The sequence below is a fragment of the Dama dama genome, chromosome 26 (assembly GCF_033118175.1).
Source record: "Dama dama isolate Ldn47 chromosome 26, ASM3311817v1, whole genome shotgun sequence".
In the NCBI taxonomy this organism is placed as follows: Eukaryota; Metazoa; Chordata; class Mammalia; order Artiodactyla; family Cervidae; genus Dama; species Dama dama.
The window spans coordinates 23,897,197-24,041,375 of NC_083706.1; the positions used below are offsets into that span (position 1 = coordinate 23,897,197).

General features: G+C 40.6%; 1 protein-coding gene across 3 annotated transcripts; it reads left to right on the plus strand.

Moving 5' to 3' along the window:
- Positions 1 to 1,756: 1,756 nt before the first annotated feature.
- On the plus strand, positions 1,757 to 81,939 carry TMEM200A (transmembrane protein 200A). 3 transcript variants are annotated; one of them, XR_009690662.1, is made up of 3 exons: positions 1,757 to 1,932; positions 37,900 to 37,990; positions 40,858 to 41,500. XR_009690662.1 is itself a non-coding variant. In XM_061130168.1 (3 exons), exon 3 carries the CDS (start codon positions 79,022 to 79,024, stop codon positions 80,495 to 80,497), a length of 1,476 nt encoding a protein of 491 aa, XP_060986151.1. In that variant the 5' UTR covers positions 1,757 to 1,932; positions 37,900 to 37,990; positions 79,006 to 79,021; the 3' UTR covers positions 80,498 to 81,939. The 3 variants fall into 3 exon arrangements, 2 of the variants coding, with proteins under 2 accessions (XP_060986151.1, XP_060986152.1); XM_061130168.1 differs by lacking the exon at positions 40,858 to 41,500 and adding an exon at positions 79,006 to 81,939; XM_061130169.1 differs by lacking the exons at positions 1,757 to 1,932; positions 40,858 to 41,500 and adding exons at positions 28,699 to 28,760; positions 79,006 to 81,939.
- Positions 81,940 to 144,179: the final 62,240 nt, after the last annotated feature.

Sequence of the window (144,179 nt, forward strand, 5' to 3'; positions counted from 1 at the left end):
AGAGTTTTGCATGGAATTCTCTTCTCTTTCTCGTACATTTCCCACGTCCAGAAACAAATTTTTGTTGAAAATGAAATCAGCAGACTGCACATTGAAAGACACAAATTCACTGCACTAGAATGCCATACTTGCCTTCCAGTCATCAGCTTAAATATATTCAGGAGACACACAGGTACACCCGACACTCAGCGCTGGGGGATTGTATGCTCTGTACATGGCAGGGTCGTGGGTGGACTATCTGGTAATCCCGAGTTTTACATAAAACTTTATTTACTGAATTGACCTGCATATATACAATCACCAGTTCGGTCTCTGCCAAATAGGAGGTACCTAGCATAACCTTTAGCAGCTTCCCAGGTGGCAGAGTGGTAAAAAGAATCCTCCTGCCAATGCAGGCGACACGGAGACCAAGGTTTGATCCCTGGATCAGAAAGATCCTCTGGAGGAGGAAATGGCAACCCAAGTCAGTATTCTTGCCTGGAAAATTCCACCGAGGCTGGTGGGCTACAGTCCATGGGGGTCACAAAGAGTTGGACGACTGAGCGCGCGCGTACACACACACACACACACACACACACACACACGTCAGATAACCTTCTTCTCTGTGAATAGGGGACAGTCCCCACTTACTGGATGTTTGAGGGTAACGAAGATTAACCCATACTCCTCCTTGGCTGTGACGTTTAGAGTTGAACCTAAGCACTGCTCACCGAACCTCTCAAAGATCCGGCTCGCCCTCGTCTGTCCTGCCCATGACCATGATCGGGCTATTCGCGTGGACATTTTTTCGGAGCTAGATCGGGTGGGCGCTCCAGGGCCGCGTTGATAGTAGATCCCCGGTCTGGTTCCGCTCGCGCAGAGCCGGCGCAGCCCGCCAGGGGGACCCCGACCAGCCCAGGCAGCGTCTGATAAGAGAGAGTCCGAGGGGCGTGGAGCGAGAGTCCTCCTGCGTCGGCTCCAGGAAAACCCGGAATCAGCCGGGGCTTCCCCACTGGTCCAGGGGCTGGTGGGACCCCGGCTCCGAATCCTGGGGTTCCAGTGAGAGGCGCGCCCGGCTGGTGGGTGTGTCCTTTTCCACCGTCTGGGCTTCCAGCCTGGAGAAGAGCCCCAGAAAGCGGGTATTTTGTTCCCAACGATAGGTTTTTGTCTGCGATGATCCCTGCACTGCAAGTGCAACTTTGAGGCCGGGGTACGCCTCCTGGGGGCTGGGAGTCCTGGGGCGGGGGGTTGGATTTTGTCTGCATCCTCAAAGAGGCGGCTGGCGGCGAGAGTGGGGGCGGCAGGGCCGGGGGAGTTCCTACCGGTCGTGGGCAGCGGGAGACTCGCGGGCACCCAGGTCGCGATCGCGTGGCCACGCTCCTGGAAGCCCGCCCGGCACCCTACGCGCCGCCCCCAGACGCCTCTTCCTGCGACTGGATCGTGAGGTTCGGCGGGGATCTCTTCAGTGGGGATCTGAGCACTGCTGAAAACTTTTCTCCTCTCAGCCTCCGTGAGTCTTTTGTCTTGTGCGGCTGCGAGTCCCTGTCCGCTGCCCGGCGCCCCGCGCCCGGTGACCACCGAGGGCAGGAGCGCTCGGACGCCGTGCGCCCTATGGCTGCGGCCGGCGGCCCGGCGACCGGCGGCGGGCACGGCCAGCGGCGCGCCCCCAGCCCCGAGGCCGCCGCCCCCACCCACTTCGGCCCTCCCGCAGCCCCCGCCGCCCGCCCCCTCGCCTGACTCATCCGCCCGCGGTGGCCGCGCCGAGTCCGCTGCCCGAGCCCCGCCGGGATGGGGAGGGAGACCGCGGCTGCCCAAGGCTGCGGAGGTTTCTGCTGACGCCCCCAACCCCGCTGCCTCCTGCGCTCCGCTCCGGAGGCGCCCGACGTCCCACCCGCTCCGGGAGTGAGAGCCGTGAGAGGCGACTGGACCCCCGAAGCCCCGCACTCCGGACAGGTGAGGGGGGAAGAGAAGGATGCTGCCGGGGATGGGAAGGTGGGTGGGCAATCGGTGCAGTTGAAACGCGGCGCTGCTTCACCACCCTCTCCCTCCCCGCCCCTCCTCGGTTCCCAGAGTTAGGATAAACACTGTCTCCTGAAGTTTGGGGAATAAACCAAACCCGCCGTCATCTCTGGACTCCCCAGTCCCCGCAGCGCAAGAGGAGCGGTGTAGGGCAGCCTCCCAGGACCCCGGAGCCTTGGAGCGCCTGGCTGCGTTTCTCCAAGCTACACCCTCCTTTGTCTCCGTTCCAGAGTCGGCATTCTCTGTAAAGATGTCCACAGGGTTAATTTATAGTAGTCCTTGGCAAGAGCAAAGTGTGGTCAGGGTTTCCTAAAGCAAGATCTGTATGTGGTAGGATCTTCATAGACAAAATGGAGAGGCGAAGCAATTATTTGCCAAATTCAGCGCTATTCTTCTCCCTATATAATCTGTCCTTTAGAGAAAGGGCTGAGCGTTTGCAAGATTTGCTCCATTAATCATTCTTTTGCTCTAATTAATTGCCCAAGCCAGCATTTCACATTTTGTAGGTACAGGCTGTGGGTATTTATTGCCACTAGTTTTCCACTGAGAAGTATGTGTCTGTGTGTGAATGGTATATATAATAAAAACAATTCATTATTCAGTACCAGGCATAGGCAATGCCAGAAAGTCAGATGCTTCCCATATACGTAATTTTACTCACTGAAGTCAGATCAAGTACACCTTAGCCTGGTATTGGACTATGTGTGTGGACCGAAGTGTTTATTACCTTTTTTTCCCCCTAAAGACCTTCAAAAGTACTTGTGGACAACAAGAAAGCATTTCAAGAATCGACAACTGTTCTAATTTGTCAGTAAGAATATTGAACGCTTTAGGTTTTGCTGTCAAACCAAGTTCTAAGGTACACTTTTTGTAGTTCTTTATGAAGAACTGCAAAATTATGAACAAATATTAACAGCTCTGTGAAAGCTATCAACTTTGCTGGCTTGTCATGTCTTGCTTTACAGAAACACATGAAATGACCTTCAGTTTGTTATTTGGCCACCAATACTGGAATATATCACCATTTTGTGAAAAGTAGGCTGAACTTCAAAACTTCTCAAACCTTACTTTATTTTTCCACTACTTTTTCCCTATACAGAAGCATCCACCTTAGTTTCATGCTTCTCAGACAGCTTAAGTGAAGGAGTTGTTCTTAACAGAAAAGAATGTTTCTCTTAAGTAAATTAATGTTTGAGATTTTTGTTTTTTTACTCTTAAAATATATCTTCTGAAGTGTTAAGAATGTTTTTCTCTAATGAAGTCTTATATAGAGCTCATTATTGTGAGGTGATTTAACTATAATTTGTAACCTTGGTTATAATTAGCTTTGTATCCTAGGCTGGGGAAGGTTTTAGAGTTGTGTGGGGAGCATCCATATGCGGTTTGCAGGCAGCTGGCACAGAGAGATTTAACCTGTTGCTTCTGAGTCAGGTTCAGGGAAATACATGTAATATCCAAAGGCTTTCTGGAAGGGATTCTTCAGGAAAGGTCACTGTAAAGTGTGATGGCTGCACTTTTTATTCCGATTTAGAGGAATTACTAGTAAGCTTTCGAACATTCCAAGAGTTAGATTACTATACTTGAACTTTTGTAGCTTCAGCATTTTGACAATAGTTCTTTGGACCAAGATAGCTACTAGCATGTAGGGGGAGAGGATTCAAATCGTTTATTTAAATTCTCTTATTCCCATGATAAATCTCAGAGTAAAGGAACAGAAATTTAAGAAAATAGATAAGAACAAAGATAAGAACAGATGTCACTTTTTTATGTTTCTTCAACAAAATCAGTAGACAATAAAATTAAGTCTTCATGGTAATACCTATTACTTATCATATAGAATGTAGAGTCTAAAAGAGGAGGCAATTTTAAAATAAATTTCATTTAGTGTTACTTTCGCTAAATGAGAGACAGCATGAGGAGTTCAGTCAAGCAAAGCACATTTGGGAAAAGAACTTGTGTAGAGATGAAAAAAATGTGTCTGCAGTAAGATGGACCCTTCATTTTATTAAGGGATATATGATTTGCTGTTTTGTCAAGGGTATTTGTTTCAGGATTTAAGATATGCTTTGTCTGCTAAGATCTGATATGTGTCCAACCATTCAGAAAACATGTGTGAACCCTTGTCATGGTGCCAGGTTTGCTGATTGGTAGCAAACTAGCCTCTCCTCTGGGAGTTTGCAGGCTGGCAGGGAGGGGACTGGGAAATGTGTCAGATCACTGAGCATCTGCAATGGTCCTTGAGCATCAGGGGTCTGGTCCACACTGGATTTCCAAGGGCATTGGATGGGGAGCTGGAAAACCCAAGTTGTTATCCTGGCTGAGACACTGGTTATGTGGCCTTGGATACCTTTCTAGGCTTTTCAGAGTCTCTCTGCTCTGGTTGGCAGACCAAGGACTTTGGGCTGTGATTTTTTCATCCTCTTTGTAGAAAGCTGCATGATGAAGAGAAATCAGGATGTGGTGGGGGTGGTGTGGTGAGCAGAGGTTGAGTTGAGGGAAGACAGGCTGGAGACTTCACTGGACACTGGGAAAGAGTAATGACCATGATAGTAGGAGGTCAAGGAGACTGGACATCTGGCCCATCACTGATTCTCCGAGTTCAAAATACATAACAAAATAATGAGTTAGCAACATTCACTTAGTCCTTGATGGTTTTCGATGAATTTTCACAAATAATGGCAGTTGATTTTCTTTACAGCTCCAAGAGGTTATTCAAGTAGAAAGGTGATGAAACCAGGGCTAATCTCGCAGAGCATGTTTGTGCCAGTATGCTCTGTTGCTTTTTTGCAGGATCTGTAGAGACAAGAGAAGCTAGAACACACTTTGGAAACCTTGTGTAAATAGGAGACAGAGATAAGGGTGGCATCAGATTTTAGTGGAGTTTAGAATGTCTGAGGAAAAGTTTAGGTTATATTCTGGAAGATGTGTGCGTGCAAAGTTGCTTCAGTTGTGTCTGACTCTTTGTGATCCCATGAACTGTAGCCCGCTAGGCTCCTCTGGCCATGGGATTCTCCAGGCAAGAATACTGGAGTAGTTTGCTCCAGGGGATTTGCCCCACCCAGGGAATGAATCCACTTCTCCTGCATCTCCTGCATTGCAAGCAGATTCTTTAATGTTGAGCCACTGGGGAAGCCCATACTGGAAGCTAAGAATCTCCAATTGTGATATTAAGACCTGAAACGTCTGAAATTCTGATTGTTAATCTTTAATTTGATTACTCCTGTTCTGGGCTTCCTCCTCATCTCACTCCCCTCCCCATCCCCAGCAGGAATTCTGGTGATTTTAGTATTATAGTCATGGATAAGACTTTTCCAAAAACTTTGCGTGCAATTGGAAAAAGAAAATTCTCATATAAAGATGGGCATTCTTGGGCCATTGTACTATTAATCAATGGAATATGTTCCAGTAGCAAGTTATTCTTTGGAAATTTTGTCACCGAAGGTGAAACTGCACAAAATTCATGGGAGTGTGAACCAAGTGTGAAAATGTGGACGTATAAGTTCCTTTCTGCACTGTCCCTATCACTCTGCTCCAGACATTAAGTCCACTGACGGGGTCGAGTCCCCTCCCCTTTACCCAGTGTTTCTGCAGAAGAGAGTTAGCAGGATTCATCTGGTTATGCACCTGAGGAACCTACATTTAACTGTGTTAAGCAAAAAAAAAAAAAAAATATATATATATATATATATATATATTTATTGGCTCATGTGACTAGAAAGACCAAAGGTGGACTTTGCTTTGGTCATGGGTGGAACACAGAGTCTCTTTCACCCTCTTTCTCTCTCCATTTCTCAGTTTCTCTTCCTTCTGAATCAGCTTCATTCTGAGGCCCCTTTCCATGTGTTTCATGTGCTGAGAAAGGTGAGCATTGGTAGTTCCAAACCTGCACTCCTGAGCTTTTGATCCATAAGAAGAGAAGACTTGTCTCTTCCAGGTCCCATTTATGGAAGTCTTCCAAAAGGTCTCTGACTGGCTGTGCTTGGTAGTCATTGACTCAGTCTCCGTGTCCAACCAAGAGTGCTGCTCTAATAGTCTTGGACTGGATGGCGTGCCCAGCCCTGTTCGTATGTGGTGCTGGTGGTGGGTTGGGGCGAAGGGCTGGGAGGGGCACCACAATGGACAGCTCTGTCAAGGTCATATAGATCCCCCAGACTTATGAGGCTGCCAATCAAAAACAACATGTCTATTACTGGGGAGAATTGCTCCCTTCTTTTGGGGGATAGCCTCCTGGACAGTGATGTGAAGTTTGTGTGTAGAGGCAACTCAGATGCCCAAGGCCATGCAAATTCCAGAAATGGGACCTTCCTCCCAGCCAAGGCAAAGTCAGGAAATGAAATAATTCCCTCCATGTCTAGACTTTGGTAATAAGATCCAGAAGATTATGGAGTGAGGAAGCCACCATTTATCCATGTCCATGTGCTTTTAGGAAACACCCTTGTGCCCTATTTTCAGCCTAGGGATTTTATCTTCAAAAGCCGTGGTCATCCTGGGATCATGAGATTGGAGACCCCCTACTCTGGGCATTACAGATCTAGTCACACAGTGACAGTTTGAACATGGAAGTAAAGTGATGAACATAGAATTATTGTTTAAACAGGTTTGTTGAGATTGTAGGAACTAGGCAGAGAGGAGGCAGTGGGCAGAGATTAGGGTTCTCACTTAGGAGGCCTAAGATGATTGGTCCCAAGCTAAAATATTGGCTTGTGTGAGCAACTTTATGAAGGTCTGATGAGGACTAAGGAGCCTTTGTGTTGACAGAAGCATCGGAAGGATAAAACAAATCAGGGGGGACAAGACCAGGGGGTCGGCTGGCTCAGTGGGTGAAGTGGCTGTGTGTTGTACGTTTCTTCATAGCAAATGGGCTGTATAGAGAGGCATCCTGTAGCCACCACGCGTCCTGGGGGCAAAACCTCTCTGTGTGTAGCACTGACATTTATCAAACACCTACCTAGTGTGCTGGGTCCCATGTTACATGCTTTACATCCGTTACTCATAAAAGCCCTCTAAGGTGAGAAAACAGAAAGTAAGGGAGGTAAAATGACTTGCTCAGGGTTATATTGTCATTAAGTGGATTCAAATCCTGGCAATCTGAAATAAAGCCTGTGCTTAAACTACGCAACACTATCTCTCAAAGTCAAGATAAGAATCCAGTACATCAGGCCAAATTGAAGGATGAGTGCCAAACTGGACCATCCAATGGGCAACCAGACTGCCGGGAATACAGGTCAGACAGAAGGGATGGAATGGAGGCTATTGGCGTGAAGAGGTTGAGCATCAGGGTTCAGTAGCAAACTTAGTACCTCAGTAAGAAAGGCACAAGCGTAGATTCTTGGCTTGGGGTTCGGGTGCAGCAAGGGACGTGGGTAGGAACAACGCAGGAAGTTGACCAGGTGGGCAGATCAATAGAACAACTAGAGCTTGATTGTTGAGCTGAGGCCAGGAACTCTGCCATCTGCCTCGCTTTAAATATCCTTCGTGATATAAGTCAATGCAAATACGGCATGGGCAGCTCCGTAGAGGGAGACGGAGTTCTATTGGTTGTCAGGCACTATTGGGGAAAAAAGAGCTAACATTTGTAGAGCATCTGCCATGTGCCTTCTATACATAATCTCACCAAATCTTCATTAGAGTCCTGGGAGATGTATTGTGGCTTTTTTTTTTTTTTTTTTTTTTTTTGGTTGTTGAGCCAGGAAATGAAGGCTTAGGGAGGTTAAATTACTTGCCTGAGCTCCTGGAGCCAGACTGGAAGTTGGAGGAGCTGTCATGGAAACCGAAATCCATCTGAATCTCAGCCTCATCTTGGGTCTTCAGGGAGTCATCCTGGTTCCGGCAGGGCAAGGTCAATTTCAAGTCTGGGCCAAAGACTTGGGGAAGTCAGCAGAGGCATATGATTGGAGAGGGAGATTGTGAGTCGAACGTTTAGACGTTTGAATGGGAGCTGAGAGCAGGTCATCTGAACAGAGCTGTCCAGCAGGACTGTATCTGGCTTTGGCAGAAAACTCAATAACCTAGTAGATTTTCTCCTCAGTGCAGGATCTCTATCATTACGCACGATAGATACGTCAGCAAGTCAGATGTTTGGAGGGCTTAATTTTAGTCACTGATTTCAGTTGAAGAGAAGGGACCTCTGCCAGCTGCCATGGCCTGAATTTACCTTTATACATGCAGGTACTTTTCCCAGAAGTATGATAAATAAGAAATAGATACATAGAGAGAGGAGGAGCATTAGCACATACTCAGTGCCACAAAAATGTAGAACACACTCCCCTGTAGACATCCATACTTGAAGATGCTCTAAATGATGAAATATTTAGAGTTATTTACTGATGAAATATGAGTGATATATCATTTCCCAACAAATGCAAGGTCAAATTGGTCTCTGTGTAAATTTATGACTGGATGTAGGTGTTTGCTGTGTGCAGTGAACTGTGTATACATATGGTAAGAAGAAGGGGAATGAGAAGGTACATGAGAAGAAATATTTGGAGAGGTAAGACAATCATGTTTAAAATGTTAAAGCAGTGTAATAGAATAGTATGACTTTAGAGTTGATAGGATCTTTCAGACAGTGATCAAGATCACAGGGCTAGCCAGTACTGTGAAATACAAACTTATTGGGAGCAGTTGAACATAAATGTCATGGAAACTGAAAAGAATGGAACTGTCTGTGCCTGGGAGACAGATCAGGGGAGGCTTCCTAGAGGAGGCAAGTTCTGATGAGTATGTATGGGCAGAGAGAAGACAGAAGGGGTTTCCAGGCAGCATGCCGCTGCTGTTTAGTCGCTAAGTTGTATCTGACCCTTTTGTGACCCCCATGGACTGTAGCCCACCAGGTTCCTCTGTCTATTTGATTCCCCAGGCAAGAATACTGGAGCGGGTTGTCATTTCCTTCTCCAGAGGATCTTTCTGACCCAGGGATTGAACACATGTCTCCTGTTTGGCAGGTGAATTCTTTACCACTGAGCCACCTGGGAAGCCCAAGCTAGCATGATCAGGAAGTTATCAATGTCCTGCAGCCAGAGACCACTGGGAAATGACTTGTAGTTGAACAGGTTGCGTTTGCTACTTGTTACAGTGAGGGAAAATGTACACTGCAGGAAAACATGGAGCGCTGCAGTAAATGTTAGAAATGAGTGATTATAGGATTTCGTCTTGTAAGTGATTTGGAAGAGGGTTTAAAGAAATAGGACTTTGCTCTGCACTAAAGCAGAAATAATCTTATGTGTTTGTATCTTAATAAGTCTTATCTAGAAGGAACAAGACTAGAGAAGCTAACACTATAATTGGCGAAGACGCAGCAAACACTCATTAGCCAGATTAGGAGACTACTGGTCATTTAGGGATTGGATAGTATTTGTGTTTTTGTGTTCAGGCAGGATTACACAGTGGTCTTGTTTTTGTCCTGATCCATCACGGTCACAGAGTGGCCTTATCCGGTGTTGATGCTCAAAGAAATCATTTCCATCCAGCAGGAGAGCCCCAGGGCCAGCTCCCAGATGTCTGGGCTACTTTTGTGCTCTTTCATAAACTGGAAATTACGTTCCACAGTGTATCTGATTTTATGCACTGACCAAGATTCCCATTTACAATAGGAGCATGTTAGTGAGTGCTTCTTTTGGGGGTTATTGAGGTGATTTTCTTCCTATTCTGTAAAATTGTATTTAATATTAACAGCGTTTATTAAGTTCTCACTGTTTACTAGGTACCCTGTAAGATTCCAGGGATGTCAAGATAACAAGGATCTCAAGAATCTCATAATCTAATGAGAAAACCACATGTGAATCAGTGGTTACGATGCATTGAAATAAAGTTGGTAGAGATATGAGAATAGGTAAAGACTAACAGGGGCTTTGGGGATGAAAGTGATGCTGAGAAGAAGCAGGTTCTTCTGCAGACAGTGAGCTAATCACAGAGGTACTGAACAGATTGGCAACTGCTGGGGCATGTTGGCAGTTTTGAGAATCAGCATCTTGGGCTGAAATGCAGCATGAATTCAGAGGTCCTCCATCCTCTCTCTAAGCTGATCTTGGCATAGAGGAGGCACACGTTTTTGGCTCACTTGGCAAACCAAGTATCAGATCAGCTCAGTACAAGAATGAGAACATACGTGTGCAAGTATTTGTGATACAGTAGGGTTACTTAGCATTTCTGAAGGATGTTATTATTTCTAATCATAAAAGTATACATGCTTCCAATGAAAACTTTGGAAAATACATATGTATTTAAAAAAACTCAGGGAGAACGTTTGCCTGTAATCCCATGACCCAAAAGTACCCATAACATTTTGGCATTTTTCTTCCTCTTTATTTTAAATGAAGTTTTTCCATTGTTAAATGTGCTCTGTTTGCTTAACCTCATGTCCTAAATATTTTCCAGCTTCTCGGAAAGCTGTATTAATGTTGTATAATATTTGATTGCATGATTTACCATAATTTATTAACTATTCCCTTAAAATTGGACCTTTAGGCTGTTTCCAAATATCTGGTATTATAACTGGCATTTTGATGAAATCTTTGTTCATAGTTCAGATTACTTCTTTAAGGAAGATCCATGGAAGGGTAATTCCGGGGTCAAAGGGTAAGAATACTTTAAGACTTTTGGTACTTACTGCCAAACCGATTTTCAGAGTAGGTGAACTTGTGATTGCCAGTGCACAGAAATCCCCTCTCACCTGTTTGCATGAGGAGTTATTTTTTTACTTAAGTGAATAGCAGTTATGCCAACTGCTGATTTTGTTCCTTTGTTACCAAGACCTCTCTTTTAGAATGGTGATTGGTCAGATGTTGCAATGAATCACTCCATTAAAAAAAATTATTCACAGAGTGGTCCTGAATATCCAGATTGGGGCCCATGACAGATAGAACATTAGTTTGTGAATTTCTTAAAGCCAGTGACATGCAGGCACATCTTATAAGGGCACTCTTCAGACCTTCGTGTCGAGTACCTCCTAGTGAAGGTGATGCTGGACAAAGGCCCCACTTTTTGGGCCAAAATCCTCTGGCAACTCTGTCTCTGTAGTTTGGCAGTTGGGTGCTTGGACTCCTGGAATCCTGGAACATTTGGGATTATTGTGCTTGTGGTCCCTGCACTATTGGAAGGGGCTGTCACCCAGGGAGCATGGGTCTGTGTCTGTTTTGTTCATGCTGTTCTCTGAGCAGGCGACCCAGGAGCAGGTTGTGCTGGTGGGTACAATGTGAGGTCAGCTGTGTCCAAATGTAGGATGTGGACACCCGAGAGATACTCCCTCCCCCAAGCCTTCTGCCCTCTTAGTCACTGATCCCCTCCAAGCAAGTCAAGCAAAGATCCTGAATTTTGAACCTTCTGTGTTTACTCCCTTCCCCAAAGACTAGCCAACCATATCAAAGTGTCTCATTTTCAGATTGATAAACCTTGCCTTATTCCACAAGAAGGAGGAACTTGGAGCTTACTCAAACCTCCATGGGGTGTTTTGTTGCCCAAAACATTGCTTCAGACTACAAGAGAACTACTGAACTTACCACCGCAGTCAATTTGAGGTGGTTTTTGAGTTTCGATTTCAGTTTTTTCCACAACTGCTATTTTGCTGCAGAAATAATTTACAACTACAATAAAAATACTTCTGGTTTTCTCCTAAAAGTGGAGGAGAAAATTATTATAGTGTTATGGTTCCATTTTCTTTTGTGGATCTCAGTCAATAATTTTGAGCAAAATTGTTTTCATTCATTTGTTCACCAAATCATTATTTAGTGAGATTCATTTCGTAGTTGCTGTTGAATCATATCTATGACCCATTTTGTCAAATGTGAGGTGCATCTTATACATGGTAATGTAGAAAAACAGGGAGGAAGTCGTGACCTAAACATTTATTGGTTGCTTTCTGATGAGACATATAAAAGTTCTCATAGCTTGCATAAGGTAGTACCCAAAGTACCCAAGCTCTGTAGGAAGTTCATTAATTAATAATTGACTCAATAAATGCTGCATGCTGGTAACTGGGGATATGATGGGCATCAAAGCACAGGTTGTGGTGGCATGTACATCTAAGTGGGAAAGACAGCTCTGCCTCAGAGAGGAGAAGGTGCTTGTGAGGAAAGTAAGGGATCTAATGAATAGAGCGCCTGGGTTTTTGTAGATCGAAGGGTAGGAAAGACCTTGCTGTGTTTGAGACGTTTGAACTAAGACCAGGCTTGCATCCCGGGAAGGGTGTGTGCATGCTTGCTAGGTCGATTCAGTCATGTTCAGTTGTGTCCAACTTATGGACTACAGCCCACCGGGCTCCTCTGTCCACGGGATTCTCCAGGCAAGAATCCTGGAGTGGGCTGCCACGCCCTTCTCCAGGAGATCTTCCCAGCTCAGGGATTGAACCCACGTCTCCTGCAGCTCCTGCATTTCAGGCAGATTCTTTACCACTGAGCCACCGAGGAAGCCCACTGGGGAGGGGAAGTAGGCTTTATCCTCAGGGCACTGGGAAACCATTAGGGAGTTTTTCTTTTGGAGCATGATGTTTGAGGTTATTTATTAAAAATAGGGTTGAGGGAGTTTCCTGGCTCAGTGGTTAAGACTTTGCCTTTCAATGCAAGGGATGCATATTTGATCCCTCGTTGGGGGTCTAAGGTACCCCACACCACAGGGTGCAGCCAAGAATGAAAAATATAATCACAGGGGTTGAGATTAAGAATGTTAAGCAGTGCCTCACTGTGACGATGACATTGGAAGTGGGAACAAAAGTGGCGTTCGCACTTAGAAACTTCTTGGGTTGTTCTCTTCAAGGTGTGCCCTGTATCATTAAGTGGCTGAAAACATTCTATAAACAGTATGCATATGTGTGTGTGCATGCTAAGTCACTTGAGTAGAGTCTGACTGTGACCCTATGGACTATAGCCCGCCAGGCTCCTCTGTTCGTGGGATTCTCCAAGCAAGAATACTGGAGTAGATTGCCATGCCCTCCTCCAGGGGATCTTCCAGTCTCAGGGATTGAACCCATATCTCTTATGTCCCCTCATTGGCAGGCGGGTTCTTTATCACTAGCACCACCTCCGTAAACAGTATATCCACCTTTAACAGTATGTCACCCTCCATAAACAGTATATCCACCTTCAAAAAGTTTTAAATGTAAATACAAATATTTATTTACCCATAGAATATAAATAATGAGTCTACCACAAAGTTCTTATGCAAAGCTTTTTTAAAAAAACTGTTCCTAGCATAGTGGGGCTTCCCTGGTAGCTCAGCTGGTAAAGAAGTCACCTGCAAAAAAAAAAAGAAGTCACCTGCACTGCAGGAGACCCTGGCTCTATTCCTGGGTCAGGAAGATCCCCTGGAGAAGGGATAGGTTACCCACTCCAGTCTAGGGCTTCCCTCGTGGCTCAGATGGTAAAGAATCCACCTGCAATGAGGGGGACCTGGGTTCGATCCCTGGGTTGGGAAGATCCCCTGGAGGAGGGCATGGCAACCCACTCCAGTATTCTTGCCTGGAGAATCCCCATGGACAGGGGAGCCTGGCAGGCTACAGTCCATGGGTCACAAAGAGTCGGACACGACTGAGCGACTAAGCCCAGCGTAGCATAGTGACTTGTGTGCGCTATGCATTCAGTAAATGTTTGCTGAATCAGTTATATTGAACCTTCTTTACTGTCAGTAAAATATCATTCTAGGATATAGAATGACATTGAAGTCACAGTATTTTTATGAAAAGACCAAATCATATCTTTCGGAAAAAATTAGATAAAATGCTAACTGTCCTATGAATATTAATGATTTTCAATTAGACTCAAAATTAACAGTTGAAATATTGAAAATAATTATCTAATACACAGCTATAATTATCTTCTTAAAATACTTCTCACCACACAGTATAGGTGGAAATCTCTGCAAAGTCCACATGTTAGATAAAGGTTTCGCTAGTATCAGTTGGTTTTTTTCATACTCTATTTAGCACATGTGAAAATTCCTTATTTATTTTATGAATCTCCCAATTGTTGAACCAACCTCTGTTCAGAACTCTTCTGCCAACACCCACAGAGTAGAATATAGATGGTGATAGCATATAATTAGTGATGTTTGTTAATGAATGTTTAACTCAGTGTCTTCCAGGAGATTGAGTTCAAAATATACTCTGAGTCATCAGACATTCATGGAGAGCGTGCCGAGTGCCGTCCATTGTGTCTGTTCTGGGAGTTAACAGGCTTCTTACAAGGAGCTCACAGTCCAGAGGGCAGTCTGGTCAGCACTTAAGCAAAGAGGAGAGTTTTGAAAGATGATCTCTGGGCGGTGTCCCTGAGTCTAAGCTTGGGGAAAGGAGAGAGTAGTGAGTGAGGCTGTTCGTTATTTCACAGAAGCCTTCCATGTGGAATCTGGGTAAGTGTTTTTTTAAAGACAGATAACGAAAAGCAGACAAAGATGAAAAAGGCAGCGTGTGCCTTCCATCTTTAGGTGACAAGGCCGCCTGCATCCTAATTCTCATTTCTGTTGATATTACCCTGGGGATCCCCCGGCTGTCAGTGACTCAGTGATCCTTTGTCTCTGACTGGCAACATCCTCCTCGCTGCAACACCAGGCCCTGGAAACCCGCCCCCTCGGCTCATAAGCCTTGGGATCACCTCATGGCCTCCACTCCTCCTGCCCCTCACACACTCCTGCAGCTTTATTTTATTTTGGTTTTTTGACTGCGCTCTGCAGCACGTGGCATCTTAGTTCCCTGACCAGGGATTGAGCTGTATCCCTGCCTTGGAAATACAGAGTCTTATGCACTGGACCACCAGGGGAAGCCCCCACATATTCCTACAGCTTTAGATAGGCAGATTCTTGATTCTACTGCCTTCTTGGTTGCTAGCAGAGCATCCCTTATTCATTGCTTTATTCATTCATTCACTCATTCATTCTTTCAGTAACTATTTTTCTGAGTATCTACTCATTTAAACACTGGCTGTATAATGGAAAACAAAGCCAAGTTCCTGTCCTTATGATCCCTACATTCCAGCTGGAGGAAACAGCGAATGTGTGTGTAGTTGTAATGACAAATATTAAGAAGAATGAAGCCCAGGTCAGGAACTCAGAGTGCTGGGATGGGGTGGGGGGTGGGGTGGGGGTAGTATAGCCTAGACACCGAAAGCCTCAGGGATCAGGTCTGAAATTTGAGCAAAGACCTGATTGAAAGGGAGGGAAGGAGTCATTAGAATGTCTGGGTGGGAGGAGAGCTCCAGGCTGAGAGCAGGAAGTGCAAAGGCCAGAGGAGGCAGCAGGAGAGGTGGGAGAGGTTTGGAATGTTTGCATAGCAAAGAGGCTGCTGTGATGAAAACAAAGCCTGGGCTTATAGAAGGCCTTGGGACCTTGAGGGAACTTTGGACTTTACTCTGAGAAGCATAGGAAGCACCTGCCAGGATCCTAACCTCCAGTCGAGGCTTTGCTAGGCCCAGTCCTCATAGAATTAACTAGTATCAGAAAGGAATATGCAGTGAGTGGAGGTCTATTCATCTCCCGTTGTTGGCCCTCCTGATGGGCCTCAACTCCAACTCAGGATTCTCGAAAGTGATGTGATCAAATGAGAATAACATTGACAAAGACTTTGAAGCAAGGATAACCCAGAGAATTTCAGAGGGGATGTTTTACTTTGGGTGTGAGCAAAATTTTGTTGTGGATAGAAAACAGTATGCATTCACAGATTCACAGCCCTGAGGATACTTTTCATACAGTAAGAAATCTGAAGGCTGGAGAACCTGTCCACTCTTGCTAAAGTTCACTTACTAAGTATTAGATGCAGTTACAAGATTAAAATCCAGGCCTTTCTCCTCTTGATCTTGACTCTTGAGGAATGGGGTGACGCACATGGGTTAAGGAAGAGAAACAATGTGATATTTGCCCTGAGATTAGCTACCTAATAAGAACCAGAACTGTCAGGGTTAGTGACTTGGAGCATGCCCAGAAAGTTTCCTTAAACATCAGCATCTGTTTGGTTAACAGATGCCCATGGAACAACTGTTGTGTTCTCGGTATGACTGTGTGTGATGCTGGGGGAACAGGGAGCTGTGTTCACAGGGTGAACAGGAAGCTTGTACTGTAGTAATGGAGGCAAATAATAATAATAAGTCATAAGTAGTAAGTGTGGTTCGTAACATGAAGATGCACAGGCTGCTAGGAGAGAGGGTCATAAGTCAGAGGGGAAATGAAGGTTCCCCTGAGAAATGCAATGTTAAGATAGGACCAGAGACCAGAGGAGCTTGTCTGGAGAAGATCCTTGCCAGAGAGAAAAACCCAGGCAGGAAGGTTGAGAAAGGAAGGAGTTGGGTTGTTTTTGAGGAACAGGGAGCAAGTTGTGTTATTGGATCAAAGTGAGCCTAGGAAAGAGAGTGGAAGGAAAAATTGTAAGCTGGGCCAGTGCCATCATGTAGTGTCCTGAGGGAAATGGAAATCCAAAGAGCCAGCTCTGAGAAAAAGAGGGGTGATGAATCGCATTTGGATATCATTCCAGGAGTTTCCTGGTGAAGGGGCTGGAGGAAGCAAGAATGCATAAAGGAGACCACGGGGCCTTGGGTTGGGTGGTGGCAGAGATGAGAGAAGTGGAGAGAGAAAAGGGAGGTTTTGAAGGCAAAACCAGTGGAGCTTGGTAACTGATAGCACATGGGAAATTGTGGTCCAGGATGCGCCAAGATTTTAGCAGGGATGGTGGTAACATTCACATAGGTGAGGAAGACTTTTCCCAAGTTCTGTTCATGAGTTCAGTTTTGGACACATAACATTTGAGTTATAGGTGAGATATCTCAGAGGAAAGGGCAAGTAGGCGTTTGGACAGATGGGTGTGGAGCTTAGATGATAAATTTAGAAAGGGCACATAAATTTGAGAGTCTTTGGTCTGTAGTTGGTAATAAAGTCATGCAGAGGATAGAGACTGAACAAAGAAGGCGACTGAGGAGCTTGTTTCGGGATTTCTACCTTAAAGGGTGGTCAGAGAAACATACAGAGAAGTGTTAACAGCCGCCCTGGAAGTAGGAGAAAAGCCAGGGGTGTGATGTCATTGATGAAAGTCACATGCTATTAGTGAAAAAGTTTGTTTGCACATGCTCCTTACTGAGCCCTTTCTGAAGATTTGGGTTCAGTCTCTTTCTCCAATTTAACCTACCAGTGCAACCATAATTTAGCCTGTAAGCTTTTGGGTGAGATGAAATTAGAAGTTACAGAAAATCTTATCTTTTTTTTTTATTCCATGGGCATAGTTGTTGATACTAAATTAGAATAGAATAAATGCTCAAATCATACCTTCACAATAAAATGATGATAGAATAGCGTATCTGAAGGTCAGTTTCATCATTATCATGTTCACTACTCACCTATTTCTGCTATGAATTCCATGCTGCCTTCCAATTTAGTAGGTCTTTGAACTTTGTAAAATATTTGCATATACTTTTAACAAATTGAAATATAATTGATGTGTAGTACATTGGTTTTGGGTATACAACACAGTGATTTAATATGTATGTATTGTGAGATGCTTACCCCAATAAGTCTTACTAAATTAACATCTATCACAACACACAGTTGCAACTTTTTTTTCTTGAGATGAGAATTTTTAAGAACTACTTTCAGCAACTTTCAAATATGCAATACAATGTCATTAACTGTAAGTCACCATGCTGTACATTACATTCCCTAGGACATTTATTTTATAACTTTATTTTAAACCATTACTACATCATATTTAATATATTATCTATGTGATAGGCATTTTTAAAACCACAAATAGAAGTTCAAGCTATTTTCTTTTCCAGGACAATATAAGGAAAATATATCATGTGAAAGCAAGTTGCTTGGATAACCTAGCAAAAGACTCAGAGGATTACCCTGGCTCTTATTATTAAAATGCATTTTAGCTCATTAAAACTGAAGAGAAAAGACACCTGTTAATTGAGGTTGCCTTTCACCTCTCCCCTTGGGAGCTTAGCCCATCCTGTGTGTGACAGTGGACCCTGAGGGAGCATCATATCTTTGTTCTTCTATTTTCCTACAGGAAAAGACACCGTAGAAAGTCACTAGTAGTACGTGAAACTAATATACAAAAATGTGTGTGCATTTTCAGATTAGAAGGGATTAACTGCATTTACATTTTCTCTAATCTTCTAATGTAGTCTTTTCATTTTTTAAATATGTTTCATCATATTTAAAGACTGTTTAAGATTCAGGAACAACCTTATTTATAAGAGGAGGTTATAAAAGCACTTAGTGTTTATTATGTCCGTTGTTAAGTCGTGTCCAACTCTTTTGCAACCCCATGAACTATAGCCCACCAGGCTCTTCTGTCCATGGGATTTCCAGGCAAGAATACTACCATGGGTTGCCAGTTCCTTCTCCAGGGGATCCTTTAGACCGAGGGGGATTGGACTCATGTCTCCTGCATTGGCAGGCGGATTCTTTACTACTGAGCCGCCAGGGAAGCCCATATTTTGTCCATAGTACTTTCTTAAGCTATGATTGAAAAATATATAATAAAAAACTCCCCTGGACTTTGAGTGTTTGGGGAGGCTGCTCAGGATCCCCTGGATCAGTGAGAATCCTCCAGACCTCGTCAGGCACCTTTCTCTTCTTACCTGAATGCTTAGAAGGGGAGCCCACCAAGGGTTTTAGGTGTCTTGGCATAAGTGTCTGTCAGTTATATGAGACCTTCACAGCAGTGTGTCCTGAGAAGTAGTGCTAGGCACTTCCTGGCTATATTTGATGATCCATCTGCTTGCTTACTCTTAACCAAAAAAAAAAAAAAAAAAGACTTTCCCCCCAAATCTGTGCCTTTGGGTGAACCACTGCTGAAGATAATCTTTGAGGAGGGAAGTGGGGCTGCTTTCAGCTTCAGAGAGGACTTCTGTAAGTATTTGTGGAAATTGACTCCCCTTGGATAACTATGTCTGGTGCAGAAGTTGAGTGAAAAATAACTCTCAGCCCGTGGGTTACTGTGCTGGGGACTCCGGCAGATTTCCTGCAAGTGCAGTGCTTTTAGAATGTCAGCCACTTTTTTTTCTGTATGACTGCAGTAAATTGAGTAACAGTCCCTAAGCTGTCTTGTGCTATGTTAGACACACATTACAGCATATTATTCCTGAAAAGTGGGAGACAGGCTTTTTTATTTTCTGTTGAGGTACACATCTAAAAAGCAGTTTGTGGAAAGAGAGTGCCATTTAAAAATTTAAGCGTAAGTACAAGAAAGGTTTATTTGGTTCTTATCTTTTACTTCCGGGCTTCCCAGATGGTACTAGTGGTAAAGAACCTGCCTCCCAATGCAGGAGACATAAGAGACTCGCGTTTGATCCCTGGGTGGGGAAGATCCCCTGAAGGAGGGCATGGCAACCCACTCCAGTATTCTTGCCTGGAGAATCCCATGGGCCGAGGAGCCTGGTAGGCTATGGTCCATAGGTTCGCAAAGAGTCTGGCATAACTGAAGCAACTTAGCCCACACGTATTCATCCTTTGCCAACAAAGGTCCATCTAGTGATAGCTATGGTTTTTCCAGTAGTCATGTATGGATGTGAGAGTTGGACTATAAAGAAAGCTGAGTGGTGAAGAATTGATGCTTTTGAACTGTGGTGTTGGAGAAGACTCTTGAGAGTCCCTTGGACAGCAAGGAGATCCAACCAGTCCATCCTAAAGGAGATCAGTCCTGGGTGTTCATTGGAAGGATTGATGTTGAAGCTGAAACTCCAATACTTTGGCCACCTGATGCAAAGAGCCAACTCATTGGAAAAGATCCTGATGCTGGGAAAGACTGAGGGCAGGAGGAAAAGGGGATGGCAGAGGATGAGGTGGTTAGATGGCATCACTGACTCAATGGACATGAGTTTGAGTAAGCTCCTCGAGTTGGTGATGAACAGGGAAGCCCGGCGTGCTGCAGTCCATGGGGTCGCAGAGAGTCGGACACAACTGAGGGACTGAACTGAACACATCCTTTATTTTTATAGCTTAGCCAATGAGATTTGAGGAATTGCTAATTAAAGGTTAACCTTTGATAGTCTGGTTCCCGTATCTGAGTGGGATCCCCTCTCTTATCTGCACTCTCTCTTCCATTCATTCCAGAGTCCCTACCAGCTGGCTATCTAGCTAAGGTGGCTCCCCTTCAAGTTCAGTTCAGTTCAAAGATATTTTTAAATATATAGTCAACCTTTGATTATCTGGGCTGTTGATTTAAATGAGATTTTGTTTGAAAAAGAGTCCCGTTGCCAGGGATAATTTGATAGTCACTGGAGAGTTTGAACTTTGCCCCCAAGCACCATGTGATTTTGTTCAGGTTACTTAACCTTGCTGAGTCTTAGTTCCCTCTGCTTCGCAGGGACAGTGTAACCTCCTTATAAAGGTAGTTGGGTCATAAATGGTGATGTAGGTAAAGGATCTGGCGCAGGGTGAAGCACGAAGTGGAAAAGGTATGAGGCAGCAAGTCAGGGCATCCTAACATTCCGGAATGAGTCCAGAGGGGGAGTGCTGTCTCATCAACTCATACTCAGCTGTATCCGACCCTCTGTGACCTGATGGACTGTATCCCACCAGGCTCCTTTGTCCATCAGATTCTTCAGGCAAGAATACTAAAGTGGTTTACTATTTCCTACTCCAGGGGGTCTTCCCAACCCAGGGATCAAACCCATGTCCCTTGCGTCTCCTGCATCGGCAGGCAGATTCTTCACCACTGGGCCACCTGGGAAGCCCGTAAGAGGGGGAGTATTCAATGACAATAGGTGACCCAGTCCTTTACTTGTCCTTTTTCCCCACTGGCTCCCACCACCATGGCCCGGTTTTGCACATATGCTCTGTGTGAAACACCTGCTTTCTCTGCGTGCTACTTAAGCTGAAATTCTTTCTTGGGGTGGGGTAAGCACTTTTCATTCTAGACCCACTTTGACTGCACTTCTTTTGTAGAGTCTTCCCCTGCCTTTCCAGGGGGAGTAGTTGTACTTTGCAGCACCTTTGAGATGCTTTGCTCACGCCAGCAGTTAAAACCGATACACAAAGACTGACTTCTCTACTGTCCCTTGTGCAGACCTAAGAGCATAAGTAGTAACAGTGGACCCAATGTCTCCCTCCGGACAACAAATATAGTTGAATGGAAAGTGAAAGGGGAATTATTTTCTTCCACTGGTGGTATTATCACCAGCAATGTTACCTTAAAAAAAAAAAAAAAGGAACCACTTCAGCTCTAAGGATGCTGGTTTGAGCACTTGCATTTTGGAGACCAGTGGACAGGGTTCTCAAGAAGCGATGCAGCCCTGAAATAAGTCGGGGTATGTGATGAAAAGATACAAACGAACTACTGTGTATAACATAGAATAGCCACCAGGATATAGTGTATAGCACAGGGAATTATAGCCATTATCTTGTAATAAATTACAATGGAGTATAATCTATAAAAATACTATTTTACTGTGCTGTATGCCTGAAATTCTGAAACTAAAGCAGCATTGTAAATCAGCTGTTGTGTTTAGTTGCTAAATCGTGTCTGACTCTTTGTGACCCAGTGGACTACAGCATGTCAAGCTTCCCTGTCCTTCACTATTTCCTGGAATTTGCTCAAGTTCAGTTGATGATGAATTGGTTGATTTGAGTTGCTCAAGTTGAATTGGTGATGCTCTCCAACCATCTCATCCTGTGCCACCCTCTTCTCCTTTTGCCTTCAATCCCTCCCAGCATCAGGGTCTTTTTCAACGAGTTGGCTCTTCGCATCAGGTGGCCAAAGTACTGGGGCTTCAGCTTCAGCATCAGTTCTTCCAATGAATATTCAGAGTTCCTTTAGGAAAGTCAACTATACTTCAGAAAAAAAAAAAAAAAAAAAGACAGTAGAAGTACCTCCTTCCCATCCTCAAGAAGCTTCTCTCTCTCTCTTCTCGGGGCAGAGGCAAAGTAGATACACTGGGTAGGGAAGTTTCTCTCCTTTTTGCTAAGGTCCTGCTATTAAGTTTCTCCTGTGACCAGGCTCCCAGCACCTGCTCTGGCCCCGTACGGACTCCAGACCCGAAGTGCACCCTCTTACTTGATGAATGGTGTGAGCTCCTTAAGGCTAGGTGTGGTATTCTGTCTATTGTGTTTAAGACTCCTCTCTAGTTTTTGGATGGTATAATTCAGTTGATTTAAGACAGAAGCTCTGAGGGGTTCAAAGGTGCCTGTAGCATCAGGCGGGATAATGTCACCTTGATTGATGGGCAGGTCTTATCAAGTCAAAGGTATTAACTAGGTCAGAGGAAGAGCTACCCTAGACTTAGAGGTCATCTTCTTCCTGATGCTGAGAAGTCAGTAGTGGCATCCTGAGTTGAATGAAACAGTATGAGGCAGCAAGTCTGGGCGTCCTGGCGTTCCAACTCATAGCCAGATGGAGAATATTAAATGATAATAGATAACCAGTCCTTTTCTTGGCCTTTTTCATTTTGAAGTTTTGAAATATCCGTGAAGCTATCTTAGTAAAATTGAAAGTTGAACACTTGAAATGCCTGGCGGTGACAGAGAATCTGCTTCCCAAACATAGTTCATAACTCAGTTTTAATTTTTAGTGTTTCAGTAAATCACATTTTGTTGGCATAGAGATAAAAATGAATATCCAAAAGTGTGAATACTGTCTTCATTATAAGTACAAAGGATTATTAGTGTATTTAAAAATTTTTCTGAATAATTCTGGCAAATATTAAAATTTTGAGGGCCAATGGAATCAAAGAATTTGATAGGAATAATTTATTCAAAATGTGAAAAAAGTAGAAATCATTTCTTAATTACTTTCTCAACATTATAAGTTGTTTTTATGAGTACCTATATAAAATAAGTTTATTATTTATGAAAAACTTTAGTTTATTATAAATATCTGTCTTGTTACTTAAGTTTTGATAAATATACCTTTCTAAAGACCACATGATGGTCTGTTACCAGCATTTCTAAATTGCAGGTTTTAATTAATTAAAATGGAAATACTGATTCTTTTGATGTTTAAAATTTTGCTTTACGATTTCTTTGCAGTCTTGGGAAAGAAAAGCATGTTTTTCAGCTGTATCATTGGACACTTTGGTATATTTTAAATGAAGCTTAACCTTTAAAGTGATGATCAGATCGTGCTTGTTAACTTGTCAGAGGGCAGACAAGTGTTCTGATGGAATTTTTTTCTCTTCTTAGAAGCTTCACCGTGTCAGACATTTTGGCATTATTTTTGCTTTTCTTTTAATATTACAACAGTTAACATTTGAAGTACATTTATTATCTTTTTTGTAAAAGGATGTATCTTTCTTACCGTCTCATCCAGTGGTAGAGAGAAACACACAAAGACTATCAGTCAGGTTTAATACAATCTTTTGAATATAAATATGGAAGAAAAATGTCTTTATCTAGAAATGGGATTTTCTTTGTTAACATTATGCTCCATGCATGCATTCTGAGGGAGTTATCAGTTAGAGAGACCACATGATAAAACTTTTAATTTCCATTAGCCTTAAGGCAGTGCAAGGTTGGATGGGGACCAGGGTTCCCTGCTGGGACCATGTGCCTGGAGGTGAGTGCGCGACAGTGTGGGCTGTTGTCACCCTGAAGGTGGCTTTTTATGAATATTTTTATAACCTGTTTATTCTTCCAAGGATCTAACAGAGTTCCTTTAAATTCCTAACAGTTTATTGTCAAGGATTTGGGAGGCCATTTCTTTTGTTAACCTTATTATATAAAACAGTTGTCTTATTTTGCCAAATCAAAGTTTCTCCAATAAATACTTTTAACACACAATAAAGATAGACCACTACTCTGGAAAAACGCTCACCCTATAAACGAGTTTACAGATTGTTTTGTTGAGGAGGCTTTTTTAGCAGGATTGCTCCTCATTCCTCCCAAAAAAAAAATGCCCTTAATTAGAAGCTCCCTGTTGAAAGGAAAAATTTAATTTCTTTGCACTTCCATAATTTTAAAATTGCATTATATTCTGCTTGAGATTAAAGGAGGTTTATAACCTTGCAACCACTGATCTTGCCTGTCCTTTTCCTTTTGAAAACCTTTCAAAAGTTTGAGCATCAACTAACTCATAACACTATGTAATCTCACATTATTATAAATAAACTGCAAGAAGAATTTTCAGATGAATTTTTAAAGGTGACCTTTTGCCCTTTGGTCATGCTTTGAAATGCAAAATAAACAGTTGAGAAAATTATCCTTCAGTTGAGGAAGAAATTCCGCTTTTTCTGAAATCCTATTGCTATTCTAAGGAAAACTGTTAATATATTTGTGAGCAGAGGGCTTTTAAATTTACATTATCTAGAATTCTCCTATCTTTTTTTATTTTACTCGTGTTTGTATCTGGATTTATACAGTGACTGTATAGTCATTGGGGGAAAATATAAATTATGGAAAAGTATTTCAGTATCTGATGTATTAAAAGAGGTTTGGGGGCTTCTGAGGGATTTGTTTCCCATCCCTGAAGTGATCTCTAATAAAGTAAAACAGGAGTTCCACCCTGTCTTGTTCACCAAAGCTCAGAGGAAACGTGTGTGACGTCCACGGTACTTGCGCATTTTGAAACCTTCTGTGCTGAAAGGGTAGTGGCTAAGTTTTGGCAGAGCTGAAAGTTGCACTTACCCAGAATCTGTGTGTCAGAGCAAGTGATGATGGCCCTAATAGTGTACATTTGTAGTCTGCTTTTTACTGCCACTGAAGGAAATCTTGTATTGTCCGCCATAAACCCTGGCACGTGGGAATCGATGATCTTTTCAGACCAGTAGAGAGAATCTGGGAAAGTGATTAGAAAAGCCTTCTAGCCTTATCAAGCTTCCCTGGTAGCTCAGCTGGTAAAGAATTCACCTGCAATGTGGGAGATCTGGGTTCGATCCCTGGGATGGGAAGATCCCCTGGAGAAGGAAATGGCTACCCACCACAGTATTCTGGCCTGGAGAATTCCAGTTCTACTGCCCCCACTGCAGATGTAACAGTGCCCAATCTTTGTCCCTTCTGAACACCAACATTTTAGGGCAGAAAGGAAACCACAGGTCTTTAAAAGCTACTCTAGGTCCTTGGCATTGAAATACTTTTTCACCGCCCCCTCCCCCATCCAAAAAAGAAAGGAAAAAGAAACTAGTAAAAATGTGATCTCAGCAGATATGACCTTGGAACATATTATAATAAATTTGCTTTGCAAATTTTGCCTTGTTAATTTAAAACCATGCTCAAAAGTCAGCATTTCTATTTCTCCATCAGCAGCAGTTGAAAGCCAAGTCCTTTTATAGATTTCCCTGAAGGATTCCCAGGCACTCCCTTCTGGAGGACCTATTTCTAAACCGGAAACCTTTCCTTTCTGATGGAGGCAGTCACACAACGCAGCTCATTCATCAGTAATCCTTTAATGCTGTTAAAATGAGTGGGTAGAAGAGGGCCCTTTAATTATCGATTATAAGAAGATCTGACCTTTATGATCCTCTTCTATTATCTTGTGATAGTATATCTTTGGTGAAGTTGGTGGTGCAAGACTTTGAAATGTGTTATGCTAAGTCTTGTCAGTCGTGTCCAACTCTTTGTGACCCAATGGACTGTAACCCACCAGGCTCCTCTGTCCATGGGGATTCTCCAGGCATGAATACTGGAGTGGGTTGCTACTTCCTACTCCAGGGGATCTTCCCTCCTCAGGGATCAAACCCACATCTCCTGCAATTGCAGGCAAGTTCTTTACTGCTAGTGCCATCTGGGAAGCCCTGGGAATATTCAGGTTTAAACTTTCTGACTAGAGCAGCTCAGAGCCCTGTCCAGTTGCTGGGGGTTTTCTCTTTGGAAGTTTCAAAAATCCTGTTTGCCTTTGTGAAAGTGGGAAAGAGTACAGAGATGTGAAGAGTAGGTATGGCTGTGTCTTAGAGAACTGAAAATTTAGTTTCTGCTTCGCAGAACAGCTTTCTCTCACAGGTGGATGTTTTCACAGTGAGTAGTATGGGCGTGGAAAGGAGAAAGGCACGCTCTCCTCTGGAAAGAGGAGAGTGAAACTTTAAATGTCAGTAACTGCCTTCTAGTGTACCCTCGTGGGTGGCCCGCGGAGATTATTGTGTCCACTTCAGTGGTCTCCATATGAAGAGGGATGTGAGGGAAATCAAAGTTTAGGTGAATGATAAGGCCAGATTAAGATGTTGCAAAATGTGAAAGGAACTAGAGTTATTCTGGAGAAGAGAAGGTTTATATTAATAGCTTCCAAATATAAGGATCAGATATCTCCTCCTTAAGGGGAAAAAATTAAAAAGGAAATGGATTTAAATAATGGTATTAGGAAATTAGCTACCTGGATACTTCCTAAATTGATAATCCCCAGAATGCATTGTCAAGAGAGGTGTTATATTTGTACTCAGGGAAAATGGGACCTGTCTTCAGAGTGTGACAACTCATTGCCTAGGTAAGCTCAGAGTCTGCTGATGTGACCTGCATGTTTGATTATGTGTGTTTTCATGCCATGGTCTAAGTTCATGTAGTTTTTCTATTTTTCCTACTAATGAATTTTTTTGTGAGTGGCATGATTAGGTAATGATGCTTTCTCAATCTTGCTACCAGAAACAAAGACAATTAATTATTATGTTTGTAAACACATATTTGATTTTTAAAATAATTCCAGTATGTAAGAAACACTTGCACCACTCAATTATAAACCCTAAAATTACAGAGACTAAAAGGGAAGCATTTCAGTATCCTTACAGAAAGCATAGATTGCACATTCAGTTTGTGTGACTTACATCAGCCTTTAAAGGTATATATGCTTACAAAACCATATGACTCGTGACATTCAGCATATCACTGAATGGCAGTAATTTTAATACTGATCATTATATTTAAGGAGAAGACAAAAATGCTTATTAAAAAAACTGTTCATCGTTCATCTAATATTTATATTGAATATAGAAATAAAATAAAATATGAAAATACTACTAATTTTTACATATCAGAGAACAAAGAATTAGAATTAGGATCTGGTCATATAGCAAGATATTAGTGGAATATTAGTGAAAGCAGGAAGCGGATTGGGAAGTGGGGAAAGGGTGTTCTGGTTCCCAGCCCAGGGCATGTTCTACTGAAGTGCGCTGTCCAGAATGCTAAGTGTGGATTTTGAAAAGGGCAGTGAAGGCCTGCGCTGGGAATAAAGATGAGGGAAGTAGATATGTCAGTGTTTGTGTGAGCTCGCAGAACAGGATTAAGGAAAGCTAGGAGCAGGAACTGGGCTTCCCAGGTGGCGCTAGCGGTAAAGAACCTGCCTCCCAGTGTGGGAGACATAAGAAATGCGGGTTCGATTCCTGCGTTAGGAAGATCTCCTGGAAGAGGGTATGAAGACCCACTCCAGTATTCTTGCCTAGAGAATCCCATGGACAGAGGAGTCTGGTGGACTGTACAGCCCATAGGATCACAAAGAGTCGGACACAACTGAATCGACTTCGGATGCACACTTGAGCAGGAACTGTATTTCACCAAGCCAGCTTCACTGTAATGACCCCTGTGAAAGGTGGCCTTTCCAAATACAAAGGGCTGTATGACGTAATTATCCCTTTAGAACTTGAACTTCATCTTTCTGTGAAGGAAAATGTCTAACATTTGTTAGTATGTACTCTGTGTACCATCATACCTTCTCCCTTGATTCTCACTGAACCACGTGAAGTAACAAATCTCCACCTAAGAATATTCTATTAAAGTGAAGGAACTTGTCCTTGGTTGTTCATCAAGTAATGCTATGAATGCTTTATCGGTTTCCAAAAAAGTGTAAAACATTAAATGTCCAACAGCCTTCAAACTATTTTTGACCATAATTTTCTTTGATTATAAGATTTCAGGCCTGATAGACATGATTATAAATAATATAATTTTGTTTATATTATCTCAGTTGTTTGGATCTTGGAGAAATGAGATCTTATTATACCTCTCAGTTATCTAGTGTGTTCTTTTTTAAGATTATATTTTATTTTCATTAACGTATAGTTGATTTACATTAAAGTATAGTTGATTTAAGGGTTTCCCTGGTGGCTCAGCTGGTGAAGAATCCGCCTGCAATGTGGGAGACCTGGGTTTGATCCCTGAGTTGGGAAGATCCTCTGGAGAAGGGAAAGGCTATCCACTCCAGTATTCTGGCCTGGAGAATTCCATGGGGTCGAAAAGAATCAGACACGACTGAGTGGCTTTCACTTTCGCTTTCTTTCAGAGTTGATTTACAATGTTGTTATAGTTTTAGGTGTACAGTAAAGTGATTCAATAACACACACACACATATATATATATATATTTATTCTTTTTCAGATTCTTTTCATTATAGGTTATTACAAGGTGTTGAGTGTAATTCCCTGGGCCATACAGCAGGTCCTTGTTGTTTATCTATTTTATGTGTGAAAGTGAAAGTCGCTCAGTCATGTCTGACTCTTTGAGACCCCAAGGACTATACAGTCCATGGAGTTCTCCAGGCCAGAATACTGGAGTGGGTAGCCTTTCCCTTCTCCAGGGGATCTTCCCAACCCAGGGATTGAACTCAGGTCTCCCACATTGCAGCTGGCTTCTTTACCAGCTGAGCCACAAGAGAAGCCCAGGAACACTGGAGTGGGTAGCCCTTCCCTTCTCCAGCAGATCTTCCCTGACCCAGGAATCAGACTGGGGTTTCCTGCATTGCAGGCAGATTCTTTACCAGCTGAGCTACCAGGAAAGCCCATTTTATGTATAGTAGTATGTATTTGTTAATTCCAATCTCCTGACTTGTCCCTCCCCCTGCCCCCGCAGGCATCTGGCTTTAACCAGGAAGCACTCTGCAGTTCCTCACTGTGGCCGTAGAGCAGGCTCTCTGTCCCATGTTGGTGGAATAACAGGTGTGTTCCGTCGCGTGAGGTGCATGTGGCCCACACTCTGCAGGGAGCAGGAGGAGCCGGGGGAGCAGGAGGTGTCAGTGTCTGGAGTAGCACCAGCACTTTCTGTGTGGTCTGAAGTATGTCATTTAATCTCAGTGAGCCATTTCTGAATTTACAAAATGCCGCAAGTACTACCTGCTTCACAGGAACTACTCTGAGATTTAAATGATGAGGGATGTGAAAAAGCTTGCTAAGAGTTAGTATTTTTTATACCCTTAAGGGTGTGAACCCATCTTTCTTACGAACATTTCTCCTCCATATCATGGGGGGATTGCATTGCATATGTGTTCATCTGTCAGTCGTTTCCAACTCTTTGCAACCCCATGGACTGTAGCTCACCAACCTCCTCTGTCCATGCACATAGTAAGTGCTTAACAAATGCTGATAATGGATTGGGACTGTAAAAAATAAAAAATAGTGCTCAATGAGGAACGTGGGTGCACTAAGATCAGAGATCCACTCATTTCCTGGCAAATTTCTTCTCTTGGAATCTGCTCCAATGTTGAGATTGCTCAATCCTCCAAGGCAGCCTTTAGTTTTCATCCCTCTGCCCTGGACTTTGTCTGCTCCCCCTCGTTGCCGCAGGGTTTCTCAGCCTTCTCACTATTGATAGTTGAATCAGATAACCCTCTGTTGTGGCAGATTGTCCTGGCGTTGTAGGATGTTTAGTCGCGTCTGCACTCTCCACTTCTCTTCTGTTCTGTGCTCAGTCATGCCTGACTCTTTGCAACCCCATGGACTGGAGACCCCAAGGCTCCTCTTGTCCGTAGGATTTTCCAGTCAAAAATACTGGAGTGGGTTACCATTTCCTTCCTCCAGGGGAAGATCCAGGGGATCTTCCCGACCCAAGGATTGCACTCCCATCTTCTACATCTCCTTGGCAGATGAGTCACCTCTTGCCAGTAACTTCAGCCTTAAGAGCAGACCAAGTTGAACAATAAAAAAATATCTCCAGACATTGCCTTTTGTCCTCTGAGGACGAAATTGCCCACAGTTGAAAATCACTGTATACAACAGTCATACAACAGCCCTGAATGTGTGAAAGTGAAAGTCACTCAGTCGTGTCTAACTCTTTGTGACCCCATGGACTATACAGTCCATGGAATTCTCCAGGCCCAAATACTGGAGTGGGTAGCCATTTCCTTCTCCAGGGGATCTTCCCAAGCCAGGGATCGAAGCTAGATCTCCCGCACTGCAGGTGAATTCTTCATCAGCTGAACCACCAGGGAAGCCAGTGTATATGTAATCATTATCAATAGCTTGCCTGTACCCTCTCCCTACCAGACTGCCAACCCCAAGGGGTCAGCACTGTGTCTTTCTCTGAACACAGGTCCCACGCCAGGCAGATGTACACTGAATGTGGAAAGAAAGGGAAAAGGCACTTAAAGGACTACTCAGTCATAGTAATTGTGTTGGTTCATTCTATGGATTTTTTGTTTTCTTCTGGACCAAAAGGACAAGGACTCACCAAAACCTCGTCTCGTTTCTGAAACCGTTAGTGCCACCCCCTGTTTCTCGAGCTTCCTTTTCCCACGCCCTGATCGCTGACAGAATTATTCAGTGTGTCCACTCAAAGTGGCATTGGAGACTTGAGACTTTAGGCTTCAAGGTCCAGGCAGAGATCAAAGGTGCCTCTTTCTCTCTTTCTCTCCACCTCTTTTTTAAAACTTCATAACACCTTCCACCCCCAGGTTCCAAATACCACCTATACTCTGAAGATTCCTAAATTCCTAGCTTAGAACCTCCCAGTGAATTCCAGAATCATGTATCCCAGCCCTACTAAGGTATCTTCTCTTACATATTTCACAAACTCCTGAAACAAAAACCCCGTGTGTGTACAGTTGAACTCATGATCTTACTTGTCCATTTTCAACTTCCCTCCAAATTCTTTATTCCGGGGATGGGAGCAGGGCTCTGGAGTCAGAGTCTTCCTTTGTCCCTTGATAACTCAGTGACCTTGTGCAGATGATTTCTCCTGTTGTTACACCATTGACCTCATCTGTTAAATGGATACTTGTCTTCCAGGGTTCTTGAGAAGATCACGTTAGGTAATGCATGTAAATCACTTAGAAAATATTGCCTGAACTGCTTAATAAGTGCTAAGTGTTGTTATTGTCCAAAAACATGCTTTCCATGTTTACTTATGTTTACAGTTCTCAACTGTAAGTGGTTATTAAATCCTATTATGTGCCAAGAGATGAGCTACTCGGTATAGAAACCAAAATGAATGAGAAATCAGAATGATTCTCATCTCTTACTCCTCCCCTCACCATTCCCCTGTTTCCACCCAGCAAATCCCTACGAATCCCTTTTGTTAATCCCACCTGTCATTTTATTCAGTGTGGTCCATTCTTATCCATTTCAAGTGCAATGGCTTCCATGACGGTTTTGATCCTTTCTTGCTTAGATTATTACAGGTGTCCTTAAAACCAGCCGTTTTGCTTCCACTTTCATATCCAGCTTGTCTGTTCATTGCCTTGCTTCCTAGTGTCTTTCATTGCCTATATAATGAAGGTCGGCCCTCTCTAGCATGATGTAGATGGCCCTTGGTGACCTGCTCATCTTTTAGGCTCACCATGGGCGGTATCCCAACATGCTTTAGCACTCAAACTCCAACATGCCAGATTCACTCAGACTTTCACACCTTCCTGGCGACTGTTCCCTCCTTGTTGTCTTTTTCCATTGTTAAGATAACATCTATTCATCTTTAAGTCAAAGCCCCATAACTCCCTAAATTGTGAATTCTTGACATTGTACTCACTTAGATTTCTCATTCATTTCGGTTTATATAGTGAATAGTTCATCTCTTGGCACACAGTAGGATTTAATAGCCATTTATAGTTTAGTAAAGCTATGATTCCATGAGACTGAGTCAGCCAGTGCAGCCTTATAGAACTGCAGGGATAAAACAGAATCAGAATAAATTGACAGAATTAAGCAGCAAAATTAAGAGTGAAGAAAACATGTAGGTATCTTTAATGGAAAGAATCCAGTGGTCAGTAGATATCGAATCTTAAAGCTGAGATCAAGTTAGAAGTCTTGATTGAAAAAGCTCATCTGTAATAGATAACAGAGGAAGGAATACCTAGGGGCCCGGGGGTTAAGGCATGCTACCTCCTTTTACTGTCCCTGCTTTCAAGGAGTTTGATCTCATGAGGGAGAAACACCAGAGAAAAAAGTGAATCATTTCTTACAATCGAGTACTATTTAAAAAGGTACACACCTAGTGTTATGGCAACAGAGATGAAGTAATTTTTCAACAAATGGGGTCACGCCATTGCCTGGGGGCCAGAAATGACCAGCTTAAACATCAAAGGCACATGTGCAGTGGGCAGATGTTTTACATCATTTCCAAGCCTCCCGTGCCAGTAACAGCTTCATATAAAGAGCCTGATCAAAGATCGCGTTCAGTGGACCAGACTGCCTTGGGATCACATAGCCTGAGCCACAGTGTTTCGTCATTTTCTACCTAAGTGTTTTTTTGACTAGTTTGCTACTAAAAGTTTGTCCTTTTTTTTTTCTTTCTCTTTTTCAATCCTGTTATTTTAACTCAAACTGTTCTGCTAAAAGATTACTCTCAACTTATGTTACCTCCTAACAGTCTCTGCCCACAATGCGACCCAAGGCTCTCAAATCCTCGGGCTAGCCAGGAGGGTCGGGTCAGAGCATAGCACGTGCCCAGAAATGGCCACTGTGCGGGATACATGTGGTCCCTGAGTCCAGAGGGCGGCGTGGTGGAACCCTGAGAACACCCCCTGGACCGCAAGAACACCTGTCCCGGGCTTCTGAGCCCACTCCATCTTTTGCTCAGAAGCAGCCCTGGTTCTTCGGAAACCCTCTGCCTCTCTACTTGAAATGCTGGCTGAGGACAGGACCAGGCAGTGTTTGCCCAGGAAGCTGGGAATTTAGGCAGAGCAAGGGAACAGTGCCTCCTTTGTGAGCCTCCGCGGGCACCCCCCTGCAACCCTGCCAGCCCCCTCAAATCACCAGGTAGCCAGGGCCGAGCTAGAGTTCTGTCTCAGGCTCCAGAGGGAAGAAGGAAGGAAGCCCACGCAGTCTTCGGTGCAGCTGAAATATCCCTGATCTGACAGGGGCCCAGTGGCAGGGAGGAAGGGGACTCTTCTGATTTGATTTTAATAATTACAACAGCATCAAAGGTATGAATGTTCAGCACATCTTCTGTGTGCATGTGCAAAAGTACATCCTTTTTTCAGGAAGATTATTTTTCAGACCTGACATGTAAAGTGGGGAAGCATAGGATACAGCTTTCTCAACACTAAGATGGCCAAAACATCATTTAGTATCACTAATCGCCAAGATCCTCGGAGAAACGGCAACTCACTCCAATATTCTTGCCTGGGAAATCCCATGGACAGAGGAAACTGGAGGGCTACAATCCATGGGGTCACAAAAGTGTCGGACACGACACAGCAACAATAAACCATTTTAATCCATGATTTCCTTGAGGGAACCATGTTATTCTGGTTGGGTCAAGGAATGCATTTCTTTGTTGCTCAGATATGTGCCTTTATAAATTATATTGGGAAAATCTCTAATCATGTTTCATCTTTTGAATTGTCAGCTCATCTTCTCGGGAAGGATTTGTCTGACAGATTATCACATGCTGCCCTTCATTAGGGTAATGAAACAATTTCCACTCCTGCTATGTGTACACCAGTCGTTGAGGTGAAATAGCAGTGAATCACGTCTCTGATTGTGTTTCGGGATTCAATAAACTGTATTTTCAAGCCAGTTGTTAGCGTTTGAAGTCAGTATTTGTCCATGTCTCAGAAACCTTTGACCAGCCCCAGAAGATTTGGCTCTTGACAGCTTTGTGTGGAAGGAGCCACCACCCTTGCCCTCTACCCAGTCTAGAGTCTATAAAGCCTAGACCTGTTTCAAGGGAAATGCTGAGCTGATGTGCAAGAAAGACCTTTGATCAAGACTTGATCTGATTTTGCTGTTGCACAACTGTCACACTGAATTCCCTTCCGCCCCTACGGAAGGGAATACTTACTTCTGCCAGCAGCTTCCTGCCAGAAGTTGGAATGCTTCCCTGTAAATACTCGGAGTAACGGGGGTGGAAGAGCTTTCTTCTCTCCCCACGCTGCTTCTGCTTCTGGCAAAGGTTTGGATATTGGCAGGGGCGCCCCGCCTCTGCACAGTCTGTTCCTGGAGGTGGGGGATTCCTCTTACTTCCAATTACCAATTTCTTTACACTTGGGAGGACATTTTTTGGCACAGATTATCCTTTTCGCTTCATGTCTGGCTGACAGCGCCCTTGCTAATTTATTTTTTTGGCATTTTTTATGCATTTGTTAAGATGTCAAATGGTATGTGCAGAGCTTTGGAGTGATGGCTGAGTTTACATCCTGGAGCTTGCAGTAGGTATGGGATGTTGGAAGTTCTCTTCGGAGTAGAAGTTATAGTACTGGGTAAATAGAGGGTGTTAAAAGTCGTTCAGTTGTATCTCTTTGTGATCCCATGGACTATAGCCCACCAGGCTCCTTTGTCCTTGGATACTGGAGTAAGTGGGTAGCCATTCCCTTCTCCAGATCTTCCCCACCCAGGGATCGAACCCAGGTTTCCCACATTGCAGGCAGATTCCTTTCCATCTGAACCACCAGGGAAGTCCAAATGTAGGGTATCATGTGTGATTTACTTGTCTTCTTGCAAAAGTCTCATGACCCTTTAGTGAAGAGTGAATCACAGAATCCTAAACTTGTAAGTGGGTCAGGATTTGAAACTTCATGTTCCCCATTGCCTTCATTTCCCTGCTGAGGAAGTTAAAGCCCCAAAACACTTAATTGACTCACTCAAGGCCACCCAGCTGGCCAGTGCTAGAACCTATGCCAGAATACCAGTCTTCTCTCCTTGTCTTGCATTATTTTCATTATATTTCAATGTTTTGAAAGTACTGGTCACTTAGTACATTGTATTAGGTACAGCAAATTTATCTTCATAGTTCCTTCTGTGTAGGATGGGGAAAAAAAGACAAAAACCTCACCCCTCTCCCCACCAAAACAATTCTGACTAGCTGTATAGCCATTCTCGATGGATTGGCTATAATTCTTGCAACTAGATTGAGTTGCCTGGAAAAAGGGTCATGTCAGTAGTTTTCCCCTCTCCCAAGTGGTTGAAACCCATTGTGGAAATGCCAGCCAGCTGAAACATGTCAAAATCAATCTGTAATTTTGGAGGCTGTGGAAAAGCAGCTCCCGTTGCCTGCCCTGGACAGTCTGTTCTATTATACTATCTGAAACATTAATAGTGCATTTGTGAAGACATACTCAGGAAGAACAGAGCTCACAAATTGTTTCTTCAGAGGGAGTGATTATAATAAACAACTAATTTGAGTGAACGTGGCTCAGAAAATATTTCAGATTCTGGCTGAGACTCCTATATGCTTAGTTAAGTAATTTTTACAAATCTGTTATGAAACCTGATATTAGGAAGTGATTTTTTTTAAATAAAAGGTTAATGAACATGATATCTGTTCAGAACAATTGCTTTTAAATTCACTGGTCAGATGGGGAAGGTTTTGCTGGCAATGATGTTAGAAGAAACTCATCACACACTTCTTGACTGGATTGTGTTATACATTCCAGAACGTTACTAGCTGGATCAGAGTCTGATTGAATTTATTTTTTTTAAGCACTGATCTTCTGACTTGAATTTTAGTGCCCTTTATCTTACAGCCCATTATTTTATGTATTTGTTTTGACTGTGCTGCACAACATGTGGGATCTTAGTTTTCTGACCAGAGCTCAAATTCGAACCCCCTGCATTGGAAGCCTGGAGTATTAGCCACTGGACGCCCAGGGAAGTCCTGTGATTAAAGGAAATTTGAACCCCCTGCATTGGAAGCCTGGAGTATTAGCCACTGGATGCCTAGGGAAGTCCTGTGATTGAGTTTAAAGGAAATACTACACATAACGGTAGTTAAAATCCAGAGCCCATAACAACGTGGTCTTCTTTATGACGCGGTTATAAAAAGGGCAGGGACACCACACTTCTGATGGTGTCCTTAGTGGCTAAAACTTAACACTTTAACATTGAAGTGTGAAAATGGTGATAAAGGGCATATGGTGTTGGAGTCATTTTCAAACGAAAGTATCAGACATACGTTATGAACTTGTGTGCAAAATCAGTACAGTTTACATTTTGGGAGGGGCTTAAGAAAACAACTAAAGCTTTTAGAAATGTTCTCTACTCTCAGACTTTATTAGTATTTCTGACATTTATGGACATGGGACTGACAGTTTTGTACACACAGTGGGTGCTATGCAGAATTGGCGGGTCATAGTATAGAGGATTAAAAATTTTAAGGAAAATTTTTGTATTGACTTTTTATTTATGTATTTTAAAAATTTATTTTCTGAAGTATAGTTGCTTTACAATGCAGCATTAGTTTCAGTTGTGCAGCACAATGATTCAGTTTTGCATATACATATATATATTCTTTCTCATATTTTCCATTATGATTTATAATAGGATAATGAATTTAACTTCCTTGTGCTAAATAGTAGGACCTTGTTGTTTATCCAGTCTATATATAGTTATTTTCATCTGCTAATCCCATACCCCAACTCCATCATCCTCCTGTACCCCATTGGAAACCACAAATCTGTTTTCTAGGTCTATGAGTCTGTTTCTATTTTGTAAATAAGCTCATTTGTGTCAAAGTTTAGATTCCACATATAAGTAATATCACATGGTGTCTTTTTCTTTCTGACTTACTTCATTTAGTATGATAAGTCTCTAGGTCCATAAATGTTGCTGCAGATGTCATTTTTTTTTTATGTTTTATGGCTGAGTAGTTTTTTATTGTATATATGTACCACATCTTCTTTAACCATTCATCTCTTGATGGATATTTAAGTTGTTTCCATGCCTTAGCTGCATTATTTATATATTTTTGTTTGCTTAGAATTTTATTGGAATTTTGAGAAAATCCTCAGACATTTTGGATTTTTATCAGTTCTTTTAAATTAATAATATTCTAAATTGATGTGATAAAAGTAATAAAAATTCAAATTTCCCAAGAGGAAATGAGGGGGCTGTCTTTGTGGTTGTTGTTGGTGGTGGTTTTGTGGGAATAATACTCAACTTTTCTCTTTAAAAAATTATATAATTTAGGAAAGTTCAGTTCAGTTCTGTCACTCAGTCATGTCTGACTCTTTGCGACCCCACGAACTTCAGCATGCCAGGCTTCCCTGTCCTTCACCAACTCCTGGAGCCTACTTAACTCATGTCTGTCGCATCAGTGATGCCATCCAACCATCTCATCCTCTGTTGTCCCCTTCTCCTCCTGCCCTCAATCTTTCCCAGCATCAGGGTCTTTTCCAGTGAGTCAGCTCTTCGCATCAGGTTGCCAAAGTACTGGAGTTTTAGCTTCAGCATCAGTCCTTCCAATGAACACTCAGGACTAATCTCCTTTAGGATGAACTGGTTGGATCTCCTTGCAGTCCAAAGGACTCTCAAGAGTCTTCTCCAGCACCACAGTTCAAAAGCATCAATTCTTCGGTGCTCTGCTTTCTTTATAGTCCAACTCTCACATCCATACATGACCACTGGAAAAACCATAGCCTTGTTTTTGGACGTTTGTTGGCAAAGTAATGTCTCTGCTTTTTAATATGCTGTCTAGGTTGGTCATAGCTTTTCTTCCAAGGAGCAAGTGTCTTTTAATTTCATGGCTGCAGTCACCATCTGCAGTGATTTTGGAGCCCCCCAAAATAAAGTCTCTCACTGTTTCCATTGTTTCCCCATCTATTTGCCATGGAGTGATGGGACCAGATGCCATGATCTTAGTTTTCTGAATGTTGAGCTTTAAGCCAACTTTTTCACTCTCCTCTTGCACTTTCCTCAAGAGGCTCTTTAGTTCTTCACTTTGCACCATAAGGGTGGTGTCATCTGCATGTCTGATGTTACTGATATTTCTCCCAGCAATGTTTTCTCTTTAAAAAATTGTATAACTTAGGAAAGTATAAAGAAATAAATACCCACCAGTGCACCCCTCATCTTCCAAATGTGCCATGGCTTAATTCCATATTATTTCGGTCACTGACAGCCTTGCCTGCATCTCTTTTTCTGTCTCTAGGTGCAGCTGCACCAGGTAAATCATTTGGGAAAAACTCATGGACGGGACCCCTGTCGACTTCCTCATGCTGATGATCCCTCCATGCTGAGAGGTATCTGACATGTGACTGAATTAGTGATCACTAATTACTTACTTGAATTCTGTGGATAAATGTAACAGAACATTCACAATGATTAGTTTTTGGTGATAGTAGATCACCAAGTATCTCCTTGTTCAGACAGAATGTATGACCAAAAAAGGTATCACTTTCATACCAAGCAAGTTCTAGATTATGTTGAATAGTGGAATATTCTTCATTATTGTTATTATTTTGATAAATGGTCTCCAGACATAGTTCTCTCTCTCTTTTTTTAATTCGAAGACTTTTTTTTCCTGCTAGTTTACACTGGTGATCACTTATATGATTAGTGTTATTGGAAGAAGCAAATGTATGTTTAATATTACAGACTTTTGAAGGAAAAATGTATAATCTTTGATAGCTCATATTTGAACTGCAGAAGCATGGATCATGTTATGGTTTTTCAGTGAATCATTCTTATAAAAGAAACTTTGAAGAATTGCTCTACTCACTTAAATCCACTATGGCAGCCATTTGCTTTGATTTCTTCATACCATTTACTTTCCATTAGCTGATTTTGTCTCATTCTAAGGGGGAGAAAGGATGTGCACTCACATTCATGTGAACGGTCACTCACCTATGACAACTGGCTTGCTCAGGGCTGCTGGAGACAGCACCGCTGCTTTGCAAATCACTGCCCTTACACAGTTGTGGTTTGCAGCCTGGAGCTTGCTTGCAGCGCTGCCTGGAGGCCCTCTTGGGGGTGTCTTCTCCTGCCCATGTGCTGGCTCACACCCTCCTCCTCAGGTGTCCTCGCCTCCTGTTTTCTGGTCCAGATGACAAAGCTGCAATGCTTACTACCTCACTGTACCACGGCCTTTCCACATATTGAACAGACATATGAAATTGCCAGTGTCGGACTGGTTTTGACTTGCAAAATCAGCAGTCGCCTCTGCTTCAAGCCACCGCATGCTTGTTTTCATGTGTTCATACTTCTACCATTCCCTGACTTCTGGGAATAGTTGACCCTCCCCTGAAAGGTTCATTCGTCCATCTCAGGAACTCATAAACTATTTCTCTTCTGGGATCCACATCCACCTCCATCAGTTATCCTTTTCTTTTCATAGCTTCCATTTCTAACATTCACCTTGGCTCCTTTCATTAACATATAACTTAACCAAGTAATTTCTGTCTTTATATTTGATTTTTAAAACTATAGACAACATTCCACATGTATAAACAAGAAATATAAAATGTGTGTGCAGTGTAAAGAATAGTTGTATAACAAACACAATTACTTTAGCTTAAAACTAGATCCTTTCTGATACTTCTGAAGTTAGGTGCTCTGATCACTCTTCCTTTTCTCCTCCAAACAATATCCTGAATTATATTATTTTCCCCTTTTTCTTTATAGTTTAATCACATATGTATGTCTCTTTAAAAATCTTTTGTAATAATCTCACATGCTATTTAATATAAATGCTACTGGAGAAGGAAATGGCAACCCACTCCAGTATTCTTGCATGGGAAATCCCCACGGACAGAGGAGCCTAGTGGGCTACATTCCATGGGGTTGCAAAAGAGTCAGACATGACTTAGAGACTAAACAACAACAAGTATATTCTACAAGAAATCCTTAAATAAAATATAGAGTCTTTAAAAAATATAAATGCAATGATAATATCTTCTGAAACCAGGCTTTTCACTCACATTTGTGAGATTAATCTACATTAACACATAGTTTTCTCTCATCTGATTTCCATTTTCCAGGTGCTTTGTTAGAGACTCATACCTGATCGTTGTTGTTCAGTCACCAAGTTGTGTCTGACTCTTCATGACCCCATGGACTGCAGCATGCCAGGCTTCCCTGTCCCTCACCATCCTCCAGAGTTTGCCCAAGTTCATGTCCTTTGAATCGACGATGCCATCCAACCATTTCATCCTCTGTCACCCTCTCCTTCTGCCTTCAGTCTTTCCCAGCATCAGGGTCTTTTTCAGTGAGTCAACTGTTCATATCAGGTGGCCAAAATATTACAGCTTCAGCTTTAGCATCAATCCTTCCAAAGAGTATCAGGGTTGATTTCCTTTAGGATTCACTGGTTTGCTCTCCTTGCTTTCAAAGGGACCCTCAAGAGTCTTCTCCAGCAACACAGTTCAAAAGCATCAATTCTTCAGCCCTCTGCCTTCATTATTGTCCAGCTCTCACATCTGTACATGACCACCAGTAGAGCTATACCTGATGGGTGTCCTGAATTCCAAACAAAGTAACTTCTCACTTTTTATTCCCTGACTTTAGCTTATTTTGTTTCACTTTGTCAGTTTTGTTGCCAGAAAGAAAACTCTTCTGTCTTAAACAGAAAGGCAATACCCTCTGCTTAATTGTGTCTTTATTTCTCACTGCTGTCCTTTCTCTTTTCCTTCAAGACTAAAATCTTGAATAGTTCACACTTATTGTCTCTATATCTTGGCATCCCAGCCAGGCTTCGTTTGACCTCTTGATAGTTGGCTTCTCCACATTTTTATTTTTCTTTAATCTTTGTGACAAAGCTCATGACAGCCTCTCCTCCCCCCCCCCCCTTTTTTCTACTTTATGTTAAATGTAAGCCTCCAAGAGTGTATAATCAGATTTTCTTGGTTTGAGCACACTGTACCTGATTTTAATAAGCATTCCTTTTATTTTCATATTGATGGCCTAAGGACTCCCTTACATAATGTAAAAGGCTCCTGGAATTATAATTACGCTCTTAAAGTCTCATATTAAGACAGTATGGGTGAGGTGGTAAGAGGAAGAGAAACAACTTTGCATCAGAAAGTGCTTAAACATATTTTAAGTACCTTCCGAATAATAGTGATAGAAGTAAAATTGGAAAAAATTCTAATGGAATATTTTCTTTATCCAGGAATTGAATTCACTTTGGAATGTGACAGTTATCAAGACTGAACTATCACAGATATTTGGCAGCAGGATTAATAGCTTCTTCTCATTTAGACCAGGAGATTACTAGTAAGATTATTGTGCTTAAGACATATATTTTGTCTGCATTTGCAAAGTTTAGCAAAGATTATTAAAATAATGATCTAGGTAATTCAAAACCAAGAACTTTGTTGCCTAAATTACTGATATCTCTATTCAAATAATTATCTCAATAATTTAACATCGATTATACCTTTATACCTATGTACATGAAGATACTCAATTTGATCAATATCATGGGGCTGCATGGAGAAGGAAATGGTAACCCACTCCAATATTCTAGCTTGGGAAATCCCAAGGACAGAGGAGCCTGGCAGGCCACAGTCCATGGGGCTGTAGAAGTCAGACAAGATTTAGCAACTGAACAACCAACCACCATGGGGCTGCAAGCAAGTGATGAATAGTAGAGATAGCCTTCAAGTTGCTGCCAATCTAGAGGAGAAAAAAAAAATCAAAGTAGAGAAATAATTTATATTGCAGATCAGCCTACAAATGGCATTTACAAAACAGAAAAGGCATATAAAGATTCATGTAAAAAGGGAACTTGACTCTCACAAACTGTATGACAATTTTCTTTTGGAGCAGATTTAAGAGACTGTATCTCAAACCTGATTTATGAAACTCCTTTTATTTTTATATAACAACTGTATTGATGGGTTATTTGCATATCATCTGTATTCTAACACATGATAAATTTATTTCATTCATCAAACTTGTGTTGTTACTAAACTATCTTCCACTACAAAAAGCAGGCACACAAAGCTTGATAAGATGTAGTTGAGAAGTTTAGGGTATAGTAAGGAGGTAGATATGGACCATGGGGTGAGGGAAGGAAGCATTAGAAATTTGAGATTAACAGATGCAAAATATTATATGTAGGATGAATGAGCAACAAGGTCCTACTGTGTAGCACAGGGAGCTATATTCAGTATTCTGTGATAAGCCTTAACAATGGGCTTCCTTGGAAGCTCAGCTGGTAAAGAATCCACCTGCAATGTGGGAGACCTGGATTTGATCCTTGGGTTGGGAAGATCCCCTGGAGGAGGACATGGCAACCCATTCCAGTATTCTTGCCTGGAGAATCCCCACGGACAGAGGAGCCTGGTGGGCTACAGTTCACGGGGTAGCAAAACATCACACGTGGTTGAAGCAGCTTAGCACAGCATAGCATAAAGCATAATAAAAGAGAATATGGAGAAGAATTTATATATATATATGTGTATAACTGAGTCACTTTTGTGTGCAGCAGAAATGAAATACAACCTTGCAGATCAGCTATGATTCAATAAAATTAAAAAAAAAGAAAGAAACGGTATTCTCAGTACAATATAACAAGCGCTCCAATGTGTACAGTACTGTAGTGGTCTGATGGAGAGAGGCAGTCAGGAGCTCTGACTGATTAGAGCTCTGATTAGACAGGAGCTCTGTCTGCACAGGCTTCCAGACCCAGTGGGACTTTTGGAGGATGAGTAGAAATTTAGCAGAGGGACACACAAAAAAGTGTGTTCCAGGTTTTCTGCCCAGGTGAATATTTTTCAAGCATTGTCCCCCAACTATGCATGGAACTGCAAAAGTCTATGACAGACCTCTTCTGAGACCCTGTGATTCATTCTAGCATTGCCTCTGTCTCCACCCTCCATCCTCTGATCCCAGCCTCCTTTTTTTTTTTTTTGTCTACTTTCCCTGAATTCTGACTCTAGGCTCTGAACGATCCAGTATGCATTTGTCAGGTGTTGCAGTTTGGATAAGGCTAGGGAACCAGACACAACAGGAAAGAAAGGAGGCTGAGAAGAGTCAGAGAAGCAAAATGGGCACATGGCGCGTGGGGCGCAGGAGTGAATGTCTGACCAGGGCATAGGTGGGACGCTTATGGAGAAGAGGTGGGAATGGAGTTGGCCAGAGAAAGCAGGGTCCAGAACCCAAAGCAACATATGTGCTTTGCCGAGGAGTTTGGACATGATCATGTTCAAAATGAGAAAACCCTGAAAGGCTTTTTCCAAGTAGCAGAATGACATGAAAGGCTTGTGTAGTAAGTATATGTGTACTGTTTAGCTAGTTTTACTGTTTCTGCATTGAAGCCGTTGATGAGGTTCCTGTTCTGACCTGCTTTCAGGAGGGAACTGCCTTGGGAGGATTAATAGTTGGCCAGCAGCCTGCAGGTACCATATCTTCTGGTTTGCCACTGCATGCCCACAGGGCTTCGGGGTGATGACTGAGTGTGGCAAGGGGCTGGGGCCAGGCCGATTCTGCCCAGAGGGGACTCATTCTAGTGAGCAGTACGCTTGAGGCGAAGATGAGCCGAACACATGAGTCTCCTCCTGTTCAATCCTTCTTTCTTTTCACGGGTGCCAAGGGTTTATGGTGGTCTATGGGTTCCTCTCTCTCTTCCTGAACCATCCAGCTTTATCTGTCACAGGTGTTTCTCCCAATAATCTCTTTTAGTTCTAATTCTGTCTTGACATTGGCCTTTCATAGAGTATGAACTGACATATGATGCCTCAAAGCCTATTTTTAAATTTTAGTATGTACCTTTAAGTGGTTGTTTACATTTTCACCCTCTGAACTAGCATGCTTTCTTTATATGAAATATGCTGTTTTATGAAGTCAGAGGTAATCTTAAATAAATTATCTCAGGACACTTTAGACCCCCGGGCATGCCAAGCTTCTCTGCACAAGTTTATCATTACAACTACTTGGGATCTGACAGGCTTCTGGGGGACCAGGGCAGAACTGCCAGCCTTACTTAGTTCTACTTAATAATGTATTTCCCACATTCCATCATGGCAGGATTGGCTCAAGTTCAATGAGTTGATGGACAGGAAATGCTTCAGACAGAGGGAATTTTTTTTTTTTCTTGACTGTCATAAAGTATTTTGATATCTCATGACTAGCAGGTGGTTAGATAAAGGAGGAAGATAATTCAGCATCTTAAAAGCCTGTGACCTAGCATTTGGGAAGACAAGATTAATTACAGCAGCAAAAAAAAAAAAAAAAAGATTAATTACAGCAAATCACCATGTGATTTTTGCGGCAGTGTTTCTCTCTGGAATATTGTGCCTTATGGATGAAGAATAATTCCTCTTTGTTTCTTTAATAAAAAATCACTTTAAGTAAAAACAGTGAATCATGTTCTTGAAGTAGTTTGTGATCTTCAAACATGAGAAAAGCATGTAAGTTAACTTTTTTTTTTTAAGAAGGTCTGTCATATTGCAGTTTATATAATATGACTAATGGCAAAACTGTGCACATATTTATTTAAAATAAAATGCTAGGCTGAGTATCAAGATTTTTGAAACTAAAATGAATTTGTTTAAGTTGTAGAATTGAGTGTTATTTAATCTCCTGGGCAGACTTTAAAGTGGCCTGTGATCAGAGCTCTTCTGTGAATTCTCTGTGAATGGAGGATCCCTGCGTGGTCCAGGATTCAGGGAGGGACGGACGACCAACCTCACGGTTCTGGGTATACTGCTTTGCCCTCATGTTATACATTAGGATCTCCTCAGTAAGTAACAACTAAAAGGCTGAGAGAAATTCAAATGGATTCAGAATCTGTGAAATGATAAAATGTTAAATATCTTTAGCATTAACTTTTACATTAAAGATATATATCTGTTAAGTCCTAATGATATAACTGTAATTGTGGGCATTTTCTAGTAAGTTTTCATTTAAAGAGAATAGATAGTAGTTGCTGAAATGTGAAAAGAACCATGTGACAGAAGATCTCCTATTTCTTTGAATTTGTTTAATAGTACTAGGAAGTCTATTTGGTAGAAGGATTTCATTTGATGTAATTTTATAATGTTAAGACCCATGCACAATTGAGATATTGCTCCTGTTCGTGTGACACATTCCTTGTTTAAACAAAGCTAAATTATTATCAGCGAACATGACAAGAGTGATTATTTAGAAAACCCAAGTGAAATACTAAAGAACTCATGTCTTAGTTCTGATAAGATTGAATTTGGGGGGGTGGGGTGACCTTCTTATTCAATTAATAATAGGTTATCAGTGTTGTCGTTGTTCTAGAGAAACCACAGTGGATTGTAGACTTGGCTACTGTTGATAGGCTGCATTTGTCAAGTGGAAGTTTTAGAAGAGTCAAAATGGCACCTCTCATTGACACTAGAGATTTGTTTTAAACTAGTAATTGACCGTGTTGGGATAAGTGGATAAGGCAATAAGGCAAATCAGTGCCATTTTTGGAAGTGTTTATTTATTTATTTTTTTAATCTTATGCTTACAGAATTTTTGCAAGTATAGTACAAAGAACATTTTTTCCTAAATCACTTGAAAATATTCAATAACTTGTTGGCATGATACCCTCACCTTCAAGGACTCTAATGTGCATTTTTTACAAAGACATTTTCTGCATAACTTACACTAGAACCACTGAATTCAAAATTTTCACATTGGTACATTACCACCATCTAATTTTCAGGCTTTACCCAAGTGTTGCCAGTTATCTCAGTAAAGTAAAGGATCCAGTCCAGAATCATGTGTTGGATTCAGTGGTCATGTCTCTTTAGTCTCCTTCAATCTGGAATGCTTCTTTAGTCTTTCCCAGACTTTCATGATCTTGAAAGGCCAGTTATTGTAGGATGTCTTTTAGTGTGGGTTTGTCTGATGCTTCTTTGTTAGATTCAGGTTTGGTGGGAATATCAAAGAAGCAGTTTTGGGGGTGGAAAATAACTTCTTATCATCTTTAGTTCAGTGTTTGGAGGCCTTTGAAATAAACTGACAAAAGACAGATTAGAAGAGGAAAGAAAAACGAATTTAATGCACATATGCACAGGAGTTCAGAAAGAAGTATGGCTCAAAGAAGCAGTTAGGATTTGAGGCTTTTATACCATCTTAATAGGGAATGGGGAGGGCCAGAGGGACACTTCTGGGAGAACAAATAACTTCCTAGAAGGGGAGTAGAAAGAAAGAGCATTTAAGGAAAAATGGCTTTTTGAAAGATAAGTGGACCTTAGGAGAATATATGAGATATATAATAGTTTTGTGACTGTTTGGTTGTAATACCAACTTCTTCTGAAAGAGAATATTGGAGTTGTTCCCAGGGATGGGATTTATGACAATTGAAATTTTTTAGTTCTTTTGAGAGACTCTGCTTTTAGGCAGATAAGGAATTTCAGGAACTCAAATGGCCTTCACTTAAAATAATTTTTACTCCACAGTGGCTTATTCTGGGTCCCTTCCTGGCACTGTATTCTCATTGTGTCATTTAGTTTACAATTTCAGTTCATCTCATAATGATGCTCACTTTGATCCCTTGATAAAGGGGTATCTGCCATTGTAAAGTTTCACATTGTTTTTTCATTTTTAGTTAATAAGTAGCTTGTGAGGGGTGTTTTGAACTTATGCAGATATCTTTGAATTTACAAATATGTGAGTTTCTGTTATTATGGTCACCTGGTTTAATAGGTTATAATCTGCTGTGCTGTGCTTAGTCGTGTCTGACTCTTTGTGACCCCATGGACTATATGTAGCCCACCAGGCTCCTCTGCGCATGCGGATTCTCCAGGCAGGAATAATGGAGTGGGTTGTCATGCCCTCCTCCAAGGGATCTTCCCAACCCAGAGACTGAACCCAGATCTCCCTCATTGCAGGCAGATTCTTTTCCATCTGAGCCACCAGGGAAGCCCAAGAATACTGGAGTGGGTAGCCTATCTCTTCTTCAGGGCATCTTCCCAACCCAGGAATCGAACCAGAGTCTCCTGTATTGCAGGTGGATTCTTTACCTGCTGAGCTACCAGGGAAGGCCTATAATCTCTACTGTCATTTATTTATTCCCATATTTGGCTAGTGGTAGCTTATTCAAACTGACTTTTCTGTTGACACAGCCCCATTATTCTTTGAGCATTTCCTTGCTGTTTTTGGAAAGCACATGTTGTTTTGAGATCATCTTATACTTTCCTTGCCTTAGTTCTGAAATTAGCCATTTTCCCAGAAGCCCTGATTCTTAGAAACCAAGATCTGGATGACAGGTGTGCTCATTGCTGTCAGGGTGTTGGCTGCTGCTCACAAACCCTCTTAGTATGTATTATAATCTCTCATCACTGCTGCTCCCACTCTATCTCTTGGGGACACCCTCTTCATTATCAGTGCTCTGATTCTCTTCATTGGGCTACTGTGCAATAGCACTCCTTCCTCATGTTGCCCAGATCTCAACACCCACATCAGACCATCTTGCCCCCTCCCACAGAGAGTCCTACATCATGTTGCTCGGGCTCTGATACCATGTGCTGGGTTATAGCCCCAGGCAGAAATACTCTTTGCTTCACTTGGGCTCTGAAACTCTGTAACTGGACACCTGCCCCTCCTGCATCCCATGGGGATGCCTTCTTTCCTCCACTCAGAGTTTGACACCTTGGTTGGACCTGCCACCCCTCTGAATGTACATCGTCCTCATCTTAACCAGGATCCAGTACTCCACTCCCGGTCATCATGGTTTCTCTACTTCTGTGTGGATGTCTGCCTTGCTCAGCTCCACCAAATGACTTCAGAAATGAATTGTTCATGAAGGGGAGTGGAGCTCAATTACATTTTAAAGTGTCAATTTAGAAGTTACCTAATAATTTACCAAACTTGGAAGATCTGCAGTCATTTTTTAATGAAGATTCTGGAACATATAATGAAAAGAAATTATTGCATGAGTCTCCGTGTGTCAATTTTTTAAAGATTTATTTTTAATGTAAAGGTACATATTTTAATAAGGCAAAGCCCTGATGTTTAATCGAGTCTGCAATCAATGAGAAACAGACACATTTACAGCTTATCTTCTCCAAAATATTCATGTGCGTTAATTACTTAAGAATCAGTTGTTTTTAGAGAATTTTGTGTCCAAAACCGATGATGAAAATTTCAGAATCCCAAGTAGTGGCGAGTTCCTCATTTACATTCCATCAGATTTGTGGTCTTTTAAATCAGACAAAAGGGTTTAAGTTATTTTCTGTTTTACACATGGAATGTATACTTAGGGCATGAAATTTATATTTCCAGCCCAGATCTTGACCCTGGAACTACCTTCAAACTCCCTCTGTTTTCGACTGCCCTTTACCCTGTGACATAAAATGCAGATGTCAAGTAGGCATCCCCTGTGCTTCATGCTCCTATAGCCAGTGCCTACGTGACATCTCCCTTTTGAAGTGTCACGGGCCTCTCTTGGGCTTCCTGGTGACTCCGAGATAAAGAATCTGCCTGCAGTGCAGGAGACTCAGGTTCAGTCCCTGGGTCGGGAAGATCCTTTGGAGAAGGGAATGGCTAACTCAGCATGCCCACATCTGAACTTTTGATTCTTAATACTGCCCTCTGAGCACAAATCTTCTTTCCAATCTCAGTGAATGGCAGGGCCACCCCCACCCAACCCTGGCCAGAGCTCTGGAAATGTTCTTGGTTCTTCTTTTCTTTTATGGAGAATAGATCAGTGTATTCTGTGGTCTGTTCTGCTTTTCCCAGCACTTCCTGTCTCAGGCCGAGTCCAGCCCACCAGCATCTCTCACCTGGTATGCTTCTTACCCCGTTCTTGCCATCTTGTGATTCATTATCCTCACAGCTGTCAAAGTGATGTCTGTATGTTTGATCATCTTTCTAACCTACTTAAACACACTTAACAAATTCCACAATTCTTATACACACCTGCGGGACCAGGCCCTGCTCATCTCTCTGGCTTCATCTTGTGTTCTTCATTCCCAAGCACTTGGCCTTCTTTCTGTTCCTGGAACATATCAAATATTTGCTACCTTAGGACTTTGAATATCATCTCCCTAAAATATCATTAATGTCTTTCTTCCAAATAGAACCTTTGTATCTTTATACTAGAGCCAATGCTTACTGATGAGTATGATTTGGGGACCAATTTCTGTTCTCTTGCATATTACTTATTTTGTACTCAAAGGAGAATTTCAGTGACAGTATGAGATAATTGTTAAACTTAATTTACTATTAAGAAAATAACATTAAAGTTGCTTCCAACTGCTTCCAAAATAAAAATCTTAATAAAAGTCCATGTAATTATGACATTTAAAATGTAAAAAAGAAAAAAAGGGACCATGTCTATAAAATATTCAGTATGTGAAACACTTTCAAACCTTAGAAGGAAAGAGAATTCAATGTATTATTGTTGCCAAATTATTACTAGTTTAATTTTCACAAGACTCATTTCAGTAAAGATGGTGAATTTTTATTAATGGTGTTCATAAATACCATAAAATAATTCCTTATGTGTACATCGCACAATCCAGCGTGTGCATGCATTATTTTTCTTGAATTCTGACTCATGAGCACAGAGAAGTGACTTGTAGCATCACTTGTCCAAGTCCAGTTCTTTAGACTTCATCTTCATTCAAGAAATATTATCTGGAAGTATATTGTGCTACTTTGCCTATAAAGGTCCATATAGTCAAAGCTATAGTTTTTGCAGTAGTTATGTATGGATATGAGAGCTGGACAATAAAAAAGACTGAGCACCAAAAAATTTATATCTACAAACTGTGGTGCTGGAGACTTTTGAGAGTGCCTTGGACTGCAAGGAGATCCAACCAGTCCATCCTAAAGGAAATCAGTCCTGAATGTTCATTGGAAGGACTGATGCTGAAGCTGAAGCTCCAATACTTTGGCCACCTGATGCAAAGAACTGACTCACTGGAAAAAGCTGTGATGCTGGGAAAGACTGAAGCAGGAAGAGAAGGGGACGACAGAGGATGAGATGGCTGGATGGCATCACTGACTCAATGGACATGAGTTTGAGCAAACTCCAGGAGATGATGAAGGACAGAGAAGCCTGGTGTGCTGCAGTCCACGGGGTTGCAAAGAGTCAGACATGACTGAGTGACTGAACAGCAAATATTGCGCACCCAGTAGAGAGGACAGGATAACACTGGAAGCTGAAGGGATGAACCATTTAGTATGTGCTTCTCAATTCTGTGCGCTTGACTTACCAACAGCAAGCTTCATTATTAATGAATTGCACCATTACTTGCTGAAGAAGTCGGCTCTTTATAATTTAAAGAAAACTACACATAAGTAGTTAGCAAAAAAGAGAACCAAAGTCGCCATAATAGATCCTTAACTTTTGAAAGGACATTCGTACTCCTTGGAAGCCCATTTTTGTAGTTTACTAAATAGTTATAATAAATGTGCCTCCCTTTCCTGCTCATGAGATCTATTTTTCTCTACTTAGGTGTCATTAGATGTCTCCTTTCCACTGCCCACAAGACAGTTCTTGGAGGGTGTCTGAGATTGTGCCCTTAAAAAGGACAACTGCAATCTGATGTGTCAATGAGTTACTATGCTGTGTGTGTGTAAGGAAATGAAAATTTATCATCTTTATTGAAACAAATCATTTGAAAATTAACTGGAAATAATTTGGTTAACAATAATACACTGAATTCCCTTTTCTTCCAAGGCTTCAAAGTATTTCATATACTGAATATTTTCTAGACATTGCAGCCTTTTTTCTTTTTGCATTTTAAATGTCATAATTACAATGATTTTTATTAAGACATTTATTTTGGAATCAAGCTTTTTTGGGTTGTTTTCTTAATAGTAAATTAAGCTTAACAGTTATTACATACTAATTGCGACTGAGATTCTCTTTCAAGTTATGAAGTAAATAATTCTGTAAGAGAACAGAAACTAGTTCCAAAATCACATTCATCATTTAGTATTTGACTAGTGTAAAAACGCCAAGATTCTATTTCACTAAGGAAAACAACATTATTATGATTCATAGTCATTAAGCCTCGTGCTTATTTTATGAATTGAATTTTAAGCTTTTGATTATCATGTGTATATGTCTGTGTGTATATGCATTGTCAGTTAGCAATAAGTCTTTAGGAATGTAAGATCCAATAACATGTTCAAAACTTAAATTTACTGTCCAACAGCTTCATTTCATTTGTCCCTTATTTCTCTAAAAGTTGCCATCATATACATCTAATTGCTCAAGCCAGCCACTGGGCATTGTCTTGACAGTTTTGTCTCCTTTACCTTCCATATCTACTCTAGTGCCAAGATCTGTTTATTCTACCTTCTAAACTGCCTTCTTAGTTTTTCCACTCGTTGATCTCATAGCTGCCACCTTGTTTCAAGTTATGATCACCTCTTACCCGGATTGCTGTCGGGCTTCTTAACTGTTCTTCTTAGACTGTTTTTGCCTCCTTTCCATATAGCAGCAGGAATCTTATAATAATGCAGATCTGATCCTAGTCTAGGCTTCCCAGGTGGCTCAGTGGTAAAGAATCCACCTACCAGTGCAGAAGATGTAGGAGACTCAGGTCTGATCCCTAGGTTGGGAAGATCCCCCGGAGGAGGAAGTGGCAACCCACTCCAGTATTCTCACTCCAGTATCCTTGCCTGAAAAATGCCATAGACAGAGGAGCCTGGTGGGCCACAGTTCATGGGGTCGCAAACAGTCAAACACAACTGGGCATGCATGATCCTAGTCTGTCTCGGCATGAAGTCCATTCGCTCTGTCTCCTAAGGTAAAGTTCAAAGCTTTATGATCTGTGGAACTTCATGTGATCTTGCCCCTACTGCCTTTTCACTCATCCCTTTGCCAGGGTGCCACTGCTTCTGTTGATTTCTTTGAGAACTGGGTACTTGACCCTTTCAGCATCTTAGAACATGCTGTTTTTCCCTCTCTTCTGTACACTGTCTCAATATGAAGTCAGATCCTTATACTTCTCAGACTAAGATAGGCCACCTTGACATTCACTTCCATGCCATCCTACATTTTCCCTTCTTAACTCATGTAATACATAATTACTTATTCAAAGTCTAGCTTTTCCATTCCACAGATAAATCTCAGGAGGTGAAGATAAAGTCTGAGTTGTTCATCATTTTCTTCCTTACCCCAGCTGAGGGCTTGACAAATAGTGAATGCTCAGTAAGCATTTGTTGAGTGAATGAAAATGAATGAATGGATGACACATATGAATGTCACTCAGATATTTACTTTTGATGTCGAATTGTGACAATTGAAGTTCAAAAAAAATCAAATAATGAACATTTGAGCCCAGGCGAGTGGTGCTTTTTAAAAGTTTCTTTGAAAGTATCATCACCAGTCGTGTCTACTAGGGTTCTTGGCAATGTATGGGTACATATAGAAAGAATCTTTCAGGTGAAGAAACTTAAATTTATTGGTAAGCCGTGAAAAGGATTCCTTTTGAGAATACACATGGAATGTAAAATCTAGAAGAGATTTGTTCTCCCATAGGCATTCTCTTATAGCTGTTTAGTCATCTAAACAACTCTCAAACATATGAAGGATGATTATATAATAACTTTAGACTCACTGGAAATTTGCAGATGTATCAATAAAGCAGCAAAAGAAGAAATAGGCACACTCCCCAAAAGTAAAAAAGCAAGTCCAATAGATGTCAAAAAGCCCAAAGCATGTGTGTCCTCAAAGTCTTATTCCTGGTGGGCCACAATCCATGCGTCACAAAGAGTCAGAAACAACTGAATAAGTAATACACACACAGAGCAGCTTTGACTGCTCTTATTTTGCACATAGTATCAATACACGTACTGCTTGGCTTTTTCATTTCTGAAACCAAAGCCCCAAACAGAAACTGGAGAGGGAAAGCAATTGTAGGAATCCACTGTTCTCAATGGCAGGGTTAGCAGACAACAGAGTCATCTCGCCCTCCTCCAGACTTCTGTGGAAATTGACTGCATGGCAGCACTAACCATATTCACCTAGTGGCATGATTATGCTTTTAAAAAGTCATTTTCCATTCTTGATCATAAGCTTGTAAGGAAAAACCTTGACTTTTTACAAAGCTTTCAGAGTATCACACAAAACCATGTCACAGTTGATATTCATAATCAAAACAAAGCAAAACAACTCTGATTCATCAAGAGAAAATTAAATTATGTTCAATAATGTTTGAGGAGCCTAGAAAGAAATACTATATTTTAGAAATGTTTTCTTCTCTAATAATGGAAATAAAAAGCTTTTCTTCTAAAAGAGCTGAATATAAAGTTATTGCTTCCATTTTTTAGAGCCATTCATAAACCATGGAGTGTCTCAGAGCTAAAGTTTTATTATTTACTACTTCTAATTCTGATGTTTAGTTCACAAACCCTTTAAACAACCTAGCTGATAGCAACCTATGAAGAAGAAAGGTAAGTGTTCTTACAAGTAAAAACCTGAAGCTGTAACTTAAATTATTATCTCAAGATCACAGCTGTTAAAGACCAGAAACGTTTGGTCTTTCTGGATACACTTAGCCATAAAAACCATGTAGCATTGTGGGAAAATCACAAGCTTTAGTCAGAAACATCCTGGTTTGTATCTTTCCTTTGGTCAATACCAGCTGAGCCACAGTGGGCAATGTGCTTCATCTCTTTAGATGAGAGGAAACTGAGCAACTACTGTTTGTTGTTGTTATTTAGGTGCTAAGTCATGTCCCGCTCTTTGCAACCCCATGGATTGCAGCATGCCAGGCTTCTCAGTCATTCACTATCTCCTGGAGTTTGCTGAAACTCATGTCCATTGAGTCATGAGTTGTGGTGATGCCATCTACCCATATTATCCTCTATCTTCCCCTTCTCCTCCTGTCCTCAGTCTTGCCCAGCATCAAGGTCTTTTCCAATGAGGCAGCTCTTAGTATCAGGTGGCCAACGTATTGGAGCTTCAGCTTCAGCATCAGTCCTTCCAATGAATTTTAAAGGTTGATTTCCTTTAGGATTGACTGGTTTGATCTTCTTGAAGTCCAAGGGACTCTGAAGCTATGACAAGCCTAGGTAATGTACTGAAAAGCAGAGACGTCATTGCCAACAAAGATCCATATCGTCAAAGCTATGGTTTTTCCATTAGTCATGTACGGATATGAGAGTTGGACTATAAGGAAGGCTGAGTGCTGAAGAGCTGATGCTTTTGAATTGTGGTGCTGGAGAACAGCAACTGTTAGTCATGTGATATTATCACTTATCAGTTTGGCAAAATATGAACTGGATCCAGGAGGGGAAATCTTTGAGAAATCAGCTAATGAATTTCCTTTGGGTTTTGAAGCCAGTGTGTGTGTGTGTGTGTATTAGTTACTCAGTTGTGTCTGACTCTTTGTGACCCATGGATTGTGGCCCACCAGGCTCTTCTGTGCATGGTATTCTCTGGGCAAGAATACCAGAGTGGTTTGCCATTTCCTTCTCCAGTGGATCTTCCCATCCCAGGGATCGAACCTGAGTTTCCTGCATTGTAGGCCGGTTCTTTACTGTCTGAAACACCAGGAAGCCCAAGGATCAGGTATTAAATAAAAAGACATTTCCCAATGACACCAGCCCTGTGTGTTTTAGTAAGTTATTTTTTTAGTTCATCTGACCCTCAGTTTCTCTGGGTATCACATTGGAATAACAGTAGTACCTATCTGTATCAGTCAGAATAGATCACGTGCAGTAACAAACAGTCCCCAAGTCTCAATGATTTAAAATAACAAAATGTATTTCTCATTCACTCATGTCAGTTGTGGGTTGACCTGTAGCTCTTTCACATCATCCTTATATGAGAACCTGGAGTGACTGACTTTTTTTATCTAGAAGGTTGTAATCATCATGGCCAAGGGGAAGCGATCATAGCAAATCACACACTGACTCTTAAAGGTTTTTGCCAGGAAAAGACATATATCTCTTTACTTACATTTGACAGACCATGGCAATTCATCTCTCTTGCCTAGCGTTATGGATTTGGGAAATGAAAGCCAACAATGGGCCAATGGGTCTGGAAAGAGAACTGAACTATTGGTGAACAGCCCTAATGGTCACCACCTGGCTTTAGTAGGATTGTCAGGAGGGTTCATTTAGTGAACGTAAAACACTAAAGCTCATTCCTGGTGCCTTACAAGAACTAAGTAAATGTTAGGGACTATTATGACGTACATTGATTACAAACTTTATTCATAATGATGAGTTGAACTTTATTGTTGTGTCCCTTAAATAAAAATTTTTAAATAAACCCTGTGTCTGGGAAAAAGTAGAGCTACATAAGGAAGCATTATGCATTCCTTCATAACCTGGCATGAAGGAAATGCCTCAGTGTGCTGGACAGACTCAGCGTCAGGCCTTGGATGACTTAGATGTGACAGTAGTCAGTTATTCTTTCTGTCCAGTTGGGAAATTTGTTATTTATAAACTGCTAAATAACAAAGAAATTTGAAATTATACATTTCATGTTATGGAGCCAACTTCATCATTTTTGAGTGTCCAACCTTGTTTCTGCACATTCCTTGTACAGGTAATCTCTATTAAAATTGTGAACATGTAAAGCTGAATGTAAAACTAGAAAGCCTTGCTTATGGTTCAGGGGTTCTTCCAAGTTCAAGATAGGCAGGTCAGATCATAGTCAAATTCATTTAGGCAAAAATAGGTCTTCTTAGGTTTTAGAGTCCTCCTTCATTTCCCTTTCTTCTTGGGAGGGGACCTTTCTCTTGCCTATTTTTTCAGTTGTTCCCATTAAACAGGAAAAAATCAGTCTGGGTCATTGTGGTTGATTGGCTACATTTTAGCGCAAATGACTGTGTGTGTTAGTTGGCTCTTTAGTCTTAAATGCGTTATTCTGGCCTGTGAGCTTCTCTGCAGTGAAGACTCTGTCATCCTTGGGCTTGGGTCTCCAGTGCCTAGAAGCTTCTGGAACTTGGTCTTCATTAACTGTGAGTGAAGAACAGAACAACTGTACAACAAAGGTATTGTTCCCAATTAAAACTATTTCGGGCATGAAGAGAGAACAAGGGGGCATTTTCTTAGTGCCGGGCCCCTGAAATCCTATGCTAATTGCCTTTTTCCATTCTCATTTCTTTTGTCCTTATGGCTGGTGGTGACCGTTAGGGAAACAAAAAGGGGATCTCTTGATCCTCCAGCACTGCTGGACACTGTTGCCTCAAGCAATATTTCTCTAATAACAACATTCCCTTACCCGCTTCCTTCCACCCCTGAAAAAGCATCTGTTTTAGAGGAAATAGTCAGCAGTCCTCTGCCACTGTTGGATCAGTGTGAAGACTGGGTCTGTTATGAAAATCCCTTCATCTCAGTGGCTCTCAAACTTCAGTAGTATACACATCACCTAAGAGGGCTTGTGAAAACAGATTGCTGGGCCCATCCCCAGGGTTCCTGGTGCAGTAGGTAGCAGTAGGCCCATTAATCTGCATTTCTAACAAGCTCTTGAGTTATATGCTGCCCTACTTTGAGCGCAGTACTCCATCTGAACTCCTCCAGGGCTCCTTCCCCATCCCGCCCCCAAATTTCCCAGTGCTAGCTTTTCTCCAGGTACTGGTTTTGCTGCTTCATATTGCTTTTGAACTATTGGAATGTTCCTAATTATTTCTCTTTCTGATATCTTATGTGTCTACCCAAATGTTGTTTTGATTGTTATGGATTGTGAATTCTTACTCTTGTGAACTCTCTTGTCCCAGAAGACTTTCTAGAGGGAGAAATCTGAGGGAGTTGCCTGCCCAGCTCACATGCAGGCTGTATTTGGTCAATAAAGGGATGGTTTCCTTATAGCAAACATTTGGACCCTTTAACCAATTATTTCAGAAATGTATCATTGTTGTTGTTGTTGTTATAGTCCTGGTATCTAGCTTATTAGCTGGTCGGCCTTTTAGAAATCATTAAAAAAGAATTCCTTCAGTATATTGGTGAAAGATAAAATCAACATGTCTGCAGTTTTGCACAAGGAGCTTTGTCATTTATTTGACTGCTTCAAGCTTTAAATTCATGGTTGTAGCTCTTACGTTGATCTTGACATAACAACAGAGTAATCTGACTTTGAAGAATAAAGACACATGTGAGCCTAAAGAAATGAAAGTCCAGGGCCTTCCCTGGAGGCTCAGTGGTAAAGAATCCACCTGCCAATGCAGGAGACATGGGTCTGATCCCTGATCCAAGGAAGAGCCCAGGTGATGCGGAGCAACTAAGCCCGTATGCCTCGACTATTGAGCCTGTTCTCTAGAGCCCAGGAGCCACGACTGCTGACCCCACGTGCTGCAGCTGCTGACGCTTGCACACCCTCGAGCCCTGCAACAAGAGAAGCCACTGCAATGAGAAGCCCTCACACTGCAGCGGGAGAGCAGCCCTGCCCGCCTCGACTAGAGAACAACCTGTGCAGCGGTGAAGACCCAGCAAGTCAAAAATAAACACACAAATAAAGTTCTCAAAAAAGGAAAGTCTAGATCTTGAGTGATCTTCTGTTTGAAATGTTTGTTAATACATGAGTAAACTAGAACTTACATTTAATTAGGCCATAAAATCAGCTTTTCCCAGATGGCTTGTCTGGGTATTTTCTTTACATATATCTTTTCTCTTTGTATATCTCTAGTTACAAACGGGGCATTTGTGTGCCTCAATAGGTACATTATGAACAGCTGTGTACATTTTGGTGTTCATTCTCCAGTGGTGTGTGTGTGTAGTATATAAAATATATTTTTTGAATAAATGAGAGCTTACTGCATTTTTCTTTTTATATTAATTAGCATATTTATTGAAGATTTCTTCCTGTCATTAAATGATTTTCTACATTTTTAAAGCTGACTACATAATATCCCTTTATGTGAATGTATCCTCATTAGTAGATCAAATCATTGTGCTAATATAATCAAAAGAAAAAAGAAAACCATCTTGCCAAATTACCCTCTGGAAAGAGAAAAAACTTTTGTATAAACATTACTAGCAAAAACCTTTTTGCTGATATTTCCTTAGTTTATACTTTTTATCTGATACTTTAGGTAAAAAGCAAAATCTTTATATTGATTGGGTGTTAAAGTATTATCTATGAGTTTAGGGTAAATAGGAGTCAATTTTTTTTTTATTTTTTTCAGTTTGGGAAATAGATAGTCCAATCTGTAGCAATGAAAAGATGAAATACCAAAAGTTATGCCCCGAAGTAATGAGATACATAAGAAACTAAATAGATTGAGTGTTACCATCTGTTACTTTCTTTGGGGAATATTTGATCTTTATTTTATCTATGCATTGGGTGATATGGTATTTGTGTTTATTTTGAGGAACTTGATTACTTCTCACATACCATCTTGATAATTTTTATGTAACTAGTTCTTATAAAGGTTAGAAGCTGAACTCATTTTGTCATCACAACACTTGGAAGTTATTGAGGGCATGCCACTGTGCCATTCAATTCAGAGCTGCATGTAAGAAAGAACAAAGTTTATCATTTAAAGAAAGAATACGTTAACTTTGTTCTTTCTCTAAATAACGTATTTTTCCTCACTACATTCTAAATTCATGATCATAATCTCTTCTTTCTCTTAAAACTCTCTCTTCTTTTTCTCATAAAACTCTTGTTTCCTCTAAGCCTTTCCAATTAGACCTCCTTCCCCCTTTCTGTTAACAAGCAGTACATTTGAAGGAGGAATCACATGATTTCAAGCTAAACAGCTCTGGACTTGAAATCTTGCTTTTCTACTTCTTCACTGTGTGCTTTTGAGCAAATTTTACCCTCTCTGAGCCTCAGTGAAATGGTACAGTTTTTCCTCCCTCATAGACTTTTTCTGAAGATTAAATATGATGATATGTATTAAGTTCCTAAAAAAACTCAGTAAACACTAATACCTTTCTCATCTTAAATTTTTTATTCTTTCTTCTCAAGTTGTATCCTTTCCCCCCGTCTCCAGATGACTCATTTGAACTTCTTGGCAGTTCACTTGGAAAAGAGTCATGATAAACCGTTTCCCCTTCTTTCTGGGATTCATCAGTATTAAAAAGTCACCATTTAACTAACATTTACTTTGATCTCAGTAAGTCCATAGAGTTTAGTTTAGTCAACTTTATTCCATTTAAGTCTGAATGAATCCTAAAATGACTTTTTAAGCAGGACATAGTCCTCAAGTCTTTTATAAGAAGGAATTACTATCTGAGATCATGGGTCAAGCAGGGAGCTATGATGGTGACTAGTGTCTCCATCAAGCAAGGCTTAAGTATGTTACCACTGAATTCTGTGTTCTGCTTGGGAACTGCTGACAGACAGTGATACTCCTTGGGTCTAAACTTCCAGCCAGTCTGAATTCATGCGAATCCACTTGTGGCTTATCTTCTTACTGTTTCCTCTGCTGGGAATTCCTCTGCCTCTCTGCTTTTGCTCCTCCCTTCTTTTTTTTCTTTTGCACCTCCCTTCTTTTAACACAGCTTGAGGGTCATCTTCTTTATGAAATCTCTCCTACTCATTCCTTCTCCTCCCCCACCCCAAGGTCATTATCTCCTTTTGACCTTCTCCATACCCCATGAATACTTGCGTCATCGTGCCAAGAACATTTTTCAGTACTTGCTTGTCCTCCTGCTCTAGGCGCTCAGCCCGATAAGAGCACAGAGGATGTCAGATTTACTTTGAAGCTCTGGTCAGAGTCTGTTCAGTTGGAAGAATCAGGAATGTTATTTGATTTATTTAATTTCTTGATTTCATTATCTTACACAGATTTTAAGAAGAAGGAAGAGTCCTCTTCATCATTCAAAAAGTAATAAAAAAAAATAATCCAGACACTCTATAAATAAATGGTTTAAAGCAAAAGATACTGAATCCTGAATAAGCTGGGTGATCTGTTCTCTACACTGTTTTTGTTTTAAAGATACAACCAGTTCTTCAGGAAGTGATGTCATGGCTTCAGAAGTTGTATAGTCAGAACTGAAGTTGGAGATCCTACAAAATAGTTGTTTAGTTGCTAAATTGTGTCCAATTCTTTGTGACCCCATGGACGCTAGCTTCCAGGCTCCTCTGTCCATATTTCCCAAGCAAGAATATTGGAATGGATTGCTGTTTCCATTTTCCCAACCCAGGGATCAAAACTTACACATAAATTACATGTGTTCTTGGACTCTTTCTTCATTGGTATAATGGGGATGTTGATAACAGCTTTTCACAGTTATTGAGAATTTAACGAGGCAATACAAGAATAAGCCAACCTATGTTTGGTTAAACTCCAGGAGGCTATAAATAAAATCTGTGGTATAAACATGTAACTACAGAAAAAAAAAATACATATATATATATAAAATCAGTACACAAATGAAAATTTACCACTATAACCCTACTAGTATTTGATTTTGATGAAAAAAATCAAGATTGAAAGCATTTTATTAATTTATCTGGAGGAAAATTCCTTTACAATGTTATGTTGGCTTCTGTGAACAACAAGGCGAATCAGTCATAATTATATATATAGGTGCCCTCCCTCTGGAGCCTCCCTCCCTTGAAGGCATTTTAAAACTCAGATTGAAGTCAAGTGAACTGATTAGAAAGCCCAACCTTGGCGTAAACTCATCTTAAATAAGCCCCAGGGAGGTTAATGCCTTGAAGAATAGTTAAATGTAAATATTAATAAACTAGTTACTCAGTCCTGTCTGAATTTTGAGACCCTGTAAACTGTAGCCCACCAGTCTCCTCCATTCGTGGGATTCTCCAGGCAAGAATACTAGAGTGGGTAGCCATTCCCTTCTCCCAGGGTTCTTCCTGATCCAGGGATGGAACTCGGGTCTCTTGCACTGCAGGCAGATTCTTTACCGTCTGAGACATTAGATTACGCATGGGAAAGGCACGTATGAGGTAACCCTTGAGTGCATGGATGGTTTCCATGCAGCTTCTGCCATAAGGACCTGCCAAGTCAGACCCACGCACCGGGATAACTCATGGGTCTCTGTAGACATCAGCTGTGCTGCACATGAAGGATGAAGCAGGGTAAATGGAGGGGGCAGAAGAGAGAGTTCATTGAAGAGTTTGAAAATTAAATAAAGTTTAGTCTTGTTCCATCATCTTTAGGAGAAGATGCATGTAACTCAGGTTAAGTGGAAGACCCCTTTCCGGAGCCCCAGCCCAGTTTCCCTCTCATAATGAAGCTAAAGATCTCCATCCAGCCTTGGTGGCTGCATGCTTTATGAGAATAATAATTTTGAAATTTCAGAGTACTTCTCCGTAAGAAGCTCATTTGCATAACTGAATCAAAACTAGAGGTCAGAGTAACTGAAGACTGTGAGCAAGGACTGAGCTTTGGGCAAAGGAAGCAAACCACACTGCCTCCAAAAGCCAGGAGGGAGTCGTGTGAATAAGTTAGGATGACCCAGGCACAGATAGCTGATCAATCTTGATAAAAGATTTGCTTTACAATACACAGCATTATCCTTGAGAATATTCTAGATTATAAATTTCTTCAAGACAGATACCAGTTCTTAATTCATCCTTTATATTGCCTTGTATCCAGTAAATGCAGGTGTTGCCAGAAAAGGTAGAATTGTTTTCTGTGTTTCAAGATTGTGATGTACTGTAAGTAAACCTTTCATTCCTGAATTTCTGGTTTAGTCGGTTTAGTGATTTTAGCCATTTTCTACTTTTTCAAGCTCTGTATTCTTGCCTCAAAGGTTATATTACACCTGTTTTTAAATTAGCAAGTCCACTGAATTACCCAAAGATCTAGCAGATCTACCTTTTACTCTATTTTCCAAATTTCAGAATCTTTTTCGTTGTTGTTGGTCTATATTTAATTAGAGTCCCACAATGAAAATGAAATAAAAGTAATGCATGCTTCATGCAGAGGTGAATAACTAGATATGCCGAAAGTGAGTGTTCTGTTTCAGATTCATTTTGAATATCTGAATAATATTCTATTATACAGATGCAGCACAATCTTCTGTTGATGAGCCTTGGGTTATTTCCAAGCATTTTCTATCATTGTAGCACTGAATGCATGATTTTCTATGTACTTCTGCAAGTCTTTCTAAAGGATGTCTTCTTAGAAGTGAAGGGGGGAGGGTGGGGTGGAGCATCGCAAAGAAAATGAACATTTAAACTTTGTGAAGTCATTCCCATATTAACCTCAAAAAAAATACCAATTTGTCCTCTCATGCCAGCTTGTTAGAGTTTGTTTTCTTGCACCTCACCAGTAAAGGGCATAATTAATCCCTTTTTTTTTTTTTTCCCCCATGTTTATCAATTAGCTATTTTACTTCTGAAGTAGCTTTTGTTTTCATTTCTTTGCTTACTGCTGAGTTGCCCCCCTTTTTTTACTGGCGTATAATTGCTTTAGTGTTAGGTTAGTTTCTGCTGCGCAACAGAGTGAATCAGTGTAAACATATATCTGCTCCCTCTGAGCCTCCCTCCCATCCCCACCATCCCATCCCTCTAGGTCATCACAGAGCACTGGCTGAGCTCCCTGCGCTATACAGCCGCTTTCTGCTTGCTGTCTATTTGACACGTGGTAGTGTAATATACTTTCTTCAGTTTAAGTCTGAATTTGGCAATAAGGAGTTCATGATCTGAGCCACAGTCAGCTCCCGGTCTTGTTTTTGCTGACTGTATAGAGCTTCTCGTCTTTGGCTGCAAAGAATATAATCAATCTGATTTCAGTGTTGACCATCTGGTGATGTCCATGTGTAGTGTCTTCTCTTGTGTTGTTGGAAGAGGGTGTTTGCTATAACCAGTGCGTTCTCTTGGCAGAACTCTATTAGTCTTTGCCCTGCTTCATTCCATACTCCAAGGCCAAATTTGCCTGTTACTCCAAGTGTTTCTTGATTTCCTACTTTTGCATTCCAATCCCCTATAATGAAAAGGACATCTTTTTTGGGTGTTAGTTCTAAAAGGTCTTGTAGGTCTTCATAGAACCGTTCAACTTCAGCCTTTTCAGCGTTACTGGTTGGGGTATCATAGGCTTGGATTACCGTGATATTGAATGGTTTGCCTTGGAAACAAACAGAGATCATTCTGTCATTTTTGAGACTGCATCCAAGTACTGCATTTTGGACTCTTTTGTTGACCATGATGGCTACTCCACTTCTTCTAAGGGATTCCTGCCCACAGTAGTAGATATAATGGTCATCTGAGTTAAATTCACCCATTCTAGTCCATTTTAGTTTGCTGATTCCTAGAATGTTGACATTTACTCTTGCCATCTCCTGTTTGACCACTTCCAATTTGCCTTGATTCATGGACCTAACGTTCCAGGTTCCTATGCAATATTGCTCTTTATAGCATCGGACCTTGGTTCTATCACCAGTCACATCCATAACTGGGTATTGTTTTTACTTTGGCTCCATCCCTTCATTCTTTCTGGAGTTATTTCTCCGCTGATCTCCAGTAGCATATTGGGCACCTACTAACCTGGGGAGTTCCTCTTTCAGTATCCTATCATTTTGCCTTTTCATACTGTTCATGGAGTTCTCAAGGCAAGAATACTGAAGTGGTTTGCCATTTCCTTCTCCAGTGGACCACATTCTGTCATGGGGAATATTTCCCATGTCACCTCATGGGAAATAGATGGGGAGACAGTGGAAACAGTGTCAGACTTTATTTCTTTGGGCTCCAAAATCACTGCGATGGTGACTGCAGCCATGAAATTAAAAGATGCTTACTCCTTGGAAGGAAAGTTATGACCAACCTAGACAGCATATTAAAAAGCAGAGACATTACTTTGCCAACTAAGGTCCATCTGATCAAGGCTATGGTTTTTCCAGTGGTCATGTATGGATGTGAGAGTTGGACTGTGAAGAAAGCTGAGCGCCAAAGAATTGATGCTTTTGAACTGTGGTGTTGGAGAACTCTTGAGAGTCCCTTGGACTGCAAGGAGATCCAACCAGTCCATCCTAAAGGAGATCAGTCCTGGGTGTTCATTGGAAGGACTGATGCTGAAGCTGAAACTCCAGTACTTTGGCCACCTGATGTGAAGAGTTGACTCATTGGAAAAGACCCTGATGCTGGGAGGGATTGAGGTCAGGAGGAGAAGAGGACGACAGAGGATGAGATGGTTGGATGGCATCACTGACTCAATGGGCATGAGTTTGAGTAAACTCCGGCAGTTGGTGATGGACAGGGAGGCCTGGCATGCTGCTATTCATGGGGTCTCAAAGAGTCGGACACGACTGAGCGACTGAGCTGCACTGAACTGGGTGTAATATACACCTCAGTCCTACTCTCTCGGCTCCTCCGTCCCACTGCCCTTTTCAGTTGTTAACTGGACATTTGAATTTTTTCTTCTGTGAATTGACTGTGAGCGTCTTCTGTCCGTTTTCCTCTTGGATTGCTCTCTCTCACAGGAAATTACCAGTGAAGCAAACCATTCAAAAGTATAACAGATAGTTGAAGCTAAAAATATTTCAGGCATGATCCCAAAATGCCCTGCCCCTTGTAGAAAAGCATAATGCTTATGTATAATGTTTTTAGAAACATGGTGTTATGCCTCGTTGATTTTAGGTTAGGTCTCTCTTGAATCATTTTTACTGCTAAGCATTCTTTCCAGTCTTTTTCATATTCCTGACATTTCATTTAGTCTATCATTCTTCTCAGTTTTCCCTTTTTAGCTAATCTGTTTTGAGCCAGGATTTGTGGACGATTCAGTCATCCCAGCAACCCTTGGCGGACAAGTCCAGTCCTTATATGAATGTTTTTTTTAAAAGAGATGAAAAGAAGTAAGGACTTTAAGGAAATATACGGGAGTTGTTTATGCCTTCATGTAGTTAATGTTTGCAATAATAATCCACAGTTTTCTCCCCTAGTACATTTCTCCACCACCACTTTCCCACCTTTCCCTCTTGCTTCTTTTCTGCCTTTTGCCCATTTTCTCTGTCTCTCTTCTCTAGCAGCAGCTCCAAATCCATTAATTTTGTCTCCTGGAATTCTAGGTAGAAACTCTCAGTAAAATAGGTATCTATTGGTGATTCTTCAATGGTGAAACAGGGGTTGTTCCCATTCAGTAGACCAGAGAGAGGCAAGGATGTCCGCTTATCCTGTTGTGTACTTGTTTGCCTTTGCTCTCTGGGTGGTAAGGGATATAGGTAGGAAGTGAAGTTGCTTAGTTGTGTCTGACTCTTTGCAACCCCGTGGACTGTAGCACACCAGGCTCCTCTGTCCATGGGATTCTCCAGGCGAGAATACTGGAGTGGGTTGCTAGTTCCTTCTCCAGGGGATCTTCCTGACCCAGGGATCGGACCTAGGTCTCCAGCATTGCGGGCAGACGCTTTAACCTCTGAGCCACCAGGGAAGCCCATAATAGCAATTTTAAGTTTAAACTTGGGCTTCTCTGGTGGTTCAGATGGTAAAGAGCTCACCTGCAGTGCAGGAGACCTGGGTTTGATCCCTGGGTTGGGAAGACCCTTGGAGAACGGAATGGTTACACCCTCCAGTATTCTTGCCTAGAGAATTCTATGGACAGAGGAGCCTGGTGGGCTATAGTCCATGGGGTTGCATAGAGTCAGACATGACTGAGTGAAGATTTAAACTTGGGGAAAGGGAAGCTAACATATATCTGGATGATATAATTATATTTCTAGAACACCTGAGAGAATGAACTGGAAAGTTTTTTCTTTTTTATTAATGAGTGAGCAAGTTCAGTAGAAGTAGCTTAGTTCAAAATTAATGTACAAAAATCAGTAGGCTTCCTACATCCAAACAGCTACCTGAAAATAGAAATGGTACTGACAGAAAACATAGCAATTTGCAACAGAAATCCAGTGACAAAATTTCCAAGAAATAAAAAGGAACGAAAGATAAGAAAGATCAATGTTTATAAAAGCTATGACATAAAACTTTTTAGATAAAATGCTGCAGCAGTATAATAATGCCAAGTTTCCTCTGGCATGATCCCATAAAAATACTAACCAGATTTTTAAAAATCAAATTCATAAGTTCATAGGCAACATAAAATATGTAATAATAGACAAGAAACTTTTGGCTAAGCAGAATGAGAATGGGCTAATCTTATCAGATATTCAAATATACACTTTAATACAAATGCTAATTAAATCATTTTGGTTCTGGCAAATTAATAGACCAATTAATGGGACAAAATGGTAAGTCTTAATATTGACCCATATGCACATGAGATTTGGTATATAATACAAATATATGAAATTAATATATGATGGAAGTAACATTTTAAACTAAGGAAGGAGAGATTGGTTACCTGTTCAACAAAGTAGATCTTTATCTTAGTTCTTACACAAAAAGAAATTCCAGATACATTAGAAAATTAAAATGGAAGAAAATTGGAACATAGAATTATTGAAAGAAAATATGGGAAATTTTTAAAATATAATCTAATCTTGAAGATCTTTCTAATGATTATATGAGGCTGATCTCAGGTGGCCTTGACCTGCCATGGCTTGAAGTGGAGCTTAGCTTTCCAGGCAGAGATTGAGACTGGGTCGTGTTGGAGACAGCACCAGATCCTAGCCACTAGACCAGTGGTCAGTGACAAGGGCCCTGGCCCTTCAGAAAAGAATTTCCATAAGGGAGGAAAGTAGTGAAGCATGAATTTATTAGGAGGAAAAGAGAGGATAGTGCATGTGGATAGACACACAGGACACAGGTGGACTCACACACAGAGGGAGAGACGTGCTCTCGTGGAAGTTTACATCACTTATATGGGACGTTTCTTCTGACTTTTCTTTGGCCAGTCATTTTGGTTTGCCTGGTTCACAGCCCGTATCTTGGCTTCCTTGGTGGTTCAGTCGATAAAGAATCCACCTGCAACGCGGGAGACTCGGGTTCCATCCCTGGGTTGGGAAGATCCCCTGGAGGAGGGCATGGCAACCCACTCCAGTGTTCTTGCTGGAGAATCCCCCTGGGCAGAGGAGCCTGGCAGGCTGCCATCCACGGGGTCACGGAGTCAGAGACGACTGAGTGCCTGAGCATAGCATGGCTCTGTCCATATTTGGTATATCTCAGCATCCTCCCGTGTGTGCATGCGTCTCTTGACATCACGCCCCTTTGACCAACAAGGAGCCTTTCTGCATGTGTGGTCAGGGGGCTCTTCTGACTTGAGAATGAGAGATATGTGGTCTGGGCAAGGCCCAGTCGCCTCCCTTAACTGTCCTGCTATGGCTCAGACGGTAAAGCATCTGCCTGCAGTGTGGGAGATCCGGGTTCAACCCCTGGGTCGGGAAGATCTCCTGGAGAAGGAAATGGTAACCCACTCCAGTACTCTTGCCTGGAAAATCCCACGGATGGAGAAGCCTGGTCGGCTAGAGTCCATGGGGTCGCAAAGAATCGGACACGACTGAGCGACTTCACTTCCACTTTCATCCTTACCTTGGAGCTTCCTCCACAGGGAATGAATCTCCAACTGCTTTACCCTGGGGTGGGGGTGGGGGGGCATCTACCTCCTGCCTCAAGGCCATGAATCAACATACTGATAAGGTTGTGTGTGTGTGTGTGTGTGTGTGTGTGTGTGTTGTGTGTGTTAGTCGCTCAGTCATGTCCGATAAGATTAGCCACTACAACTGAAATTTTTTATTTGCTTAAAGATATAATCCAAAAAAGTAAAAAATATAAATTAACTATGGTTGCCACCGTATCACTACTAGAGAGCTGATTTCTTTGGTATATTGTTATAGTCACACTTTCCGGGAAACAGACTCACTCAGAAGGACAATGCAGATAGTGGAGTGCAGTTTATTACGCCGGCGGGCCCAAGGCAGAGTCTCCTCTTAGCCAAGGACCCCGTCCAGCATTTGTGAAAATCTTTTATACCCCATGCGTACGTGTCTAAACCCACCACCTACCCCATGTGTACGTGTCTAAACCCACCACCTACGTCATGTGTACGTGTCTAAACAGTCAATAGTCAATAAGCCCGCAGTTACATTCCAACCAGTTAATAATCGATAAGCCTGTGATTACATCCTGACAGATACGGAAAAAGTTTATGACCTGTCCGGAGACAGGGGTGATTACGGTATGCTTCCTCTTAGGCAATGAGTAGCCTGGATGTGATCTTCAAGATTCCCCTGTCCGGAGGGGGTCTTATCCTTCCATTGTCGTCCCCACAGGCACTAAGCAGAGAGTTCAGAGTCCGCTGGAGAGGCAGCCGAGCACGGCCAGCACAGACAGGCCTGAGATGGAGTCCAGGCCCTGTGAATTCCTTCTTCATATGAACAGCTTGTCTAAGTCAATTCTAAAAAACCAAATGAGAAAAAATTCTCCCTCATCTATGGAAGGTGGTGTGAGAAATCCAACACTGGGCTTACCTCTGGGAAGGGGAACTAGAGAAACCAGGAGTGGGAGAGATTTCCTCTTTACTTTGTACTGTGGGGTTTTTATAATACCTTGAGCACAAGTAGTTCCCAAATAAAGAAGATGAGAGAAAGACAGATTGGGCACTGAGTACTTTTTGAAGCTGGAAGCTTCAAAATCTGTTTTCCCCAATTCCCCTTGCTGCCTGCCACCAACCTGTACAAGTAGGAGAAGAGGGGGAAGAAAACGAAAATAGAAATAGTTACATGCATCCCCACTGCCTTCTGGTTTTTTTCTCCTTTTCTTTAAATACATTTACCATTAGCAGAGGCTTCCCTGATGGCTCAGATGGTACAGAATCTGCCCACAATGTGGGAGACGTGGGTTTGATCCTAGGGTTGGGAAGATCCCCTGGAGAAGGGAATGGCAACCCACTCCAGTATTCTTGCCTGGAGAATCCCATGGACAGAAGAACCAGGCCGGCTGCAGTCCATGGGGTCGCGAAGAGTCAGACACGACTGAGCGTCTGACACACACACCTTTAGCAGCGTTTCTCTAAAGGACCCGTGGAAAATGTCTTGCTCTGCTCACCGCAGGATAGGCCAATAAATCTGTGACAACGTTTTGAGACCAAGGGACTTTATTTGGGAGCCGGCTGACAGAGAAGATGGCAGGCTAGAGCCTCAAAATAACCATCTTTTCAGGGCTTGGATGGTTCTTTTATGGATCAGATAGGGGGTGGGAGGTGAGGAAACAAACAAAAAAAACCATTTAATTCTTGCAGATAACTCCTAGAGCAGCAAACCTCAGGCAGGGGGGATATGCTAGTTTCACTTCTACACAATCCTTCACGGGTGGGCAGGGTCAGGCTATCTGCCTGAGGCAGGCCATGATGTATGCCTACAGTAACAAAAGTGGCTAGATTAGGGATCAAATCACAGAAGCAGATTCAGTGTGAATTCAAAATTAACCCTTCCTGGTTAGATATCCTCTAAATGCTGAAAGACTTTTGTATTTCCAGGCTTAATAGATTGCTTTGTGTGTGTGTGTGAGTCAAGAGGAGTGTGATCTTGCCATCCCTCACAAGGCCTCTCTTCATACCACTTTCTATCTTGCCTGAAAAGCATTCCTGCTCCGATTTTACTAATGGGAGAAATAAGTAAGTTCTCTAGAGGTAATGATGGACTTTGAACTATTTCCTAGTGTTTTTCTAGGGTTTTAAAAACGCTACGTAGCTTAGAGCTACTGAAATTTGATGTACTGTCTTGTTATTGAGGATTAAAAAGATGACATGTGTGTCCGACTCTTTGTGACCCCATACATTGCAGCCTGCCAGGCTTCTCTGTCCATGGGATTCTCCAGGCAAGAATACTGGAGTGGGTTGCCATGCCCTCCTCCAGGGGATCTTCCCGACCCAGGGATGGAACCTGCGTCTCTTTTGTCTCCTGCGTTGGCAGGTGAATTCTTTACCACTAGCGCCACCTGGGAAGCCCGAAGGATGACATGGCTCACCTCTAATTTAAATGGTGTTTTTGCCCTGGTGAGAGATGTTCCTTCTTTACAGTAGAGAAGAAGGTAAAACCTTTTGCCCTATTAATGGTATTGGCACAGCTGTGTCACACACAAAGCTGATAGATGTACACAAGATACTGGCTTCAAAGTGGAGCAACTGGAATTGAAACTTCCTAATGCACTGTAACTTTCGCCCTCATCCCATAGGAATATCAGGCCGTGTTTGGATTTTCCAGGCATTTAAAATCACTGGAAAGGACATTACTACTACTTAGAGCCTCACTTTCCAAAACTGTCTTCAAAAACATGGTCATGCTACCTGTAAGTGAAGTTACCAGGTATGCTCTACTGCAGAGGAGGGATCCATATAAAAGGTCCAGTTTGTGATTTAGATACTTAAACGCTTTTTCCAGTCATATCTCAGCTAATTTCCTGCACCTTAGTTACGTTTGTGACTTCTTTAGTGATAGCTTCTTTATACCAATTCCAAGTTCACACCTGCCAGGAAGTGCGGTGAACATGGGTCATTACAATCCTTGTAAAAACGTATTCAGATTTGAAGAACTGGGGTCCAGGGTGAGAAGTATATTTCTACCTTGGGGAAAATAAGTTCTGCTATCTTCTGTTCCTGCAGAAAATGTCTCCCACTGGCTCTCCGCAGGGTTTTACCTAACAGCTCATTATGGGGCTATTATTTGGCCTCCTAAAGATTTTTGTGTTCTATGGGCTTCCTGGCTTGTAGTGCTTGGAGAGAATTGTCCCATGTCATTGTTACACAGCTCATAATTGGGTTAGGTCCATAGTTTATACTTTGTCAGGCCAGCAGGTTATGGTAGCATCAGTAACAAAGAATACATATAGATTTCTAAGTGCATTCTACATTCTTAGCATTTTCTGTATGTTTAGAAGGTACTTGACCATAAAGTGACATTTTATCTTTAATAGCTGGGTATCTTGTTGATAATTATAAAAAAATTCTGTATATCCCCTTAGTTCCAGCATTCATGTGGAAGTTGAACTATACTAAGTATAAAGAAACCATTCTCTCTAGGCAGACCAGCAAAGGTCTTCAAAATGTACATAAAATCATAGCTTAAACTTCTTGTCACAAAATTCACATTTCTTACATTTTCACTTTCTAGCAATATCTTCCCTAGTTCTCATATTCCCAACCCATATTCTTGATTTTCAATCTGTTTTATGTTCAGGTGTCCCAGTGGGAACAGAGTGGTGCTTGCAGAATTGATCAGATTACTCAGGCATTTGATTTAACTGCATCATTAAATAAGTAAAAATATCAGATGAACTGGTTTGTGTTTGTCTACTTTGTTTTTCTCATTGCTAATATTATTTTTTGACACAGACGTATATCTCTAAATCTCAACAAATAGAATGAATTGAAAAAGGAAATCATGCTTTATTCTTTTGGTTGTATATTTCCCACCTGTCTCTCTCTTATATACACTCAACTCTTCTTGCAACTACCAAATTATTAATGCTTCTGCCACTAAAATACACAGACTCCACTCAGATAGTTTTTGACTGTAAATCCCAGAACAAACTTGTAGTCATAATTTCCTTCCCATGTACAGTGACCCATCACTAATTACTTAACTCAATATATTAAAATATGTTTTTAGTTTGCCTACCTGAGCAATGAAAGGATTAATAATATTGAACAATGAGTCAATAATAATAGCTACTGTTTATTGAGAAGTTACTTTAAACAACACTATAGTGGACAGTTTATACATATATATGTATATATATACACATACACTGTGCTTAGTCTCTTAGCCATGTCCAACTCTGCAACCCTATGAACTGTAGCCCGCCAGGCTCCTCTGTCTGTGGGGATTCTCCAGGCAAGAATACTGGAGTGGGTTGTCATGCCCTCCTCCAGGGGATCTTCCCAACCCAGGGATCGAACCCAGGTCTCCCACATTGCAGACAGATTTTTTACCATCTGAGCCACCAGGGAAGCCTATGCATGTGTAAGTGTGTGTGTGTGTGTGTATGTGTGTGTGAGTGTATATATGTATAAAACTTAGCTTTATCCCTAAGAAGATCTTAAAGTCAGACACAGATGCAGTCACTGATGTAGACCTTAGCTCCCAGACACTGAGCTGTATTCTTTCCTCTGCCTATTAACAACCCTATAGGTATTAGCCTCATTTTACAGGCAAGGAAACCGAGGCTCCAAAAAGATGAACCAGTTTTTCAAGGATAGTCGCTCAGCCGTGTCCGACTCTTTGCAACCCTATGAACCTGCCAGGCTCCTCTGTCCATGGGGGTTCTCCAGGCAAGAATACTGGAGTGGGTTGCCATGCCCTCCTCCAGGGGATCTTCCCACCCCAGGGGTCGAACCCAGGTCTCCCTCATTACAGACAGATAAAGCGATATGTAGGGATTCAAGTTCCCTCAGGTCTTCTGCCACCAGTGTACTGTATCCTCTGTATTCAGGATAGATTTTGTCATTTTACACATGGAGGAACCAATGTAGGAAAAGTTTAAAACAACATGCCCAAAGTTGCATGGCTATCAAGTGATGAAGCAAGGATGTGAACTCTTGTCTTTCTGATTTCAAGGCCCATGTGCAAAACCATTATGCTACACATTAAAAAATGATTTCTATTCTATCCTTATTTTTTAAACTTTAATATGATTGAGCTATCAGTCACCCATAGGCATTTTCTCTTTCAACTCTAGGAAGTATGTAGATTAGAAATACTCTTCTAAAAAAGTTTCAAATGTCTCTACAGGGAAGAAAGTCCTAAAACTGTTCTAGCTTGAACAGAAAATATTTCCATCTGTCACATTTGTGGATACCACATGGGGTTTTTATATAATGCTTTTGTTTGGTCCTGAAGGCATAGATTAATTTTTACTTCCCTTTGGCAGATAGCCTCACCGTCTGGCAACTTGTTAAGCCTTGAGATAAGAATAAAAATTCAAACAAAAAAGTAAGGCGATAGCAAGTATATTTAAAATAATAGGCAGACTTCAGCTGAGAAGATGAAGAAATACCATGGAGCAAGGACCCTTGTGAAACAGTGAGAAATAATGATGACTTTGAATCTGTGCGGCAAACTCCTGCTGATGCAGCAGGTGTCCATGACCTGCTGCTGCTTCTTGGAAGCCTCCCTGATTCCTCCAGATAGTATGGAGGAGCATTCTGTTATAACTCCATCAGAGCTGTTCATTCATTCATTCAATTTTAAATGTATACTTTGCGTTCCCACTGGACTCCATACTCTGTCAAATCAGGGACTGAGGGTTATTATCTTCGTGTCCCTAGTACCCAGCATATTTCAGTTGTATTTAAGCTTTCATCAAGGCAGTTTACAGTCAACAGATAAACTTGCTGAGCACTTATTACATTCAAGATACTGTGTGAGGCATTGGAAGATAGCATGAAAAATAATAGAAGAAAGGGCACATAACCAAGAATGAACATTGGACTTGGAGTTGGAAAACTTGAATTACAGTCTTATTTTCTGCTATTTCATTGTTGGATCTTAGACAACATTCTTGGTTCTTAGTTGGCTAGAAGGAATGTCCGGATTCAGAGTCTTCTAAAGCTTTTAACTCTCCAAATCTAGTTACTTACCATTACCTCAGATATAAGCATGTGAATGCATCTAGAATCACATCTGGTGGATAGTAGGCTCATGTGTGGTCAAAATAGTAGGTCAGTAGTATGGTCAGCAGAAGACTTAAGTGTACAGGAATAAAATTCTATGACGGCGTAAATATTAAAAACAGGATTTAGGGCTATGAAAAGCAAATGCTAGGATGTGCTTAAACTTGTAAAAAAAACAAAAAGAGTAAAGGACAACAAAAATAAGGTTTTTAAAATTACAATCAGAGCAAGAACAGGAAAGGATAAATCTGATGGTTAGATGAGATGCTGTAGTGTTGATATGTAACACATAGGCAGAAATTTTCTTTGTCAAGGAGAAAGAGCTTTTGGCTGAGATGTGTAGAATAAAAATGGTCTGGAGAGGATATGAGCTCAAGGTGATGAGTAGACAGTAATGGAGTCCCTGAAACAATGCAAAAGTCTGCGTCTCTAGCGAGAAAGGGAGCCAATAAGATTGAATTCCTACTGATGATTTCTGAGATCTCCAATGAATGGGTATGATCGCAAAGGCCTGGAGATGGCCCAATAGCATCCTGGTTTGCACAGTGAAAAAGCAAGCATGTTGTGTGAAGTTGAAGCTGCTGACCCTGATAGCTAGCAGTTTTGCTTGCAAAATTGTAACTGATTTATGAACACTGAGAATGAAAAATAGGGTAATTGATATATAGCTAAAAGTTAACCCAAACTAATTTTTTTGTTGTTGTTTTGGGTTATTTACACAAGAATATCTGTCAGCTTGTCATTTCACAAAATCACATCTCTTGGGAGAATATGGAAGCACCGAGTGTAGCTGACTTTCTTCTTAGACTCATTTAAAATAACTAGTTGAATTACTGCCTAAAAAATATCTGCTAATCATTATATTCTTCAGGCCAGGATGCATATTTTGAGTCCTGTATCTACTATAGTACCAGATACCAGTTTTTACTAGTTACTTGAATGAATATCTATATAAATATAAAATGCCCACCTAGGAGGAGGTCTCCAGTGGAATGCCACAGGGTGTAATTCAAGTTTCAGAAGTTTGAGTGAAGCCTTGGATCCAGAGAGATGGATAAAAAAAAACTCTGTGCCCAGGTTAACAAAGTGAAATTCATTGTAGGAAACTTCTTCACTTGGATCTTTGAGAAAAGTCCCAGCTCTACTCTATCCAGGATTGTAGAGAAAGGAGGAGAGTTGGGGTGGTGATTGGTTTGTTCTGAGTCTGCTCCTTCATAGGCAGAAAGGGATCTAGACAGATGTGAGAGGTCAATGCTCACCCAAGGATACACCTTCACTCTCATTTATTCCCAATAAAAATGGAAATGGAAGTCAGTTGGTTCATAGTCACTGTTCTAAAGGGGGCTTCCTAGGTGGCATAGTGGTAAAGAATCCTGCCAATGCAGGAGATGCAGTTCCATCCCTGGGTTGGGAGGATCCCCTGGAGAAGGCTATGGCAACCCATTCCAGTATTCTTGCCTGGAAAATTCCATGGACAGAGGAGCCTGATGGGCCATCCATGGGATTGCAAAGAGAAGGACACAACTGAGGAACTGAGTGTGCAATCACTGTTCTAAAGGTACAAAGCATTCTTTAGGGCCTGGTGTTCTGATAGAAACAGGAATCAATATAAGGAAAATGGGCAGGTAAAGAAGACCTCAAGTGAAAGCAAATGTGGAGGGCCATGTCATCTCAAATTCTGTAACAGCACAGGCTTCGTGGACACCTCTGAGCTGTGCGACCTTAGGCAACTTACCTAGACTCTCTGAGCCTTAGTTTTCTCATCTGCAAAATAGAGATCATAATCATTGTCTCCACTTTCAGAACTGCTGTGATAATAAATATGTTCTTCTACCAAAACATTTAGAATGGTGCCTGACTGTGACCAGTGTGTTAACTATTATTACTATTATTATTATTAAAACCTAGAAGGATGCTATGACTTGTTATGGTAAGAAGACTGTAGTTTACAGGATCCCTATTCTCCCATCCCTTCACCTCCAGCCAAAAAAAAGTGGTAAAATGCAGAATGGAGGAGATGTGGCTTTGCAGAATAAATAAACAAGGAGACTTAGGCTATTGTGTGTATGCTGAATACTTTGGATCAAGTTGACAGTGCAGTTTGAAGCTGCTGAAGCCTGTGTATTCACTGCTTCTAGATTTTACGGTTTCACTAGGTTTCTATGGTTTGTCCAGTGGTCATGTATGGAGGTGAGAGTTGGATTATAAGGAAAGCTGAGTGCCGAAGAATTAATGCTTTTGAACTGTGGTGATGGAGAAGACTCTTGAGAGTCCCTTGGACTGCAAGGAAATCCAACCAGTCCATCCTAAAGGAGATCAGTCCTGGGTGTTCATTGGAAGGACTAATGCTGAAGCTGAAACTCCAATACTTTGGCCACCTGATGTGAAGAGCTGACTCATTGGAAAAGACCCTTATGCTGGGAAAGATGGAAGGCAGGAGGAGAAGGGGACGACAGAGGATGAGATGGCTGGATGGTATCACCAACTCAATGGACATGAGTTTGAGTAAACTCCGGCAGTTGGTGATGGACAGGGAGGCCTGGCATGTTGCAGTCCATGGGGGTCACAAAGAGTTGGACATGACTGAGCCACTGAACTGAACTGAATTATGGTTTTCCAATATCAATCCCTCATGTACAAGTTGAGATTCATTTTCCTAAGACGACAACAAATGTACTTTGCATCTTCTTCTAACTCCACTGAGCACGAGTCCAGCATTTGGGAATGACTAATGCTACCTTTGAAGACCTGGCCCTCCGTCTCTCTAGCCCAGCCTGGGTCCCTCCCCGGGTGCTGTGCTCCCCGGGTGCTGAGGCTGGCCAGAGCTCTGTCCCCAGCCTTTCTTTCTTGACCTTATCTGAAATGCCTTTCACTTGCTTTTTTCACTCTGATGAATGTTAGAATGCTCTCATCTGCGTGAAGCCTGCTGTAAAAATCCTACCTGATTGAAACTTTTATTCTAGGGGTTACCACATTCTGTTCTATGTAGATATACCAGCCCCTTCATTAGCTTTCAAGCTCTTTGAAGCAGTGACTGAGTATGCGCACTTTTGCTTTTCCTTTAGGGTCAGTTTGGGGCTGAGTCCTGAAAGAAGCTCATTTAGTGTTGAATTGTTTTGATTGGAATTGAGGGAGGACATTGACATCCAACCTGAACTTGCTGATCCTTGGGTGTCTTGGTACCTCTGTCTGGCTGGTCAGGGTGGTCTGTGAGCTTTTATTTTCCCCTCATTCTGGACTTAATTTCTGTACTCCTTCAGGTGTCTTTCCTCCTCTCAGTCACAGAGTTATCCAGCCTGTGCTTTTTCTTCCTGTCCTAACAAGCTTTGCTGCTTCCTCAAAGAACCCAGTCCCTCACTGCTCTTTTCCACCTTCCTCTCTTCATCTGTATTTCTCAAAATATTTTTTTTTCTCTTCCAGCCCCTTTTCCTCTATCAACTTTAGGAATAGAAAATGGCATCATAAGGAGACAATGTTTGAACAAGTTGGGGAGGATTAGGAATGTAATATGGAGTGGGAAGTCACCGTAGTTGCTTTTAAACCAGTTGCAAACCTTTTGCCCTTGTTTTCATTCTATTCAGAAAGATTTCAGACTAAATCCTTATCCTCCTAAATGGAAATAACTGAGTTAGAAGGCTGCTATCTAATCTAAGCATTTTTTTCAAACACCCAAACTAGTATTTGGTTCAAGAAAACATAGATGGACAAGCCTTCTTTTACCCAAGGTTTAGTGGATATCCTCAATTGTAGTGTGCATACTTTGATAAACTCCATAGGCTAGAGCTGTGGGTTAGATTATGGTTTGTTCTTCCAACATTCGACTATTTTAATCCAAGCTATAATTCCAATGAAGGCTGGATTTATTCACCAGCTTGTTCAGCTAACTAAAACTGTAGGTACCATCCACCACCACATTATTTAAACACAATTCAGAAATCATAAATAGAAATCCAAAAGGAGAGCTTGATTTCACAAGACAGAATTTGATACCATGAAGAAACTCTTGTAGAAATTTGCCAGAGACCTTGCGGGTCTTAAAATATTCTCTGTTTTCTACTACCAGATTTGGCAGCTTGAGAAGTATTCATTACAAGTAATGACAAATATTTTACCAACTCACAAAATGTTGCTTTTTGTTTTGGCATTACATTTGTTCAAATTTTAAACTAAGAAAGTTAATATAGTAATCCTGTGGTTATACAGAAATCTCAGGAGAAATATTATTCCCATACTGAGCATTTTAGCAAATATTTCTTGACACTAACTATGTGTAAGGTATTATATCAAATATTTCTGGTAACAAAAATGAGAGTTAAACTTGATGTTTGACCACAAGTAGTGGAAGAACTAGACATTGCAATATGGTGAGTGCCATAGGAAATTTGCTAAAATGCTTTGAGGCATGAACTCATGTGGGATTTGCTTAGCCAGAGAAGGCTTTATAAAGACATGGAATATTAGCTTTATAGATTAGCCAGAGGATAATATGTGAAATATGTGAAACAGGTAAAGGAGGATCTAGACAGATGAAGCATTATTAACGAAGTCTCAGAAACACTGTATGGAGTATAGGCAGTATGGTTGGGTATTAGTTCTATGTAACTGGAAGAGAGTGGTTGGAGATGAAGCTAAATTCCATGGGTCTGAAAATCCGGATTAAAACTTTGGTGAGTAGTGAGAAATATTTTATCTATTCTTCCACTCTTTAAACAACTTCAGAACCATGTTTTTAGATAATTAGTCTAAGCTTGATTGCGGAGGAAGAGAAATGGAGTTTGGAAGACCAGTTGGGAGGTTATTATAATAGTCTGGTAAGTGTTACTAAGAGCAGCACTAAGCAGCGAAGAGCAGGATGGGAATGAAGGAGCAGAATTGAGAGACATTCTATAGTGAAAATTTTTAGGATTTAGAACCTGATTAGAAGATAAGAGGCAGAAGAAAAGGAAGACTTAAAGAAAACTATGAAGAATCAAGCACAAGAACTGAGGCCATTGAAAGAGTCAGACAAGTAGGATAGAAGGTGAGTCCACCCCTGTGTGGTATGGGATTGAGGGGGACCTCAACTTTGCTGGAGAAGCAAGACTGTATGTAAACATGTTCCCCAGTGGGGAGCTGGAAATGTGAAACTAAAACTCAGGCTACAGTTCATAATACAGACTTGGGACTCATTAGCATTAAGGAAATAGTGGAAGGTGTAGGAAGGAATATGAATGTGAAGGGAGAGCATAAAGAGAAGATGGCCACGGACAGGACACTTGGGGGAAGCTTGTCTACTTTTAGGTGAGGAAAAATAAGCCAAAATTGAAATAGTGAGGTCAGGAAAGAGCCATGAAGACGTAGTATCATCAAAAAGCTGGACAAGAGCGAGTTTCAAGAAAGGAGGGATCAGGAAATATGGAAGCAGAGCAGTCAGGAAGATGAGAATTGAGCAGGAGAAATTAAATTTGATAGTTGAGAGTTCATGGGTGACTTTTGTAAGAGTAATCTTAGAACTGTGAGCTGATGGAATGTATTCTATTTGTAAACCTAAGGTTTGTTTGGGGCCTATTAGGTGTTTTGGATATTTTCGTTTCTTTAAAATAATAGATAATGAAGGATGGGGTGTGTGTTTGTGCGTGTGTGTGTGTGTGAGAGAGAGAGAGAGAGAGAAAAAAGAGAACATGTGTATCTTGTGACCAGTAAACTGTTTTATAATTTTAGGCAATAAAATATAATTTTAACTGATAAAGTTACTTAAGGAAAATGTACCTTGAGCTCACATTTCCTTAATAATAGAAACACTAATTTAGCCAAAAAAGGAAATCTCTAGAATTTTATATTAGTCGATAAAACTTCTACCCAAATTATGTTGATTAAAAATACATTCTTCTGCCCTATCGCATTACCTGAAACAGCAACAACAAAAATATAGAAACACTTGCTGAAATGATGAGCCTACCTCAGAACATAGATTTATCATCTTTTTCTCTTCTTTGCAGAATAAAAGACCGAGCTATGATAGCAACTGGTGGAGTGATAACTGGCCTGGCCGCCTTGAAAAGGCAAGACTCTGCCAGATCACAGCATCATGTCAACCTTAGCCCGTCGCCTGCTGCCCAGGAGAAGAAACCAGTCAGGCGTCGACCTCGGGCTGATGTTGTGGTTGTTCGAGGCAAAATCCGGCTTTATTCCCCATCTGGTTTTTTCCTCATTTTAGGAGTCCTTATCTCCATTGTAGGAATTGCAATGGCAGTCCTTGGATATTGGCCTCAAAAAGAACATTTTATCAATGCTGAGACAACATTGTCAACAAACGAAACTCAGGTCATCCGGAACCAAGGCGGTGTGGTGGTTCGCTTCTTTGAGCAACATTTGCATTCTGATAAAATGAAAATGCTTGGCCCTTTCACAATGGGGATTGGCATTTTCATTTTCATCTGTGCTAATGCCATTCTTCACGAGAACCGTGACAAAGAAACCAAAATCATACACATGAGGGACATCTATTCCACAGTCATCGACATCCACACTCTGAGAATCAAGGAGCAAAAACACATGAATGGCATCTACACTGGTTTAATGGGAGAAACGGAAGTAAAGCAGAATGGGAACTCCTGTGCTTCGAGACTGGCAGCAAATACCATTGCTTCTTTCTCAGGTTTCAGGAGCAGTTTTCGGATGGACAGCTCTGTCGAGGAGGATGAGCTTGTGGTGAATGAAAGTAAGAGTTTGGGGCATCTTGTGCCACCTTTGCTCTCTGACAGCTCTGCCTCTGTTTGTGGCCTCTATCCACCTCCTTCCAAGACAACTGATGATAAAACCAGTGGCCCTAAGAAATGTGAAACCAAGTCAATTGTGTCATCATCCATCAGCGCTTTTACATTACCTGTGATCAAACTTAATAACTGTGTGATTGATGAGCCCAGTATAGATAACATCACTGAGGATGGTGATAACCTCAAAAGTAGGTCAAGGAATTTGTCAATGGACTCCCTTATGGTCCCTTTGCCCAATCCCAACCAGCCCTTCCAGCCAGTTGCTCTGATGCTCCCAAGGAATAATTCCGTTGGGGAGTCGTTGTCAAGTCAGTACAAGTCCTCTGTGGCCCTTGGACCTGGAGCTGGACAGCTCTTGTCTCCTGGGGCTGCTAGAAGACAGTTTGGTTCCAACACATCCTTACATTTGCTCTCATCACACTCAAAATCCTTAGACTTAGAGCGGGGTCACTCCACGTTAACCGTTCAGGCAGAACAACGAAAACATCCAAGCTGGCCTCGGTTGGATCGAAGCAACAGCAAAGGATATATGAAACTAGAGAACAAAGAGGACCCAATGGAGAGGCTGCTTGTGCCCCAAGCTGCAATCAAGAAAGACTTTACTAATAAGGAGAAGCTTCTTATGATCTCAAGATCTCACAATAATTTGAGTTTTGAACATGATGAGTTTTTGAGTAACAACTTGAAGCGGGGAACTTCTGAAACAAGGTTTTAATGTGGAAAACATGTTATTTTACAAGGATATATATTTTAAACCTATTTTCACTGGTGTTTCTTTGTTAAAATTTTGGTTACAAGCCTTTTTAAATCAAATGGTTTGTAGTATATTAGACCTGGATGCTTAACTGTGTAATGGAGATGGTTATATGTTTGGATTACTTATGATTGCAATACTCTGTATACTACATATAATTTTATTTTTTCTGAAAGCATGGTCTCTTTTATTGATATGAATACAAAATACTTCCATCCAAATTAAAGTTCCTTTTCTTTACTTTAAAATTCTTTCATCGATGATCACACATAGAGCAAAGTGTCCAGTTTAGAAAAGCCAGGGTACCAAAGTGTGGACTGGAAGTATAAATTCAATGCAAATCTTAGGTGTCATTTTCTGAAAAGTTGCTTTAGGATTGGTTGAATTATTTAAAAGGCAAAATATCTGGCTTCTGTTCAAGCTAAATAATTGAATTGGTTAAATTTGTTTAGTTCTGTGCGAGTAACTGATATGAATTGGTAAAGTTGGTTGTGACTAGTACCCTGAGCTCTAGGTAGGTTATACTTTTTCAACATCAGTCTATTTTAGTGATATTTTATTAAGAAACCATGTATTCAAGAGCTATGGCTGAGAATGCCAAATATTCTTAGGGGTAAGTATCAAAATGCTCTTAGCTTTAACTTTAGATATTCTGGATTGAAATTTCTTTGCAACTGACTTGAAAAATGAATGAACCAATTTAATGTTTAGAAGTGCTATCTTGAAATAATTATATATATGAAGAAAATGTTGACTAATGAATGAAAATATATGCTAGTAAATGCTAACTAGTTTCAGTACCTTTCCCTAGCCATCTCTCTCCTCATCTAATATCCACTCATTCCTACATCCTTGTTTTCCCCTAATATTTCTTAGTTCCTGCTATTTGGAAGAAAATCAGCTAACCTTGACATTTCTTTTATCTTTGCATATCACTAAGTTGGTGGTTGAAGAAAATTTAGTCCTTGGTACATTGCCTTGAAATTTATCTTGTTCTAGAAAGCCTTATGATAATTCCAAAGACTTTCTTATGGTATAATAAATATTTAGGATTATGGTTCTCAGTTATTGAAGATAATAAATATTAAAATAGATTTTCCACCAGGAAATTTTCATGTTTCCCATTAGGGTAACCTAATTTTAAAAAATTGTTTAATGGAACACTCAGGAAATTTTAGAAGTTTTTCTCAATGTGTAAACATTTCTGAACATCAGTATTGCAGTTGTAGAAGAGGAAAAGGAAGATATCTCTGTATTCGTAATTCCCCACAATTCCACCTTGTATTGGCATCACGAACTTCCCTGGATTGAGGCACAGTGTTACTTGTTAGAACATCAAGCCTGTGTATTGTAATAGTGTGGGCTTAATATTTTATGATAAAGCATTTAATAAACCTCCAGTCTTAATATTAAGTGTGTGTTCTTGCTATTATTTTTTTAATGAAATACATTTCTGCTTAAAGTACTGTTTTTCAAACTTTCACATACATTCTACTGAAGGCGCTTGATACCCTAACATCTGCACTGGGTGCTGTGGCTTCTTTATTTTCATTTAAAAAAATGTTTATTTTATTTAAATAAATAAATTTATTTATTTAAATAATAATAAGTCCATCCACCTATTGAATTAAGCTATTTTAATATTTTGTTATTTGGATGTGATGCTTAATTTTATGTGTCAAGTTAGCTAGGCTAAAGGATGTTGAGATTTCTAGGTGTGTCTTATTAAGGTGTCTCCCAGACTACCGTTTCAATTGGTAAACTAAGTAATTTTCCCTTATCGATGCAGATGGATATAATCTAATCCACTGAAGGCCTGAATAGGACAAAAAGGCAGAGGAAGGATGAATTTGCTCTCTCTACTTGAGCTGGGGCATCATTTTCTCCTGCCTTAAGAAATCCGTGCTCCTGGGAACTCAGACTGGGACTTACACCATTGGCTTAAACCAAAGGCTCCTTAGATTTTAGGCCTTTGGGTTGGGCTGGAACTACCACCCGCTTTCCTGGGCCTCTCTAGCTTGCAGGCAGCTGGCAGACAGTGGGACTTCTTGGCTCCAGAGGTAATCCTTCATAATAAATATATGTATATATATATATCTAAAAATACATATCTGTTAATATCTATCTAATCTCCTATTGGTTTGGTTTCTCTGGAGAATGCTGACTAATACACTGAGGAACCTTTTCACTTAAAATTTCTCTGACACCCAGGAAAATAACCAGATACTTAGCATCTAGCAAATGTCAGTGATGCTCCTAGATTTGAAAACAACGGCTCACGACACCCCTGATGTGACAAATGACTAAAGCAATATAATTTGCTCAGCTCACCCCTGAAAGAGCTCTAGCAGTTTGAAGAGGATTAAACAGCATGGGTCTTGGAAGACTTAAAAAAAGGAATTGGGAGCTCAAGCAGTGATTTCCATTCAACCCCCTCTCCATCAAAAAGCCTGAGTTTTTGCTTCCAAACAAATCAACTTATTAAACAACAAATAATTTTCTTATTTTAAATTAATCAAAAATGCATATTGCCAAGTAAAGCTTTTGATAAATGTGAAGTAGCTGATGTTGCCATATTGACTTGATGTCATTCCACCCCAAAGCAATGAAACTGGAATTTTAGTTAGACTATATTTTGAACATTTCCCTTAGTCTTTTACAAATACTGCAGATTACTCATAAACTCCATGTCTTCTAGTAAATCTGGACCATGAACTAGCTAACTCCAGCCTAAAAATGTTCTAAGGCCTGTGGCCTATCTGGGTTATATTAGTTTGCTCAGGCTGCCATACAAAATACCACAGATTGAGTGGCTTAAAAAATAGAACTTTATTTTCTCACAAGCCTGAGGTCTAAGATCAAGGTGTTTGGCCTGTCTCCTTGGCTCACAGAAGGCCACCCTCTCACTGTGCGACTCTGGTGTGTCTTTGTCTTATGACCATACCAGTCATGTTGGACTCAGGCCCTACCCTCAAGACCGTATTTCACCTTAATTACCTTTTAAAATGCCCTGTCTCCAAATAGGGTTACATTCTGATGTACAAGGGGTTAGGACTAAACATAAGAATTTGGGGGGTGTGCCCATCAACTGAGGTGTGCCCTTAAGAAGCAGGAAAGCTGAGTGTTCTTAGCCTGGAGTAGGTGGCAAGAACACAGTATGCCCCAATGGCTTTGTCACCCCCACTGTGTAGCTTTGAAAAGTCACTTAATCTCTCCATCTTGAGAAATACAATTTCAACTAATTTCTTAATTTCAAGCCTTCATTCCTCAAATGGGTAGTGGAGATGAGCAAGAATATAAACTATAAAGTACTTTCTAACTCTAAACGTCCAGGGTTTTTTGGTGCCATGGGATAAAGATCCAATGCTGTATGTTAAATGGTTCAATGCTCATAGAGAATCCAGGATGGTGCTTGAATGGGCCCGTAAGGAACATTCAGCATATATAAACCATTACTGCCTGAATGTATCACCTAAGAGCTTTTCAACCTTTATGCCGCCCCCACCCTATGCCCCTGTGGTAGGGTGAATAAAAGGCCTTTAAACTTGTCCATGTTCTATACAGCAAAATGGACTTACAACTCTAAATTAAGGATCTTAAAGCAGGGGAGATTATCTTGGATTATTCAGGTGTGACCAGTGTAATGAAAAGGTCTTTATAAGGAGGAGGCAGAAGAGAAGTTGAGGTGCCCAAAGCAGCCAGAGCACAGAAGATGCTAAGATTGGGTTTTAAAGGTGGAGGGAGGAGCCAGGAGCCAAAAAATACAAGGAAAGAAACTCTAGAAGCTGCTAAATGCAAGGAAATGGATTCTACCCTCAGCACCTCTCTAGGAAGCAGCCCTGTTGGTTGGCCTTGACTTTAGCCCAGTGAAAATGACTTTGGACTTCTGGCCTCAGGAATTGTAAGAGAGTACATACATGTTCTTTTAACCCACTGATTTTGTGTGGACTAGCTAATTAGCAGATGAGCCAGTAGTCAGCAGACCCGTGTGTGTGTGCCCAGTCATTAAGTTCTGTCTGATTCTTTGCAACCTTATAGACTGTAGCCTGCCAGTGTCCTCTGTCCATAGGATTTCCCAGGCAAGGATACTGGAGTGCACTGCAATTTCCTTCTTCCAGCAGACTCATAAGCGGGGTCATAAGCACACTCATACCAGGTGATGGCAGGTGGCTCAAAGCATATGTGATCAATGTAAGATCAATTTTAGGTTTACATCAAAACTGATAATGTAAGTGTAATCATTTAAACAAAAGTGGTAAAGCTTTTTTGAAGCAGGAATTACTGATTTTGATACATAACAAAAAATAGAATAGTTGCTTAGGAGCAACCATCAATTATAAAAGCTTTCAGGCTCAAATTAGTGTTTCCATCTACATCATTTTAGAAGAAACAGTGGTAGTCAGTAGAAACCAGTGAAAAGAAAAACATTTTACTGAAACTTTGTTTCAGAATGGATATTATGCCAGAATTTAACAATTTGCTAGATGAAGATGAGCTTTTAGCTACTTGTTTTAGCAGTACAAATGCAATCTTTTTAATCCTTACGGGAACACACCATGAAAAACTAAAAAGAAAGTAAAATAGATTCTTAAAAAGATTCACCAGTTTGCCAAAATTTTATAGTGTTTTAAATATTAAAACATTGACCTGCCCAGTGGAATATATTCAACTTCTATGGTATTTAGCTTGTTCAAAGGTCTTAATCACTAGTTCTCTAAGTAGGAACCATAAAAGCCACACATAGATTACTGTCTCATACTTTTGATGAATTGCCCTATTCCCCTTCACCCACCTTACATGTAATTCTGTTTAAGACATTATATCAATTATAAGGCACATAAACTTGATATTAGATCCCCACTTGATGTTTTTAGTCCTTTGTGATCTGAATTCAAACTGAAATTAATTCAGTTGGTTTCTCTCTATATGCTGTTTCTCCCAGGATGATGGCACAGGCATAAAGGCCCACTTATTTGAAGTGTCTTTTATCAAATAGTTGATATCATCTTGATATAGTAATTTGAAAATCAAAGAATGAAATACTGCCATTACGGCAACATGGATGAATCTAGAGAATATCATACTAAATGAAGTAAGTCAAAGAGAGAAAGACAAATGTTATGTGATATCACTTATTTGTGAAATCTATTTAATGAATTTATTTACAAAAGAGAAACAGACTCACAGACATAGAAAGCAAACTTAAGTTTACCAAAGGTGAAGAGGGGATAGACTAGGAGTTTAGGATTAAAAGATACACACTAATATATATAAAATAAGCAACAAGGACCTACTGTATAACATTGGGAACTATCTTTAGTATCTTATAATAACCTATAATGGAAAAGAATCTGAAATATATATATATACATATATTTGAGTCACTTTGCTGTATAGCTGAAACTAACACAATATTCAGTTCAGTTCAGTCACTCAGTTGTGTCCGATTCTTTGTGACCCCATGAACTGCGGCTCGCCAGGCCTCCCTGTCTATCACCAACTCCTGGAGTTTACTCAAACTCATGTCCACTGAGTCAGTGATGCCATCCAACCATCTCATCCTCTGTTGTCCCCTTCTCCACCCGCCTTCAATCTTTCCCAGCATCAGGGTCTTTTCCAATGAGTCAGCTCTTCGCATCAGGTGGCCAAGTACTGGAGTTTCAGCTTCAGCATCAGTCCTTCCAATGAACACCCAGAAGTGACCTCCTTTAGGATGGACTGGTTGGATCTCTTGCAGTCCAAGGAACTCTCAAGAGTCTTCTCCAATACCACAGTTCAAAAGCATCAATTTTTTGGCACTCAGCTTTCTTCACAGTCCAACTCTCACATCCATACATGACTACGGGAAAAACCATAACTTTGATCTTTGTTGGTAAAGTAATGTCTCTGCTTTTTAATATGCTGTCTAGGTTGGTCATAATTTTTCTTCCAAGGAGCAAGTGTCTTTTAATTTCATGGCTGCAGTCACCATCTGCAGTGATTTTGGAGCCCCCAAAATAAAGTCTCTCTCTGTTTCCATTGTTTCCCCATCTATTTGCCCTGAGGTGATGGGGCCAGATGCCATGATCTTAGTTTCTGAATGTTGAGTCTTAAGCCATCTTTTTCAATGAACTGTATTTCAATTAAAACTTTTTTTCTTTTAGTAATAAAAGTCAAACCTGCCCAAGAATAGGGCTCATTAACATGACAGAATTTGGTCACTCAACCTTCATGTGTTAATAGGTCAATTCATAATCTTGAAACACAAGTTTAGTAAACCTGTATGTAAAATATATATATGCATATATATATATATATATAAGAAAAAATAAGCCATAGAGAAGATACAGGAAACCTCTGTACATAGTATCTTGTCATTCTCACCTCAGGTTGGCTTTTTCCATAATCTTAAAATTCATTTATTCTCTTTTTTTTTGTTTCCCTCTATTACTGGTTGACTCAGCAGTTGTTTTATACTACAAATGCTTGAGAAAATTACTTTTATTTTTGTCTCTTCCCCTATTAACTATTTAGTAGTTTGAGATTTTGTATTAATTTTCTATTTCTTTCTCATTACCAAGTAATATAGATTCTCCAAGGGCTCCCCTGATAGATCAGTTGTAAAGAATCAGCCTGCAATGCAGGAGACCCCGGTTCAATTCCTGGGTCAGGCAGATCCGCTGGAGAAGGGATAGGCTACCCACTCCAGTCTTCTGGCCTAGAGAATTTCATGGACTCTACAGTCCTTGGGTTCTCAAAGAGTTAGATATGACTGAGTGACTTTTACTTCACTATAGACTCTCCAGGAGCATGTATTCTCTACAAATTAAATGTAGAGATTTTGTTAGCAGTGTAATGGTTTATAATCTAGACAAGGTCACAGTATTTGTGGCACAAAAGATAAAATACTTGCTAATAGAAACATACAAATCTAAAATCAAGAAGCAATACGAACATACGAGTTAACACACAGTGGAACACACAAGTTCATGGCAGCATCAAGACTTGAATCCAGGACTTGAATTTCCAGTATCAACGTCAATTAAAATCAAATCCAGTTTTTTAAAAAAATTAGTTGAACTGAGGTAGGCAAACCTAGAGTCTGTTACATGGAATGAAGTAAGTCAGAAAGAGAAAACCAAATATCATATATTGATGAGTATATTAGTGAACATATATAGGGCTTCCCTGGTGGTTCAGTTGGTAAAGAATCTGCCTGTAGTGCAGGAGACCCAGGTTCAATCCCTGGGGTGGGAAGATCCCCTGGAGAATGGAATGGCAACCCATTCTAGCAGTGTTGCCTAGAGAATTCTGTGGACAGAGGAGCCCGGGGAGCTACAGTCCATGGGATTACAGAGTCAGACACAACTTAGCAACTAACATACACACACACAAACCTAGAGCCTGTCATACAGAGTAAAGTAAGTCAGAAAGAGAAAAAACAAATATCATATATTAATGCACATATATGGAATCTAGAAAAAGGGTACTGGTGAACCTGTGTGCAGGGCATGAATAAAGATGCAAATGTAGGGAATGGACTTGTAGACACAGCAGGAGAAGGAGAGTGGGATGAATTGAGAGAGTAGCTTTGAAATATACGCATTACCAGGTGTAAAATAGATAGCTAGTGGAAGTTGCTATATAACATAGGGAGCTCAGCCTGGTGCTTTGTGATGCCCTAGAGGGGCAGGATGGTGGGGTGGAAAAGAGGCTGAAGAGGGAGGGGATATATATATATATATACTTTTGGCTGATTCACATTTTTGTACGACAGCAACCAACACAAAACTGTAAAGTGATTATCCTCCAATTAAAAATAAAGATTTTTTTAAAAAACATACATTCAAAATCTGATGAATAGATTTTGGATTTATTAGGACTGGTTAAAATTTCAGCCAGAATCTATAGTTCGAACTTTTCATTACATATTAGAAGTGTGTGTGGGGTTGTTGGGGATGTGGTGATGTACTAGAGACTATCATTAGAGAAAGCACAGTGTTTGGAATGAGAATTTTCAATACCTATTTTATAGTTTGACTTCCTGTGTTTGATTTATTATTATTATTAACTCTGTAAGTCTGCCATGAAAATTATGCCATTAAGCCCTTCTGAGCCATTATATTATCTTTGAACAAGATCTATGGAACTAAAATGAGTCATTTGCATCCATATTCAATAAACCACATGTACTAGAGAAAACACAGGAAGATAAGGAGGAGGGCAGGAAGAAGTATGGGACTTGGGGGAGAGGAGAAAATGCCATATGCTTTTTCTGCTTATTAAAAACCCATGCCCAGCAAAAGGCATTCCATTTATACTTTATTTTGGAATAAAAACAAGCTTATAATTTTTAATCACTGAAGCAATGAGGAAATATTCTTAGTTGATTTTAAATACATTTTAGTACACATTAATAGTGTTTGTTATACAGCTCATTTGAATCAGTTACCCTCAGGGTTTGTGAATTAATCATTAATTTGAGGTTGTCAAGTAATGAGTCATCAATAACTAGAAGATGTTCAGAGATTATTATTCTAAAAATGAAATCACTTTTTTCTGCACTCAGATATTTTCTGTATTCATTAAGTATATATTTTTCCTTCAAGCATTTCCAAACTCCAAATGTGTTACCTTCTGTTATCAGTTATAATGTTAATATCCTGAGACGTCATATTGACTTTCCAGCTAGTTAGTTGAAGAGTTAGGGAAATATCTTTCAAAGGCTCTTACCTTTCATGAGTTCACTATTATAGTTTCTTACTGTTTCAGGGCATTAAGAGTGTCAAATAAAATATATATGAGCAAAAAATATGGAGAACATTTAGAACCTGGATCATATTCAATATAGGCTATAAATAATTGTCCTGTACACTGTAGCATGCTCATTAGCATTTGACAGATAGGAAAAAAATTACGAACTAATCTAAGTGAAATAGATTCACTTTGGCATGTGAATATTACCTTGTATTTTATATTGGCTAACAAAATATGCAACAGTTTCCAAAATAAATTTCATATAAACCATTCTTTTCTTACTGTAGAGGTCTGGCACTAAGAAATTCTGACACAAAATTATTATGTGTTTATAAACCAAAAGGGCCTAGTCCTACAAGTATAGCCTCAGTCAGTCATTCAGTTGCTGTCGTGTCTGACTCTTTGCAACCCCATGGACTGCAGCATGTCAGCTTCCCTGTCCGTCACCAACTCCCAGAGCTTGCTCAGACTCATGTCCATCGAGTCAGTGATGCCATCAACAAGCATAGCCTACTCTCAAGTATTTATTTAGTGTTTAATCTGTGGATTATTCACATTCCTCTCTTTCAACTTTTAAGATATATCTGTATATTTTGTTATTTACTTTTGTTAACATAATGTTATGGTTATGTTCTCTTTGGACTACAGGTTAAAGGAGAGGTAACATTGAATACTGACCATTCTGCAGCAGAGTAGTAACGCTGCCATGGGTTCACAGTAGAAGCAAAGAGAGAATATCTGAAAAATGGGGCTATCTCAAAGTATGCATTTTATATTTGTTATTTTTGTTCTTTCACACTTGTTGCCACAGTCTACCAAGAGTTGACTCTTGGTCAGAATAGAAGTTATTGTCAATTCAGGTATGTCATTGAATTATTTATATATGGGTAAGTTTGGGAAATTCTGGAACTGATTTTTAACATATTCTTTGTAGACTCTTTTCTCAATATTTTTATTTTTCTAGACTTCAGATTTTATTCATCAAGATGCCTCAGAGTCTTGCACAGTTTTGGTACTTTTTAGACTCCCAGTGGACACTGATAGAATTAATTAAAATTTTTTTTTCATGGGTGAAAAATAAAGGTTATATTTCAATGTCCTGCACTTAAGGGTCAGTTCCCAAAAGACCCTATGATAAGAAAGGGAGAACATACGTGGGTGTTTATAAGATGTTAACTTCTAATTTAACTTTAAATTAAATTTTAAGTTTCAATATTTACTGGAAAATAAAGCATGAACTGGCCTGTAAACCAGTTGCTAGAAGTGAAGAAGGAACTAGTCTAGTGGAACTCTTGGTCCTTTAATCCTAGAATGAATAAGGAAAGTAATGTCAAAAGCTAGGTTATCATTCCAAAAACAAAGAACATAGAAAAGCTATTTTAGAAATGCAAAAGCAATTCAGTACCTGCAGAGCTGGTCAATGGCCTTTTTAAAAATTAACTTTGTATTATCTGTCTGCCATATACTTGCTTTTTAATTGTAATGCCCAAGCTCTATTTTATTTTTTATTTTTTTTTTCCAAGCTCTATTTTAAATAAAGCAGATATTTCCACTTGATCAATGGAGCAGTTCCCCAGTGTACATAATAATTCAATTTCAAGAATTTATATGTCAAAATGATCATTTGCAGTTAGTGTTTCTAGAGAGCCACAGGTTACAATCCATTTACCAAGGTCTTGTGATTGGTATGGCACATCTTCTACATTCCCCAGTCTCCCAGGAATTCCAGCGTTACCTCCACATGCAAATTTCCTTCATTTCATAGATATAAACCTGAAATAGAAACTTGCTCTTAATGAGATTTTATACCTGTGAGCTAACAGCAAATACCAGAAGTGTGGGAAAATCTAGATTTAAGATGCAAATATCCCTGTTACAAGTTATGTGAGAAGAAATCCAGATGTTACTCATTTTATTAAAAAGGTAAAGAAATTGACTTTTTAAAAAAACTCAAGTATTTCATGGATTTCCCAGGTGGTGCTAGTGGTAAAGAACCCGCCTGCCAATGCAGGAAATGTAAAGAGACATGGGTTTGATCCCTGGGTTGGGAAGATCCTCCAGAGGAGGGCATGGCAAATCACTCCAGTTTTCTTGCCTGGAGAATTCCCTGGAGCCTGGTGGGCTACAGTCCATAGTTTTGCAAACAGTTGGACACTACTGAAGTGACTTAGCATGCATGCATGTAAGTATTTTATATTGCATTCTTGGGATGCTGTTGATGGCTTTGGGAATGAATTATGAGAACTGCACTATCCTTAACACCCTGAAAGAATATCAAAGAGAAGGTAATGCTCTCTGCAAGAAACAGCTTGAGGTAGACTTTGAAGGATTTGTATAAAACAAGGAACTATCTCAAGAAAAATCATTTAGAGGAAAATAGCAGCCACAGTTAAGACTTAGAACCAGGAAGAAGTAAAGCCTGCAAGACACATGGCCTGTCTGAAGTACTGAGTTTGAACCAAAGAGAACAGAAGAGAAGCTGCAAAGGAAGAGCATTCACATTCACAGTAACTTCAAAAGCCAGGCCAAGGAGCTGGTTTCTAGGCTTATGATGAGACCTCCTAAGAATAAGAGAAATACACTGAGGAAGGTTTCCTAGGAATATATGCTTAGTGGTGATATGCAGAGAGGCTTGGGAAATATTGGAAGCAAGGAGAGAAAGACCTTGGGACCTAGGTCAAGGTAATAGCAAGGAAAATGGGGAAGTATCTATTCTCAGTCATCATATTATTAATTTACCAGCTTTATTTGTCTGTTTTTCTCTCCCTCATCTTTGGTTCCTCGGACACCATATTTTGATTTTTTTCCCCTGCTTCATTAGCTCCTTCTTCTGAATCTCCATGTCTGGTCTTTCCCTTTCTTCACTAACACTGGAGTGCCTTAGGGCTCAGCCCCTGGTTCTTCTCTCTTTCTGGATCTACCCTCACTTACTTAGTGATCAGATAGCTTTTTAAACTATCTCACGTCCATGACTTCTAAACTCTCCCTTTTCCACTTGGATACCTACTAGACAAATTACATTTAGCATATCAGAACTGAACTCCTGTGTTTCTCTCTAAACCTGACCTAGCGTGGTCTCCCCTCTCGGTTGTTGGTGACACCGTCATTCCAATTGCTTGGACTCACAACCTTACCACCTTCACTGACCCCACATCCAATGTTTCAGCAGATGCTGTTGGCAATGCCTTCAAAATACACCTATAATCCTGACATTTCATACCCACCTCCACTGTTTCAATTCATCATACTATCTCACCTGGAAATCTGAAATACTCACATAACTAGTCTTCCTACTTCCATCCTTCAGGGTAGTCTACTTTCAACGTGGCAGCTGGATGAATCTTGTCACCTGTCTCCTCATGCCCTGCAGTGGCTTCTCAACCCTGGCAGGACCTACATTTAACCTTTGTTAAATGCCTCCTGTCTTCGTCTATTACTACCTGCCTTGCTCAGCTCCACCCACTCATTTTCCTTCCTGATCATTGAACACAACAGACATTCGCCTGTTTCAAGGTTTTCCCCAGTGTGTACCTTTTTTCCTAGAATGCTGTTCCTTCAGATACCTGTCCCTGCCCAACATCAAATGGCATGCCTGGGGAACTGTTGAGACTCTTCTTCATTTCAGAGCCTGAGATAAGTATTTATGGTTTACTCTTTACTCATGCTCTCTTCCTTTCCTGCCCCGCAAGGCATAGCTTGAATTTACCTCTGGGTCCTGACCCATTTGGACAATGGATGCTGATTCCAACCAGAGCTCTGTCTTCCACGTCTCCCTCTCTTATTCTTCCTGCCACTTATTAGTTTCTGTCTATTTAATCTCTCAACAGTGTCTAGGGTTTTACCCTTAGCTTTGAGCATCCCAAGCTACTGGTTCACCTTTGCTTTCAAGACTTTCTTCAACTATTATTCATATACCTAAAATTATTTGCATGACATTACCGGTTTGGAAATAATCTGCATTCATTATTGCAAAAAAACACACATATCCTAAAAAGAAGAAACTGTATAACTTAGACAGTGAAATATCTCCCATGATCCTATCCTCAGATAGCCACAGCAGCAATCACTTTTAGAGAGCCCACTGGGCACCAGGCATTGTGATAAGTACTATGGAAACAAAGCAGAATAAGACATGGCCTGACCTTCAAGGAGTTTACAAGCTCGAATAACCAAGTACCTCTTTGCTGCACTGGAATAGCCACTGTGCTATGACCTTTAGCTCACACTTGCTCTGGACGCTGACCATCCATGCTGGATGCCTGCTCTGGGCCTGCAGATGCACAGAACCCCCTGCGGACAGCGTGAAGGCTGAGGAGGTGGAAACAGCGGGCCCAGAGTGAAGAGGCTGGATGAGACCAGGAAGGCCAAAGGCAAACAGTTTTGAAAAGACTGTTTCTGAGATGATCCAGAAACTGAAAAATTATTGTCATGTCACCTATGCTTGAATGGATTTGAGTATACTCTGTTTCTTTCTTTCTCAGTGACAGATCTTCTCAGAACTTTTAAACTTTTTTTTTTTTTTTAAGTCCCTTAGTCTAAAGCAAAATATTCTCAAAAGTTGAGAAGCAGAGGAACGCATTATCTTAACTACCCTTGAAAAAGAAGCCAGGCAAGGAAGGGTACTTGACCCAACCTAAGAGGGTCCTAGGAAATTTGTAGTATATGTCTGTTTGCAATTCAGCCTTTGTGACTCTCCTTTTCCTATCTCTACACATGGCTCTTTGGAACAACTTCCTCCAGCCTCTGAGCTTCTAAGAAGAGAAGATCTAAAATGACAATTCATGCTATCTAACTATTAATAACTGATGACACTTTTTATCTCTAACTGTAGGATGAATGTCTTTGTTCTACAGTTGAATTATCCCAGTCTTTGCAAGAAGTTGGGGCAGGGGAAAATAATACTTCTGCAGGCTCTATTCTTCTTCTGGAAACTCCTTTCTCAAGAAGTAAAAGCCAGGCTGGCTAGCTACCAGAGAACTTTTCCAGGAATTCCTGGGAATAAAAGAGCTGAAGTCCCAGAATGTGTGCTATTTCTTGGACCTAAAACAGCTTCTGCATTCCCTCTAGGACATAGAACTGCCCTTCCCCCAACTCCTCTTCCTCTCTTCTTGAGTTTGGACTCCATTCTGTCTCCTCATCCTTTCACCTTATTTTCTCCTCCAACTTCCTAACTCTCTATCCCAAGTCTCCTGAGCGTTAGCTTGATGGTTTTCATTATTGCTCCATAGCTGATCTAAGGGCACAAATAACCATGAAGTTGTCACCAATAGCTACAGATCAGAGTAACTAGTCTCTTTCTTGCTACCAGGTTATAATGAAGGCATGTCTCTTACTGAGTTGTGTGACAAGATAGACATTAATTAGCAAATAAGAGGAAAAACTGTTCTGTAAGTTGGATAAAGTTCAAATTTTTTCCAAAATCTGTACGCTCCTATTACACCATAGCAGAGAAAAAGTGTCCCTCCACCTTCTGAGAGTCCTTGGTTGGGTCTGAAATTAAACTGACAAAAGCAGACAAGCAGGAGGAAAGCACAGACATTTTAATACATCTTTGTATATGATGGGAACCTTCACCGGAAAATGAAGACACCCGAAGAGCTGATCAGAGCAGGAAGCTTTCAGAGACTATTAGACAAAGAAACAATCCATGTGTGAAAAATTGACAGGACAAAGGGGTTTGGACTGGGGTAGTAGGTGGTACAGTAACAAATTTGTTTATTCTGCTTTCTCAGCTCAGTATTCCCTATCCTTCCCCCTTCCTCCAGAAACAAGGAGGATGTGTTTCACACGGGACGTTTATCTCTTGCTTTCAGGGAAAATAATATGAGTGGGGAATATCACAGTGGCCTTCTTGTTTCTGCCATTCTCTCAAATTTCTCCATCTTAAGATATCCAAAACACCAAGGTGCCATATTTTGGGGTAGCATATCCTGAACCCCTCAATATCCTCCATGGCAATTTCACTCAAGGCAGACATGGTCATCTAAAGAAGGGGTTCCCAAACTTTTGGGGTTCAAGAATCCTTTACATTCTTAAAATTTATTGAACACTCCAAAGAGATTTTGTTTATGTGTCTTATATCTGTGGTTATTTGTTGCACTGGAAGATAAAACTGAGAACTTAAATAAATATAAAAACATCTCCCTCTAGTTGTCAGAGCAATGATGCTTTCACATATGGAGTCTCTGGAAAACTCCACTGTGTACTCATCAGAGAATGGAAATGAGAAAAGCAAACAGAACCTTATCATCAGGGAAATAATTTTGACCTCATGGACCTCTTTCCAGTCTCTAGAGCCCCCAGAAGTCCCCAAACTGTACTTCTTTTCCCCTAAAAAAAGATTTATGTATTTATCATTTATGTGTTTTTAGTTTTTGGCTGTGGTGAGTCTTCACAGTTGCAGTGAGAAGGGGCTTCTCATCATTGTCACGTGCACAGGCTTCTCGTTGCAGTGGCTTCCCTTATTGCAGAGCACAGGCTCTACGCTGCTCCGGCTTCAGCAGTTGCAATGCAAGGGCTCAGAAGTTGTGGCTCACAGGCTTAATTGCTGCATGGCATGTGGGATCTTTCCAGACCAGGGATCGAACACGTGTGTCCCCTGCATTGCAAGAAGAACTCTTAACTACTGGAACACCAGGGAGGCCCATGAACTATACTTTCAGAATCACTCATCTGCAGTTACAATTCAGTAAAAGAACAGATGCAGCTAGAATCTTCTGAATCAATATCTTGGATGTTTAAAAATAAAATTCTCAGGCACCATCCCTATGAGTAAAAGATGGAGAATGAGATAAAAGGTATTTCAAGTCTTTAGGACCTGTTCATAAAAGTGTGGGAGAAACTCCAAAATGTTTCAGCCAATCTCCTCATCTTGAATATCACAGATTTCGTAAATAGGAGCTCATCTCTCACAGCCATTTTGCTTTTATTTTTTATTTTTTCTCATTTATTTTTAATAGATGGAGGCTAATTACTTTACAATCTTGTAGTGGTTTCTGCCATACATTGACATGAATCAGCCATGGATTTACATGTGTTCCCCATCCCGATCCCCCCTCCCTCCTCCCTCTCCATCCCATCCCTCTGGGTCTTCCCAGTGCACCAGCCCTGAGCACATGTCTCATGCATCCAACCTGGGCTGGTGATCTGTTTTACCCTTGATAGTACACTGTTGGTGGGAATGCAAACTAGTACAGCCATTTTGCTTTTAGAAAGCCACTGATTTTAACAATGGAAGCTCCTTTCTAATATCATAATACTAGTTAACAAAGTCTCTGCTGTTGCTAGAGATTGAAAAATAAAAAGGCAACTCACCGCAACTAACCCTACCTCTAAATTACCTTGGAGCAGATCCCAGATACACCAATTCTTCTGTAAACATTTCAGCATTTATCCCTAAAGGAGTCTTCTCTCATCTTAATCTGATAACATCATTATCATACCCAAAAGTGTAACAGGAATGTCTTAATGTTATCAAATGCTCACTTGGTATTCAAATTTCTCCAGTTGTTTCATAGTTTTTTTTTTTTTTTCCTATCAATTTCCTCATATCAGGATCCAAACAAGATCCACACCTTAAAAGTGAATAGTGTCTTTTAAGTCTCCTTTAACCTTCAGATGTCTCCTTTTTTCCCCTCTTGCAATTTCTTTGTTGAAGGAAATAAACCAGTTGTCCCATATTGTTTTCCACATTCTGGATTTAGCTGACTACATCCCTCTGGCGTTATTTGACAAGTTTCTCTGCCCCATATGTCCTGAGTATGGTTTGTCAGGAGTGAGGTTTTTTTTTGGATCCCCTTAAGGAGGCACATGAAATGCATGGACTCTTTTTTTGTGAATTGCCATAACAAGAAATATATGTGATGATCTCTACTCCCAGTTTCTGGCAGCAAGCTCCTGAAACCCTTGTCATTTCCGAAGTGATAAGAGCACTTGGAGCATCTCTTAGTCTAATATTTGTCTTCGACTTGACCTCATTCCTGACACAGGGCTCCTTAAAGTGTTATGATTTCCTAAGTGATAAGAACACTAGGACCATCTTTTGTTCTAATGATGCAACTCTCGGTGGGTTCCTGGATGACTCCTGGGTGGGGACTGGTCACCAGAAAGACCAAGTCATGATTAGAAGCTTGGAATTTTCAACCCCAAGCCTCATTTTCCAAAGAGGAAAGAAGGAGGTGAAAATGGAGGTAATAATTGATCAGGGCTGCATAAGGAAGCCTCTATAAAATTCCCATAGTAGGGCATTCAGAGCTTCCAGGTTGGTTGAACACACCCTGACTCCAGGAAGACAAAAATTCCTGCACTCAGGACCCTCCCAGACCTCTTCCTATGTATCACTTCATCTGGCTGTACATCTGTGTCTTTTATCATTTCTTTACAAAAACTGGTAAGCTTAAGTGTCTCCCTGAGTTCTGCGAGCTTCCCTAGCAAATTAGTCAAGCCCCAGGGGGGGTCTTTGGAACCTCTGATCTTCAGCTGGTTGGTCAGAAACACAGGCATCCAAAGTGTGTATGGGGGAGGTGAGGGAGGTCTTGTAAGACTGAGACATTACCTGTGGTATCTGACACCATCTCCAGGTCAATAGGCTCAGAATTATGTTAAACTGTAGTATACTTGGCTGTTGTTGCAGAGAATTATTGGTGCGGGGAAAACCTCCACATATTTGGTGATCAGGAGTAGTGTTTTGTTAAGTCACAAAGGTTAACTCACAGGGGAGAGAAACCCTGTTGGGAAGAGCTCACTTTTCCGTACATCGACAGGGAAAAATCTGAGTTTTACCCAGAATAGTGACGTTAAGATGAAGTGACTGTTAACGTTGGATTGTGTAGGGATTGAGAAAAAATCTTCATTGAACTAAACCCTGTGATTTATCAGATTATCTGCTACAGAAGCCATGTTACTTACCACTATTAATATACCAACAGTAATATCACTTTGTCCAGGAGAAAGTACTATAAAGTAAATTACAGGCAACTCAATAATCATCTTTGACACTATCAATTTTAATAATATTTTCCTAAGGTAGCCTTCTTTACCTGAAAAACACAACTATTTCTGTTATTATTTGTCCTTCTGATATTTAAGTTTGTGAGAGGAACATGTGACTAAAACAGTATTGATAATGATTTTATTGTCTTCTAAAGTTAGGACATTCTAATCTTCAACCAATGATGCCCAGTGACAAAGATTTTTTTATTGTCTCAAAATCATGTTAAGAATTTTTTTATCTCAGTTCAGTTCAGTTCAGTTGCTCAGTCATGTCCGACTCTTTGTGACCCCATGGACCGCAGCAAGCCAGGCCTCCCTGTCCATCACCATCTCCAGGAGTTTACTCAAACTCATGTTCATTGAGTCGGTGATGCCATCCAACCATCTCATGCTCTGTCATCCCCTTCTCTTCCCGCCTTCAATCTTTCCCAGCATCAGGGTCTTTTTCAATGAGTCAGTTCTTCCAATCAGATGGACAAAGTATTGGAGCTTCAGCTTCAACATCAGTCCTTTCAGTGAACACCCAGGACTGATCTCCTTTAGGATGGACTGGTTGGATCTCCTTGCAGTCCAAGGGACTCTCAAGGGTCTTCTCCAACACCACAGTTCACTCAGCTTTCTTTATATTCCAACTCTCACATTCATACATGACCACTGGAAAAACCATAGCTTTGAGTAGATGGACCTTTGTTGACAAAGTAATGTCTCTGCTTTTTAATATGCTGTATAGGTTGGTCATAACTTTCCTTCCAAGGAGTAAGCATCTTTTAATTTCATGGCTGTAATCATCATCTGCAGTGATTTTGGAGCCCAGAAAAATAAAATCAGCCACTGTTTCCACTGTTTCCCCATCTATTTGCCATGAAGTGATGGGACCAAATGCCATGATCTTAGTTTTCTGAATGTTGAGCTTTAAGCCAACTTTTTCACTCTCCTCTTTCACTTTCATCAAGAGGCTCTTTAGTTTTTCTTTGCTTTCTGCCATAAGGGTGGTGTCATCTGCATATCTGAGGTTATTGATATTTCTCCTGGCAATCTTGATTCCAGCTTCTGCTTCTTCCAGCCCAGCGTGTCTCATGATGTACTCTGCATATTGTTAAATAAGCAGGGTGACAATATACAGCCTTGACCTACTCCTTTCCCAATTTGGAACCAGTCTGTTTGTTGTTCCATGTCCAGTTCTAACTGTTGCTTCCTGACCTGCATACAGGTTTCTCAAGAGGCAGATTAGGTGGTCTGGTATTCCCATCTCTTTCAGAATTTTCCACAGTTTATTGTGATCCACACAGTCAAAGGCTTTGGCATAGTCAATAAAGCAGAAATAAATGTTTTTCTGGAACTCTCTTACTTTTTCAATGATCCAGCGGATGTCGGCAGTTTGATCTCTGGTTCTTCTGCCTTTTCTAAAACCAGCTTTAACATGTAGAAGTTCACAGTTCACATATTGTTGAAGCCTGGCTTGGAGAATTTTGAGCATTACTATTACACAATAATAATTTCAATAATAAACTTTCTTGATAACATCATCATGTATTTGATGGTTCTGGTAAAGTTCTCTCAAGCAGGGCAACCTCTGGAAAAGTCAGAAAATTTAAAAACCTCAAGGATCATAATAATTTAAATTCATCTTATTCTCAAAAGATGAGGTTTCATAGCAAATGGAAAACAATAATAGGAAAAATAAGCTTGAGAGTTTTCCTTTATGAGGTGGTCTTCCTTTTATGCACCATTCAATACCCCCTACATTTGAATGAGAAAAAAGTTGTTCAGTTGATGGAAATATAATTGTTTACCAGGAGACTTCTTTACTTACAGAGAACAAAACTTGATAATGTAACCAAAAGTGGGGTCTGACTGCTTGCCACTTAAGGTTGGTGGAAAGGGAAGTTTGCTTTATTTTGGATGCAGGCAACTGAGGGTGGGGGAGATAGGACAGACGCCTGTCAAAAGATCAACTCTCTATGTCACCCCAGAAATCAGGGGGCAAGAGCTTTTATAGGCAATTGGTTGGGGCGGGGGTGGGGGGGACTGTGTCTAGAAACAGCACAGTTAACTCTGACAGTCATCTTGAAGTTGTCCTTCGGCGGCCTGATCAGCATCATCCTGATTGTTTTAAGTATAGTTACTCTTCATTTCTAGGGTCAGTTTGTTCCCATATTCTTGAGGTCCAATCTCGGAATTGTGGCAGCTTATGTCATAGCTACAGCTTGGTCATCGTGCAGTTAACTTCTACCAGATAGAGGTTTCAGTATGTATAACACGGCTCACAGGATTAGCTCAGAATATTATCTAAAGCCCTTGAGAAGGAACTAAAGGTCCTTGATTATGCTTAATGATTGGATGGTTATTATTTAGTCTGTTGGACTGTTTTCCTTTGTTTCTGCATTTTCTCACTTCTCTGATTAAACCTATTCTTTGGCCAAAGTTTTTCCACAGACAAAAGGCAAGCAGAGGACACAGGGGACAAGGACCATAGGGTCTTGTTCCATTTCAATAATACTTAAGTGGTCTGGAAAAGAGGATTTGGGCTTATGTGCCTTTATAAAAGTGTTTGTTGCTCTTTGTTTGATCATGATTAATTTGGCCAGAAATGATGTGATTGCAGCCTCCACTGTTAGCCCTATGGGTATTAATCATCTCCTAGGTGATCTCGGTTTCCATGGCAACGGTAATATTTATGTTTTCACTGTAGCACTGGCTGGGCTCCAGTGGTTGGAAGAGCAGGGTAATCCTGAAACATTAAGTCTCAGTAATAAATTTCTCATTGCTGCTATTGGAAAACCAGTTCACCACTTCCAAGTATTATTACTGATCTGTATTCAGATAGGTGAATTAGAAACAAAAGTGTTCTGAGACAACTCTGTCCTTTCTTTCCATGTTACCAGGCTTTTCAGTGCAACGGGTTTTTGCTGACTAAAGAAGTTCCTGGCATTTGCATCCATATTTTCATGATAACTTTAAACATACATAATATACCATTCTTGCATTTATATGGAAATAGATTGAGTAGGTCTAGTATAACTCCCTAAAGGGAAAAGAAAATAAATATTAAGTATAACCTTATATATTCTTTAAAACAGAGATATCAATTAAGCCCAACAGACAGTGAATTAAAATTTCTGAATTTTGTTAAAATTAAAAAGAATCAAGAGTGAATTGTCCTTGAGAAAAAGTCTCTGGTCTTTCCTGCCTTCATCAGAAGTCATAAATATTGTATCAGTTATCAAGATTTTCCTAGAAAGAGTTTCCAGAACAATGAAATCAAGCAGACTGTCTTACACCTAGGGGAGTTCAAAGGTGGAAGAAAGTCTTTTCTGAAAGATGGCCTGGAGCAAAATTATAGAGTCTTGGTCCCTTGAATTAATGGTGTCAGTATCTCTGCCACCTTTCTTCAAGTTCTTTTCATCCTGCATGTCTTCTTTAAAATATACAATGAACCGTTAGATAGTCCTCTTAGGCTTTAAAACAAATCGTGCCATGGAAGCATCTTCCATCCTGATCATGCACAAAATTGGCCCCATCTTTTTCTTTGGCCAAAGGATGTCAATGGTACCAGAGAATGATGCACTGTCCTCCTAGAAACCTGTTTGTGTCGTCTCTGGGATAGGAGGCGGGGAAAGCTGCGGGGGGTGGGGGGCAGAACGGGGAGAGGATGAGGACAGACAGAGAACCATTAACAGAGTCACTTTGCGGGGTCTCACTGCTGTGTGCACCAGGACTCCTAGATGGTCCTCTAATGGGCAGCCCCTCCACTGAGTTCAGAAGTGTCCAGACATCATGGCTGGTGGCTGAGGAGGCAAAGGTTAGTGAAGTCGAGCACTCAGAATAGAGTCCTCACACACCAGGTGCCGAGAGGACACTCTGCCACAAAATCGAAGGAAAACTTTAGTCCAGCCGAAGGGCACACTTCTAACCAGAGAGCTCTTAAATTGGAAGATCGGGATTGACATACACAGTACTATATACGCACTAGAGAACTAATAAGGACCTACTGTATAGCACAGGGAACTCTGCTTGGCACGCTGCAATGGACTAATGGAGAAAGACTTAGAAAGGAGGGGATATATGTGTACATCTAACTGATTATCTCCGCGGCACACCTGAAACTAACAACACTGTAAATCAACGACCATAAAAATTTTTAAAAAAGAAAAGCGATCCCAAAGAACTAGCTAAAACATAGCAGCAACAGCAACAATTAAAAAAACTGGAAACAAAAAACAAAGAACGCTCTCCTAGGCGGCATGTATTCAAACTTTTGGATTTTTCTCCTGTATTCCATAATTCAGATACAGTGGATATCTCCAAATATGAAAATAGGGCTATACAAAATGAATTCCATACGGAGTCCCTGCTCCTTCCTCCAAAACTGGAAACTCAACGATGAAGAGATTCTATTTCTCTTTAGTGCTTCCAACAAAAGGGGGAGTGGGGAGGACAATCAAACACTCCTGGCACTGGGATACAGTAATTAGGTCTGTTTCTCTGTGATGGTTTTGTGCTCACATTACGGAAAATCCCCACAGAATCTCAAACTGATTTCAAAGTCTTCTGTCATCATGATAAAAGAAATCATTTGAATCAGACATGCATGTAATTAGCTCATTCTCTTAGAGGGAGCACTTTATCGTTGAAGTGGCTATTCAGAGTGGACACTCCCTGAGCAAAGCCTTTGCAATAAACAAGATTGATATGATTCTTTAAAAGCATGTTGCTTTATGAACACAAGCTCCAGTGTCTGAGTTCCTGGTAGCGGCTGCTCTCTCCTGGATGAATGGAAACTAAGGTTTCCACTTTCATTTGTGTGTGTGTATGTGCGTGTGTGTGTATGTGTGTGCGCGCACAGAACACAAGTCACTTCCTGTGTGGAAGCCAGGCTCTGCCTCCTACATTTCTCTCCAACTTTGAGCGCTTTTCCCCTTGTGTAATGGGCATGTCTGCATCCCCAACACGGAAGCACAAATACACTTGACATGTTGGAGTGAAGAGCTCACGCAACACAGAAGCAAGAGGCTTGGAATGAAAGCTCACCCTTCCTACCGACTGGCACTTTGCAAAGGAAAACAGGTACTAGTGGTTTATTTTGAGTTAAACCCTCCCCAACAATAAACATAAGTGCTCCAGCCTGAATTGTCAAGAGACCCTGAAGGATGTGCTAGAAAAGCCTTCAATTGCAGCATTTTGGAGTTTGCAGCAGGCTTACAGGATGAAGAAAGAAAAGGAGACTCCGGGGGGCCCTCTTCCTCGGCAGGTCTGTCTGTGGCCTCTGGCCAGTACTGGTCCTCTCTGGGCTGTGTCCTACTTCTGTCTCGTTGTTTAGTCACTGAGTCCTGTCTGCCTCCTTAGCAACCCCAGGACTATAGCCCTGTCCATGGGATTGCCCAAGCGAGAATATTGGAGTGGGCTGTCATTTCCTCTGCTAGGGGATCTTCTTGACCCGGGAATCAAATCCACATCTCCTGCATCACCTGCACTGGCAGACAGATACTTTACCACGCAGAAAGCCCCATTTCCTACTTTAGGGGCACCATGTGTTCTGAAGACAGATATATCTCAGTTTTATGTTCTGACTGACATTCGCTACACGACTTGAGGAGATTGGACTTGGGGGACTGCAAGCAGGGTAACCAGGTAAAACTGTGCTGGTAACCGGAAAAGTCCCATCGTCAAGGTCTTAGGTTCCTGCCTCTGGAGGTACCAGTTTTCCAGATCAGTTTCTCAGACCAGGTGAGGAGGGAGAGCAAACACAAAGGACAGGAAAGATAACCAAATCAGGGAGGCACCGAGGATACCAACGCAAACAGATTCTAAGGTTAATCCACTTGATGGAGTTTAAGATTCTGGGGTCTGATAAGAACATCACATGTTCTCTCTCTGGCTCCCGTTTTAAATACAGCCGAGCCTGTGGACACTTCTGTTCAGACACTTGGCTCTGACAGCTGCCTCCCTTTCAGCCCTCACCTATCTCTCCCCAGTGGTGACTGGCAGCTCACAGACTCCTCTGGGGTCTCCCCAGAACCAGACACAGCTTTCCCTGTGGGGACACAGAGCTAGAAAAATCAGTTGGAATCATCCTCCTCATCTCCTTTTCATTTTTAAGTGAGTGAATTCAAATGAAAGAGGGTGTATTAGAGGGGAAAAGAAGGCACAAAATGAAGGCTCCAGCAGAAAGGTAGAGTGTAGAAAAAGCAATCAGAGGCCTCTGAATTGTGTCAAGGGCTCCAGCCCATGTTTGCAGCCTCCAGGAGAATTGCCTCCAGTTCCAGAGGCCCTGGGGTGCCTGCCTTGCTGACCATCCCTGAGGGATGGTCCAGCTGACCCCATCCGCATTCCTCCAGTCCCCCCCTCAGCCCTGGGACCGCTCTGCTCCTTCCTCCCACCACCCATGGCAATCTTGGCAGGCAGATATGATGCAGATACAATAGAAGCCCAATTTGTGAACCAAATCAGAAGCCATGCTCATTTACTAGAGTGACTGCTGGATCCATGAAAGCCTGTGAACCTCTCTTCCTTCCAGGGTGTTTTCCAGGTTGAATTCTTTGTGTCTAGGCCGTCCATCCTGACATAGTGAGAGGACCAATTTGATAAGAGAGGTCTGCATCCAGGTCATGGTTGCAACTCTAAATTGGAGTTTTCTCATCTGCCATAGGGAATAAGAAGAGTGCCTGCCTCCTAGGGCTGTTGAGAAGATTAAATGAGATGATACCCATTAAACACATAGTAAACACATCACAAATGTTGTTATTGTTGTTATTGGCAGAGTCAGCCTTAAGCAAAAAAGGAAGGCAGGCTCTGTTAACTTTTAGAGTCTTTTTATTCTACTTTCAGTTCTCCCACACCTTAGTGGGCAGCTTTCAACCTCCAATGCCCAGAAGAATGTCTGTATACTACATTCCCAGTAACCACCACCTTCAAGCCTCATAACATAAGCTTTTTCCCCGACTTAATCAAGCACACAGCACCCGGCCTCCATGAATCAAAGAATGTTCAGACTGAAGTGGTCTCCACAGAAGTATCTTCAGAGATTGTCTAGTCTCCAAAGTTTAAGTTTTATTCATAACTCAGAAAAACATCTCATCTAGATTTAAAGATCTGTTTTTACATCCCTCCATGCACTAGGCTAACACTAACCTTAAAACTAAGTGGTACTAAGTTTTACAGAGTTTCTTTCGTAATAACAGGGAATTTCCTTGCCCAAACTTACATACATGCATCTAGTGTAGGGGATTTGCAGGCTATGATGGCCAACTAGAGTAGGAGAGATGTTGACTAGTGCAGTAATGAAAGTTAGAGCCAGGTAGACAACTGCATTTTATTTTGGAAAATATGTTAAGGGACTGTGCAAGGATTAGTTAGGATATCAACAAACCCTGACCTTGAGACATGGAAATGTCTCCTTAACCAAAATCCTGTATTTAAAGGAAATTCATTAAGATAGTTTTACTTACAGGCCATATATTATTGAATTATCAAAACAAATCCCTATTTCAAATATTAGTGAAAACCATACAGTACAAATTTCATGTGTATAAGAATTTCTTAGAACACTCATCAAACGTACAAATGCTACCTACCGTCCCAGTGATTCTGGAATGGTCTGTGGGATTCTGTATTCTAATGAGCATACCAGGTGTTTCTGAGACAAATAGATTAGAAAAATGTTTTGAGAAAAACTGCTATAGACACATTCTATACTCAGCTGTTCTCAATTGGAGGTGAATTTTCCCTCAGGGAACATTTGACAATGTTTAGAGCTATTTTGGGCTTCCCAGGTTGGGCTAGTGGTAAAGAACCTGCCCACCAATGCAGGAGACGTAAGAGACATGGGTTCTATCCCCGGGTCGGGAAGATCCCCTGGAGGAGGGCATGGGAACCCAGTCCAGTATTCTTGCTTGGAGAATCCCATTGATAGAGGAGCCTGGCAGGCTACAGTCCATAGGGACGCAAAGAGTCAGACCCGACTAAAGCAACTTAGCATGCACACATGCAGAGGTATTTTTGATTGTCACAACTTGGTGAGGTGCGGGTGGGGAGCAGCACTCCTGGCATCTAGTAGGTGCAAGTCAAAGATGCTGCCACACACGCTACAAGGCACAGACCTGTTCCCACAACAAAGAGTCACGGTTCACAATGATACTGGTGCTGCTCTGTGACCACACTGACCTTGGCAGACTTGGGGCCCAAACTCAACATTCTGCTTTTAGTTTGCGGTTTCCCTACAAGTCAAGTTGGTGTTGGCGGTTGCTCATCACTCACCCTGCTCTCCTCGGTGTCCACTTAGTCTTAGAGGTTTACTACAGAGCATTCTGACAACCTGGGTACAAAGATACAGGGTAAAGAATGCTGGCTCATCTCTGACCCTTTGGAGGCAATTATCTTCAGAGGCTTGAAGGATGATGGGCCCTCTCAGCAGCCACTCCTGAGTCATCACTGCCGTTGGCAGACACAGGGATGCTGGAAAGATTTCTCTTTGGATTTCAACTCCACTTGCAGTTCGGAAATAGTGTGCAGTCAAAGTAGATGATCGAAAAGCATGGTTAAACAAGAAAGCTGTGGAGGCTTTGCTGACCAATTAAGTCTGTTTCATTTCAGCTCAACAATTCAACAAAGGGTTCTGTGCCAGGCAAAGTGTAAGACACAGGGAAGGATTGAAAACTGCGTAATATTGTTCCTTCCTCAAGGAGTCACAGCCTCAGCTCCCTCTGCCTTTCTTCTCTCTGTGGTATACCTTCCCCCTCAAACACCTGAAAAGCCCTTCCTTATGACTGACTTCTATTTATTGGCTGCTTGAGACCTAAGAAGCTAAAAAAGACCCAAAGAGACTAATCTAGAAGTCCCAGAAAGGGCAACAGAACAATATCCCTCTTTATAGGAAAGTTCTGGTAATTTATCATTAACAAAGAAACAGCCTTCAATGGGGCTCTTAAATACTGAGTTTCTATATACAAGAACTATTTCAGCAAATGCCTCTAATTTCTAGACAGTTCCTATTTGCAAATGAGGTTACCCTGCTTGTTTAGGTAGAATAACCATAGGACTTGAGTTTTGCTGAGGAAAAAATGCAAAAAACAATGAAGTGTAACATACTGGAGTCAGAGTGAGAAGAATAACCCCTGCCAGCCTACCCAGTGGGCTATGGTCAGAATATACAAAAACTCCATGACAATCTTTGAGAAAGAAGCGTTCAATGAAATCCCACCCATTCCCCTTTCAGTCACATCATTTACTCTCCTTTGCAGTTTTTGAAATGCTCGTATTTCTGGGCTCTAGGTTCAGAATATAAGCTTCTTTTTCAGGTCAAGAAAGAGGAGGGTACCCACGGAGCTTCAACTGTGGGCAATATTTTTTTTTTTTTAAGCTGGGTGGTGGGTATTTGATGTAATATAGTGCATCATTTTAAAAAAGTATTTGCCACTCATATTCCTTGGGATATATAAACTATTTCATTGTAATGAAAATCAGAAGTTCCCAAGGTAAATCTTACAATCAGCCGGATGTACATTCAGTGTTGTTTCTCCAACGTTCATCGTTCTTCTCTGCTTCTTCCTGTTCCTCTGTCTCCTATTCCCTGCTCCTGAACTCCCTCTCGGTCGTCCTCAATCCTGTATCCCCACCTGCCACTTCCTCCCACTGCCTCCTCTCCCCGTCTGGCTCTGTGTCCCATTTCTGCAGAACCTCCCACTCCTTCCTCCCACAGCCTGGGCATCTGTGAGGAGGGAGGGAGGGGCCGGTGTGAGCAGGCAGTCAGGTTAATTCGAGACCAAAAGCTTCACTTTGAGATTGTCCACATGGTCCCCAAATCCTCAGATGTTTTCACAGCCATACTTCTTTAAAGTGTTCATTACCTAACTTTCTGCACCAAGGATTTGAGATTAATTATGAAAACATGTAGACTATAGCAAGATTGAATAAATAGTTGAGAGAATCAGAACAAAGATCCCATCACTTTGTTGGGCTGGGTTTGTATTAAATCATTCTGTTATCAGCTTAATTAAACTGCAGCTGTGTTTCCTGGAACTCCCATTGTTTGATGGTTCCAGGTTAGAATTGGCTGAAAGAGAACTGGGTATAAAGTATGGGGGATAGAATTTAGCAGCACCCTCCCTCTCTGGATGATTTGTGATCAGTGGTGGCAGCAGGTTCCAGTTTCAACCCACTCTTTTCTGCTTCTTCTCCAACTATCCTTCCTGACTTTTCACCCTGTTGACCAGCTTTTCACCCTGCGGCCCAAGTGTATCTTCAGACGCTTGCTGTGGCCCCTCACTGCTCCCGCAGACTCCTCCAGGAGCTCCCCCTCTGCTGGCTTCTGTGCCAGCCTGTGTTTGCCTTCTCAGATAAACAGGCCAGGCGCTCTGCTGTCTCTCACCTCCCTTTGAGACCGTCACTTACCCAGCACCCTCTCCCTCCCCACCGTTACGAAAGGTCTGTGCTCAGTCACTTGGTCGTGTCTGATTCCTTGCAACCCCATGGACTGTATGCTGCCAGACTCCTCTGTCTGTGAGATTTTATAGGCAAGAATACTGGAATGGGTTGTCATTTCCTTCTCCAGGGGGATCTTCCCGACCCAGGGATCCAACCTGCATCTCTCACATCTCCTGCATTAGCAGGTGGATTCTTTACCACTAGTGCCACCTGGGGATTCCCGTGAAAGGTCTAATTCCTGTAATAAATCTACTGTCCCTTAATTCTTAAGAGGTTCAGCTTCTGGGATTGACACCGTGAGAACAGTGTTCAAGATCAAAAGATGACACAAGTCAGACACTCTCTTGAAACACTGATTGTGGGCACAGTTGAGTCGACCCATCAGCTGGTCTCATTTACTGATGAAATACTGAAACCCCGTGATATGAAGTTACAACCATCATCCATCGAGGTCCCAGCTACACTAGCAGACATGGGACCAGAACCCAGATTACTGCTTTATACAGTTTCAATTCTTTTTCTTAACAGTGTCTATAGCCATATTTTAAATGAATGACTATTCAATCAGTTTGCTTAAAAAAAAAAGAAAAAAAGGATGTGTCAAAGCAGAAATTAGTACTTGACACTGCTTGGAGCCTTCTTTTAGAAAACAGAGAACTGTTATGATTATTCTGTTTAATAACTGACAGGAAGCTAGATGGTATATCATACAGGTGCTGAATCTAATTTAAAAAAACAATAATAAAAGTTATTAGAGTGAAAAGAATTTTGAGCATATGAGACCATCAAAGTTGATTCTGAATCTAAAGTAACTATGGAAACATTACTTAGAAAAATTATATGTATTAATTTTGTGGTTCACTGAAGACATTAGCATCTTCAATATTTAAAAATAAACAGTCTCAAGATGTTCCTATTTATATTTTTAGCAAGTAGATATGTAGTCTATGGAGTATATTTTAGCTGTCATTAGAAGAGTCACTAACACTGGAATTTCCTCACTTCTAGCTTTGAAACTTCCCCCCTTGAAACAAAATTTGCATTGATGAAAATATAAATAGGTTATGTCTTGATTGAAATGGTGATAGATGCATGAACTTATTTTCTGGGTATGAGAGAAAAGAAAGACAGAATTCACGAAACACACTGTTTGTACAACTCCCAGTAAGATGTGGGGCCCAGCCACCCTCCACACCGGTGTGTGGGCTTATCCTCAGGTGACTCACAGCTAGAAGGGGCTCCAACTACCTGCTCCAGATGACCCTGGGAAAATCACATCCCCCCTCCAAACTCTAATCTGTTTCCCCATCTGCAGAAGAAGAGAGCACATCTGGATGATCTCTGAAACACCTTTCTCTCCTTAAATCTCATTTTTGTGTTGTTCCAACACATAGCACAATGGTATAAATGGATTTTTAAAGCTTATAGTTTACACTGTTGTGTTAGTTCCAGGCGTGCAGCTCCGAGATTCAGTCTCCTCTCTCTCTCTCTCTCTGTCTCTGTCTCTGTCTGTCTCTCTCTCTCTCTCTCTATATATATATATATATACACACACACATATACATCAGATTCTTTTTCCTTATCTGGTTGTTAGTCACTAAGTTGTGTCCAACTCTTTGCAGCCCCGTGGACTGCAGCCTGCCAGGCTCCTCTGTCCACGGGATTTTCCAGGCAAGAGTACTGTTGTGGGTTGCCATTTCTTCCTCCAGCAGATCTTCCTTGACCCAGGGGTTGAACCCGCATGTCCTGCATTTCAGGCTGTTTCTTTACTACTGAGCGATTACAGAAGGCCTTTTTTCTTACAGGTTATTACAAAATATTAGCAAGGTTCCCTGTGCTACCCAGCAGGCCTTTTGTCGGTTATCTACTTTATATTTCGTAGTGTGTATGTTAATCCTAACCTCCTATTTATCCCTCCCCTACCATTGTCCTTTGGAAACCATAAGTTCGTTTTTTATGTCTGTGAATTTCTTTCTATTTTTTAAATAAGTTTACTTGTATTGTTTTTAAAGATTCAACATACAAGTGATGTCATATGATATTTGTCTTTCTCTCTGTCTTATTTCACTCAGTATGATAATCTCTAGGTCCATCCATATTACTGCAAATGGCATTATTTCATTCTGAAAATTTATTATTACTATTTTTATTATTATAATTTTATTTTATTATTAGGGCTATTGTACTGGTGTAGATATACTCCTCTAATTTATATAATTATAATTCTGACAAATTTCTAGATACTTTGGCAATCATTATCAAAAATCAAATTTTTTCTAGGCATCTATGATGGAGGCAGGATGACTATCAGCAGCCTTTGGTCTAATATAAATTTAGCTCCATTTCAGAAAAAGTTCTGGAGCATGCTGATGCAGATGCTGTGATTTGGCTACCCACAGCCATTCACAGCTCACTGCTCTTTCCTTTTTACCCTCTGTCATGAGAATCCAGGAGACCTGGGGTTGATTCCTGGGTCAGCAAGATCCCCTGGAGAAGGAAATAGCACCCCACTCCAGTATTCTTGCCTGGAAAATCCCATGGACGGAGGAGCCTGGTGGGCTGTGGTCCATGGGATCACTAAGAGTCGGACACGACTGAGTGACTTCACTTTCATGCATTGGAGAAGGAAATGGCAACCCACTCCAGTATTCTTACCTGGAGAATCCCATGGACAGAGGAGCCTGGTGGGCTACAGTCCACGGGGTCGCAAGAGTTGGACAGGATTTAGTGACTAACCACCACGTGAGAATCCAGAAAGCCGAACACCCACCTACCCAGGCTTTCTTCTACCCGAACTGACAATATGATCCAGTTCTGGCCAGTGACAATTGGGCAGAAACCACTAAGAAGAGCTTTGGGAACACATTGCAGAAGAGACAGGCAAGCTGGTTCTTTCTTCTGTCCTTGGCTCATGTCCCTCCCACCCGAGACCTGGACTCAGAAGCTGAGAAGTGCAGTAGTCCTCCAGCCGCCACAAGGCTAAGGCCACATGCTGAGGAAGGAGGAGCAGCCAATGGGAATCTGGGCCAGATGGTATCTCTGAGCTATTATCCAAATTAATCTACCCCAGATTCCTTGCTGGGGGTAATAAAATCCTGATTGGTTGAAGCTTTCAGAGTCCTATTGCTTATAGCCAAACACAGTCTAACTGGTACACATGGACTCTGTGGACAGTGTTAAAACAGGGCTCTAACTTGTATGGCTGAAAGTGGAGGAAAGGGACAAATAAATTTGGACTACTACACACCAGTGCCATTATCCAAAACCACAGATTTTTAGGTATACATGGTGAGAGCGAGAACAGTCACACACAGAACTGCAGAGAAGGCCAGTGCTTTTTAGAGAAGATGAGGAGCAAAGCCACAAAGCCACAAGAGAAGGGAAGGGAAACAGTGATGAGGTGCCTCCTGAGAGAAGTGAGGAAAATGGTCTTGCTCTTCCTTCCCTTCCATGGGGACTGCACCTAAAATGGCAGAACAGGCAGAGGAATGTGTTTTTAAATTGTTGGTTGAAAGGGAATACAAGTTTTTAAAACTTTGATCATAGTATTTTCTATCCATCACTACTTATGGGTTGTGTGGGATAATTCTCATATCTCCACATTCTCAACAACACAGATGATTTCCAATTGTGTGTTTTTTTTTTTCCAACCAGCACCTTAGATTTTTACTCACTGTGATAGGCCTCAAAGATGTTCACCTTCTAACCCATAGAACCTAGTAAATGTTTCCTAGTAAAATGAACTTTACAGATATGACCTAGTTCAGGATCTTGGAAGAAGGAACTTAAGATGGGTTACTTCCTACCTAGGTGAACCTGCATAATCTCAATGTAATCACAAGGGCCCTTTTAAGAGAGAGACAAAAGGTTCAGAGTCATAAAAAGTCCGTGTTATGACATAAGAGAGTGGGTGATGCTATGTTGCTGGTTTTGAAGATGAAGGATGGGGCCATGAGCCAAGGAATGACATAAGAGAGCGGGTGATGCTATATTGCTGGTTTTGAAGATGAAGGATGGGGCCATGAGCCAAGGAATGCAGGCATCCTTACCAAGCTAGAACAGGCAAACTGATGGAAAAGGAAACAGAGCCTTGCTGGCACCTTGATTTTAGTACTTGAGACCTCCAGAACTATAAGATGGTAAATCTGTATTGTTTCAAGCCACTAAATTTGTAGGCATTTGTTACAGTAGTAGTGAGAAACTAATACACAGGACTTTTGCACCTCAGAAGAGTCTACCTGACTATAGCAAGCTGGCAGTAAGTGATGTCCGTGGTAAAGCTCAGACAAGTTTTTTTTGGGGGGGATTGAGAAGTACTTGAGATAAAATTTGCATTTTTGTTTTGTCTTCCCACTTTTGAGATATTATTGACATACAACATACATAAGTTTAAGATGTATATTGTGATTATTGGATATATGCATATATTACAAAATTATTATCACAATAAAGTTGGTTGACACCCCAATCTTCTCACATAATTACAACTTGGGTGATAACACTGAAGATCTATTCTCTTAACAACTCTCAAGAATATAATACAATATTGTTGATTAGAATCACCATACTATGCATTGGATCCTCAGATTCTATTTATCTTATAGCTGGGAGTTTGAACTATTTGGCCAACATCACCCCATTTCTCCCACCCCACCAGCCCCTGCAAGCATCTTCTCTATCTATTCAACTTTTATTAGATTCTAGACAGATGTGAGAAAATATGGTATTTGTCTTTCTCTGTCTGACATATTTCAATTAGCATAATGCCTCAAGACTCATCCATGTTGTCGCAGAAGACAGAATTTCCTTCTTTTTGGTTGAAAAATATTCCACTGTATGAAAATGGATGGATAAAGAAAATGATGGACACTTAGATTGTTTCCACATTGTGGCTGTTGTAAAAAATCAGGAAGTTTAAAAGTGCAAGGCAGGTGGGCTTGTTACAAGTCTTCCTTTACCGACGTCCTACCCTTTCTCCCCACAGGTACCCCGGGTGTCCCTGGCCTTTCTCTCCTACTCTCTGTGTCTCAGGTTTCTCCTCCTTCCCTCTTAACATGTGTTCTCTGCCCCATTTCCTCAGAAAAGTTAGCTTCTGAGGTAATAAATGAATTCTCTAATATAAGGTAAGGTGAGGAATCCCAGCTTGGAAGCTGGACTGCTAAAATTTACTAGCACGTGGGTTTGTACAATATAGTAGTTTTATTCATGTATGAAACAGTTACAAGAACAAATACCTTACAGGGATAGGGTGGAGGTTTGAAGATTTGTCAAGTGTTTAGGGCACATAGTAACTCTCAGTGAACATTAGCAATGAATGTTGATGACTTGGGGTTATTTCACTCAAAGTCATTTGGAGTTGAAAAGGGGCTTTTTCAAGAATATCACCTTAACACAAATCATTTCATTTTTTGTTACAAAATTTCCCTCGTTATGACACATTAGTTTTGGTGATGTTGGGGCCCAGGAAGGTGTCCTGTGGCCCATCGCATCAACTGGACAATCTATAACTATGCATTAGGCATCTTCAATGTGCTTACTGATGTAGTAAGCCCTGTGTGTGTGTGTGTGTGTGTGTGTGTGTGTGGTGAAGAAGCACAGATGAATAGGAACATCTCTCTGGGAGTTCACTGTGTCAAAGGCCATCCGGGCTTCTTCCGCCAGGGTCATCCTGTCTGCTAGATCATCTAGTGCCCTGGGTAGGGGGGGTGAGGGAAGATGATCATTCAGGCTGCAGTGATGCGGCTGGGAAGCAACCTACTACATGTGGGAACAGAACTGGCTCTGTTTTGTGCAAATCAGTTTTATCATCTACCTACCATGGGACCGGGGCACCCCTGGTGGCTCAGACGGTAAAGTGTCTGCCTGCAATGTGGGAGACCTGGGTTCTATTCCTGGGTTGGGAAGATCCCCTGGAGAAGGAAATAGCAACCCACTTCAGTACTCTTGTCTAGAAAATCCCAAGGATGGAGGAGCCTGGTAGGCTGCAGTTCATGGGGTTGCAAAGAGTCAGACATGACTGAGTGACTTCACTTCACTTCACCATGGGACCACAAAGGACACCACAGATGCTCCCACAAAAGGAGATGGTGTTCTGAAGTCCACAGCACACTTACCTTTGTTCTTAGCCTCCGGTGGCCTCTCTCCACTGTTAGGGTGATTTTTCACATTTTCTAAGTTTTAGTCCAATCAATTTAACTGGTCATAGGGGGTAGGTTGGAGATGGAATGAGAGACTATGAATCAAAAGTAAGACCATTCCCACTGACATCAAATAAGGGTGACAAACAGGTAATTAAGGCTAGCATGTTTCTAATTAAAACTCTAACTGCGTCAAGCTCTTCTAACCTAAATAGCTAAGGGATGATTCCTACTGCTTAATGAAAGCAAAATTCTTACCAATCGATGCTTCAGCCTAATGCTCATTCATTTATATAAAGGTCAATTGCCACATAACATCCACTGCTGATTGCCACCCACAGAAAAAGTAGTGGGAGGGAAAAATCCACGTGATGTTGGTTACTTCTGCCTAGTTTTCAAGCTTTTAAAAATACCTGTGTCTGTGTGATGACAACACCAGGAGGCCTTGATTACAGTCTGTTTTTCTATAACAGAAGGAACTGTGCTTTTTAGCTGTTATAATATTGGCTTGTATCTACAGGACAGTGAGTCCTTTTGTTTGTTGTCATTATCATGGTTAGTCATAGAGAGTACACAAGAGCATCCAGCTCAATTTTCTTAAAATGCCTCCACTGCTCATTGGAAAGGTATTGTCAGACACGATTCATCTTCCCACCTGTCAAATTTCAATTCTGCTTTTAAACACTTACGGAGCAAGATAACATAGCATAACCAAAATCAGAAAAAAGATCTCAAGGGAGCTGGCAGCCAAATCATGAAGCAAAACGCTTCCCTCCAGAGGCTTACCTAAGTTTCATGCTAGAAACGGTACCTGCTCTGCCAATTAGCTGATGCTTGATGGCAAAGCAATATCTCACAACTCAACAGAGGCTGGGAAAATCTTACAGAGTCTAATGTATGGAACCACTGGTTTTTTTTAAGTCAGAAAAAAAAGTTATTGGTGAGTTAAGTCTAGTAGTGAGAAGGCATACTTATGTTTCGGAGGCAAACTGCAAACATCAAAGAAAATTTACTGGCAAGTGTTCTTTGAAAAGCAGAAGGGAAGCCATACAAGTGGGCTTATTTGTCCTGCAAACAAAGACAAAGTAATGTGTTAGAAGGGAGTGAGATAATTCCGAGGCTTCTCTAAGACACTGAAATCAATCTCATGGGGGCATGCCATCCTGTGATTCAGTTAACAGATGCATGCCCCACTTTTTACCTGGTTCTTGAAGACTCTTGTTTCCTCTCCTCTCTGGAGTCCATTGTCAGGGGACTCAAATCTCACTTCACATACCTGCAGGCTCTCGTTTCCTATCTATTTATGGTTTCACACTACGGAACATCTTGGACCTTTCTTTACCCAAAACTTATCTCTTTTGTTCATTTTTTTTTCCTTGACAAATGTTCTTATTCTTCTAACCTCAATGAACCTATTCTGCCTAAAGTGTTCGTGGTCCTCCATGGCCTTACTATGTGGTTACACCGTGTTGTCCCCTACCTGCAACCACCAGGTACTAGACTTGCAGTTAGAAAGGAGCTTTCTCAAACTAATATGTCAATGTTATCATATCTTAAAATGGGACCTGGGAATATCAATTGTCCTGTGAGCAAGAACTGTCCTGCCTCCTCTCCTCTGGGAGCTCCACACCAGCCTCAGGTGGGGCTGCTGGAGTGACTGCAAATATCCCTCCAGTGCAAGGGAGAATTCTGTAGCTGGTCATGGCCAATCATGGCCAACGTCTTTTAGGTCCAGGAGGACTGAGGTAAGGGGAAAGGGGCTTGAGCTCTAATAGCTGTGGGCTGACAAATCGGGGAGGTGGACTATTGCCTCCCCATCCTTACTGGGAGGCAGCCTCTTGTGAGGCAAATTTGCATATATATACATATGTATATATGTATATAAGCTAGTTTTTCTTCCATGCTCCTTTGCATTTTGTAAAGAACCTTTAAACTGGTTTTGTTGCTCTTTGTTAAAGGCTGGAATTTTTTTTCTTTTTTTAAATACAGATTTGACAATGTCGCTATGTGTCTTAAAACTTTTCAAAGTCTTCCTGGTCTCTCCTAATTAGAGACGACAATTTTTATTTTCGCCTAAGAACCTCTGCCTGATCTGGCCTGTCTGCCTCCCCCAACTTCTTCCCTCTGCTTCTTCCTACTCTTAAAAATGATTCAAGAAAATAATTTAGATGATATAAGCAAACTTATACTTAATACTTCACAAAGCAGGGAGTCTCTGTCACCAAGGATTCAGAGAACTGAAAAATTGGGCAGAAGGCAAAGGCTTTTACAGGATAAAGAGTGAGAAAGAAGAAAGAGAAAAATAGAAAATGACTCAGGAACAGCATATACATATAGAGCCCAGAGCTGGCTTAGAGTTTGGGGATTGGCTGAACAGACTGCGTTTCTGGTCAAGCCGAATATTTACAGGGACACAGAAGTTACCAAAAGTTTGATTTGCTGACGTAGTACCCTGGGCAGGAACGGCTCCATCTTGGGCTTAAAAATTTATTTCAACACCCCCCTCACTCATCTTTCCCCAATTCCTTGCTCTTCCTCCTATTAAAAAAAAAAGAAAATCTAACACTTGTTAAAATGGTAAGGAAGACTTTATTCAGGACTATTGCAATTGGTGTTAAGATGATCATGATAGGGAGAGAGAGCCAACTCAACTCTGAATACAAATTTGGGTTCAATGCAAGAATTTTTAGACAAGGAGCAGAGTAAGGAGATGCATGGATGGAAAATTACTAAGAGGGGGTATCAGCGTAGGGGGATTCTTGCTAAACTCATTTAGCAGGATTCTTTTTAAAACTGAGTGAGGCAGGACAAAGATAAGACTGGAGAGGGTGGGACCAGGGGCAAAGTCAAGGCCTTTTCAAGAAAAGGGCTCAGTGGAGACAGGCTAAAGCTTTGTCAAGGAGAGGGTCATTGTCACTCCCCAGCCTCTCCAACAAGGCTTCCCTGGTAGTCAGATGGTAAAGAGTTTGACTGCAGTGTAGGAGACCCAGGTTTGTTCCCTGGGTCAGGAAGATCCCCTGGAGAGGGAAAGGGCAACCCACTCCAGTATCCCTGCCTGGAAAATCATATGGACCGAGCCTGGCGGGCAATACCCCATAGGGTTGCAAAGAGTCGGACACAGACACGACTGAGTGACTAAAACACACAGCCTCTCAAACAGCCTGCCTTCAGGTCCTCCTGCTTCTAGTTCCCCTGATGATAAGAAGTATTCTTCACTGCTTCCCCTCCCCCAGCACCTCCACATCACTGAGGCATCAGCTCATGGGTCCGCTCCCCTTGGAAGCCTTCCTTGATCTTGCACATCTCAGGCTAGGTCTTTCTAACTAAAGATCATGTGATCTAAAGATCTAAAGATCACTTTAGACTGTCTCCTCCATTAGCAGAGCATAGGATGGGGACTCTTTATTTCAACCTCAGCCTGTTGTCATAAAGACATCACCCACCATCTGTAGTTATATGGGCCAAGCATAAATACAGATGACACTGGTAAATGCCTGGAAAACTGCTTGGAAATTAGCTTAAAAGTCTTAAGTTAATGAAAAATATGTTACAATTTAAAGATAAGAGAGTGAAAAATTATGTCAAGGCCTCATTCTTTTTTTTTTTGGTAAGATTCAAAACCAAGTTAATGTGTTGCAATGAACTCCTAGTTCTTTATCCAGTGCTATAACCATATCAATACATGCATTAATTTAAAAAATATTCATGGATGGGCTGCCTCATTTTTTGTAGAATGCAGTTTGTTTTTGTTAAAAACAGACAGTAAGATTAATTTTAAGGAACAGTGCAATGTTTTCTGCACTGTTTGATGGTATTTTCATCAGTCTTTAATGACATTATATGATGTGACAACGCTTTTCTTGGTTGTATCCTTCTAAGGCATCTGACAAGGAAATGCTTGCAATGTTTTCTGAACATAGGTGATTGAATTTAGTCTTCAACTTTATCTTTGGATGTTGACTCAATTTCTGAGCCTCATTTCCAAATAATTATAACTGAAAAACTTCAGAAAAGTCTCATTTTTGGTGATTCGAGGTTCATAAGTATTTTACCATAGATGATTTTTCACTAATTTAAAGTGGGTGTTTGACATCATTAATTAGTCATTTTGTTACATAACTCCCATTTAATGTCACTGAGTTAGAAACATTGAAGTCTTTTTCTCTTGTGTGAACTCAACAAGTCATTTGAATCATATGACATGTTTCCTATAAGATGACACATCGGGGATTACAGTTGAACAATTTAAAGTTCTGAAGTGGTTATTCATCTGATTTGCTGAACTATTGATCAAAGTATCTTGTGTATCTCTTTCAATGTGAAAACAATCCAATCCTGAATTCGCAGTGATACCCTGAAAGGTGCAGTCAACTTACCACTTGCTCATTTAGCGCTAACATACATCGTCTTCTCTGGGCCACCATTTCATTTATTCTTCAAGCCCATAAGTTGTGTCACAGAAAATGTGGAGTGATTGTTACTGTTATCATTACTGAGAAGACATAATTTTAAATTTGCTGTGAAGTAAAAATTGTATTATTTAAAGGACCAAGTGGTTATGAATATCACAAGAGTTGACAGTCCTACTCACAGGGAGCTAACCATAAGACAGCTAACCTTTATTGTACACCTATCATGTGACAGGTACTATGCTTAGCTTTTACATATATTTCCAGCATAATCCACTAGGGCTATTATTATCAACTAGTTGAGAGATTCTGTCAGGGCTATTAGAATTTTATTAAGCATAATCAATACTATAATTACTTTTATTTTTTTTATTAATCACGATAATTTGTTTTTGTTTAAAAATAAGGTTTATTGATATAATTTAATTCTCAGCTTTAGGAAAAAGGCATCTTTGTAAATTTCTGCTGTGTGTAAGTTCACACAATATCCCAAGCTTGGATTACGGGACACTCCCTCACTTATTTGTTTTGTAAATGTGTATTTCAGTCATGATAACTCATATCTTGTGAAATCCCCCAAACATTAATTTGGGGGGATTTTTTTCCCCTAGGGTAGCATGGAACAAACTGGGCAGATTGTTCTGAAGGAACAAATGAAATACATTTAATATATAATACAAAACAGAATGTATAAAATACAAAAAATACAAAACAGAATGTATAAAATAAAACAGAATGTATAAAATACAAAAAATATAATACAAAACAGAATGAAATAAATGTCATGAAGAATGCACGAACAGAAGATCTCTTCCAGCTCAGGAAGGGGAAGGTAGTGGTCAGGAAAAAAATCTTAATGAAAGAGGTTTCTGTTGAAAGAGATTTTGCATGGCCGGTGACATTTTTTTTTTTTCTTTTTTCACAAAAATGGCATAAAATTGTCACAAATTAAAAAGGGAAAACAATTCATGTGGAAGAAACAGACTTACAGAGGCAAGAAAGGGATGGGAGCTATTCAGTGAATGGGAAGAAGATCGAGTCTGGTGGATATTTGGAGGAGAGTTCAGTGAGGAGTGAGAGAGCATTCCAGGAGAGGCAGGTACTTAGTCTGGGGTTAATCTGGTGAGGAGTGGGGCTACTGAGCAGAGAGGTGACGTGTCAGCACAGTGGTGACATGGTCGGCACAGTGCTTCAGGAAAGTGAATCTTTGAAGGCTCAGGTCCAGAAGGAGAAGAATGCAGGAAACCAGTTAGGGGGCTCTTCCTGAGGTCTCGGTGAGAGGTAATGAGGACCTGGGCCAGAGTGGTGGCAGCAATAATGAGGAGCTGGGGGAGGATGAGCCTGCCTGTGGCTGAAGACCCTGCTCCCTGCCCATCATCAGCCCTTCCATCAATGAGTAAATGACATGGAATGTTCTCACACTGTGTGAAAACACCTCAAGATTTTATGTTTAATTCAGCAGATCACTTCCTGTTTTCAGTCCTGGGTGAAGCTCTTCCTGGTTTCTTACTTTTAATAGAAGTCACTGAGATTTTTCTGAGTCATAAAACAATAAGAATTATTAGAAAAAAATACAAAGACATTTTCAGTTGATTTCTCTGATGATTAAGAGACTGAGTCATGGGACAAGTCCAGGTGTAAGTGATGCTGGGGGCCCAAAAACCTTTTATATGGTCCATGTGTGTGACTGTGTGGGCTATAAATCACAGAGAATTGTGCTCTATTTAACTTCCAAAATATATAGTTAAGAGGAGACAATTGTTACTAGAGTGTCCCTTTGTTGAAATAGCACAATTGATTTTGAGTTTTAAGTTATCAAAATGCACAAAGAAAGAAAATTAAAGTTTCTGAGCATGTCTGTAACCACAGAAAAGTCTAGTACCTGCAATACGATTAATTCATATTGCAATTCTGTTTTTAATTAACCTACTCTCACTTTCTATTTTAATTCCTAAAAACTTATTAAATATGTCACGCTTTATAGACTCAATTATCAATGTTGATAGCCTCTGGTTTGGAAAAGGTTGAATGTGACCATTGCTATTAAATTCTAACTTTGGAGGAGACCTCTGATGGATAATGGCAGCAGGATTTTACAGCTGCTATTTGATTTTTTAATTCTCCCCCCAGTGGCTCATTCTGTGCAGTTTGTCTCTTTTTTTTTTTTTGTAATTTCACTTTATTTATTTATTTTTATTTTTTATTTTTATTTATTTTATTTTTATTTTATTATTATTATTTTTTTGTTGTTGTTATACATTGATATGAATCAGCCATAGATTTACACGTATTCCCCATCCCGATCCCCCCTCCCACCTCCCTCTCCACCCGATTCCTCTGGGTCTTCCCAGTGCACCAGGTCCAAGCACTTGTCTCATGCATCCCACCTGGGCTGGTGATCTGTTTCACCATAGATAGTATACATGCTGTTCTTTTGAAATATCCCACCCTCACATTCTCCCACAGAGTTCAAAAGTCTGTTCTGTATTTCTGTGCCTCTTTTTCTGTTTTGCATATAGGGTTATCGTTACCATCTTTCTAAATTCCATATATATGTGTTAGTATGCTGTAATGTTCTTTATCTTTCTGGCTTACTTCACTCTGTATAATGGGCTCCAGTTTCATCCATCTCATGAGGACTGGTTCAAATGAATTCTTTTTAATGGCTGAGTAATATTCCATGGTGTATATGTACCACAGCTTCCTTATCCATTCATCTGCTGATGGGCATCTAGGTTGCTTCCATGTCCTGGCTATTATAAACAGTGCTGTGATGAACATTGGGGTGCACGTGTCTCTTTCAGATCTGGTTTCCTCAGTGTGTATGCCCAGGAGTGGGATTGCTGGGTCATATGGCAGTTCTATTTCCAGTTTTTTAAGAAATCTCCACACTGTTTTCCATAGCGGCTGTACTAGTTTGCATTCCCACCAACAGTGTAAGAGGGTTCCCTTTTCTCCACACCCTCTCCAGCATTTATTGCTTGTAGACTTTTGGATAGCAGCCATCCTGACTGGCGTGTAATGGTACCTCATTGTGGTTTTGATTTGCATTTCTCTAATAATGAGTGATGTTGAGCATCTTTTCATGTGTTTGTTAGCCATCTGTATGTCTTCTTTGGAGAAATGTCTGTTTAGTTCTTTGGCCCATTTTTTGATTGGGTCATTTATTTTTCTGGAATTGAGCTGCAGGAGTTGCTTGTATGTTTTTGAGATTAATCCTTTGTCTGTTTCTGCCTTTGCTATTATTTTCTCCCAATCTGAGGGCTGTCTTTTCACCTTACTTATAGTTTCCTTTGTAGTGCAAAAGCTTTTAAGTTTCATTAGGTCCCATTTGTTTAGTTTTGCTTTTATTTCCAGTATTCTGGGAGGTGGGTCATAGAGGATCTTGCTGTGATTTATGTCAGAGAGTGTTTTGCCTATGTTCTCCTCTAGGAGTTTTATAGTTTCTGGTCTTACATTTAGATCTTTAATCCATTTTGAGTTTATTTTTGTGTATGGTGTTAGAAAGTGTTCTAGTTTCATTCTTTTACAAGTGGTTGACCAGTTTTCCCAGCACCACTTGTTAAAGAGGTTGTCTTTTTTCCATTGTATATCCTTGCCTCCTTTGTCAAAGATAAGGTGTCCATAGGCTCGTGGATTTATCTCTGGGCTTTCTATTTTGTTCCATTGATCTATATTTCTGTCTTTGTGCCAGTACCATACTGTCTTGATGACTGTGGCTTTGTAGTAGAGTCTGAAGTCAGGCAGGTTGATTCCTCCAGTTCCATTCTTCTTTCTCAAGATTACTTTGGCTATTCGAGGTTTTTTGTATTTCCATACAAATTGTGAAATTCTTTGGTCTAGTTCTGTGAAAAATACCGTTGGTAACTTGATAGGGATTGCGTTGAATCTATAGATTGCTTTGGGTAGACTAGCCATTTTGACAATATTGATTCTTCCAATCCATGAACACGGTATGTTTCTCCATCTGTTTGTGTCCTCTTTGATTTCTTTCATCAGTGTTTTATAGTTTTCTATGTATAGGTCTTTTGTTTCTTTAGGTAGATATACTCCTAAGTATTTTATTCTTTTTGTTGCAATGGTGAATGGTATTGTTTCTTTAATTTCTCTTTCTGTTTTTTCATTGTTAGTATATAGGAATGCAAGGGATTTCTGTGTGTTAATTTTATATCCTGCAACTTTACTATATTCATTGATTAGCTCTAGTAATTTTCTGGTAGAGTCTTTAGGGTTTTCTATGTAGAGGATCATGTCATCTGCAAACAGTGAGAGTTTCACTTCTTCTTTTCTTATCTGGATTCCTTTTACTTCGTTTTCTGCTCTGATTGCTGTGGCCAGAACTTCCAACACTATGTTGAATAGTAGTGGTGAGAGTGGGCACCCTTGTCTTGTTCCTGATTTCAGGGGAAATGCTTTCAATTTTTCACCACTGAGGGTGATGCTTGCTGTGGGTTTGTCATATATAGCTTTTATTATGTTGAGGTATGTTCCTTCTATTCCTGCTTTTTGGAGAGTTTTAATCATAAATGAGTGTTGAATTTTGTCAAAGGCTTTCTCTGCATCTATTGAGAGAATCATATGGTTTTTATCTTTCAATTTGTTAATGTGGTGTATTACATTGATTGATTTGCAGATATTAAAGAATCCTTGCATTCCTGGGATAAAGCCCACTTGGTCATGGTGTATGATTTTTTTTTAATATGTTGTTGGATTCTGTTTGCTAGAATTTTGTTAAGGATTTTTGCATCTATGTTCATCAGTGATATTGGCCTGTAGTTTTCTTTTTTTGTGACATCTTTGTCAGGTTTTGGAATTAGGGTGATGGTGGCCTCATAGAATGAGTTTGGAAGCTTACCTTCCTCTGCAATTTTCTGGAAGAGTTTGAGTAAGATAGGTGTTAGCTCTTCTCTAAATTTTTGGTAGAATTCAGCTGTGAAGCCATCTGGTCCTGGGCTTTTGTTTGCTGGAAGATTTTTTTATTACAGTTTCGATTTCCTTGCTTGTGATAGGTCTGTTAAGATCTTCTATTTCTTCCTGGTTCAGTTTTGGAAAGTTATACTTTTCTAAGAATTTGTCCATTTCTTCCAAGTTGTCCATTTTATTGGCATAGAGCTGCTGGTAGTAGTCTCTTATGATCCTTTGTATTTCAGTGTTGTCTGTTGTGATCTCTCCATTTTCATTTCTAATTTTGTTAATTTGGTTCTTCTCTCTTTGTTTCTTAATGAGTCTTGCTAATGGCTTGTCAATTTTGTTTATTTTTTCAAAAAACCAGCTTTTAGCTTTGTTGATTTTTGCTATGGTCTCTTTAGTTTCTTTTGCATTTATTTCTGCCCTGATTTTTAAGATTTCTTTCCTTCTGCTAACCCTGGGGTTCTTCATTTCTTCCTTCTCTAGTTGCTTTAGGTGTAGAGTTAGGTTATTTATTTGGTTTTTTTTTTGTTTCTTGATGTAAGCCTGTAATGCTATGAACCTTCCCCTTAGCACTGCTTTTACAGTGTCCCATAGGTTTTGGGTTGTTGTGTTTTCATTTTCATTCATTTCTATACATATTTTGATTTCTTTTTTGATTTCTTCTATGATTTGTTGGTTATTCAGAAGCGTGTTATTTAGCCTCCATATGTTTGAATTTTTAACAATTTTTTTCCTGTAATTGAGATCTAATCTTACTGCACTGTGGTCAGAAAAGATGACTGGAATGATTTCAATTTTTTAAAATTTTCCAAGACCAGATTTATGGCCCAGGATGTGATCTATTCTGGAGAAGGTTCCGTGTGCACTTGAGAAAAAGGTGAAGTTGATTGTTTTGGGGTGAAATGTCCTATAGATATCAATTAGGTCTAGCTGGTCCATTGTGTCATTTAAGGTTTGTGTTTCCTTGTTAATTTTCTGTTTAGTTGATCTATCCATAGTTGTGAGTGGGGTATTAAAGTCTCCCACTATTATTGTGTTACTACTAATTTCCTCTTTCATACTCGTTAGTGTTTGCTGTACATATTGCGGTGCTCCTATGTTAGGTGCATATATATTTATAATTGTTATATCTTCTTCTTGGATTGATCCTTTGATCATTATGTAGTGTCCTTCTTTGTCTCTTTTCACATCCTTTATTTGAAAGTCTATTTTATCTGATATGAGTATTGCGACTCCTGTTTTCTTTTCTTTTCCGTTTGCGTGAAATATTTTTTTCCAGCCCTTCACTTTTAGTCTGTATGTGTCTCTTGCTTTGAGGTGGGTCTCTTGTAGACAGCATATATAGGGGTCTTGTTTTTGTATCCATTCAGCCAATCTTTGTCTTTTGGTTGGGGCATTCAACCCATTTACATTTAGGGTAATTATTGATAGGTGTGGTCCTGTTGCCATTTACTTTGTTGTTTTGGGTTCACGTTTATACAACCTTTCTGCATTTCCTGTCTAGAGAAGATCCTTTAGCATTTGTTGAAGAGCTGGTTTGGTGGTGCTGAATTCTCTCAGCTTTTGCTTATCTGTAAAGCTTTTGAATTCTCCTTCATATCTGAATGAGATCCTTGCTGGATACAGTAATCTAGGTTGTAGGTTATTCTCTTTCATTACTTTCAGTACGTCCTGCCATTCCCTTCTGGCCTGGAGGGTTTCTATTGATAGATCAGCTGTTATCCTTATGGGGATCCCTTTGTGTGTTATTTGTTGTTTCTCCCTTGTTGCTTTTAATATTTGTTCTTTGTGTTTGATCTTTGTTAATTTGATTAATATGTGTCTTGGGGTGTTTCGCCTTGGGTTTATCCTGTTTGGGACTCTCTGGGCTTCTTGGACTTGGGTGGCTATTTCCTTCCCCATTTTAGGGAAGTTTTCAGCTATTATCTCCTCGAGTATTTTCTCATGGCCTTTCTTTTTGTCTTCTTCTTCTGGAATTCCTATGATTCGAATGTTGGGGCGTTTCACATTGTCCCAGAGGTCCCTGAGGTTGTCCTCATTTCTTTTGATCCTTTTTTCTTTTTTCCTCTCTGCTTCATTTATTTCCACCATTTTATCTTCTATCTCACTTATCCTATCTTCTGCTTCCGTTAGTCTACTCTTGGTTCCCTCCAAAGTGTTTTTGATCTCATTCATTGCATTATTCATTTTTAATTGACTCTTTTTTATTTCTTTTAGGTCTTTATTAAACATTTCTTGTATCTTTTCAATCTTTGTCTCCAGGCTATTTATCTGTAACTTCATTTTGTTTTCAAGATTTTGGATCATTTTTATTATCATTATTCTAAATTCTTTTTCAGGTAGATTCCCTATCTCCTCCTCTTTTGTTTGACTTGGTGGGCATTTTTCATGTTCCTTTACCTGTTGGGTATTTCTTTGCCTCTTCATCTTGTTTAGATTGCTGTGTCTGGAGTGGGCTTTCTGTATTCTGGAGGTCTGTGGTTCCTTTTTATTGTGGAGGATTTACCCCGTGGGTGGGGTAGACAATTGGCTTGTCAAGGTTTCCTGGTTAGGGAAGCTTGTGTCAGTGTTCTGGTGCGTGGAATTTGATTTCTTCTCTTTGGAGAGCAATGGAGTGCCCAGTAATGAGTTTTGAGATGGGTCTATGTGTTAGGTGTGTCCTTGGGCAGCCTGTATGTTGACGTTCACGGCTATGTTCCTGCGTTGCTGGAGAATTTGCGTGTTATGTCTTGCTCTAAAACTTATTGGCTCTTGGGTGGTGGTTGGTTTCAGTGTAGGTATGGAGGCTTTTGGACGGTCACTTATTACTTAAAGTTCCATGTAGTCAGGAGTTTTCTGGTGTTCTCAGGTTTGCAGTTTGTCTCTAAATCTCCCTGCAAAGTTTCTGTTTTTCTTTACATGTAATAGGCTGGATGTCAGAAAAGAAAAAAAAAAAAAGTCTGGAAATTGAGGTGAATGTAAGTGGCTCTCTTTGTGCGTGCGTGCTCAGTCATGTCTGACTCTGTGACCCCATGGACTATAATCCACCAGTCTCCTCAGTCCATGGGATTCTCCAGGCAAGAATACTGGAGTGGGTTGCCAATTCCTACTCCAGGGGAATCTTCCCAACCCAGGGATCAAACAGTCATCTCATGCATCTCCTGCATTGGCAGGCAGATTCTTTACCACTGCACCACCTGGGAAGACCCTTTCTCTATTTACTATTTTTTTCTCCCCTTTAACTTCTATTACTATATATCTTGTTATTAACCAGTGATTTACCTAACCAGGTAGGTGGCCATTTCAAATTTCAGAAATTTGAGGAACCACTGCTGTGTGGTCAGGTGGAAGCATTCCTTACTTGGAAACTAAAATGCTTAAAATCACCAGAATCATAAGTTGTGAGTATAGAAAGCAAACATTTCACTAGTCTATCTCTTGTGAGACGAGCTACCCTGTTGCTAGCCTCTTGATTCTAGACCTGCAAGTCTTTGCTCTGGGAGAAACAGCACTACTTACTGGTTTCTGATTTAGGGGATGTACCACATCCAGGAGGATGTGACTCCAAGTCTTGTGTTGCCATCCATAACCTAGCCTTCAAAAACCATTCTACCATTTCTATCAGGCCAGCTGCTTCAGGTGGTAAAGGATATAATCATACCAGTACATACTATGAGCTTGAATTCATTGCTATACTTCATAGCTGTTAATACTAGGAATAGGTCATTGAAAGTGCAAGTTACTCAATCATGTCTGACTCTTTGAGATCCCTTGGACTATACAGTCTATGGAATTCTACAGGCCAGAATATTATAGTGGGTAGCTTTTCCCTTCTCCAGGGGATCTTCCCAACCCAGGGATTGAACCCAGGTCTCCTGCATTGCAGGAAGATTCTTTACCAGCTGAACCATAAGGGAAGCCCAAGAATACCGGAGTGGATAGCCTATCCCTTCTTCAGCAGATCTTCCCAACCCAGGAATTGAACCAGGATGTCCTGCATTGCAGGAGAATTCTTTACCAAATGAGCTATCAGCGCTGAGTGTAGTGGTGAGCATAGCTGCCTTCCAAATGAGCTATCAGGGAAGTCCTAATGACTTCAAATCAAATCAAATCAGAGAATCAATCCCAGATAATGCAAAAGCAATTCAGAGAAACTACCCATAAGGTTCCATTCCTATGGAAGCACTTCTAGTACCAACATCTATATTAGTCAAGGTTCAATCAGAGAAACAGCATTGGAATTTACTAAAACCATTTAACCTTACCTATTTCTGGGACCTTGTTAAATAGTTATGTAAGGTCATTATCTTAACATCTAGCACTAGAGTTTGAGGCCAGTGAGAAGGGAAAATGACTGTGAAGAGGAAGAGAGAGAAGAAAACACGGACCCCATAAGGTTAGATTAGAAACCATGATGGCCTTTGACTGGCTGTAAGCCTTCAACTTAAGTGACATGGGCATACCGTGGGAGCTAAACATGCACTTCGCTCAGAAGTCAGAGAGGCTGAAGGAGGATCTTGCAGGAGTTGGAGTAGCTACATGCCCCAAACCTACAAGGGGAGCCAGTAGGTAAGTTATTATATGCAAGAGCTCGGTCCTACAAATCTCCCAGCATGAAAGAATATAGCTGCTCCTCCATACCCACCTCGCAAATAGCAATCAAAGTATTTCTTATGGCCTATGCTCACATGGAACCATTCAAGGCAGGAGATTTGGGAGATACAGCTCCATTTCTGGAATAATACAGATTCGTCAGAATATGTAATCATTCTAGGTATCACTGTGACCTGAAAATGACCCCAGGAACCAGTCTTTCTGAACTTTGAGATAGCAGGGGTATGCTGGTTTCACGCTTTTCTGTCCTGTTTTAAGCACTTCTTCTATCCTACAAATAGTCATTGAGGTACACTGATCATCCTGATTATTTTTAAAACTGTTGTTAGGAGCAGTCAAGATATTTTAAATAACCAGTGTCTATGGCTTGTGGTATATTTTGTGGAACAGAGTATGCTGAGTTTTGTACAGAACATGGAAATGCAATTGGACTGTGACCAGCTGGCTTTCCATCTAAATATAGTCCTATGCTGATGGGATCTATTTCTTGGTAAAGGTTTTTACATCTAGTTCTCTAACTAGATTTTTTTTCTCTCTTGTTTTATTTTCAAAGGGAAAGTGATTGTAAACTTACCTTCCCCAATTTACTCTTCCTTTGGGAAGATTTAGCATCAGTAAAAAGATATGAGTGGTGAATATTTGAAGACAGGGTTGATTCCATGTTAGAGATATTGCTGGAAGTTGAGCAAATAGTGGAACCATGAAGAAACACCCCTCTTCCTTTCCAAATTGCAATCAGAGAATAAGTTCACAAACTGTCAGCTCCATTAGTGGCTGGGTGCTGTGCTTAGTCATTCAGTCATATCTGACTGTTTGGACTGTAGCCCTAGACTTTATGGCTTCTGTAGACTGTGGTGGCGTATGTAGCTTAGACTAATAAGACCTTCCTCCCCATATTTAGACTGGCTGGGAGGGCAGCTGCACTTGTAGGGACGATATCAAGTACACTTGTGTACTCTTACCTGCTGCAAAAAAATTAGCAGGGTGGCTCCATTGTACCTGGTCACTGGTAGAATAAGGAGAGAATAACAAATAACAAGCCTGTACATGTGGAGGTGTAGAGATGCTTAAGGTAACAGGGTAACAGGAAATTAAGAGGAGGGCCAGAATAAATGAGCATGAATCTCCTCCAATTCCCTGGAGATGCCTAGAAGTCAGGAACTGTGTCCTCTACGCACTGAAAACCTGGGCCATTCTGCTTCCTACAAGGAAGAAGAATAGGGGCTCAAAGAGGTCCCCCTGGTACTCACCCCTTGTAGGTTGGGACAGAAGTCCTTGGTTAGGCAAATGTAAGGCAGATGGATAAGAACTGACCCCAACAGTAGATTTGTATAGCACCACAGTTTCGAACTGTTTTCAAACAAACATTCCAGTCAACCCTTGCAATCATTTGGTGAAGGAAGCTTGTTTTTCACAGAATCAAGTTCATTTTATCCCCATTTACTAAAAAGAAAACCATCATTTGAGGAGGTTAAATGGCTAACCCAAGGTCACACAGATATCATGGTTAAAACCAGGACAGGAAACTAGGTCCTCTGAGAGTCCACTCTTCGCATCCCTGCGTGTGATCTTCATATTGTTAAGGAATTTTAGAGGTCATCCCACACAGCCTCCAGAAAGGAAACCTCAGACAATGGTGCATGTGTAAGGTTTCATCACAGGGAAGCAAGAGGGGAGTGAAAGGAAAGTTAGAAAGAAGAGCGACGAGAACTATTGAATATGTTACTGAGTCAACCACTGCTGTGTAGCAACCTGACATTTATTGAAAACATCTTCTTTGCCAGGCACTAAGGATTTTTAGGAGTAATAACTCTCTTCACCCTTGCAAAAATCCCATGAGATAGGTGTTACTATTATTCTCATGCAATACACTAATACGCAATACATGCTAATATACAATACACAGTGCCCACCCCACCCCCCCACCTCGTATGTTGAAACCTAATCCCCAGTGGGATGGTATTTGGAGGTGAGGACTGGAAGGTGATTAGGTCATGAGTGTGATAAGCATCCTAAATCCGAGGGCAAGAGAGCTCTTCCAAGAGAGCTTCCTCCAAATGAGGACACAAGAAGAAGACAGCTCTCTATGAGCCAGGAAACAGGCTCTCACCAAGTACAGAATCTGTTGGCACCTTGATCTTAGACTTCCTAGCTTCCAGAACTGTGAGAAATAGAAGTCTCTGTTATTGAAGCTATCCAATCTATAGTTTCCTTTCATAGCAGCCTGAATGGATGAAGACCCCTTATTTTATATAAACAAGGCAACTGAGGCATAGAGGGGTTAAGTAACTCACTGGTGATCATCCAGCTAGTAACTACCCTGTTAGTCACTCAGTCATGTTTGACTCTGTGTGACCCCATGGACTGTAGCTTGCCAGGCTCCTCTATCCACGGAATTCTCCAGGCAAGTATATGGGAGTGGGTAGCCATTCCCTTCTCCAGCGGATCTTCCTGACCCTGGGGTCGAACACAGGTCTTCTGTATTAAAGATGGATTCTTTACTGTCTGAGGCACTTGGGAAGCCCCGTAACTGCCATGCTGGGGTATAAAACCTTCAGGCTGCCTGAAGATGCCACACACTCAACCTCTGTGCTCTTTTGTCATAACAGAGCTTTCGCATAGGTAGTTAATGAGAGAGGCAGGATGTAACCCATTCTCCAGGACAAGACTGAGGCATCACTGCACACCATTCAGCCTTGAGTGAAAACTGCTTCAAGGTGAAAGCTGTTCGATTTAAACCTGTGCATGAAATCTACCTAATCACTAGAAGAAGCAAAGACTTTCTATTATATTACAGATTGATTTTGTAGATTTTACTTAGGCAGGGGTTAGGGAGCAGAGAAAAAACGCTGATTTCATACTTAGAATAAATTCTTTTACAAGTAGCATTTGAATCAAAATTCTTGTATTATCATAAGAGTTTCCATTTTTAGCCATCACTTATTTCTCCTGGTATTTTATGTAACTCAGTCCTAGAATAAAAAGAAAATAAGACAGAATCAAGGGCATGGAGTCCTCTTAGTGATGAGGATAATAATGCCATGTGAAATCCCCAGATCACCTGGTGTGAATTTATAGAAGCATTTTCGTTGATATTAATCACTGTAGAGACAGTGTCTCTGAAAGGTCTAAGCATTAAAGGTAGTTGAGAACCAAGCTAGTGATCTCCCGGGAATAGATAGCACACAAAGTGGATGACATTTGGTACATGAGGACAATAAATGCGACTGCGCCTCTGGCTTACAAGACTTCTTCAGAGATTTAGTAACTCTTCAAAAATTCAGTGGCCAATGAGTAAAGAAGAGCTACAGAAACACTTGTGAATGTTACAAGATAAAAACTGCCTGAGAACTACTTTAATACTCCTTCCATCAAAGGCAAGGATTTTAACTCTTTTTATTTCCATACTATTGAATTTGGAATGCCTAAAACAGTCCCATCCAGTCGCATCACTTCATGGCAAATAGATGGGGAAACAGTGGAAACAGTGGCAGACTTTATTTTAGGAGGCTCCAAAATCACTGCAGATGGTGATTGCAGCCATGAAATCAAAAGACGCTTACTCCTTGGAAGGAAAGTTATAACCAACCTAGACAGCATATTAAAAACCAAAGACATTGCTTTGTCAACAAAGGTCTATCTAACCAAAGCTACGGTTTTTCCAGTAGTTATGTATGAATGTGAGAGTTGGACTATAAAGAAAGCTGAGCACCAAAGAATTGATGCTTTTGAACTGTGGTGTTGGAGAAGAGTCTTGAGAGTCCCTTGGACTGCAAGGAGATCCAACCAGTCCATCCTAAAGGAGATCAGTCCTGGGTGTTCATTGGAAGGACTGATGTTGAAACTGAAACTCCAATACTTTGGCCACCTGATGCGAAGAGCTGACTCATTGGAAAAGACCCTGATGCTGGGAAAGATTGAGGGCAGGAGGAGAAAGGGATGACAGAGAATGAGATGGCTGGATGGCATCACCAACTCAATGGACATGAGTTTGGGTAAACTCCGGGAGTTGGTGGTGGACAGGGAGGCCTGGCGTGCTGCGATACATGGGGTCGCAAAGAGTCAGACGCGACTGAGCGACTGAACTGAAAACAGTCCAACCATTAGAGATACACAATATATATTGAATGAATGTAAAAGATTTTGAAACAAACATTTTCATGTGGATGTGTATAGTGTGTAATACAGCAGTGGTAGCCTGTTCTCAGCACTGCCCATCGGATAGTGACTAATGACCGAGGGACGTCACTGACAGCAATCCCGGTTCTAAACTAGCGAGGAGGACTGTTTCCATCTCCCTTAACAGAGGTATTTTATACTAAAGATGAACATTACAGTCCTTTATTTCTGACTTATACTGACCCAGCAATATTTTGGATTCAATTTTGATTTGCAGCAAATATAAATTTGATTTCAATTCCATGGGAGAATGCATTGAATTTTTAACTCAAGCACTCTAGTCTTTCTTGTCAGTTTTATATCTCATTGCATGTTTATCAATTAGAACTCTTTCAGTAAATCAGTCTCCCATGAATTTTATTAGTATGAATCTGTCCTTAAAGCTTTAATCAATTTTTGAGGTACTCAGAAAAAAATTGTCCCTAACCTTGCAAACTTGTAGAAGGAACACCATTGTTGGAAAAAGACCCAAGTTTAATTCTTAACTCTGATAACTAAGTCTGTGAGCTATACAGTGACAATTTTTCTGAGCTTCAGTTTCATGATTTCTTGCTATGAAAACATGAGCAATAAGTAGGGATAAGATAAAACATAAGCAAAGTGCCTACAGATGACCTGTGCGCTGTGCTGTGGTCTGTTCCATCGTGTCTGACTCAATGTGTTGTGAGCTGAATATGACCTAGGGATCAAACCCATGTCTCCTGTGTCTCCTGCATTGCAGGCAGATTCTTTATCACTGGGACACTAGGGAAGCCCAGATGGCCTACAGTGAATACAATATATGTTCTTTTTCTTTCTTTTCTTTCAGCTGAGAAAAACCAAACAGATTAGCACTTGCTGACTTCAAAATGATGCTACCTGCACATATGTCACCAGAAAAACCTGCAAGTATTCCAGATGATGTTGCCACTCTATGTTTTTCAAATTGTCCTCAATGACACAGCAGAATTTGCATGACTTCAGATGTCAGCCCCTGCTTAATCTCATTCAGGTAGAATGAGATCTACATCACTGAAAGAGCCCCTCTTCACCTACCATCAGCCTTTCCTGGCTTCTTTCTACCAGTTCCATTCCTAACAGTAGATGGATCTGGAAATAATCTCTTTGCCTTAAGCCTGTGGTGGATCTTAAGATCCCGCATGCCTGTGTTAGTCGGGATTTTCCATTGCCTTCTAGATTGTTAATTAGAACCCACATTTTGGAAAAATCTTAAATATGTTATAGTGTTAAAGAGAAATTCAGCCAAGACAGGAAAATTTGAAAAGACTCAAGCTGAGATCAATTATTTAAAATTAACTAGACATAAATTCTTCAGAACGAGACTAGTTTTAGTTCAAATATGATGTACTGAAAGCTGTTTGATGCTGAGTACATATTTTTTGTCCTGTCTGTATTTTCTTCAGAGACCTAAATAAGTTTCTAGATTTATGAGCTTTAGCATTGTGACCATTTTTCCTGAGGGCATCACTTTCATTTCTTTAAGGAGTTCAATTGTCCAAGAAGGGGTGATTGTTCTGCATAGATGTTTTATTCTTAGTCACGCCAACTTCTGAAAATTTGTAACTTGGTCCACTATTTTTATTTGGATATATAGGCTTTTCATTTCAGAAGCTCTAAATACATGATTTCTTCTTTAGTTTCCCTTGTGTTACAGCTCTTCTCTATCCCCTAAAGGATAGGCATCTTGAGGTACTTATTTTTCAGGCTGGAAGGCAGTAAACATGACAACTAAAATTAAAAGATCTATGTCACCATTTCTGAACAATTCATTTGATACCTAAACTATCTGGAACATCTCTGCCAACTCTCTCTCAGTTGTTAGTTTGTTCCAAATTAAAATATTTGTTTCTATAATTGAAAGAAGAGCATGCCATTTTATTTCTCTTCTGTTCTATCCTTTATGCTTTTATTTTTTTACTTAAAATCCCCATGCTAAAAATAATATCCAAACCTCCTAGTGATTAGCACTAAAAGTGTTAAGCTACTTCCCTTTATTCAAGACACTTGTTGCTATTCAAACTCTCTTATCCATACAGGCATGGATGACAGATTAACTTAATAGATATTTTTTATCCATAGTTTCTATTATCAGTACAGGCCAAGCAAAGGACACAGTTCCATTCATCAATTGATTCACCTTCTTACTCACTGAGCAAGATTGTACCAAATCCGTTATCATAGTATGCAATGATGAATTAAACAAATATAGTCTCTGCCCTCATAGATCTTATGGTACCAAGTCAGAGCTGAATAGATAACATATTAACACGAAGCGAGTAGTTACAAAACGTGACAAGTTATGAAAGAAACAAAAGCCTTTGTGATAGAGATGAATAGGAGCCAGGTGATATAGTTGTCAGCAAGGACTCAAGAGGTGACGTGGAAGCTGAGACATAAAGAATTAGAAGTCAGCTATGCAGAGATGGACGAACTTCCCAGGCAAAGGAAACTACATATATTAAGACTAGAAAAACTTGTCATTTCAAGTTGCTGAAAGCAGGCACATAAACTGACTACGGTAGGCAAGTGAGAAAGTAATTGGAAAAGTATACAGCTACCAGGCTATTTAGGACTTTTTGATGATGGTAAAATGACTGGATCTTATTATCCATGCAATAGAAAGCCTCAGAAAGAGTTCAGCCAAGAAGTGATATGAGATAATTTATGTATTTAAAAGATACAACCTACAGTATGGAAACTGGATTGGGAGGAAAGGAAAGTCAAAGAGTAAAGCAGAAAGGCAGTTATTATAACAGTCCATAGGAGAGGTGACAGTACAGATAAAGAAGGAATTATAGCTGCATGTATAAATATGTACACCGCCATTTGTGGGGGTGAGAGATGGGGAATGAGGGCATAGGGAAAGGAAGGAGGAAAAAGGAAAGAAACAGGTATCACTTCCATGTTTTTAGATTGAACAAGAAGGTGGAAAGAGGGCCATCTACTGAAATGGAGGAAAAATACGAAGTGATGAATTGTTCATATTTCAAATTTTCAGATTCATTCAAAGCAGAATTAATATGATCAACTGAAGTACAAAATCATCCTTGTTTCCCTACTTTATTTATAGCTACCAATATGACTTGGATATTCCCTGGTGACTCAGATGGTATAAAGAGTCTGCCTGCTATGTGGGAGACCTGGGTTTGATCCCTTGGTCAGAAGATCCCCTGCAGAAGGAAATGGCAACCCACTCCAGTACTCTTACCTGGAAAATCCCATGGACAGAGGAGCCTGGTATGCTACAGTCCATGAGGTCTCAAAGAGTCAGACATGACTGAGCAACTTCACTTTCACTTTCATTGCAAAGAGAAAACCAACAAATGCAACAAATGTTCTTAATTCTACCTGAAATTCTAATCTTCATATTACCGAAGCTATAGTTAGTTTTCACATTACATGACCTATACCCAAGTAGTTCATAATTCTCCAAAGTGTATCTGAATAGGTTAAAACTAACTCTCAAAATATCGTAAAGGTCTTAGACATTTTCTTGCTGTTGCTAAAGTCCTTCATATTTTCCTTTGTTACTAAGCTTTGGTATGAGAAAAGGCATCCTGAGTAACAAAGGTTTAAGCGACCTGAGAAAGTTTGGAAAGAGCCTCCTTAAAGAGGTTACCTGTGTGATGATTGGGTCCCTTCTACCATTGACAGAGAAGAGACAGTGGGTTTTCTCCTCCCAGATATATGGAATACACTACCATTTTTACATGATAATGATCTATACTAGCTGTACCTGACTTGTGTAGAAGTTTTAACTCATTATTATTATTTTTAAAAATTTATTTACTTTTTAATTGAAGGATAATTGCTTTACAGAATTTTGTTGGTTTCTGCCAAACATTAACATGAATTAGCCATAGGTATACATATGTCCCCTCCCTCTTGGAACTCCTTCCCATCTCTCTCCCCATCCCACCCCTCCAGGTTGGGGCAGATCCCCTGTTTGAGTTCCCAGAGTCATGCAACAAATTTCCATTGGCTGTCTATTTTGCATATGGTAATATAAATTTCCATATTTTCTCTCCATACATCTCACTCTCTCCTTCTTCCCCCTACCACCTTAACACCTTATTGACTGGGGGGTTTTTTGCAGACAATAATACCTATGGATGGCGAGTTATTATGTAAGTGAATATTGAAACATCTCTAGTCAATAATGTTCAAGTAACAAAAGATGTATTAATACACCTCTGGTCAATGAGCTGTTAGCATAAGTGATATACACATTTAACTTATTAATTGAATGCATCTATTTATCTCTTGCCACCGTAGACTCACCTCTCTACTTCCTGGATACTTGTATCAGAGACAATTCCACATGTTTCAGGTCTTACCTCAGGCATCACTTTCTTTAGGAATTTTCTTTGATATTGTCCCTTCTCAACACATGTCTGGACTAGATGTCTTTTTTCTATGCTTCAGTAGCATTGTTTTTATACTCCTCTCTGAGTACAGGCTGTACTGTAATTACTGGTTAATAAGATTACACATTTCTTTGTGGTCAAGGAGTATTTTTATAAATTGAGGGTCAGTTCAGTTCAGTCGCTCAGTTGTGTCTGACTCTTTGTGACCCCATGGACTGCAGCACGCCAGGCTTCCCTGTCCATCACCAACTTCCAGATCTTGCTCAAACTCATGTCCATCGAGTCAGGGATGACATCCAACCATCTCATCCTCTGTCGTCCCCTTGTCCTCCTGCCTTCAATCTTTCCCAGCATCAGGGTCTTTTCTAATGAGTCAGTTCTTCGCATCAGGTGGCCAAAGTATTACAGCATCAGCTTCAGCATCAGTCCTCCCAATGGATATTCAGGACTGATTTCCTTTAGGATTGACTGGTTGGATCTCCTTGCAGTCCAAGGGACTCTCAAGAGTCTTCTCCAACACCACAGTTCAAAAGCATCAATTCTTCGGTGCTCAGCTTTCTTTATAGTCCAACTCTCACATCTATACACGATTACTGGAAAAACCACAGCTTTAACTAGACAGACTTTTATCGGCAAAGTAATATCTCTGTTTTCTTTATATGCTGTCTAGATTTTTCATAGCTTTTCTTCCAAGGAGCAAGGGTCTTCTGATTTCATGGCTACAGTCATTTTAGAACCCAAGAAAATAAAATCTGTCACTGTTTCCACTGTTTCTTCATCTATTTGCCATGAGCTGATGGGACAGGATGCCATGATCTTTGTTTTCCGAATGTTGAGTTTTAAGCCAACTTTTTCACACTCCTCTTTCATTTTCATCAAGAGGCTCTTTAGTTCCTCTTCGCTTTCTGCCATAAGGGTGGTGTTATCTGCATATCCGAGGTTATTGATATTTCTCCCAGCAATCTTTTCTTTTTTTCTTTCTTTTTTTAATTTTTAATTTTTTTCCATTTATTTTTATTAGTTGGAGGCTAATTACTTTACAATATTGTAGTGGTTTTTGTCAAACATTGACATGAATCAGCCAGGGATTTACATGTATTCCCCATCCCGATCCCCCCTCCCACCTCCCTCTCTACCCGATCCCTCTGGGTCTTCCCAGTGCACCAGCCCCAAGCATTTGTCTCATGCATCCAACCTGGGCTGGTGATCTGTTTCACCCTAGATAATATACATGTTTCAATGCTGTTCTCTTGAAACATCCCACCCTCGCCTTCTCCCACAGAGTCCAAAGTCTGTTCTACACATCTGTGTCTCTTTTTCTGTTTTGCTTATAGGGTTATTGTTACCATCTTTCTAAATTCTATATATATGTGTTAGTATACTGTATTGGTCTTTATCTTTCTGGCTTACTTCACTCTGTATAATGGGCTCCAGTTTCATCCATCTCATTAGAACTGATTCAAATGAATTCTTTTTAATGGCTGAGTAATATTCCATGGTGTATATGTACCACAGCTTCCTTATCCATTTGTCTGCTGATGGGCATCTAGGTTGCTTCCACGTCCTGGCTATTATAGACAGTGCTGCGATGAACATTGGGGTGCACGTGTCTCTTTCAGATCTGGTTTCCTTGGTGTGTATGCCCAGAAGTGGGATTGTCCCAGCAATCTTGATTCCAGCTTGTGCTTCCTTCAGCCTGGCATTTCACATGATGTTCTCTGCATATAAGTTAAATAAGCAGGGTGACAATATACAGCCTTGACGTACTCCTTTCCCAATTTGGAACCAGTCCATTTTTCCAGGTCCGGCCTAACTGGTGTTTCTTGACCTGCACACAGATTTCTCAGGAGGCGGGTAAGATGGTCTGGTATTCCCATCTCTTTAAGAATTTTCCACAGTTTGTTGTGATCCACACAGTCAAAGTCTTTAGCATAGTCATTGAAGCAGAAGTATATGTTTTTCTGAAATTCTCTTGCCTTTTCTATGATCCAAATTGAAGATACTGGCACAAAGTAAATGTATGTGATATGAATAAATGATGAATAATCTAATAGTAGAGGGTTTTGTCCTTGCACTATAATTTTATTCATTGTTTATAAAGATGACATATGTAAGAACATAGATAAAGGCAACAGCAGCATAATTATATTCTTATTGAATCAAAACTTCCCATCCTAGGCTAGAATAGAGTAGAGCAATATGGTGGGAGTGTGTGATGATGGGTGAAGCTAGATAGAAGTGGGTCAGAATATTCTTATAACAAGTTTTAGCAGGTGGATTAAGCCCATACTTAATATACTATCATCTCTGAAAATATATGCAAGCTGATTCTTTACCAAAGCATTTATCTGATATCTTGTTGACATGAATTCAGATAGAATTTTATCATTTCAAGTTTCATTTAGCTATTTAGGTTTGCAAAATCAGTTCTGACAGATTTACTAATCACTAGGGGTTACATTAATCCGATAAGGAAATGTGCTCTTAGAATTTATCTGTGGGATTTTCTTCATTCTGAAAGTAATAATTGCAACCAAGTTTATCTCCTTCTTTTCTTTTCCAATGTTAAAGCAAAAATAAGCCAAATAAGTTATTATCTGAGTCAGATTAATATTATAACTAATTTTCTCCAAATTCTGTTTTTAATAATAGTTTTAAATTAAATTTTGTCAAGCTGACAAATATCTTTGTAATATCTTTTTGGTTTGGAAATATTTCCTCTAATCACTAGTAGGTTGGAGTATCTCTACAATTGCTTTGTAGCTGTTTGATTTGCTTCTTTGAAATTCACCTATTGTGTGACTTGTCAGATGCCTGTTTTTCTAGTTAGGCCCTAGACTTAGTTTTGTTGATTTGTTGAAGTTCCTTTATGGTCTAGATCAGGAGTCATCCCACTTTTCTTTAAAAGGGCCAAATAGTATATATTTTAGGCATTGTGAGCCTTATAGGATCTCTATTGCAATTACTCAACCTGTGCCAGGAGGTGACAAAGCAGACCCAGACACTGTATAATCTTTGTTAGTGAAATGTAAGAGAGTGCTAAATCATACATTGATAACTGACTTGGATTCTGTGATGTTTGATAAATGTTTATGATACATATTTGAGCCATTATCCTCACTAAATTGGAAAATTTTTCTTCTATTCTTAGTTTGATAAGATGTCATCTTACTTAGATGGGCTTCCTTGGTGACTCAGTGGTAAAGAACCTGCCTGTCAATACAGGAGATGCAAGAGACATGAGAGAGACGCAGGTTCAATCCCTGGGTTGGGAAGATCCCCTGGAGGAGGGCATGGCAACCCACTCCAGTATTCTTGCCTGGAGAATCCCATGGACAGAGGAGCCTGATAGGCTAGTCCCTGGGGTTGCTAAAGAGTTGGACACAAATTAGTGACTCAACAGCAACAACATAATTAGATGCTGAACTTGAGCTCATAATTTGGCCACTTCTAGTAAGAAAACCAGTTAAATTTCCTCTAGTCTATTAATAAGAATTACATTCATTTATTTTCTGATATTTAACCATTCTTCCATTTCTGTGATAAAACCCGTTGCTTGTGCTATGGGACTTTTTAAAACATGCTATTTGTCTCAGTAAGCTGATGTTTTACTTACAAACTTTTCATCCCTGTTTATCAGTGAAATAAGTCTGTGGTTGCTTTACTTGTGCTGCCCGTCTCTGGTTTTGAAATCAAGTTACATCATGCTCGTGAAATAAGCTAGGAAGTGTCCTTTTTCTTTTTACTAGAAAATTTTATATATAAGTCACCATTTAACTCTTCCTTTAAATTGGTAGAATCCCCTAAATAAAACTGTATTGGCTTGTGGTTTTGGGGGATGAATTTTTAAAAAATCAAAGTTTCTTTTTCTTTAATACTCATTTGTCTATTCAAGTTTTATATTTCTTTTACTGTTCATTACTGGTATCTTATTTTTCTTCAGAAATGTGTGTTTTATGATGAATTTCAGTTTTATTAGCATACAGTTATATACTTTAAAAAACATTTAAAAACTTTTTAATCTGTGGTTGTCTCAATTTATTTATTCTATAATGTGTGTATTTTAAGCTTTTTCTTTTTTTATTTATTTTTTTTCCATTTATTTTTATTAGTTGGAGGCTAATTACTTTACAATATTGTAGTGGTTTTTGCCATACATTGACATGAATCAGCCATGGATTTACATGTGTTCCCCATCCCAGTCTCCCCTTCTGCCTCCCTCCCCATCCCATCCCTCTGGGTCTTCCCAGTGCACCAGCCCCGAGCACTTGTCTCATGCATCCAACCTGGGCTGGTGATCTGTTTCACCCTTGATAGTATACTTGTTTCAATGCTATTCTCTCAGATCATCCCACCCTTGCCTTCTCACACAGAGTCTAAAAGTCTGTTCTGTACATCTGTGTCTCTTTTTCTGTTTTGCTTATAGGGTTATCGTTACCATCTTTTTAAACCCCAAGGAAACCAGATCTGAAAGAGACACATGCACCCCAATGTTCATCACAGCACTGTTTATAATAGCCAGGACATGGAAGCAACCTAGATGCCCATCAGCAGACGAATGGATAAGAAAGCTGTGGTACATATATACCATGGAATATTACTCAGCCATTAAAAAGAATTCATTTGAATCAGTTCTAATAAGATGGAAGAAACTGGAGCCCATTATACAGAGTGAAGTAAACCAGAAAGATAAACACCAATACAGTATACTAACACATATATATGGAATTTTTAAAATAAGCTTTTTCGTAAAGTCTTGCCTGGGTTTATGTATTTAATCAACCTTTTCAAAGAACTATTTTTGTCATTCTACATGATTTTTTATTTCACTTATTTCTGTCCTTTACTTCTTCTTTCTTGTGCCTTTGACTTTGCTCTATTGCTTTTTCTGATTGAATTAACTGAATGCTTAGCTCATTTTAAAAATAGCTTTTGTTTCCTGATAAATATGCATAAAGTAATAAGTTTATATTGTTTCACCTGTGCCACATGATCCATGATAGACGTGTTTTCATTCTCATCCAGTTCTGAGTATTTTGTAATAGCCTTTATGAATTCCTTTTACAATAGACCTATAGAGTAGTATACTTTATAAGTGCTATAATTGAGGGTTTTCTAAACAATCCACTTATTTCCTAATTTTATTCAAATTATTGCCTGAGAATATAGTCTGTATTATTTTTGGAATTTATTGTTGTTTCCTCTGTTCTGTAGTACATGGAGAGATTCTACAAATTTTCTGTGTGTTCACAAAGAGTTTGTTATTCTATTTGTCTATTTATTGGATATAATACCTTAGCATATTTCTAGGATCCTATTATATAGCTGGTTTCAGCTTGTTAAGAATTGAATTATTTATATATTCAGATCTCTGTCTCTTTTTGATGGGGGGTGGGAATACATAAAAAAATTCCAAATAAAATTGGTGATGACTCTATTTCTCCTTGCTATTTGGTCAGTTATTACTTTTCTATGTGTCTGGTTATATTATTATGTGCATGTGCATTCATAATAATAAAACCTCCTTGCACAATTATTATTCTTTTTCATTTTTAGCAGTATAAAACTGTACATTGTACTCATAATATTTTTTTTTTGTCTCAAATCCTGTTACATCAGACCACACATCTACCACAGTTTCTTTTTGTCTGGTATCTCATCTTCTATTCTTTAATTTTCAAATTTTATTATGCATTTGCTTGGATTATGTTCCTTGAATGCAACATATTTCAAGATCTTGCTTTTTTAATAGATCACTTTTAAGAACCAGATTATTATCAATTCTATGCAATAGTTGAAAAGGGAACATTTTCCAACTCATTTTAAGAAGCCAGAATTATCATGATGGCAAAACCAGACAAAGATGTCATAAAGAAGAACACAAGAGACCAAATCAAAAAAGTCTTCCACAAAATTTTAGCAAAGCAAACCCATTAGTATATAGAAAGGCTTACACTTCAGAACCAAGATTAATACTTCACAACCATTCACACTCTGGGAATGAAAGACTGGTTACAAAGTTTGAAAAATCAGCATAATTCACTATATTAACAGACTAAAGTACTACCATATGATCACCTCAGTAGATGGCAGAAAAAGCATTTGACAAACTCAACTTCTGCTACAATTGAACAAGTGTCCACCTCTCCCTGCTGGTCCTCTCTCTCCTTAAATTCTGAGCTGCTTGGTCAATCCTGTGACCTCAGCTCCGTGATAGCTCAAGAAAAGTCGTAAACTAGCAGTTTGCTGAGGTTTGTGTTGGTGGTGGTGTGACTGTAACATACAAGGCTGAGAACAATGCCTCTTTCAGCTCTCTAATCCTAAGCAGAAACTAAAAATGGTAATAACTGTCTTTTTATTCCTAACATTTATAATATATTATTTTTTCACATCCAGCAGAACTTGTTTTATTTCTGATGAGTTTGACTCAAACTTTCTTACATTAAAATAGAAGGCACAGATTTCTCTTTTTCAGGAAGACGGAGCTGACATAATTTCCCCTATTCTAGCTACTAAGCACAACTAAAATCCCTGGACACTATACATAAAACAAATGTAACACAACTCTAAAAAGGTGAGGGAAAAAGGCAGATTGGCCAAAGACCTTGACATACAAGGAACAACAGAGTACCGAGTTCCCTGAGATTTCTTTTTGCCCCAAATAGATCAGATTTGGACCTGAAGCAACTGGCAGTACAGATACTATCGGGTATAGACAATAATGTCCCAAGAAAAGCTTGGTTTCTCTAGCTGAAGGACCAGAAAACAGGAAGTCAAAGTCTGGCAAGACAGAATGCTTTCAGGCAATAATTGCTTTCTTCCAGCCAAACATCATAGAAAAAGCTGGCTGTACCTGACTCACACCAACAAAGGCCAAGCGTGGATCCTTCGTTTCCAC

Coding starts and splice junctions, on each gene's coding strand:
- TMEM200A (XM_061130168.1), top strand. CDS start 79,022: ATGATAGCAACTGGTGGAGTGATAACTGGCCTGGCCGCCTTGAAAAGG.